This window comes from Sebastes umbrosus, chromosome 18 (genome assembly GCF_015220745.1).
Source record: "Sebastes umbrosus isolate fSebUmb1 chromosome 18, fSebUmb1.pri, whole genome shotgun sequence".
Classification (NCBI taxonomy): Eukaryota; Metazoa; Chordata; class Actinopteri; order Perciformes; family Sebastidae; genus Sebastes; species Sebastes umbrosus.
The window spans coordinates 16,747,715-16,870,059 of NC_051286.1; the positions used below are offsets into that span (position 1 = coordinate 16,747,715).

Genomic DNA, 122,345 nt, shown 5'->3' on the forward strand with positions numbered 1-122,345 from the left:
TGGAAAAGGAAGAACATGGGACAAAATTAGACAGATGGAAGAAGAAAATAAAGGAAGGAAGGGAAATGAGGACAACTGAACCTGGATCAAGGCAGCGGGCCAGAGGAAGGCTTTTCCTCGGGGGAGCTGAGCACAGAGGGAGAGCTGCCAATGAGAGAGGCTGACCCATCAGTTTTAGGGTTCTCTCATCAGCGCGAAGATAAATTTGGTAGACCATCGGGGTGACCGACAGCTTGTATACGATGATATCTCACAGGATCTCACATTTGAAATGATGAACATGTATAATATCCACATCCTCTTTACATTAAAAAACAAAATTCACATACAGCCGCAGAGAGAAACGGAACACACAACATGCTGAAGATGTCGATTCATGGTCAATCAACGGCGACCTTGTGACCATGTGCACTGTGTTTGTATGGGACTCCTTTTCACAGACAATGCAAAATGAGGAACTGGATACTGTTTACAAATCCAAAGATCTACTTTGATACTCAACTTTATCTGAATTCTTAGATAAAAAAAACAACAACAAAACAATGCATGCTTTATTTCTGTACAGGAATAATTTTCTTTAAGTGCCTAGATGAAGCCTAAAGGGAAGAGATATTTTTGTGATTCTTTATCGTAGAAAACTTGTTGAGTCCTCTAATTGATTTTCAAGGTGATAATGAATGTACAGTGGAACAGAGAGTTTACCTATGCTGAGTAAGGTCTCTTACACTGAGTGAGGTTTTGGACCAACTGATTTTATTTTTTGACAATGTTTAGTTTAAGACTCTGCTCTTATCTGCAGTTCTGCTCGGCGAACACACATCCTGATTACCAAAGAGGAAGTAGCAACATAATCTCATCATCTGTAGAGACAAATGGGGTGGTGGGGGGAGGTGGAGGGTTGGATCAAAAATGCTTATAAGGGTAAAATAGATGGGGATTTTGAGAGTAATGCACAGAGAAAGAATGGGGTTTGGCAGCTAGACAGCAAACGAGAGAGAATAAGTTGCTCTTATCTGCAGTTTTATTGCAAAATAAGGTGGTCCAGTGCGCAGCTTGATTAGGAGACAATGTAATCATCTGTAGGGGATGAAGAAATGTATTTGGACATGTAAAAATGTTTTGCCGATAATGCATTTTAAAATGCATCTTCATCACATATCAAAATTAATTTAAGCAACATGCTCAAGTGTTCTTGTGAAACTGAAATGCATACTAATGAGTAGATCTGAAATATACAACTCAAGCTTACTTAAAGGTGCTATATGGAGTTTTCATGTAAACAAACAAAAGTTATGTTTATGTTTGGTCTCACCACAAATATTTGTTTAAATATTATTTTTGGAATATTTCAAAATATTTCTTTAACAAAATGAAACAATGCATTGTTTACATAGATGTTTGCTAGCCAGCGGGCTTCTTTTTTTACTGCCTTTTTATGGCAGGATTATCCTGCCCGCATGCTTGTACGTGTTCATGTATGTCCCTGTGCACGTGCACAGTAAAAACAAAACGGGCCGACTGGTAAAAGCATTGCTCCATAGCGCTACTAGTGGTCAAAAACTCAACAGGGCACCTTTAAGTTTCAAATATATAATAAAAAAAAAATGAAACATAAAAAACACCAATGTGTTTGAAATGCATTCTGAAAGCAGTTTTCTCAAATTACACTGGAGAGTTTTAATACACACCTATATTTTCTTTTTCTACTTCTCCATTTTTCACATAATTTGTACGCAGTTTAAAATCATTTTTGACACGCTGTATGCACTCAAAAAATATGTTGACTTTCCATGTGTACGAGACAAAGAGAAAAGAGACGTCTGCAAATATCTGCAGGACAAAACAAACTGTATGTTTGTCAGAAGGGTAGAGGATGGATTGTGTAAGCAGAGCTGTAGCCACAGAGCAACTCTTGAAAGGAGTGGAGTAAAAGCATACTACTGGTAGAGTCAGAGGCCCGGCAGAGGAGAATATTGTCAGAAAATGTGCTGCGTGAAGCCTCAAGAGCTTCAAATGTGATGAAAGTTCAGTGAATATTGGCCAATGTCTATTTCATCTTCTCTTTTATGGAAAAGAGTTTGAAATACAGTTTGGGATGTGTGGAAAATTTGGGGTTGCTGTCTCTTCTTAGCATGGAAAAACACCAAACAATGAGGAAATAATGCAAAAAATGTAACTGTAATGATAAACACCATCACATGGATATTTGAAGGGCAATAAGATAAGTAGGTTTTTGTGATGATCATGAAAATAACAGATGTAAAATGTCAGCTTTACAAGTGCACAGAGACTCAGCATATTCTCTCAAACATGTCAGATCTCCTATTTTTCTATCAATCTCTATTTTTGTACAGTTTGTGTTTGGCTGACTTAGCAGGCAGATTCAAAGCTGTGTCGTCGAGTATTTTGTGGTGTGTGCAAATTTGTGTTTCATTTTGGCAGTGCAGGTGGACACGACGGCTATGCTGAGATGCAGATTTAGCTTTTTTGTGTTCATTGTATGTGTGCTCTGAGCTGTTTCATATGGGTTTCTGTTGCTCTAAAGAGATTGTTATACATGTGTTTTTAACTGCCGTCCTGTTTGGACATGAAAACAATGTTGACCAACTTGAGAATTAAAAGTGAAAAAAGGACCAGACAAGAGTTGTTCAGTTCAGTTTTTTTACTATCACCCTCATCACACACACTGCTATTTTTTTTTTTGCAATGTTTTACCTTATTGAACCTCAGTTTAGCTGAGGTAAAATGCTCTGACATTTAGGTTTTGTGCCCAGGCTCTAGACAGACAGAGGAAAACTCTTCATCAGGTCAACGTCCAGAGATGCCCGCACAATCCCATTGGGCCCAATTGCTGGTGCCAGCAAGTGCCAGCTCAACTTGACGGGTTTCCCCTCCAAGAAACGTCACCACGACCGTCACAACGACCGTCAGCAGCCGTCATTGCGCCGTTTGCCAGCCCTCATTAGCTGCGAGTGTATTTGTAACAGCAGGTAGATGCCATGTATATCCTCTGCACAGACCTTACTACCAGCAGAGCCTTGGTCTCCAGGGACACATGGTAACTGATTGAGTAGATTGGCTCCAGGTCTGCATTACTCTAATGCCTGAAGGCCTCAGCCTCAGCCTCCAGATGTCACTTTCCCTGCTGACATTGAGAAAAAATATTTTCCTTGGTCTCTCTTTCATGTTTTTTTCTTTCTTCTGTCTGTCTCTAAGTTATCCTGCTTTTTTTTCTCCCTTCTTTATTTCTTTGACAGACACACTGCTTTTTGTAAGCTGCTTTGTGCAAGTTTAATGCCACTTTGGTGTCACTGTGAGTAAACAGATTTATGCCATCTTTACCCTGTTTTTCTGTCCTCACTCATTTCCCCTTCATCTCTGCCTGCATGGGTCTCTCTGATGAATTCAAGCAGAGAGAGATGAGCTAGGGAGAAGAGAACAGGGCCAATGTTATCCCCTGTTAAGAGGGAGAGAGTGGACGCTAAATATAGGCCCCCCTCTCAGCCACTGTAAGGACATTAGCCCATCTGCAGAAAGCTGATTAGCCTCCCTCCATAAGCATGTGCTCAGTGCTCTGGTGTGGTTACTGCGGAGAGATTTACAGGCTATTGTACTGTAACACATACCTCCCCCATCTCCCGCCGTCTTTTAGGTCACTCTCGCTGGAAAGGACTGAAAACAAATTCAGTCCACTTCCGTATCAAGGGCTTACAGGGAACTGAGAACAACTGATTGAGGCGTTTAGTGTGTTGCACAATGAGGAAAAGAGCTAACCATATAACACAAGCAGATTACAGGAAGTGTGTTACTATGGTGCTTTTAAGTAGTACAGCGTCCTGACAGGTGGGCCGAGTCGAGGAATTGTGCAGTTTTCAGAGAGGGTTAAAAAGCTAATGTCCAGCTCTAGCTCGGTAATGAACACATTTCATCTCATTTGTACAGTATATCTCACTGTTTTTGAGCTTTAAGGCCATTACATTATTTTATTGTGAAAGGTAAGAACGGAAGCAGTGGATCTGGTCTGCGCTGCCTATGTCAATGTTGAAAAGAGTAATAAAGTTTGTCGTCCTGGTTCAGACTACGGAGCCTCCGTGTTATTGTTTCATAAATATAGGCACAACTAAGCCCGTTCTGCACAGCTTGATTGGTTGATGCCTTTATTAAAATCCCTTATTTAAAAATCGAATTTGTTCCAAAAAAAGAATTAAGTTGATTTTCACAACTTAATATTTGCGTTCTGTGTGAAAGTATTCATGACAAAAAGTTTGAAAAAATATATTGACGTGCAAATTAATTGCACAAAAAAATGCCCCCAGTGTGTAACGGCCTTTAGAGGTGCTAGTTGGGGTATTTTGTCACCTTTGGTTAGCCTGGACTGAGCCAGGCTAGCTGTTTCTCCCTGTTTCCAGTCTTTATTCTAAGCTAAGCTAAACACCTGCTGGCTCTAGCCTATTAATTGATGAATCATGAGCGCATCTACCGTATAAACATCAAATTGGATCAATCGTCTCACCTAACCCTCGGCAAGAAGTCTTTATTAACTCTGTATTTTTGGGACTGCAAATGTGAGGCGGAAAACAGTGGGAATCTCACATCTGTTTAAAAACTCAGAGCTGTGGACCGCCTTCAAAGATGAGTCTTATGTTCAGAAAAATACCACATCTACGACTTTAAGAGGAGCCATCAAAGAAATATGACGACAAAAGATCCCTTCGTGATTTATCTGTTCAAAGAAGCGCTGACAGATTTATTCACTGCAGATTTAGTTTTTTTCTTACAGTTCAGGGGTATATTACCATATATCTATCACCACACTGTTTTGTCTTATCTTTTCAGACATTGATTCAGATTTGAGATAGATAGGTAGACACCATGATAGATAACCACATTGTGCTGACGGATCTGTCGAGGCCGACTATAAGAACGATATGAGTATTATATTTAAAGGTTAAAACTTTGGTTAAAATGTCCTCAGAGGATTTGGTTGTGAAAATGAAATGATAATCACATCTGTAAGGACCACCATGATGAAGCCTATAATCTAACATAAGACAGATGGGGTCTGAGATCTGAAGGAGATGTGGTTTCAAAAACAAGTGCCAAAGTGGACCACGAAGGAAGTCAAATTTGAAGTCACTTTTTACTCAGTTTTTTTCTTTTAAATAGAAAATGATTGCAATATTCTTTCTGTGTAAGGTACTAAAATGCATTTAAATCGTCATTTAATAATCAAAACTCCTTCCTTTCTCACTGTTTATCTCTCAGGCTCAAGTGTGGGTATTTTCACAGGCAAAGGTTGGACGGAGTCACATCACCGCTGCTGCCATCTTTAATTTCTTTGAGCTTCACAACAACAGGAAATGAACGGCACCGAAAGGTCAGTTAGCAGCTTGTAAAACACTGGGTGTAGTGCTTACAAGAGGTATTCGTTTGCGTAGAAGTGCATGAAGACAACTTCATTTAGTTTAACTCTGACTTAGAAGCAGCGGGTAGCACAGGTGCAGCTTTTAATAGACACACAATAGAATAACAGGGTGTTTTATCAGGCGTGCACAATCAAAATAACTTAGACACATTATGCATATAATTGTGTTTTTTGGACCGTAGAGTGACACAGGAATTAATTGCATGTGAAGAAGTGTATCCATGCACACACACACACTTAGGTCCAGCGGGGTTATGTTGGAGATGAACCAGTTGGAGCAGCAGCAGGGCCAAGAGTCCATCCAGCTCAGCCCGGCCAGGGTCAGAGGCCACCGAGTAAATCAAACAAGAGCAAGACCAGACTGTGAGAAACAACCATGTGTGTCTGTCTGTGTGTGAAAGAGAGCAAAAGAGATGGAGTAAGATGGAGAAAAAAAAAGTGCGTGTGCGTGTTTGCATTTGTGCTGTTTGTGTATTTGTGTTACAGAAAGACTTGTCTAGTTTTCAGTGTGTTTGTGTGGGTGAAGTTGCTTTCAGAGATTATGAATTGCAGCCATAAGCAAAACTCGATCCTCTTGATTATTAGGCAACACAATGATAATAATTCATACTTGTGGATCAAACTAATCACAGTGAGACTGTTTTTTCGGTGACATCCGATGCCAAACAACTGGCTGGCTGGAGCAACAAATCAGATTCATCACTAATCTTAAGTGTTTATGCCGGGTAGTGTGAATAGTTTGGCCAGCTGGACCGGGGCCGGCGCTGGAATACAGATTGGCTTGTTGCGGTGCAGAAAGCCAGCTGGTAACAGAGATGGGGGGGGAGACGGATTGGTAATTTGACACACAGCAATGAAAATGATTGGCTTGTTTTCTCAATAAGAACAGGAATCACTCAGTAATAAATCCATAAATAGATCTGCAACGTCTCTCATGTGTCTGCATGTTTGTATGCATGCGTGTGGCTGCGAAAACACATTAAATTTAATTCTGTTAAATGTAATTCAAGTCAGTTTTTTGGTTTCAATAAGGCTCCATTTAACAAGATTATGAGTCTACAGCCTTAAACAATAGCAAATTTGCCTTTGATCTGATTACGTCATAAGCCATCTGTTCGACATGTGACTACATGGATTCTGTGTATTGCTGAATTAGCAAAATTTTTGATTGTTTTGTTTTTGTATTCTGATCTTTCCCATTACCTATTTTGTTTGGATGTTTTAGAAGAACTGGCACCACCAGCGAGTTAACGCTCAACCCATAGACTTTACATTGTGATGACATCACTTTTTAAATCGCTTTTCTCGGCTCCAAGAAAAACCTTGTTTGCAGTTCGAGGTATCCTGTCAACAGTTTTACAGACGTCTCTTTTACAACGGTGGTCTATGGGGAAAATGCTTGCTGGGCCGCAGGGGGATTTTTCGCTGCAATACCGCGAGTGGCCAGTGGAAAAAAAATTGGAGGAAGGAAGGCTGAGCGGCGGCGCCATATCCTCGTCTTATTATACATCCATGGACAGGAGGGAAGGATGGAGGGACGGGATGCATTAAGCACGATTGTTTGTGTTATGTTGAAAAATTGCAAAACCTAATAAACAGATATACAAAGAAAGATTATAGCCGTGCTACCGGCTATGCGAGGCTGTATACTTAGGTACAACAGTGCTTTGAGCTAAACGCTAACACCAGCATGCTAACTACATGCTGCTAAAATGGCTAAAAGGGTTTGTAAGTAGTACATAATTTATCAGTTAAAGGCCATTAATAAGAAGAAGTTTAGGGTTGCCAAGTTGTGAAAAATCCCTTTGGCTGGTGTTAATAGTCTATATTTGATAACAATGCAGCTATGAATGTTGATACTCCATTGTGAATGCTCATGGGTTTATCTCTTTCTAATAAGTCATATGAAGCATTTGTAAATTATTTATTAACGATTAATAAAGCCATTCGTTACAATTGATAAACCCTTTATAAGGGTTAACACCAATTATAAAAACAGTCACAAAGGTTAATAAATGGTTCTTCAAGTGTACAGTTGTAAAGTGCTAGCTAAAAAGACAAACAATTGTCCTGTTTGAGGGGGACAAACACCAGCTACAAAGTTGATCTTATTAATAGCTAGGACTGTCCTTAACCAATAAAATTCTTAGTCGACTAACACTTGTATGATTTTGTTGACTAATCGATTAGTTGATTTAATCAACAGATCTGTAAAACTGAGTTTTTCTATGAGAATCACGCTCACTTTAAATCTTGTGTCATAAGTTTCTTAGAAATAAGTCATTCAGCATGAAAAAAGCATAAAAAAATGACAAATCAACTAAAGAAATCTTAATCGACTGAGATCAAAACGGCCGATTAGTCGACTAATCGACTAAGTGGGGGCTATTAATAGCTTTTTACTAATCTAAAACACATTAATACCTGATTGATTAACAATAAATAAAGCCATTAATTAAACATTATAAACCCTTCATAAAGGCAACCTTAAGAAAGTGTACCAGTTATTAAATCAGACATTCCTTGACTGCTGTAGTCTCAGAGATTATATAGAGTTATATTTCACCACATCACAGTTGTAACAATTCTCTTTTTTACAACTAGCTATGAGAGGCTGGTCTCCGCTCTCCTTCAAAATAACATCTGGTACATTGCTCTCTAACACACACACACACACACACACACAATCCCACTAAAGTAGCACTTACTGTAGCTAGCACATAGTCAGAGTGAGACGCCGAGAAAAGACAGAACGTAATGAAAGTACAAATATGGGACAAACCCTTAAATTGTCACATTCTGTACTGAAGCATCACAGATGTATTATAAGTGCGTGATGACTCTGAACACATTACAGAAACAAAACAGGCTGCTAAGAGTGCAAAAAGTCAGCAATAACACCCACTTAAATATTCATACCAAGCCAAACAGGACTAAAATAATCGCAATTATCATCATCATTACCATAAATGTGATAAAAACAAACACTTTCGCTGTTATCACCGGTGCAATCGGTGCCTATCGTGCCGTATCGTTTATTTTGGCCCCAGAGTCCAGTCATTAAAACATCACTTTGGAAAATAATGCTTTTTTTGGAGCTTTTTCTCCCCCCAAAGTGTGACTTCAGTACACCCGGGTCTCAAAGTTTGTTTTTAAAGTTAAGAAAAATAAATGTAATTGCATTGACATTTTGCTGATCCTTACATACTATGTTGATGTTGGATTTAGGACTCAAGGGATTAAAGCTGAAGTAGGCAGGTTGGAGTAACTATGATTTAAAAAGTTATTTTTATAAATCAGACATGTAATCTGAAAAAGAATCATGTGCCTCTGTGTCCTCCGGTGCTCCTAATGGCATCTGCAAGATTTCACAGACCGGAGGAAAACAACCAATCAGAGCCAAGCTGGAGCCTGTCGTCTCTGAGCAGCTGTCAATCACTCGCGGACTCCAATCAAACAGTCAAACTAGGCAGCGCTGATCAAATATTAATCAATATTCTGTTACTGTAATGCCTATGTCTTGGGTAAAATGTTTTCAGAAACATATTTTAGTGTACTCTTTAACTCGAAAATGAGAAAGTTTGTGACCCGCTGACCCCATGTTAAGATCAGTTGAGGAAATACCAAGCACCGCCCACCAGCCGGAGCAAACTTCCTCATTTTACAGCTAAACAGTGCACTACAGTAACAGAATATTGATTCATATTTGATCAGCGCTGCCTAGTTTGACCGTTTGATCGGAGGTCGTGAGTGATTGACAGCTGCCTCCGTTGAATGAACAGCCAATAGGAACGCTCTCTCTCTTAAATGACCTGTGATTGGCCAAAGTCTTCCGTCACAGGCTAGATTATTTAAAGCCTGAAAACAGAGCCATGAGGAGGTGCAGAAGTCTAGTTTTCTCTCAGAACACTTGAATTACAAAATGCTGAAAGGTTATTATGAAATTTTAGTCCAATGATGCCAAAAATATTCTGCCTACTGAAGCTTTAAGGGTTAAAGTTGGTCATGAGGAAAAGTTAGCATAGTGAGTGAAAGCCCTCACAAGTATGGTCATTCAAAGACGTACGTGTGTTTTTGTGTGTGCACGTGCACATCTGCACATTTGTTCGTTTCTGTTTACAGCACCCAAGGAGGTGCTGAAAAGCTGTGATGGATTTTTCCCAGATGGTGAGGCAGCAGAAATGACGAGAACGTCTGAAAAAATATATGTTTGTTTGTTTGTGTGTGCGTGCGTGTGCGTGTGCGTGTGTGTGTGTGTGTGTGTGTGTGTGTGTGGAACACATCTACACGTATTGGTGATTTAAAAGGCAATCCACTTCCTGTAATCATTCATTTATGAATCATGCATGCATTTTAATAGAACTTAGGTTCATAGGCATTATATCTTTATGCTGCAAGTTATCTATAAGCAATTATAGTCTAAAACACTGACTTGCACTTTCCTCCATCCATGAAATAACCGTAATCTGTAATGGTAGATTAGATACCCTCTAAGGGGTTCATTTGGAGCTAAATTTAAATCACTAAGGTGCTAATTTGTGTGAGTTTCTGTTTGTGTATTTCTCTCATACTCATCTGATCGGTGTGTGTGTGTGTGTGCATGTGTGTGAGTGTCAATGACGCAGAAATGCCGATTGTGCGCTAACATCCTGGTAAAAGCATTATTGCTTTCCTCTCTGTCCCAGCCTCCTGCTAACACGCCTGTTGTTACTGGGCTGTAATGATAGTTATTATCACATTGTAATAGCAAACACACCTGCCACCCTGCTGCTCGTGCCAAAAACACACCTGTATCTGGTTAAGTATAGCTTTGACGCTATATAGGGAAACAGAAAGTTATACCTGGCCTCAAGAAATGTCAGTGCATATGTGGGCATGTTTAGTTTTTCCGCTTTACAGCATCATATATCATCAGATCTATCTGTATGGCATTGATCATTTATGTGTCATCACTTCCTGAAGGCTCTCCGACAATCAAAGGTTTTTCCCTTTTTTATGGAGGAACAAGCTGTAAGAGGGGAAAAATGTCTTACCGTCTGCACTGTGTGATGAAGGGCTTTTGTGTAATTAATCACAGAAGCCGTCTTCGTCACAACAGCTTGTCTCCGAACAACAACAACAACAACCCGGGCAAATGTTTTCGACGAGTTATGCATTATTAGTGCTGCTGGTCAGAAAAACACGAGCAGACTGTGCTAAAGTCTGCAGACGACTTTGGCCTTGTTGGTTCGAGTTTCACAGCAATGTTCCCTGCCAGAGAAAACCAAAACAAACTTACCCAAAGCTCCGCAGTTTGACACAGCTGCTCGTTTTTCTCAAAATCCAGCTGCTGCGGCAATATGACATTTGCAAATGACATTAATAATGCAGACAGAAACAAAATGCCAGCCGCCTTTAATAGGGCAAATGTGCAAGTCAATCCAAGAAGTGCATATTTATATACCTGACAGACCACTCTTTAGGGCTCTTAAATAAAACCACAGATGTTATCTTGCTAACCTACCTTGGCATGTGTTTATGTAATGCAAAAGGCCTTTTTGCTGGATGGATGCTCTGTGAAAATGGACCCATGACCCTGATCAGATAAGCCCTCCTGGCCTTCACTCAGACTCAGACTTTTCTCACAGTTTGGATCCAGCTGTGTAAATGACTTATTTTAGACTTGAAGTCTAAATCTGTACTTTTTTCTGGGAGTTTTTGTGTGGAAGTCTGACAATTATTCCAATCAGGCATCGCAAAGCTTGTAAATATACACACGTAGCAAAGTCTGATGGGCTTATGATTAATCTCATAGACTGTATATATAGATGGACGATGTGTTTCCACTTCCTCCTACTGTACAAAAGTAATTCATTTGGTGCCAGAGAATGTGCAGTAGTGATCGGGGGCCTGGAGCCGATGTCGAAGTCGAAGTCCCACCCACACACCTGCCCGAGCCAATCACAAGCCGAGCACGGCCGCTGCTTGCTAGCATGAGCCACTTAGCTGCTACGTTAGCACCACGGTAGCTGTTTGGCTAGAAAGACACAACAGCTAACCATAATATCTCTACAACTGACACATGTTCTATTAAACAGACTGTTGACAGTTATGGAAAGTTAAAGTTACATCTCTCATACAATTCCCGAGCCTCAGAACAGCTGTCAATCACGGCTGTCAATCATGACGTCTCGCCTCCTTTTTATAGCATCAAATAACTAATTAAAACCAAAATTATCAGAAAAATTAACTCTTGAACATACATCAGCATGACAACAACTACCTAAAATGTCAGAAACCATCTTTGGGAAAAATGTATTTGATGTGTACTATGACTTTTTAGTTTGGCCCATGTCTCATCTGCTAACAAGGAGGGGGCGGGATTTATAACCTATACTGCAGCCAGCCACCAGGGGGCGATCGAGATGTTTTGGCTTCACTTTTGGAGAGCTGTCATGTCGTCCATCTTTATGTCCACATGACCATGACAAAAATGATTCACATTCACATTTACTAATCTCCACCTGTATGGTTAGGGTTTGGTTTGGTGGCTATAACTACTGGTAAAAGTCAAAAGTCAAACTTTGCCAGGATAATTGGTCTCCACACAATCAACCTTGAGCTAAACAATGAGGCCACTGCACGCACTGCAACCTCAATAGAACAGGACATCGCACACCCACTCAATCACCACCTCACCCTACAGCTACAGAGCGCTGAGGTGCAGAAGGGCTCCCTTTGGGAAAAGCCTGATCTCTGCAGCCATGGCCGCCTTAAACAACAGGCCTCACCGAGTAGAGCTGAGTGTGTTCTGTTGTGTGTCATGTTGTTACTGTTGTGCTGTTGTTTGTATTATTTGCTGACTTGTGCAGTGCTGTGGAGAGAAATTTCCCGTTGGGGACAATAAAGTCTAAGGTCTAAGTTAGGGAAAGCTCATGGTTAAAAGAAACCAGTTTTGAGTGTTGGAAAGAGACGGGTTTACTGTACAAACCGCAGTCACTGGCATCAAAGTCAGACACTTTGTGTACCCGAGCCTAAGAGCTTTTGCAGCTCTATAACAATGTCAAGCTACTTGTGCCTCTGACACATAACAGTTGCTACTCTTTATTGGTGCTGGCAACCAAGAGAGGTGCGACCTGTTAAGCTATAACAACTGTATATTGTTGTGTATTTCTTGATAGCAGAGTGTGTGACAGTTTGTACAATTTGCGCAAGACCGTACAACCACAGGCGCAGTTTGCATTGTCTTCTTATTGACAGAATAAGAAACCTAATAACCTAAAAGCCTAATAACATCGGGCACTCCCTGTTCACACACTGTTAAATATGTACTTTCTGCTACGCCATGTAAACAAACCTCGTAGGCTACCTATCAGCTGTGCGGTCAAGATCAGGCTAGAGACGTAACTACTTCAAAGATGTTTGTGTTATTTAAATAGAAAACAGGTTTTTTTACGGCTATATTTATTGAAAATGACACATAATACAGCCAACAGTTGCCTAAGTAAACTTTCAGGCGATCTCCCTCCAGCCTGCTGCCACCTTTTTTAGGTGTTTGTTGTGATAATTACAATAGAAACAGTGTACGTCAAAAGTTCAGCTCAAAACGGCGCGCTGTGCAGCGCTTCGTCACTCATAGACAGTTAGGTTCCAATAGTAAACAATGCGATCAAACTGATTTTGTCACTGATGCTTGCTTGCGTCGCATTCATTTTGTAGTGTGTAATATGTAGGCGACACACAGCATCCCAATACATTAGACCTCACAGTGTTGTATCCATTAACATTCCCTCTAGATTTGTTTTTTGTGAACCCCAAAGTTCAAACTGCGCCAATGGCTTCAACACAGAGATAGATGTAAAGGTTTTAATGATTAAAAACACTATGGATACCAGCCTTAAATCATTTCTTCTGCTTAGTTATCCATTGTCAATAACTGATGCACCAAAGTGTTGCCTTTGACAGAGAGCTAGCACATGTCAGTTTGAGCCTTGTGAACTTTGAACTCTATTAATCACAAAGGGAAAGGGAGCTTTTTGAGCCTCCTTGGCTACGTGTCTCTTTTGCCATCTCACTAGCTGTGTGCATGTATATATAAAGTGTTTGAGAGAGAGTATATCTGTCACCGATGACCGAATACTGGGGGATGAGTTACTCCGCAGGCACACAGTGTTAATCACTTCACGAGCTGCCAAAATCAGCTAAAAGAATCATTTTCAAATCCAACTCTTGCTAGTCTACCATTAGTCAAGTGTACCGGCTAATCTCACGGTCATCAATAAAACAAGCTAATCTGGAGAAGAGAAGAAGTTACAGTTTTCCTTCAGAGAACAGAGGTAGCTGTACCTTTCGTTTCCTGCTCTTTGGTAAGCACCAGCATACATGGAAAGCGTGCAGCATGCGTGACCGAATCCGTGTGTCATTGTGAGCTGTGTGTGTGCACGCCGCTGCTGCTGCATGTTCACTGGCATGTTTGCACAGCAAACAAAGTGATTATCTTAAGTCGGTGTGGTGATGTTCCTATTCATTAATCAAAAGTAAGTGTTAAGAACTGTTTGACTTCCATCGGGGAGCTTAGATACTCAACATGTTGAATGATAAACATAATGGGTATATACAGCAAGAATGTGACATTTCTGTACATTATCCTTTAATCAGACTAATAGACGATAGTTGAAAGCTTTTTTCATGCTACAAAACAAAAATGATATGCCTGATTCAGCATACTAAGTATAATAAATCAGCTTCTTTCTTTCTTTTTCCCTTCATTCTTTAGCCGATATCATTCCATAAAAAACAATACTGAGTCTATATTTATGAAGTTTCTCAGACCGTTCATTTGTTACAAATGGTTGCAGTGCCAATATCAACGTCCCTTTCTGATCCGTCAGACAAACCAGTGATTCCAATCCAACCATTACCAATCTGCACAAAAGTGACGTCCTATCCGACTGTCTGGTCGTATGTTTGTCTGTATTGTATAACCGCTCTTCGCCCGATTTGGAAAACAGATGGAGGCGGTTGTTTGCAGGTCATTTACAAAAGCAAAAATCTTTAAAACAGAACGACTAATTGCACGGTAATGTGTATTTTAATTCCAGTCAAGTAAAGCCATTGCCATGCGGTGACCGCAACGGTCAGACGATACCCATTCAACCGAGGCCTTCAAACCCAGTTCACCAACATGTTTGCATTTCTATGAAGAAAAAGGAAAAGTTCCCCAGACTGTGATATTTCAACCCCCTCTTTTTCTCCACGTTTGCCCCTTTTTCTGACTCTGCTTCCCACTTTTCTTTTATATTTGGGTTTTTCTATTTTTTCGCTCGCTTTCTCATGGGTGGTTATGTTTAATCAAGGGTAGTTTGGGGATTTATGGAGAAGTTATTGTTTTTGCTTTGTTTTGTGAATGATGAATGCCTCAGAGAGACAGAATTGTGTTTTTGTTGTGCTCATCCCGTCGGAAAATTGGCTTGCTTGATGTGCGGAGAGGAAACTATGTTTGGTTGTTTGTACTTTTTTGGAAGGTAAAATATCAAGGGCAATTGGCCTGAAGCGGAAATTGCTGTGCAGATTTAAAAGGAATTGTTGTTTGGGAGTTTTTACTGAGAGTTTGTGCCCCAAAACAAAGGATATGAAAATCCTCCATTTAAAGTGTAAAATCTAACGGGGAAACGTATGATTTTTACTAAATTACTCCAGTGTTTGTCTCCCTGCACTGGCTTTTTAAAGTACTCCTCTTAATGTATGAATTTATTATCCCTACCATCACAAGAACTAAAGAGAAATCCTCAGGAATTACTGTTAGTTAATTATTAAGTATTAATAGTTTTACTGTTAATAGTTAATAGTTTTACTTAAGAAAAAAAGGTTTTGAGTAGGCTACTTCTTCTATCACTGCCAATACCAACATTCCCAGATAGACAAAGTGAAAAGTAAAGCAAGACAGGCGTTTGCCTGTCTAATTCAAAATTTATTAATACTGAATGCGCGTCCAAATTGCACCAAATTCAACAAAGCACTCCATGGAGTCCCCTGCAATACACCCGCCAAGTGTGAAGTACATCAGATGAACGGTTTTCGAGATATATGCGAAAGATATATCCACAGACAGACTTCAGATAGCTTGCTTTGCAATTAGATTGTCGCAATTTACTGCTCATTGTTTGTGTAATTTCCCAGTTACTGTTACTTTTGCACCCCCATCCATTTTAAATTGCCTCTCCTGAAACTCTGTGGAGATTTTCCTTGTTTTAATAGAGAGTTTGGGCTGGAAATGTTGATGATGAACGACTATACAGCCTAGGGAGACATTATATATGATAACGGACTAAATTAATTAACTTGACTTGTATTGCAGCTGTTTGTGTGTGAACTTTAAGTTAAAGAAAACAAAGGAAACAGTTTTTCTGAATTCTCACTGAGGGAGTAATGCCAAGAATGAGGGAAGCTTTCTGCAAAGTCCAAGATAATGTAGAGCACATCCTACAACTCTTCCTTCATAATTATTCTTTTCATAACACAAACTGTCATTTATTCCCTCCTGGCGGACAACACCTTCTTCAAAAAGTCCGATATCAGTGAAGGTGAAGTCCAGAAGCTAAACTCACCGATCTGCTTGTTGACAGATTTATGGTCTTCCAATGCAGCCTCACAAATAACACCGAAAAGGTCTTTGAGGTCAAAAGTCAGGGGTGAGAGTAGAACAAAGGGGAGTCAGAAAGCTGAGAGGAGGGCGTGAAAGAGAGAGCAAAGTGTGAGCAAGAAGCTGTAGATATGACCAAACACTTCACCTCTTTCATGTCCTGATTGATGATCTGAGCCGAATATGTATCATCTCAAAGTTGGGAAATCCAAGTGGATGGTCAGGAGGAGCTGGACTGGAGCGCTATGGGAAAGTACTCAGGATGTACATAAACACACACACTTCGAAGTATCCTCTCATCTCACACTAGAGCTATGTTTACTCGTGAGGCCCACCGTCTTTCATATCCTCTGAAACCTGTTCAGTCCATCCGCCCCACGACCCTACTTTCACCTTTCCTTCCCTTCAACCCCTCCTTTACCCCTACACACCTAGCCAACGCTCACACACACACTTTTGTCTTTCTGCTGGAGGGTCAAGAAAACGACCCCAGCAGTTATTTCACCATCAAAAGTCGATCAGAGAGAAACCCAGCAGAAGGTCCGGTCACGGTTTACTCAAGGTCAGAGGGGCTGGCATCACACCGTCCTTCCTGTCACCATGGTAACAACACAGACTGGAAACATACACTGCCATTTTAGCAGTAAAATGTGAGAATTGTCACAAAAAGTCAGTCGGAGACAACGTTTTCAACAAATTCATGGCGCTAACATTTGCTCAAAGTGGCAAGACAAGTTTTTGTTTTAACTTATGAGGGAAATACACAATGTAATGGCTAAAGAATAATGTTAATATCGGCGTTTAGATTGGTTCCCTATAAGCCTCGCTTTCACTGTGAAATTCTGTCTTTCAGCGGTACAATCTCCTGGGAAAATTCGATTTACAGCACAAAGGAGGTGCGTCAACCATTCTGAAACCAAAACCAGAAGAGGATAGTGCTTGTATTTTCCACGGTAGCTATCGGTAGCTATCCCCAGTTTCCAAAGAATATCAACGTTTGTTCTTTGCAGTTATTGCACAGCTGTGTTGAATACTCGATTATGATTGGTCAATCACGGCGTTCTGCGGTCTATTATTTCTTTATAGCAGACCGTTGCTATGTATAACAGACTGTTAGTATGGGCGCAGTTCTGATATCGGACTCTGGCGGACCGTTTTTGTGTCAAATTATTGATTTCTTAAGTAAGTAGCCGTGTAATAAGCGGGATGATGTACAGCTAGTGAGTCATTGTTGTGAAAGAAACCCCTTCTGTCGGGGATTCTTTCACAACAATGACCGGCTCGCTGTACATTATCCTTACTTACTATCCCGAGTAGCAGAAATGCTAGATGGTGGAACAACCAAAGTAATTGTGCAAGTGTGTCTTGTGTTGTAGGTAGCTGCTAGGCTCTGAGGAAAATGCAAAGCAATCCGGTTGCCTTCGCAACAGCGTTGCCAACAGAAATTCCACTTGAAAATGATTGGGGGGTGAATGTTGAAAAGTTGCCTGTTTCCACTAACTAGCTAGCTATAGATGAAAAAAAATCTGACAGCGACAAAATTGGCGGTCACCGACAAGAAATGAGAAGCCGGCTTCAGTCTGCCTCTCTCTGAAAACAAGGACCCATTGTTTGAAAAATTATGAAGAAATTTGAGTGCTAAATCTACCACTGTGACTACTGTAAACTGCAAAATGTGCTAGAATGGAAAGCTCAACAGCCACAGCGACAGTAACTAAGGGGGGCGGAGCTTAGTGAACAGTCAGTCAATTGATGTCAAATGATAAAGCGAGGTGGCTGCGAGGCCCTCTACTACATCGTCAGATGATTAAAGCTGAAACACGGCTATTAAAGGCTGAAAATGTATCAATGAGCATATGTTTCTTACAAGCTTTGGGATAAATCATATTTAACTGTACACATAGAGACAAATACTGACTTTACATTAACAAAGCTTATACAACTAACCCTGTTTGTACCACAAACGTTTCCCATTCTCCGGGGCCAAAAGCTGCAGTCTAATCACTTTCATATTAGTCACACACACAAAAAAAGAAACACTAATCCGATTAGTGCAGAGAAACAGCCAAATTCCTGACCTGCTCGGACCATGTCCCATGTTTGTCTGCAGTCGCTTGTGAGTTCGGGGCATCTGGTTCATATTGATGTGGTCATACACAGTGAAAAGATGTGGAAAAATTAGAACAGAGAGGAATATTTAAACTCTGGGACAAAAGACTTGAAACCATGCTGTGGCGGGTCACTGTGATATTCTGTGCATGTATGTGTGCGTGGCTGTGTGTGTGTGTGTGTGTGTGTGTGTGTGTGCACGCTCCATAAAAACCCATACTGTCTGCTGCTCTCAGCCATCTGAGCGCAGCTGGTGAGCAGACATCTGGGGAGAGAGAGAGAGAGAGAGGAAAGAGAGGGATGAAGAAAGTTACATAGAGAGAGAGGGGGTGATAGCGGGGACAAAGGTAATTCAGGGTGAGACAGACTGAAGTCATATAAAGAAACAATATAGATGTGTAAGTGAGAGTTGAAGCTGGGCCATGGCATCTGTAAATGTGCACAGCTGTGTTTGAAAGTTTGGTTTCGTTTATAGTGTAAGATGAAAGCTTCCTTGGTTGACATGCTTAATATTTTCCTCTCAGCTTTTGGTCTTGCAGGGATTGGGAAGGAGTAGATACTCAGGTTAGAACGGGTTCGCAGGTGCATTTGTCACAGTTTTCTCTGGGAAATTGTTTAGTTATAGTTTGTTAAGTTTCATTACTTAACTGATGTGAATCATAGACTGTATATAAGAAGAGGACAAAGTCACGTTCAGTGTGTTCCAATCCGATTTGAGACGACCCTACCCCGCTGAAATTTACGCACTACTCAAGTGAGTACAGAGTACACAAAGTGCACTACATTGAAGTGTACTTCTGGAAGTACGTGGATTGGAACACACTCCATGACATCACCCTATCTGTGTGTGGACTGCCGTTTTGAAGCCTCGAGTTTGGCATTTTGGCCATCACCATCATGTTTTTTTAGAACCAGAAATGACACCAGAGGGTGGAGCTAAGTACAACCGAACGCTGAATACGACATTTTCGGTCGACCAAAAAGGTTATTATTAACACAAACAACCCCCAGACCGGACAACGCCGTGGTAGCGACCTGTAAATAACAAGCCCTAAAGCATACCCTGCTTTATGGCCTATTTGACTCTAAATGGGACCATAATTTACTAAATGAACATCATGCTGTATTAAAGAAGACTTGAAACTAGTGATTAAGACCATAAATATATATATATATATATATATACCTGTCGGTATAAGCCAAGTATACTTAGACTTTTAAGTATACTTGTCAGTATGAGCCAAGTACACTTAAGTATACTTTTGTTAAGTATATCTCTGATAAGTACATAAAAAGTAAACTGAAAGTATACTCTCTTATTTTAAGTTCAAAAGAAGCATACTAATAGCACACTTAAATAAACTTAATTTTGGCAAGAGTTCCCTTTGAACTGAGCATTTTTACTCCCTACGGTTTGGAATCTTATATCTGAATACCCCGTGCAGTCCACTTCGCAGGGCACTGCTAGACGATCGGACCTTACCATTTTTGTGGGCTTTTTTGGGCTCAAATGTACCCATTCCTTTAAGATTTGGTTTCTCTCACATTCTGACCCTCTTTTCGCATGATCACAAATGGATCTTTCCACTCCCTCCCTCACTCTGCCTTCCTCTCCCCCTGACAGTTTTGTTTATGTGCATGTTATTTCAATCGGAGGGTAGAGTGAGCGGCTGTGGCCTAATTTCTCAACGACAATTCTCCGAGATACAAAGATACAGGAGATTCCACCAACGGCAAACAAGTTTGTCGAAGGTCACGACCAAAAGTCGTTATACCTCCATCCCTCCAAGGGCATAATACTTTCTTAATGATGTCACAAAACCACACACGTACAAAGATAAACACACTTTAGCCACGGACTGAAAAACTGCTGGTCATAGATTTAGTGTGTACTGCCATGGAAAACCTCATACCGAGATCCAATACAAAGTCATAAAAAAAAAGATGGCAAGAGAAGGAAATGAGCTCCTGTCTCTGGAGTTAACTGATTACTGTCCTACAGCAGGAGGGAAGGAGGAAGACATCACCAGAGAGCGGTGAGGAAGACGAGCAGCCTCTACCTCTCAGAGATGACGCCATTGCTTATCAGGGAAAAAAAACACACACATAAAAGATGATTCATGGTTTAAAAAAGCAGAGAAAGTTTTTCCGTTTCAATGTTTGAGGCAATAAAATAAACATACGATCCGAAACATGAAGCCGTTGAAATCATTGTTGAACCGTTGTCCTCTCACAAAGACACACTATTTCAACAGTACAGTTGTGCAGCACAACTTGTACAGTTCTTTACTTGTTGTTTACAGGCATTTTCTTTCAAATGAAATGGTCCTCAAAACAGAAGGCCCCATAAAGTTTCAACTGCAAACATGATGAATTTAAAAGCCAATTTACACTGAAATTTCTATTTCAATACAGCTGCTCATTGAAATGTTTATAAAGTCTGGTAGTAAGTAAAGTAAAGTGCGGAAACTTGGTGAAACTATTCATATTTTGCTTCTTTACTTCCCTAAATGGTCATGAAACTCAGTTCCTCATACGACATGCTGCTGGTGTTTAACAGGTTCAATGCGCACAGTATGGCAAAAGAGCACTTATTCCACCTGAATACGGTCCGTACAAGTAAATATATGCAACACTCAACAGTGATTTCAGCTTTTTGAAGCATCATCTACAAAAAAACAAGCAGGAAATGATTTTATGTGCATAAAATGATACTTCCTTCGTCGACTTTCAATTCTGTCTTACTTGAAATACGACAGAAGTGAGCAGCGTGCACAAAATTGCACTGACTTTTGATTTATAATTGGAAAGTATTTGCAGCTCTTCCATGAAGCCTCAGACCCACACACAGATGAGTGCATACTGTATCTAAAAGATAGAAAGGTTGGGAATAAATAAGAGAGACAAAGATTCTGTGTATTGAATTGGCTCTGGAAAATAAAAGGACCATTTTTTAACTTAAGTGAAATATTTATAATGTAGATTGTAATAACCACAATTATCAAATGTATCATTTCAATGAATAATAAATAAATTATTCTCAAGAAATTCCCAAAACAAAGCCCAAAATGAGCAATGAATCTATAAAAAGTATTGTGTGTGCAGCCAAAGCCTGATATATCTCATTCCTCCATGCCATAGAGCTTCGTTGTTCTCCACAAATTATTAAAACACATAAAAAGCCACACCTGGCGTGTTCCTTTATTATAATGAACATAACTACGGTAATTTATTTAGAGTCCACACACACCATCCCGCGGCTGTATATACACACTGGTGTATTAATCCGCGGCTGAAAATAGTCCCCAACAAATACGCCAATTACTCCTTATTCAAGAAATATTTGCTAACTAGAACTACCGCCTCGCCTCTGCCAACCGGTCAAGTTGCAGTTTACATCCATGTTTGTCCCAAATGTCATCACTGCATCATTATATCTTGTTTAACAATGGTGTGAAGTTGTCATAGCATATGAATTCTTGAGTTATGTTATGTTTTCTGAGGTCACAGTGACCTTTGACCACCAAAATTCAGTTCATCCTTCGCAACCAAGTGGATGTTTGTGCCAGATGTAAAACAATTACTTCCAGGTGTTCTTGAGATATCGCTTCCACGAGGACGGACGTGAGGTCACAGTGACCTTGACCTTTGACCTCCAAAATTGAATCAGTTCATCCTTGAGTCCAAGTGGACATTTGTGTCAAATTTGAAGAAATTCACTCAAGGCATTCTTAAGATATCGTGTTCACGAGAATGGTACGGATGGATGGGCGGTCAACCCGAAAACACACCTCCGGCCACGGCTGTTGCCCTTCATCCAGCTGTTTTAGGGTATTAATGAGCCTTTTACAAAATGTTTTAAAGATTCACCCCTTTAATAGGGATGAATGGACTTGAGCCTCACACTAGGAGGAAAGTATTGAGAGACGGACTAACATGGTTCCTTTTTTTTTTTTTCATGGGACTTGTTGACATTTCCAGATTGTGATATACAGCGGGCCATCCCCTTCCTGCTGGTAGGAACACTACCAGAATTAATTTTAAATCCCTGACAAAAATATCCCAACCCCTCCCATCACTGACAGAATCATAAATAACGTGGTGATAGCTGGTGTGAAAAGCCATAAAAGTAAAGCAGTGGGTTCCTCTCCTCTCCCAAATTACAGCCTTTACTTTCCTTTAGCACACAGTCCCAATTTGTGCTGTCATCTGTCATTATAACGGACATAATTTATTACCTCGGAGACGTCTACCTTTATTCTTTGCTTCAATGAGTATACTGGAAGACAAGACAGGTGTCTTTCTGTGTGCGAGATAACTTGAGGGTGAAAGACAAATCACTAGAACAGGATAAGTCAGACGCTGGAGGCTACATCTTTTTAGTCCTGGGTTCTGTCATTTAGTGTGGCATGTCCGGAGCCAAAATGGTTGCTTTAGGTTAGGTAGGCTGTGCACTTAGGACCGTCACAAATGTGTGACGACGGGCTATTTTGGCAAAACCATTTCACCAAAACACAAAAGATCTACATACATAAAAGAACAGATGTTCCAGATCATTTTATTTGTTCAATATGTGTCATCTGGTTCTCCTTTAGAGATGAATGATTGATGTGACTCTACTCATGTCCTGCTGTTATGGTGGAGGAGCCTGAACCTGTATCATGTGACTGTTCATCATATAGTAATCTTTACATGCTGCAAAAGGTGCAGAGCATGATGCCGAAATGGCTCTGCACAAACTAAAAGTGCTTATCAAAGTTACTGACATGGAAGGCTGCTGATTATAATTATTACAACTAAGGTACATTCATTTGTTTGCATGTCACGCTAAATAGAAGATGACTGCAAAACTTCCCACACATTTTCGACTGTTTTAACAGCCCCAAACTGACTGGCTGCTCAAAACTGATCAAACAAAGAACAGACCTATCTCCAGTTAGGATCTTTAATGGGTTTGGCAATTGCATATTTGACAATAAAACTGTGAAACACTCACAGATTTTTAGTTCCCTCCCCGCCCCACTAACTTAAGTTTGTTGGTTCAAAAGTCACGTTTTGGCTCTTTCAAACATGTTTGTGTAATGGAAGAGTTACACATACCACCACCACTGACTGGTCTGGTAAATTATCAGAACGAATAAAGGAATTTCAGTGACGGCAGACGTCTGCGATGCATTCAATCATCTCTTATTTTAACACAATCTCTTCCAGACGGGACTGCGTCAGTGTGAGCATGTGTGTGTGGTTTTGTGCATGTATGGATGAAAGAGAGAGATACACACACACACACACGGAAAGATAGTAAGACGAAGAGGATACTATGTACACATAGAGGTATGGTGTATATTTGTGGGAAATATGCACAGGATATGACAGCATACTGGAGAGGGGATGTCCCTTGAGGCAGCAGCTTACCAGACCTCTGGAGCCCGCTCCTCATGTCTGCTTGAATATAACAGCTCAAGGCTACATTACATTAGCTGCTACCAGCATAACATATTCAAGTTTCCACCCGAAACTGTCGGTGGTCAAATTGAATTGTGGGTAATGAATATCAGAATGCGTGAAATAAATAAAGGCAATATCTCCGTCTACGCCGCAGCGATTTTGATCCTTTCTTTAAAAAAAACTGTTCATCAAGAGTCCGACAATGTTATCGAAGTGCAATGCTAAATAGGTGGAGTACTTTTTGTCAAGGTTATAAAAGTTTGGAATTTTCATATAGTTTTGATTTTATTTTAGTTTTGATTTTTACATTGTATTTTGGTTTAGTTTTAGTTAGTTTTCAGGGTGTGTCTGCTAGTTTTAGTTTAGTTTCAGTTTTTCAAAAATGTTTTTTTTTGTTTCTATATATTTAGTTTTATAGTAGTTTTTGTTTCGGCCAGGTATAATGTCTCAGAAGCAAAGACTGTATATAAGAAGTGGACGTAGTCACCGTGACGTCACCCATTGGTTTGTGGACTACCATTTTGAAGCTTTGAGTTCGGCATTTTGGCCATCGCCTTCTTGTTTTTTGCAAACAGAAGTGACACGAGAGGGTGGTGCTAAGTACAACTGAATGCTGAATAAGACATTTGTAGATGACCAAAAAGATTATAATTAACTTTAAAGCACTGAACACACACTGTAAAAGAGTTAAAGTTGTAAGACAAAGAAATGGACAACACCCAGACCGGACAACGCCGTGGCAGTGAACTGTCAATCACAAGGTAGCCACGCCCTAAAGCATCCCCTGCTTTATGGTCTATTTGACTCTAAATGGGACCATAATTTACTAAATGAACATCATGCTGTATTGAAGAAGACTTGAAACTAGCGATTGAGACCATAAACTCTATTGTTTAGTGAAGTAATAAATCAGGTGAGAAGTAGGCTCATTTTCTCATAGACTTCTATACAATCAGACTTATTTTTTGCAACCAGAGGAGTCGCCCCCTGCTGGCTGTTAGATAAAATGCAAGTTTAAGGCACTTCCATATTAGCTTCACTTTTCAGACCTTGGCGTTGCCCACTGCTCAGAAGTATGTATCTATCTACATACGAAATACATGGTAGGAGAACTGTGTAGGAATGGCCATAATGTTTAATCTTCGCGCTACTTTAGTGAAGCAACTGTGGCATAGAGCTGACAGAAATCCATGCTGTCTCCTTTTTTCGGTAGTGATATATTATAGCAAAAAAAACTAAAATTCAAATGAATTTACCTTCATTTTTTATTATTTTTTTACCCAGGGAATATCGCTTCAGTTCAGTCTTATTTTTTTCACTGCTTATTTTCCTTTTAGTTTCAGTTTTAGTTTAATAACCCTGGTATAGACCAGATCTGTGATGTATATCCAGGTAATGCATAATATATTTAAAAATGACGCAGGACATTTAGAAGTCTATAGCTGTATTGTTTCAGTAGAGAAAGATGGCGTCGTTTACTGAGTCAGCAACCACAGGATAAATCGTGGGAATGAAGGAAACTTTGTGATGACTCAGCTAAACGCAGATCCACAGCCAATCGAGTCCCATGTGGCTGTGAGGGCGGAAACCAAGCAAACACGGAAACACTGGTCGTCGTTAACCACATCAGACCCCAAATGATTCATCCCAGAGGGAGCTCAAAGGGGTGTCTGGGTGGTGTGCGTGTGCGTCTGTGTGTGTGTGAGGGTACGTGGTTTTATAACCTCCTCTGTAACAGAAATCTCTGTGTCCTTGGTGTTCTGAGAAAATACCTTCAGGGCATTTAGTGTCGCCGGTGGAGTTGTCTGAATTATGGTATTTGTGAAATTTCACAGAAGGGAGGAAATATTCCTCGGCATTGCCAACTATCTCCCTTTAGACGTATTAAACTTTGCAACATGTTATGACCAAACCCAGAATTTTTGTTTTTGAATTTGGTGAGAAAACATTTCCCTGGGATTAAGAATGAGAACATCAATTCAAGAACGCAGCCAAGCCTTCAAACAATCTGTCTATCTGTGCAAGTTATGTCTCTTTTGCTAACTCCTCAAGCACAGAATGTTTGTTTCACAACACCACCAACCACTCCAATGACAGCTGTTGTGTCTTCCAGAGGTCTTGCACCTAATCAATAATTCATCAGGAGTGGTATTGGCTGGTGTTGTGACAGCCTGATTGAGTGTTTGTAACAGAACAGAAATCACGGCACACAAGTTTCCAATTCAGACGGATAATAGTTTATTGTTCCCAATCTTTAGGAGCTGTTTTAAATGAGGGTTTTTGTCTTTAACATGAAATATTGAGGTTTTGTGAAAAGGTTGACAAAAATACAACATTTTTGCATTCATTTCTGTTAATGCTTTCCAATTTCGAGCTCCTTGGATAAAGGACATAATCTACTGTGTGCCAATTTTGAAAACATCTAAGCAGGAAAATCGATATCAGCCCTTTCCCCGAGGCTGTCTGCCAGATAAGGTTGTACTCACTATACTTTTCAGAACTTATATAAGTTTCAAAGAAAGCATACTCCATTTACTACATTTAGGCTAAACGCATTTTCATACACACACAGTTCTGTCAAAAAACACTCACATCCTTACGCAAGGAATTTTTTTTCAGGATAAGCTGATATCTTCAGCTCCTACTCATCAATGAACCTACAACATACATGAATATTCGGAATAAAACACATGCTTTAGTTTCTTAGTGAAAAGCACTATAATATTATTGGCAAACTTTTATATAATCTGCGATCTATCAAATATCCCAAAGACTAAAATATACATGGATTGAATGTACAAATGAATTTAGTGTGGTAACAAAAAGGAATTTAATGAATAGTTGTTTGGAAATATGCTTTTGGTGCCTTCAAATGAAACTGGTGAGCTCGTGTTTACAACATGGGAAGTCGTGTACACAATAAGCTTGCCGTTCAAGTGGTTGAGTCGTGAGAACACCGCTGCTAAGCTACGGCAATATTAACGCTACTATTGGCGTTTAGAAGCCACCGAGGCTAACAATTTAGCAAGTTAGGAAGTTGGTAACATAATGCAGTAAATGCAAAGGCATAATGACGGAGGAAAAAGATGAGGCCGTTGGAAATATCAACATTTTCCTCAGATCTATTATAAAATTATGAAGAAAAACAATACACGACTAAAATTACAATATATTAACTTAATATGCACCGAAAAATGTACTTCCATGGCCTCTGCCATTTCTGACAATGTCAAAAAACAAGTCACAACTCGTGAACTCTGAGCTTTCAGAAACTTTCCACTCACCACAAGAGGGGGGCGTTCATATGGACTCTTCTCGTGAACACGGTAAACACGACCCCATTTGAAGGCAACATTATTCTCTGTTTATGAAGGTACAGCCAGCAGCTGGTTAGCTTAGCTTAGCACAAAGACTGGAAACAGGGGGAAACAGCTAGCCTGGCTCTGTCCAGCAATTCTAAAGTTCAGTAATAAATATAATATATTTCTTTTGTTCAGTTTGTACAAAAACTGAAATGTAAAAGTGTCAAATTGTGATTTTACGGGAGATTATGTGCATGAGGCGTGATGACGTCTTGGAGAAAGACTCCCACACGTAACCCCTGTAAAACCACAGCTTGTCGTGTGTTATACTTTAGTTTTTGAAAGGAATAAACGAGATACACGAGATATAACGTGTTTTTGAGGAAGAACTCCAGCTTGGCTACGATGAGTGGATCCCCTAAAGCTGCGGCATTGATGTCATAAGAGGCGGTGGCAGGGTTTGGGATCTTCTTCTTGACAGCATCCACATACCTTTGTATCATCGCCCAAACCCCAACCACGCTCTCTGCCACAAAGACATTTTCAATCCGTCTGTGGCGGCAGGATGGTAGTGTGAAGCAGGAGGACCATGTCAGACTGGTGAAGTCCTCTCTCCTTGCAGGAACGTTGCAGAGGAGGTGGTGCATTTTCTCTCAGGAGCCTTTCCAGCTGCCACATCGTAAAGCATGTGTTGTGGAGGGTCTTATTTCTGAATCTGGCAACATCGCTTGAAAAAGATCTGAAATCCCAACATTTGAGTGGAGAGACTGGTGCTTTGCAGCTGTGATTAGACACCACAGAACATCTGCGCACATGCAGCGTTAGATTGACGGCCACTCGGATGTCAGAAGTTAGATGATGAAGCGGCAGCCATTGTAGTAGCTTCAGCGGTGGTTGGTAGGGACAGTGGTGTAGCACAGAAATGCTCATGACCTGCTGTCTGTGTCTCATAGCGGCTTTGTGGCTAGCACTTAGCATGCAGGACCACACAGTGTTGATCGCCGTCGAGGCTACACTTATCGCCATCCGAAGCACAGAGTGGTAAGGTTACATCTCATGGCTGTTTCCAGAGAAGGACCTTAACCATGATTGTCCTCCAGCCATTTGTCAGGTAGTTTAACAGCCAGGTGTGAAGGGACCTTCTCGTAACGATATCAAGTCAGTCAGTGGGTCAGTGAGCGCGCCAACGGTTGTCCTTTTCAGATGACGTCAAACCTAGCAGGATTCCATAAGTAAACTACACAGAATCCCACCTTGCAACTACCAGTTGGCAACCTCCGGGTCTGAGAAGTCAAGCCAATGCAGAAGTATGTTAAACTTACATTCTTTCTAATAGCCAGCAGGGGGCGACTCCACTGGTTGGAAAAAGAAGTCTGATTGTATAGAATCTGAAAATCTGACAAATAATAAAGTCTTATTCAGCGTTTGGTTGTACTTAGCTCCACCCTTTCATGTCACTTCGGGTTCCAGGAACCAAGATGGCGACGACCAAAATGCAGAACTCGAGGCTTCAAAAGGGCAGTCCACAAAACAATGGTTGACGCCACAGTGACTACGTCCACTTCTTATATAAAGTCTATGGCGCCTATATAATGATTGAATTCTCGTAAAACTTGAGTATATAACCTCTTTGGACAAATAAACATATTGAAAACAAGCTCCAATATTTAATACCTCTGAAAATGGTATTTAAGACTTTTTAATACATTTTAAGTGCCTTAATTGTTAACGTGATTTATCAATTTATGATACTTTTTAAAACCCCACAGACACCTTGGGTAATCAAAATTCTCTAAGCTTTAAGCAAGAAAGTGATTACGTGTATTTCCTAAAATGCAACTATTCCTCTAATGTGGCTTCGTAAACTTACTCTCACATGTAGATCGTTTTCTTTGTTGCTAAAATAAATCTCATGAAACTCAAACCCCCGGAAAGAATGCTTTTCCCCAGCCACAATCACACAACCAAAACAGAGGTTTTGGTTAACTGGTCGGGGAAGGATCAATTAACATACATACCCGGTGTAATTGAAATGGGCAATTAGCATTACTTAGCCTCTTATTAAATATTACGAGACAGATTTATTGTATGTAGGTAAGAGTAATGGTAGAGTGGGGTTAGTCAACCAGCTGGCAATGGGCTAGAAAATATGCAACAAACATCTTTTCACACAACAAACGCGCATGAACAAGCTCGCACATACACACTCGTACACTTCCTGCCTGTCTCACTTTGTCCTTCATTCATGCACATATTTTTTGTCGCTGTAAGTGTAACTGCAAGAACAACATACTGTAAAGTGACTCACCAGACTAACAATGTAAATGTGTTTGAGGAACATCCAAAAGTCCTGAGGACAACTGGAAATGACAACACAAACAAAAAAGATTAAACCTTGGTTAGAGAATAAACAAATTAAAGTCCTTTTTATCTATCCAAAGACCAAACCCCTAATGATGTCTGCCTAAATGCAAATCTTTTAAATTACATCACAGGCCACAATCAACAAAGACTCTCTTTAAAATGGTATGGCAAAGGCAACAATACAACCGGTTTTGCGCTGATCCATCACATTTGAAAAGTAACAGGCCACTTTCTTCATAAAAGCCCCTGTTAGAACTGCACATTTAAATCTTAACAGGGAAATGAAAGGCCAAAAACTGCTTATTCTCCAATACTGAGTCATTGTATTTTTGGCTTTACTATTCTCAGAATCAGAATCTAGAAAAAAAGAGGATCAGTAATGAAACATGAAAACTGTGTGCGCTCATATTGTACACATGGCATCTGGCCAGCAGAAAACATATCCATATCATATACGAAAGATAACAAGCGTCTCAAATCAGTGCAGGCTGACATGCGGTATGCAGCCTTCGATATGGTAAATAGCTCTAAAAATGTCTGAGGTCAGATCCTACAGTGGAAAGTTAGGGGATTTTTTTGTTGTTGTTCCGTTCTACACTTCCAAAGTAATCTCTCTTTGGGGAAACAACATAATGGATGTTTTAACCTTAATTTCTGTAGCCGTTTTCGGGCCAAAGCAGTAAATTTGCTAACATCCAGCTTAGCCATGATCCAATATTACCAATGTACTAAGATTTTATTTTTTTGTGGCTTCCCTATTACGATTATTAAAGCATGGTGTAATCATGTTGTGCACATTTTCTTGTAATTCAAAAAAGGTGGATGCTGGATGTTGGATTTTAAGGTAAAAGTAAGGTTATTTTTGTATAGCATTCAGTTAAACCTGTTGAGCTGATTGCTAGCAACATTGGCCAGACTAGCTCAATTTTAGCATAAAGAATTTCTATTAAATTCTACTTTTCCAATATATCCAATTCATATCCAATTATCCAAGATATCCAATTTAGTCATTTCGGTCAGGCCAAGGATGAAATCTTAACATTACCCTGTTTACCCCATTACCCGCTGATAAAATCATGGTTTCACAGCGCTTGTGGTGAAAAACACCAACACTACAAGGGCGCACATGCATGTGCGTGAGCAAGCTAGCAGCATGACACGCATTCCTATCGCCAGTCTCACGCTTTTCATGCTTCACATTTGGCGAGTGTATTGCTGAGGACCCAAGGAAGTGCAGTGTCGAGCGTGAGCTCTTGAGATCTGCGGGACAGATTTACTAGTATAGTGCGTTATGTACACACTATTATGTAGTATATTGAGAGGGAACCCCTATTAACTGTTACACCGCCAAACGGCATGCTGGGTACAGCTTGCTTGCCGTCGCTCGCAACAGTACATTCAACAACAGATGAAGAAAGACAGACAGGAGATATTACATTGTAGCAAACTCAAATATTTCAAGTATCAGCGTAACTTTCAGAACGAATGCTTTTGTTCCCCGAAATAACCTGGTCCCAAATAGCTAGCTATTTGCAAATGACGCCCATACTCTAGCATTGCTAGGAGACACAACTATGGCATGGCAGGTGTATTGCTCAGGATCCAAGGAAGCGCAGTGTGAATGTGAAGTTATTTGGATGAGCGGGTTTCGAGAAAGCTGCCATCGGCCCGCTCCGAACAGGCGCGTTTTGAACAGGTACTGCACTAGTGGATGTAAACAATGCAATTTTAAATATTTTTTTTACAAATTGGCTTTGCAGTTTTACAGGGAAGTATATACATTAACATGTTTGTTAAGCCTCAAGGATTCACACAGAATGCTTTGGTGGAAACCCTGAAATGTAAACATAACTTTTGTTTGTTTAAAAGAAAACCCCACAGGGCAACACTAAAACAGAGCAACTACTGTGTAGTATCATCTACAAATACCACAGATGAAGATGCTAGAGGGCTGTATTTCTAACTGGATGCTGCATTTCACCAATGGTTAGATAAACAGATATATTTACATTTCATCATATAAGAACGTATGCTTGTCAATGCATGTCCATAGCAAATACATACAGTAAGAAGAAAAAAGTGGCTGAAATATCGGAGTATAGTAGAAAGAGAGCTAGAAGGCAAAGAGCTAAAATATATTTATGATATTTAAGACACATATCTGCGACAAAAATGAAGAAAACGCAAGCTAAATTGTGTCCATGATGTATTGAACATGACTTTTAGGACATGACTTTACGTATTAAGCGCAGTCCTCGGTGCTGAGGATGTAAGTCTTTAAAGTGGCTCCAAATTCACAACCAGGCAACCTGTCTTATCAAACACAAACAGAGCTTCTTGGACACACTGTTGGATGAACTATTAAAAATAAAGGTGTGATAAGAGCCAGTAATAACGAGATGTGTGCTGTCAAACACACAAACGTAGACATAAATATGCACATAAGTACACAAGTGCAAAACATACATCCGTAGCTACAAGCATGCACATAGACACGTAGATGTACTATACTGTCACATCAGACATCAAGGGCTGCAGATGTAATGTGATGAACATGCAGTAGGTAAATAAATATCCCTGGTATTTTTTCAAGGAGTGGTTTGTGATGAGTGAGCAGAGACAGCACAGGCGTAAGAGCTGCAGCTGCTGAGAGATATCCTTTCAGACATTTAGCAGCAGGAAAAAAAAATCGTACAACAGCTGTGATTTATTGCAGAAAATTAAACGGCCTTGATTGGATGACAGTATCATTTTGTAATTTAAAAAATATGGGATTTAGTATTTTGACTTTGTACAGCATGCGAAGCACAGGTGGAACGAGTACTAGAATATTGTACTCAAGTAAAAGTACTCTTACTTTAAAGACATTTTACACACAAGTACAAGTAAAAGTACTTGTGTAAAAAATGTACTTAAGTAAAAAGTAGGTCAGTTAAAATGTACTCTAACGTTACTGCGTTACATTTAAAAAAAATGGGGGGGGGGGGGGGGGGGTTATGATGTACTAAAGAGTAGGCTACAAAATAGATTGCATTAAATGATCAACTTATACACAAGTGGAACAACAACAAGACCCCATATGTCTCCAAACCAACAGATGGGCACTCTGCAGTCTGTGCATACAACTGATTATTATCAATTATAAAAATACAACAGCCTTCCTCAGTGTAGCCTCACAAGAATTAACCAGAAAAGACACAAAACTCAGACAATCAAACAAAAATGATCGACTATAAAACCAGATATGGACACAACGGTGCCTGAAACTTATTTTAGAATCAACAATAGAATAAAACAAAACCAAAGCAGGCAAAGTGAACATGTGAATTGTAAACTCACAGCAAAGGAGACTGCGTAGCGTGCACGCGCAACCACGTTGCTAGACAACGCTGTTGCCGCAACAAAGGGCTTGTTGACGTTCTCATATGCAGAGTTCAGCAGTGTCTTGTTGTTGTTGTACTCACTTAGCGTACTCGCTGGTTGGTGCATTAAATAATTCATTAATTAAGATTGATAAAACTTTTTTCCACTATGCCGACATACAATAATGTTAATTATAACCACACGCCATATGCAATCCTTAATTTGATTGTGGTTGAGATGGGCCCGGCCCATGAACGCAAACATTTATGACGCATCATTTCCAGTGTGTTACCTCACTGGACATGGAGCTCTGCCAGTACACTCAGTACCAAGGCCCTGGAACTGGCTGCATCCAATATTACAGTAATCTGTTCTCTCTCTTTCTCAATGGGTAATAATAAAAGAGGGTATCTACTAAATACAGGTTAATAATGATAAAGATATACCTATTAAAATCAAATATAAATTGAATATCTACTGAATATAAAATAGAAATTCTATCCCCCACTGACATTACAGCAAATCCCGCCTAAACCTTTGTTCACCTGCCCTTTTCTTGTTCTGCCTTTTGAGTAACTATTGTTGCTGAAGATGACAAATATGTTGTTATAAGCCAATGCTACAGTGACAAGGCACATGCGGGACTCCTCTAGTTGGTCCAGAGGAGTAGTTAGCTTGTCTTCTTACTTGGCAATGCAGTATAAAGGAGGTATCAGAGACATAAAACACACCTACGAGATATAATTCAAAGTTATGAATTGTAACCCTAGTTCTACGAGCACAAAAGGAGCCATGTATGGTCTTTTTACCGTGGTATCAGCCCTATTTATATAGGTGCTGTGACCCAGTCCAGCATCTAAAAGTCAATGACAGTTACAGTACATAACCTTTATTCTATTTCACACAAGCCTCACCCTACAGTGGGCCCCATAGGCTTATCCTGTATCATAACAGCCCCTTTTTCACTCACACAGTCTGAGTGGAGGTTCTTAAGTATGGCACATAGTCAGTAGAGATATTCAAAGTCAGCCTTAATAGGTATAGTGCTGTACCGTTAACCCTTACTTTGAATTAAGGGCTTACACACGATTAGCTGCTATGCACACAAAAAGGGTACGGATTGTGGGTAATGATGCTCATCCTTGGGCAACCACCAATAGTAGTGCACAGAGCAAAGTGGTCTGTTCCGTAAAATCCAAATGGATATTCAGCAGCACATAGAGCTAACAAATACTTACATGCCTGGTCACCTATGTGCACACATTTGCTTTAAGGCCATACAACTCTAAGTGACAGTAATTTGTTGAACAAGACCCACTCAAACAACCGAATTCCTTCCTGAAAACAGCAACAGTTTCAAAATGTGCCTCCTCGATGCAGCCATTTCACAGAGTAGTGCTTCCCTCTGTTCTATGTATCGTTTCAGACAGGCTGTCCATTGCAATGAGTGAGCTGGCAAATCTTGTGCAGCAGCAGGACACAGAACAGCGGACATCTGCTTTACCTCTGAATTAATGACTCACCTCAGAACGAAATTCCTTTCAGACGTTATGTTTCTGTTTGGTGTCTCTCATTGACTGTTAAGCAAGTCAAAATTAAGCTAATAGCCCATACATACACATTTCTTTTATTTATATGCCTTAGAAAATGTGGAAGTATAGTTCAATTATATGCCGAATAACTCCAAAACTTTCAGTTTCAAAATGTTATCAAAGGTCATTGGCATTTTAAACCCAGGTAATTGGCGGTAAATCTCGGAGTGCAGTGCACTGGCACAGGTCACCCCTGCTTCTCAGAGTGACGTCAGACGGCGACCTCAGCCGTGGCAGGGTCGCAGGCAGTGGGTCAGCCCGTTGGCAGTGCATCCAGTTCAGATTAACAGTAACAGAACGTGACAGTGCTGAGAGGCTTTGAGCTCTCTGGGGCAGAGGATTAACTACCGACTGCTATACCTGCAGTGCCTACCTACAACTAATGCTGCCCCAATTCCATACTACATACTAATATAAGCGGGTTTAGAGTATGTAGTGCGGCGGTCACAAAAAAATGAGTATACTCAAAGCTGTCAATATGCATTGTGAATTTGCTGGATTGGGAATGTGCTGCTATAGCAATAGAAGGAGATACTTACAGATGGTGACAGAGGTGACTCAGCTCCAGGAACATCTCTGAAAAGGAAAGGAAAATATAATATTGAGTCTTTGGAAAAACAATTTGCTTTGTTTTTGTTGAGAAACGGGCACGCCACTTATTTTACACATAAAGGTCAGTTTAGTCGTCATGGAGAATACGACTCAGCCTGTGAAAACAGTTGGTTAATGTCAGCAAACCGGCTTTATAAACTGGAGTTTGAAAGATGAGGGTGTATAACAGGCAGGGACGGTCTAATTACAGATGCTATTGAGTTGCATTATGGGAGTTGAAGCACTCAACTTTGTGTATGGCATCCTTTAAGTTTCACTGGCAGGAATATTCCAAAGTCACACTTTGATTGACATCCATCAGTGCACATCTTGTGTTGTTTCCTGCATGTATTTGTTGTCTACGCAAAAATGGCTTTTAAATGTATCAAAAAAGTATAGCACATGTATGGTATTAGCGTAGTATCAGTATTTGCCAGTAGTTAGCTCTATGCCGAAGGCACACAACCAATCGCTTTGATGACTATTTACAATTTTGCTTGGAAAACCGTCATTTTTCATTTCTATCTAATTAAATAAGCAGGACTAATAGCAGTGGCACACAGCATCCATGTCATGACCGTGACAATAGAAACAAGCAATAAAATGTCAATAAAATAGAACAATAATATATCAGATTAAAATAAATCAATGAGAGAGACTGAATTTGGATTTATCTGTGAGTCTTTGGAAGTCATCAGGTTTGTGTTGTACTTATCCGCTATCTTGCCGTTTATCTATAAACATAATAAATGCCAAAAGAGGTATTAATCCACAATAGTACTAGCTTTAACAATATTCTTTGAATTTGTATGATAGTCGATGTGGCCCACAGGGATGTATAACGTTATTGCTTTTACTACCTTGATGGGTCGACGCCTTATTGATGGGCCCATGGCTTACAGAAATGATGTTCTATTTGATACTTTAAGTTAACATTGAGGGGGGTTAAAGACAAGTTTGAGAGAACATGGACCACAACATGGAACACTTTTCTTATATACTAAGATAGCCTAACTCAAATTACAGACTGGGAAAGCTCATAGCCCGTCACATGTACAGTACTTGAACGTGTAGAAATTTCATTTATTTATTTTTTGCTTTATTTTCTTTATTATTTCTATTGCTATTTATTATTATAATTTTTTTTTAATTTTATTTTTTTAATTTTTTAATTTAATTATTAGCAATGCATTATTCAACTATAGTATTTGATTAAGTTATAGTTTGCTGCTTTTGGCTTAGTGGATTGTTATTATTGTAATTTACGCCTGTATGTTATTATTATTTGTATCTTTCTTTACTTTGTGGTACAATTGTTGTTTCTGTAATTATTTCAAATGTTGCAAGCTTAACTGATATTGTGATAAAATCAGTTTGTAAAATCCCAATAAAAAAAGAAATTGTAAAATACATTTGATAAAGCTCTGAGCTTACATTTCTCTTTTTCTGATATCTTCATTGAGTGTGACTAAAAGGTTTGTCAGAGCAAAAAAACAGGCCAGAGAGGAGAGCTGAAGCAAATTTAAATCGGCAGTGCAGCCTATCTGCCCATTAACCATGTCCCCGTTATGGGCTTATTGGCAGAGCTGGTCCTGAACCAGCTGTAAATATAATCAGTGACCACACTGTGCTGGAAGGACCTCATGTTGACTCCTGCTTTCCAGGCCACAGTTGCAGACCCTGTGTTGGCTGCACCTCAAACTTCTGGTAACAATAAAAACTGATCTAATAACTTGTTTTGTGTAACCGTTTTTTTTTTTTTATTTCATTTTAATAGATTTGCATTACACCATCCACCATGCACACTGTGACAAATTTCACTGGACGCAGTCAAAATAAAAGTGGCTGCACCAACGGGGATGCCAGCGAGGAAAAATCCTGAGAATCAGATTTCCTGCAGTATCCGCCAAGACAGTGAACAAAGTGCAACTGCTTCCAGCGAGCGTTAGTCTGAGGAGGAAAATATTTTCCCTCAAAATATTATCATACTTTTACAGACAAAGACAGCAATACTGTTCACATTAAGAATGCATATTCATCACTATGCGAGAGCCCGTAAAGTGGGTAATGAGGAGCTTGTAACAGTGTTTTTTATATGCAAATATGCTGTTAATATAAAATAGGTAGTTGAATAATGAGTGGAGTTTGGTCATAGAGGTTGCCGTTGTGTCTGTGGTGCAGTTAAAATGTGCTGTGACGACATCACCGCAGGCTTACAGAGAATATATCTCCGTAAAAACAAAAAGTGTCAGATGAAACACATCATTAAAATTTTACTTCAGATGGGAATCAATCTTCGTAACAAATCTGGTAATATTAACTGGAATGTTTCAGCAGTTATTTCACAAACCTGGTTTTCATTAAGTGCATGAAGCAACAGTTTTTTAGGATCACTGCATAGGTTACGGTATGGCTAAAGCCAGGGCAAAGAATGTCATTCCTTATTAACAGAGGCTGCAGCTTAAGAGCTGAGACTCAGATTTCACCAGAGGAGAAAGAGAAAGCGAGCTAAGAGACCCCCTACCCCCTCCCCTCCCCACAGAGATCTCCCCATGTATTATGTTTGCACTCATCAGTGACTGACAGGTCGTTTTACAAGTAATGAAAATATTATAGTACACCATATAGTCTCTTCTCTTAGTGCTACCAGCAGTAATAATCTTACAACCTGTCAAAGTATCTGTTCCATATGTTGAGAGAAATAAAAGTGTATCACATTTCTTACAACAGAATTGAAGTTATTTCACAAAATGGTGAACACACACACACGTGTCCTTTAATGAAATGTCCACATTGTCCATTTTGCTCACTACTTTTATCACAGGATGTTTTGCTGCCTTTTGGAAATGCCTGTGTCACAACGAAATCTGTGACCACAGAGAGCCAACGAAAGCCGTCAGAAATGGTGACCCCGCTGTAACTGTGTAATAAATGAGGCAAATATGTGATAGAAAATACACAAAAATTGTTAAAAATGTATTTTAATATTTTTACTTAAAAGATATATTCACAAAACTCTAAAAGAAAAGCAAAAGATGGGTACATTGGGGTCACGTTTTCTGACGACAGCCGTCAGAAATGGTGACCTCGTGTGTTGCTGGCTCTCTGCGGTCACCGATTTTGGTGTAACACTGGGACCTATCTGTACGAGACAGTCGCCTAATAATCCGTAACTCTATCCTGACTTCTCTCTGAGTTGTAGGAAAAGGAGTTAGTTCTGAGTCAACCATTCGTCTCTACTGGAGATAATTATAATACTCACCATTATAAAATGATATGGTTGGTCGGCCCTCCCTGCATGCGAGATGTAATAATTACTTGTTTTAAGACGCCCTTGTCAGAAAATCGACTTCTCTATATTTCATCTTTACTTCTCTGGAACTGCGGTTCATGTTTGTCTCGCTGCAATGATTAACTGAGTTTCCGTTTACTGTAAGTGATTTTTATAAAGATTAATTTTACTGGAATTACTTGCAAGGTCACCAAAAATGAAAGCACTTAAACCTCCTCTGTAATGTCAAGACGAGTTTAAAGAATCATCCCTTATCAAGTGCTTTAGCCGATTCTGTTTGTTTATTGTCGTGTTCTGTCTGTTCCTGTTGTACTGCAATATTTAATTCAATGTTCAGTGTGTAGCTGTAATCAGGCCGTTGCTGCATGCTCAGCCAACCAACCTACCGTGAATAAATAGTGTGCGCGTGTGTGTGTTTGTGTGCGCATGCAAAAGCAGACGTAAGAGTGTGGACGGACATGAGGAAGGAAAGAAAACGAAAAACAGAAGAGAAACTACCCCGAAAAGATGATGATGAGTGGAAACGGTTAAAAGTTGAGAGACGGGAAGCATAAACGCGGTGACTGAGTGAAAAGCTGAATAAATAGAAACTGACAGTAGCAGAAGGTTTTGGCTAAGAGAAGGGAGTGGGGGTGGAGGGGATGAATGAGAAAGCATGGGAAGAAATGAAGAAAGGTATAACAGTAACAGGAAGGAAAATTGGTGCTCCATCTTCAGCCCTGTGTTGAGGTACATTGTGCATGTGGGCCCTGCTTGCCACATACTACAGCAGGGGAGGGGTTTCCCCTCACGCAGAGGCCAAATGAGGACAAGACACTGTGTGTGTGCACATGTAGAGTACATTTAAATGTGTGCAGCTCAAATCCTGGTTTTATGGGAAGCAGTAAAAAAAAAAAAAAGACAAGTTGTCCTCAAAACGGCACATGCTGTGACCTAATGCCACATCTAGTGAGCCACTATAGACGCCGAGGGATCAGCTACTGAATGGAGCCAGTTAAATATCAGCCTGAAGCGTATGCCTTTCAAATTAAAACCATATGAAAAGACTCCGATGCAAAGGACTCGATCCAGATTACACAGAAACTGTGAAAGGAAACGACTCACGGCAATTAGATGGGAATCGTAGAAACTGTAGTTAGGGCGAGGAGCACTAATGAAAGGAGCACAAAGTCAGTCGTTCATGAGAAATTGTTGCGCTTTCCTGCGTTTGAGTGTGATGTAATCCAGTGTTTAACCTGCAACAAAAAACGCCAACTGATTTAGTCCTGTTTTAGGATGCATGTGCATCAGTGGCAGACTCAAAATTAAAAAGGGCACCAGTTGCATGCAGTCGTGCACCAGTGCGCAGAAGGTTTTCTCGCATGTACGGCAACCTATATGGTACTGTATCGTATCTTCTCAATTTTAAGGCCACTCTAGAGGGCACTTCATCATGTTTTGTCCACTAAAAGGGCACCATAGAGGGCACTTAATCATATTTTCTCTACTGGAAGGGCACTTTAGAGGGCACTTTAGAGGGCATTTCATCATGTTTTGTCCACTAAAAGGGCACCCTAGATGGCACTTAATCATATTTTCTCTATTGGAAGGGCACTTTAAAGGTCACTTCATCGTGTTTTCCCTACTGGAAAGGCACTTTAGGGGGCACTTCATCATGTTTTTTCCACTAAAGTGGCACCAAAGAGGGCACTTAATCATATTTTCTCTACTGGAATAGCACTTTAGAGGTCACTTCATCATAATTTCCCTACTGGAAGGGCACCCAAGAGGGCACTTCATCATATTTTCCCTACTGGAAGAGCGCCCAAAAGGGCAATTCATCATGTTTTCTCCACTGGAAGTGCACTCTAGTTCACCAGTAATGTTCATTGTGCAGACATTTGTCAGTCATCACACATGGGTTCACATGCATACTCACTTAACAGTCCATACACACAGAGCCACCATTGAGAAAAGTACGTATGCATGCTATACACTCTCTAAGAGCTAAATCTCCAGGAGCCTGCAATTTCCTGGCTGCTTGTGTTGAAAAAGAGGCAGGACTTTGCGAATACATCTTGACTGAGTTATTCCTATCTGTGCTCTCACACATCATCAAAAATCGCCCCAAATGACAACGATGCATTGATGTGTTGGATTCCAGTGTTGGATGAGTTTTTCTGCACTTGTGTGTGAGTGCAAACAGATACTTCATGTTGCAAGATTTGACTTCCCAGTAACAGGAGGCCCGTGTGAAAGAAATTACCACCTTACCAGGAGAATGTTTTGGAAAAGTGCTATTTCCCAAAAGGCTTTCTTTTTTTACAGCAGTGCACCGCTCCAGAGGTATGTGGAAAATGGTTTCGTCCCAGGTGGTTGGCTGTGAAAGCAGCCCACAGAAGGAAATGTCGGTGGTTTGTGCACAGTGCGTTCCAGCATAAATCTTAAAGCTAATATATCTCTGACGGATGCTTTTGGGGGGGCTGAAAAAGAGATGATTGCACTGGGTTGGAAATTGTGAAATGTTTGGCACTGCCAGATGTAAAACATTAAATATGAAGACCATAAAGAGTGTGTAAGATTAACAGACGCTAATTTAACAAGCCGTGAAAATGCAACCTAAGGGACCAAGAGTGAAGTGAGGTGAAAGAAAGAGCAAACGGGGCGAGATTGAAAAAAGACAGAAAGACACCAGATGAAGAAAATAGGAAGGGTGAAAACAGGAAGTTCAGTCACCAACACATGACACTCTACTATATAGCCACACACGCTAAAGAGCACGTTCAGATACAGTCTAACAGGCAGCGAGAGAAGCATTATCGCTTTTGTTAAAACCACATGTCTCTAAATGTTAACTGGTACTTTCCAACGAGAGAAACAAAACTCTGTGGTAGTACAACAAACATGCTTTGCTAATGACAATATTGAAAACGTATGAAGCCATTATTAACCTTTACAGATACATAACGTTGTTGGTGTTCTTCCTGTTGTACATGGATGTGGTCAAAGTCATCTGAATATGAATAAACACTTTGTTTTCTTCTTCTTCTTGACACTCATTCCTCTCACATACAAGATGGCTACAGTCTTTTCAATTTAGTCTTGTCTTATATTCATCAGTTTTAATATCTGATTTAAAATAGCTTTTACAAGTTTCTCCCAAAATTTTCTGTTACATTTAACCGCAAAGCAAATCTTTAAAATAATTTTTCATTATCATATTTGAAATACAGTAACTAAGCCAATACATAAATTCTATAATAAGCATATTAACTGATTCTTTATGTAGAATTTTTAGACATCATAAATCTGATCGCAACTCAATGGGACTCACTTACCAGAAGTCACATGAGTCATAAAGTCAACCCCACTTTTAATACAGCCGAGAGTTGTTACTGCACTATTCAGGGCTGTTCTAATATTACGTGTATTTATTCAACCCGTATATCTGCAGCCGACTCAACCACCTTCCAGGTTGCCCTGATGTGGTCGGTGGAACTACAGACCAGCAGTCATGACATTTCTCATTATAGGACCGCCGACGTGCCTCCTTCACGTTCGGCGTTTACCACATTCTGAATACGCCAAACCAAAGGACCACACAGATATGAAAGTGTGTGTGTGTGCAAGGGAGGTAAGGGCAACAGTGGGCACACAGGCAGGTGAATCTGACAAAAAAAAGTAAAGTTCTCTTTTTTTAGAAGTAAAACTATCTCACTCACAAAGTCACACATTCACATTAAGCAGGCTGCAAGTTCTCCTCATGGGGGATCTGTTATCGGTCATTCTCAGACACGAGCCAACCTGCACCACCTTAACGATGGGAAAGCAACACCAGCAGCAGTTTAAGCTGCAGATGTAGACAAAGCTACTACCGTATTTACAACTGCAGGCAATGAGCATAAAGGCTACAGCTGGCCTGTACATGACACATGCCAGTATGTCCACATCTGCAAGACAAGTCCCAAATCACAGAACCTACAAACAAACACTGCAACTATGAGACAGTCTGAATGATGTTCTTCTCCAACACCATCCACTTTCTTATTCATCCTGCAGCCAGGATGCTCTTAAGATCATCAGTTTTAGAAATGAGAGCTTTTCTGTTTGCCTGAGCAACTAACTGCCAGTACCGTAATTACAGTGCAATTGCAGTCAGGAACTGAACCATCAAGGCGATCAAAGTGGACTAAAGTGTGCCAGCGGAAACAACTTTTCAAGTGCATCCTTCGTAGTGTGCATAATTTACTTTCGACATATCATTCATGCCATATTAGGTGGAGTAGATAAATGTCTTTACAACTCTTTATCGTGTCGACATATAAGCTGTGAATTCACAGCTAAATCGTGAATGTGCATGTGGCTATCTTTCATCTTGTGAGATATAGCAGTGTTTTACCACAGTGAAAACCGCCCCTATTTTTACACTAGTAGGTATTGCACAGAGAGTTTTTTTGTACAAGTGTCCATATTATTGCGTCCACACCCTGAATACTCTGAAATATACCAATGTTTTCATTGTTTCATTTTGAAACATTATACTTATGTGATTTGGTTCACTGCATTCCTTTACTGTTTTTGTTTTCAGCTTTGGTCTTTGAACCAGGTTAGCACAGTCCAGCTGCATCTGTCACCTTAGTTCATGGAAAAGCAAAGTAAGAAAGACAGGCTGGATCAGTGATTCTCAAAGTGGGGTCCGAGGAGCCCCAAGGGTCCGTGGCACACTGTCAGGGGGTCCGCAAAAAGAATTTGCTAGACATTATCAATATCAAAGGGACTGTAACTTCTTACACGTATAAATCACCCGGGTCGGTGTCCCATGCGCGCTCGCGGGTGGCTACACTGTTCAGACTCAGACTCCAACACAAACTACACGGAAGCACCAAAACCGAAAAAGTTCTATCTAGTGAAGCCCATCTTGCAAAACAGTGTTGCCGCAGTCGGAGGACACAAGGGAGATCGTAGCTTTGGTCTCCAGGGCTGGTGTCTCTACTGTACTCTGCTCCTCTGCCTGCCTGCCTTCACTCACACACCACGCTTGTTCTCGCTCCACCTGACAGTCATGCGCGCTAACTACACACTGCAGGAGAGTTACTTTAGCTCTGAGAATATCTAGTAAATGTATACTGGACGTTTGTGCAGAAATAACTGCTACATCTCCTCCAGACCAACAGAAGTTTTCCGTGTCTTGTGAAGTGACGAGGCTCTGCAGCGAGAAACGTTATCGTCTCCGACCGCGGCCGGAGGGAGACACCGGCACCCGGTCGGAGACGATAACGTTTCTCTTCCTGCTTCAGCCTCAAGAGAAACGTTATCGTCTCCGACCGGGTGCCGGTGACTCACCCCGGCTGCGGTCGGGAGGCTGAGGCAGGAAAAGCCAACACTAGGATCCGCAGTGATTCATGGAGAGACCTCCGTCTGGTCAGCTAACATTACTGCCAAGCAGCTGAAATATAGAGTGATATTGTGGTTTTAGCTGACGTGTGTCGCCTCACTGTTTTTAGCGATGCTCGTCTATTTAGAGCGAGCACAAGCCCGACACTGACTTTCGTTGACTTAACGGCCACAGGTGTCGCTGTTAACAAGCATTTCTGATTCTTACAAACAGCCCCTTTAAGTTGTCTATGTACATTGTATTGGTCCCTATTAAATAAACCATTAAGAAGAAGAATTTCACTCAGACGTTTGGTAGGACCTTAATTCACTCACAGTGTTTATAAGTGTAATAAACTCAATATGAAATGAATGACCAACAATGTGCCTGCCTTGGAAATTTCATTGACTTACTGCTTACTGCTGTGTGGCGACCAGGAGAGCTCGTCTGGTGGATTGAAGATCCAATGATAGCTTGACAGCACCACCTTGTGGGCTAACACCAGCATGACATCATGGGCGGTATCACCAGATTACCTGCAGAGCCAAAAGGAGATGGATTTAGGCATTTTTAGCTTAGCTTTACACACAAAAAGCCCATTGTAGGGATTTATTTCTATTTATTAGTTCGTTTGTTGGTTAATTAGTTGGTTCCTTGGTTATTTAGGGCATATAGTAATAGTAAATACCGAGTATGAACAGAAGTAGGTAGACATCTTTGTCAGGACACACACACACGAGACAAGTAGTGATGTGTTGGTCGCGAACGAGCCGGTTCAAAGAGCCGGCTCTTTTTAAGTGAACGATAAGAACCGACTCCCGTCCGAGAGACTTTTTCTTTTTTTTTCTTTACTTAATTCAAGGCAGAATGATAGGACGATCTTCTCCGCGCTGTCTACAGGTACAGAGCAGGAGGGAGAGGAGGAGAGAAAGAGAGAGAGGAGTGCGGTGCGCGAATAGCAGACAAGATGAGTGACAGTCGGAAACGAAGCAGCATGTAAAATTACGGTATTCTGGAAATTATAAAGTTTAGTATAATTATATGGAATAATTTAAGTGATATATAAGATAAGATAAGATATTCCTTTATTAGTCCCGCAGTGGGGAAATTTGCAGTGTACAGCAGCAAAGGGGATAGTGCAAAAAACAAGATGCATCAGCTAACACAGTAAAAGAAAGAGCTAAATAAAGTGAAACAACATATGAACCATTTAAATAGAACATAGTATAAAGAAGTATAAAAATAGGAGCAGTATATACAGTATTGACAATAAACAGACTATTAACAAAATTGCACAAGTGGAAAATGATATTGCATAGTGAGAATGAAATTCCACCTGAAAATATCAGGTTATTGTCAGTTTTTGGTGTGTATGTGGTCTACTGGAAGCAGTGCTGGTTGTGGTCTACTGGGAGCAGGGCTGGTTGTGGTCTACTGGGAGCAGGGCTGGTTGTGGTCTACTGGGAGCAGTGCTGGTTGTGGTCTACTGGAAGCAGTGCTGGTTGTGGTCTACTGGGAGCAGGGCTGGTTGTGGTCTACTGGGAGCAGGGCTGGTTGTGGAGTCTGACAGCTGCAGGAAGGAAGGACCTGCGATAGCGCTCCTTCACACACTTTGGGTGAAGCAGCCTGTCGCTGAAGGAGCTCTCCAGTGCTGAGATGGTGTCCTGCATGGAGTGGGAGTCATTCTCCATCATGGATGACAGCTTAGCCATCATCCTCCACTGTGTCGAGGGGGCATCCCAGGACAGAGCTGGCCTTCCTGATCACTCTGTCTAGTCTCTTCCTGTCCACAACTGAGATGCTGCTGCCCCAGCAGACCACTCTAAAAAATGGCTGATGCCACCACCGTGTCATAAAAGGTCTTCAGGAGAGCCCCCTGCACTCCAAATTTGCACACATACTAATCATAGGTCAAAACAGCGCTAAATTTCGCTGAATTATAAAAGTATAAAGAAGTGGTAAAACGAAGAGCCGTTTGGGAGCCGAAAGAGACGGCTCTTTTTGTTTTTTGGTTGAGCTGAGCCGAATGATCTGGATCACTAAAAAGAGCCTGACTTCCCATCACTAAGAGACAAGAGAGTGAGTTGACGCATGCGCAGTGTCACCTGGCTGCTCGGTGTCTGGGAGATCTGAGGAGAAGAAGATGATGCGGCTGAGCGGCCGGCACGGACTGAATGCATAATTGGCCTATCTTTAGTCATAGCTTCTTTCACTTGCCTTCTGTGTAGTTTCTTGCCAAAAATTGCTTGTTTAATGTCAAACTGTAACCGGAGCGACGTAGATTAGCAGAAGAAGAAGGAGAGGAGAGAAGAGGAGAGGAGCAGTAACTGAGAGGAGGAGTTGGAGCATCACATTGCACCGGATGTCATTACACGCTGTTAAATATCGAGGACGTAAGTAAACGTTTTTTAATATTGTGTGTCTGTTTGTTTTTTTGGTGCATGCATAAATGCTTTTCCTGCACCTGCATTTACATTTAAAAAAAGGCTCATTTTGGGGCTTAATTATAAGAAGCCTAGCTGGAAAAGAGCCCAGCCCTTTTTTTTCCACATCAAAATCAATTATATATTTCTATATTTGGGTCGACACTCAATCAATCAAAACATTTATATAGTTTGCTAGATAATGTTATCCTTCATTTGCTCTCAGCACCTTTCACCCACCTGTTAAGCCTTGGTAAAACGCCCATTTTAATTATTTAATTAACCTATAGATAAGGTGGGTGAATTAGCCTAATGTGGGACATTTTTGGCATTTTCTGGGATATATTGTGATATGAAGCCAAAACATTAATTCCCCAGGATGTGTCCTAATCAAACAAACAAACAACAAAATAAATAAATGCAGATATCACATATATCACAATAAATGGTAAGACATATCAAACCTTTAATGCCAAGTTATCTCAGACAAATCTTGATTTGCTAATGTGGGACAGTCATGTCTGAAATGTGGGACACTGAAAAGTCTGTTAAAAATCACCGTAATTAATGTAGGAAACACTCAAGGCCAAATGTGCAATCCCATGTTCAGTAATTTTACCACTTATAATGTCATTGCTGTTACAAAACCTAGACTTATGTGTTACATGAAGAATCAAACGACATCGAACAAACAATAAGACTAGAAATAATAATAAATAAATAAAGAATAATGAGTATAATTGTTTTGAAGCACTTAGGCATATTATAAAGACGTAACATATCAATATTTGTATTGACTTTTATGTGTTTGAGGAAGACCTACACCCACTGGAGCTTATAGGTGTCCCACATTAGGCAGTGTCACACTTTACGGCAACTCACCCTAAATTATTTTATTTGCTGTGAGAGACCTTTTAAAACAAATTAGGCTATCAGTGAGATATATTATTATTGCAAAAAATGTACAGTAATAGTGTTATTCTAACTGTGTGCAACTTTATTCTATATTTTCTTCATGAACAAGGCACTTTTTTTAGTGTTTTCATAGCACATGTATAGGCAGATAACCATCAAATAGGCTTGTGGGTCGTTGGGCATTTGTACTTAGGCCTACATCTAAGCTCGTTGATCAATTGAATTTAAGCCTCTTGAGCGGGGTGAGCGAAACCTGCTGACACATGCGCCCCTGTCTTTTTGTGTGCGTACAAACCCGGTTAACCCCTCTCTATCTGATGTCCCTCCGCAGCCCACTGCAGCTAAACTAATAAACCCTGGCCTCGGTGTGTTGTTATACGGCAAAAAATAGTCCATTCTGCAGATTATCTGGGTGCTGCTCACACCCATGTGCAATATTGCTCTAAATACTCAGCACTTTCCTGTCAGCGAACACACACTGGTAGTCACAGTATACAGAGCAATTAATTATTGAAAGGGCACCTGATCATCAGATTAATTATAGATTAATATGGAGACACCTGCTCTCAGCTCTCGGTTTCTAATGTAATACTGCTTAATTACAGACATTTGGGTGCACATTTCCCTCTTGATATACTAGGTATCATTATTACTAACTTTTAGTTTGATTTTTTTTATACCATATTTGTCCTGTTAGTAAGTTAAAGGAGTTTAATAGAGGAATTATTACGCATATCCATGTATCTATCTATCTATACTAGGGCTGTGTATTGGCAGAAAATCTGGCGATACGATACGTATATCGTGATACAGGGGTTACGATTCAATACATCACAATATAATGCAATAGTGTAAACGATATATTGCGATTTTTAAAATCTAATTTTAGTAAAACTCTCATAGTATAAAGAGCACACCATCATATGCATACAATCGGAGTAAAAAAAGTTGACTTTTTTATGCAGTCAGGACAGTGGGATCCAACGTCATAGCACTACTTTGAGAGGGCACATACACTGAGAGGGTGCATCTTGTTGCCAGTGAAATAAAGTATTGACCGATTTAAACGTTGCATGTAAACTATTAATTAAAAAATCGATAGTGTTTTTGAGAATCGATACAGTATCACAAAATATAATATCGTGATATTCAATTTTTTCAATATTTTCTTACACCCCTACTATCTACCTACTGTACCTCCCTATCTAACTGAATGAGAAAGAAAAGTATCAGAAACAGAGGAAAAACAAATTACCCAGCATCCTCCATCCTATTTCCTACAATTATCTCAAACTGTTGTGACTGGCCCAGCAATCATAGGAATCAATGGAAAGTGCATTAGCATCTTGTGGAGGTTAATGTTACCGTACTGAAGAGATCGGGGCTCTAATGTGGTCTTTTAGGATGTTTGCTTCAAAGCTGAAAAAAGTGTAATAAGCTGAATAATGCCATATAATATGACACAGCATAATACAAAATCTCTATCTGAAAGGCTCTCACTTGTGGATGTACTCAACATATCATCTGGTAGGAACTCAACACCCTGAGAAGTCAGTTTGACAGGATGCTAAAAAGTGTTATCTTTGGTTTCAGTTTAATATATTTGAATATTTGTAAGATAATGATGGCAGAGATGTGTTTCAGTAAGAGCAGTCCTAGAGAGTGACACATACTAAAATGGTTAAGTAGCTCCTCATGCTACTTGTTACACTGATGGGATACGCATGGCCTGTAATTCACTTTGGGTGTCTCTCACTGACGTCGTCTCTCCTGCTTCTCTCTCTCTGTTTCTGTTTCTCTCCCTGCCACAGTATAATCGGGGACCAAAGGCAGAGCCATGGAGGTTGTAACACATTTTGTGAATGACACTGTAGAATTTTACAAATGGGGCCTTACTATAGCAGGTAAGATCTTTACAATCACTTGTTTTCTACATCACACAAGGGCAGTGTGCAACTTAAGATGTATGATTATTGAAAAATGTTTATCATTGTAGTACAAATTTGCAGGTAAAGTCGTATGGGTTAGGATAATATTTTTAGTCACCAGCTTTCTTGGGCAGATAGCGGAGTGCACAGAAAAGTTATCTTTTTCTGGAAGTGTCAAAAAAAGTCAGCATGCTTGATACAGTATGTTCTATGTGATAGCATAACTATATAGAAATGTTGAACCAGGAAGTAGCCACAGTTATTTTTGTGCAGTAATTTTAGCAATTTGTTTTCACCCCGAAATACATAATTTAGATAATATGGTCAAACTGGGGACTTGCTAAAAAAATAGTTAATTTACTCATTTTGTGACATCCTGTGCATGCACTGTCCCTGTATTTTTACAATGAGGCTGGTAAGTAAATGGTTAGCATTACCAATAAGAATGATGTCAACAGAAACAGAAAGGGCAAAAACTGCAAAAAAGTATGTTGTAAAAGCACTACTACATTGTACTTGAACTTTTCCCTTTAATTGTTCACCAGAATGCTACAATGTCATTATCTAGCACAAGGATTACCTGATACACTTATATATATGAACCCTTTTCTCCCTCCAGACAAGAGGGTGGAGAGCTGGCCGATGATGTCATCTCCCGTCCCCACTCTGGCCATCAGCTGCCTGTACCTGCTCTTCCTGTGGGCGGGGCCTAGATACATGCAGAACCGCCAGCCCTATACACTCAGGAAGACCCTCATAGTCTACAACTTCAGCATGGTGGTACTCAACTTCTACATCGCCAAAGAGGTAAAGGACATGCGGATTACTGCAGTAGTACACCATGACATGTAGTTAAAGGGATAACGTGGCAACTACGAAATAAGATCCTGATAAATTCTCCCTATACAAGTGGTACCAAATTACTTTATATCAGGTTATCTCCAAGAAAAATTGTGACAGTCAATCATGGCTTTACCGTCACATTTTTTATATTAAATGCAAAGGCATTTACTAGACATAAAACCACTGAGTACTATGTTTATAGAATCTGTAGGTTTAAAAAATGAAACTTTTATAGAAACACTTGCTTAAATAGGGAAGCTGTCCTAACTCCAGCTATGTTTCATTTTGCTCGTTGCTAACTAAGAATGCACGAAAAGGCAAGAAAAGACAATAAGGATGGTGTAGAGACAATTACACCAGTGTCAGCAGCAGTAGGCAACCGTATGCCACCGGTGATTCTGCCCACTGTGACAAACCTACTACTTAACGTAAAGAGACAAGACACTTACTCACAGTTAAACCACTTTAATTTGCCATTTAAATTGTTGAATAGCAAGTCTAATGTATGGGCATTCTCTAAACATACTATCTCTATTATTATTTCTAATTGTGTCTAACAACCTCCTGGTTTTTATAGAAAACTCAAAACTTGTTGGTAAGAACATCTTTTAGTTTTTGCACCCTCCTTTCTAGAAAAATAACGTGTCAACAGGGATTACTCGTGTTCAATATCAGCCAGTTTCCTCAGCCATTTTCTGAGTTTGTGCTTTCTTTCTTCCCATCAGCTCCTAATAGCCTCTAGAGCAGCCGGCTACAGCTACCTCTGTCAGCCTGTCAGCTACTCCAACGATGTCAATGAAGTCAGGGTAAGCTCCCTCCAACACACACATCACCTGACACATCTACGCACATCCACATACCTCTGCACACAAGCACCAAAAACTTATCTTAAAACAAATCAGTGTTTTAAGTTTTGATAATAACAAAAGTAGTAGTAAGTTCATTTAGATTTGTCGGGGGGTTAAAGGAGGAAAGAAACAGAGAGAGATAAAAGTTTATACCTCTAGTGATTACGGGACCAACAGGGTGTGGCCTGCACTCAGATAGGCGGGAGTAATTGGTCTCACCACCGTAACGCTCCGCCCCCGTCTCCACCCTCCATGCCTAGCTCTTACATGATGGCATGATGCCACACCGACGCGGCTTAGAGAGCAACCATGTGTACTATGTGCATGTGTGTCTTAGGCTGTGAGGAGTGAATAGTTAAATAGGAGAACACATCCGGCGTGATTTGTGACACTCAAATGGGGGAAATACAGTGTGCGTCATACAATTACTCTTAATATATGATATCGGAGTGACCAAGTATTTTATGTTATGACTGTATACTATGATCCTTACTTCATGCTAGCCATCCCACAGTATGATTTTATTTTACCGTATGTTTTTGTTTTAATTCAGGTTTGATTTATTTAGTGTTTAGTTCTTTTTTTATACCTTGTTCACAAATATATATAATGAAAACTGCTCTCTGCAGTAGTAATTAAATATTAGTAGTACTTCACTCAACTGTCCTACATGAGTGGAATCATGGAGTGGCTTTAAAGGTGTTAAATGCGAGATTGGTAGCATATTCTTCTATTGCCTCCGCATGGCTCTCAACATGGCGACAGCGAAGACGGCAGCTCGTAGCTTAATGGTGCTTACAGTGAAAACAAAGGCAACACTGCTGACAGAGCTAACAGTGTTAACCTGAGAGGGAACTGGAGGGTGGGCGCTACGCTTCCGCGACGGCGCCGTCAGTCGGGACGGTGTTATCAGCTGTAACTGCCGTTTGGGCACACTCACATGCACTAACGTGCACTAAAACCAAGCGCAGCCAGCCCAGCTATGTCAGCAAAGCACAGAGAATCTCGTATTACAACACACACAGAGGGAGAGGGACTTCGTTCTCTGCTCAGGTAGACGTTACATAGCAAATAGTTATTTGCTTCTATATTAATGCTCTGAATATTGTATAGAGCTTCTTTTAAAGGGCCGATTAACTAGGACCTTAAGTGATTGTAATGAGTACTACACCAGTGTCGGCAAGTTGTATTCGCAGTCTAAAGCTGTTATCTGTCAATGATGGATGCTATCGGGTTCAGTGGTGTTAGAAGTGTCTAAGATCGACCGCAGCGAGCTGCAATAATTCCCTCCACCCTGTTTGATGTGTTCAGATAGCATCTGCTCTCTGGTGGTACTACATCTCCAAAGGAGTGGAATTCCTGGACACAGTCTTTTTCATCCTGAGGAAGAAGTTCACCCAGGTCAGCTTCCTCCACGTCTACCACCACTGCACCATGTTCATCCTCTGGTGGATCGGCATCAAGTGGGTCCCCGGTGGACAATGTGAGTAAAAGGATCTCAATCTTCGTGACGTCCAGCTGTTGAAGTTGTCAGATCGATGTTGTCTTTGTGCCACTTATGAAACACTGGTATTCAGTTGCACGCTAGCCATTTATAAGTAACACGACTGATACAGATTTGAACCATTTCATCTTTCCACAGCGTTTTTCGGTGCAGGCATCAACTCTTCCATCCACGTCCTCATGTACGGTTACTACGGCCTGGCAGCCCTGGGACCTCAGATGCAGAAGTACCTCTGGTGGAAGAAATACCTCACCATTATTCAGATGGTGGGTATTTACTTTATGGAAAATACTTTTGTTGTGTGTGTTCTGTGGGTGTTTTGGGTGAAATATCACCATTTTATTAGCAGAAATTTGACCGTTATTCTTGTTTAGTCGTAACATTGCCGTGAGGTCATTGAGATATACTTATGTTATAGTGTTAAATTCTGTTGTTTCATTTGGCTTTAAGCAAAATACACATTGTTGTGAGCTGCACAATAATATAAATTTTATCGAAATCGCAATATGGACTACTGCAATTTGGAAATCACAGGAGGCGCAATATTTGTTAAAGGCAAAATGTGTGTCAATATACCATTTTAAATTAAATATTGTGGTGCTGCAGAGATGTCATGGCCTACACATCATATTCTGCAGACTTAAGAAAACATCTTTGTTTGGTACAGATCCCCGCTAAAAACACACCATAATCATTTTAATACGTTTTTCAATGAAAATGAGAATAATGATCAAAAAATTATCATTCCCTCTAATATTGCAAATCGTATCGCAATTGCAATATCAGTCAAAATAGTCACAATTAGATATTTTTTCAAAATCGTGCAGTACTCGTGTAATATTTTATTTAGAAGCAGAAAATAATTAAATTATATTATATATATATATATTATATTAAAGTTAGTTTGTTACTGATGTCTGTCTATATAAAACGTTATGTTATATACAGTATATTATAAGGAATGTCTTAGATTAATCCATGATGATAGAAATGTTTTGTTTCATCTTGTGCATTCTGCAAGTTTATTGCGTTTTTTACTGTGTTTTTTTTTGCTTAATTATTTTAATTATGTCAACATGAATGTGTATTCATTTTTGTGCGTTCAACAGATCCAGTTCCACGTGACCATCGGCCACGCCGGCCACTCCCTCTACACCGGCTGCCCGTTCCCCGCCTGGATGCAGTGGGCTTTGATCGGCTACGCCGTCACCTTCATCATCCTCTTCGCCAACTTCTACTACCACGCTTACCGACGCAAACCTTCCTCCGCGCAGAAGGGAGGCAAGCCCGTCGCGAACGGCACCTCCTCCATGGTAACTAACGGCCACAGCAAAGCGGAGGAGGCGGAGGATAACGGGAAGAGGCTAAAGAAAGGAAGAGCGAAGAGGGAGTAAAGGAGGAAGAGGGGCTTAAAAGAAAGAGGACAGTTGTTTTTAAGGGGCCAGAGAAGGAGGGAGAGGTAGAGAAGGGATAAACAGAAACCAGACTGGCTTCATCATCCCTGCAAATAAAGTAGAAGGATGTGATTTGTGACCAACTTTGAACGGCGGAAGGGTAGAGGTGTGTGTGTTTGTGTGTGTAAGGGGGTTTGAGAGGAAGAGAGGGGTGTTGGTTGTCTCCATAACAAGCAAGATGCTGTGTTTTGGACCATAATAGGACCAAAATATTAAAAAGGACCTACAAAATGCTCAGCATCCACTAACTTATCAACCAAAATTCACCTCCAACTTTTGTACTCTGGATTCCAGTATTGTTTTAACTGACAGCTTAAATAGTCTTTAATATGCTAATTTATTTTCTAGTGCTCTAAAAGAGTTTTAATGAATTTAACTATTACCAACAAAAAACATGCATATGTTTATACCAAAGGTTTTTTCTTGGTTCTGGGGGGGGGAATTTCTGTTTACGAATACTTAGATTTGAAAAAATGTAGTGAACGGAAACATTCTCACAACTGCCATCTACTGTATTTAACTAGTTTGCATTCATCTACCAATCCCAACATTGTCATGGACTTTTTCTCTGTCTCAAACTGATATAACTGTGCTGCATTTACAGAGCAACATGCTTTTTGTCTCTGTGTTCATCGTGAATTAAAAACCTGGTTTAAAACACTTTGGGTGGGAGGGAAGGAAGTGTAGTTTTTTTTTTTAGTATTTATGCAAATTTGTGGGTATGTTTGTTATAATATTTTTTTGTGGGTCCTCATGATTTATTTCTTTTTGCTGTGCAATGTAGCCGAGGTGCAAGAATAAGAGATTTTGAAAAATTCAGCTCAATATCGTCTCACTGCCATGTAGGACCGAATAGAAACCTGAAAAGAGCTCTTCTTTTTTTAAGAAAACAAACGGTTATTTCATTGTCTTATTAAGAAGGAACGCAACACAGCTTCTGGCTGCACATATAAACTGAAATAAAGACAATGTCAGCACCCCATAGTTTATGTTTGTGTGTCTTTGTGGCTCAGCTACTTTACTTTATGTTATACTTGACAAATAAGATCACCCATTGCGAAGCCCTCCCATCCCCCATCTTCCCATTTCATCTCTCTCTCTCTCTCTCTCTCTCCTCATTCCTCTACTTCCTTCATCTCTCTTCCAAAGATCTCCTTAGGTGTGTGTGTGAGAGGCAGAGGTAGGCTGTGTCTTTGGCCTGTCCAGACAGATCTGCCCTAATCTTTGGGGGTAAATTGGCTTTAGCTCCAAAAGAGCTTATTTCCACGTCACTCCATGAGTTACCCAGGAAAGCAGGTCACTGGAAGAGAAGCCTTTGCTAATCTGCCACGAGGTTGCTACTGTAACTCTCAAACCGTATAGTTAACTTTGATATAGTGTTGATTTATCGTGCAAATGACTACAATACGTGTACATGATAAAGGGCACAAAGATGCACGTTTCGCCCCTAAAATATTAGTTTTTTTTTATAAGAAACAACCAAGTGATATCTGTGCTGTGACTCTAACATCCTGGTTAGTTTCAGGACTCTACCTCTTCCTCTCATCCACATATTTTTCCACACACTCTGCATCCATTTTCTCCATTAGCTTGTGGCAAACACCCTGTATCCCGTTGCTCTTTCACCACACTGTGGATCCACTAATGGCCTCTATTCAATTATTCATCCACTATCTTTTTTTTCCTGTTGTCCAAATGCCTCAGATCACACCCCATTCTGTTATTCCTGATACTTCACGTACTCTTAGCCACTTTTTCCACATCCTCCTTCCAATCCAAACTACCACATGCACTACTTTCGCAGCCTTCCATCTTATCCTGGTGCACCACCACCTGCCTCGTTTGAACCCATGGCATCAGGGTGGAGGTGGAGGTGGAGGTGGAAGGAAAGCAGTTCTAAGGGTGTAGGTAGGTGTGAATGATAGACTGGATGAGAGGAGTATTTGTCCTCCACGGGGACACAGAGGGATCTAAGCCAGGGACTAAGAGGATTGCAGAAGGGCCAAGGCTTTTCCATCAAAGGCATTTAGCGCAGGTCACTATAACCTGCACTCCTGCTGCTACAGGAACGTGCATACATACACATACTATGTATTCCCACATACTATGGAGCTGGAAGGGACACAGATTTGTGGTCTACTTCGAATACACTTCGATGCAAGTTAATACATCCATATGCAACTCTCTTAAGAACTCTATTTTAAGTGTAAATCAAATTCCCAAACACGTTACTTTGACAACGTGTAGCCAATAGGCCAATCATATCATTAGCTGCCAGACAGTCGACTGACCCCTCGCAGTATTCTGAGAGGGCCGGTCTGTTAGAGGGTGAAGGGTCAGGTTTGCAGGGGTTAAACCTCTGCAAACCTGACCCGTCACTCACTCATCATCTCATTAGCAATTATATGACTAAGGAGCTCATTCTAGCCTAACCGAGTGGAAACAGTCAGCGTTTTACTGGCTCTCCATCTATGTGGGACAGATTGCCTCCAGAGCTTGTGGACTGACTGACTGGGTTTAGTGTGTGGAGTGTGCCCTCTGCTGGGCCTGAATATAGTTGCAGTCCATTGGAAACAGATGACATGAGGGGGACATATTATGAGTGCAATTTGCATACTTTTTCTTTTTACTTTTAGTACGTACTGCAGCTGCCCTTACAAAGTACGTACTATTGCATGCAGTATGCATACAATTGGGACATCCTACTTCGTCCTAACATTGCACCTTGAACTTTGACCCTCTTGCTCATATATCTGCTAAGTAGAGGATTGTGGTTCAGGATAGCCAGAAAAGCATGCTGGCTTGCATACTGCAAAATGTGACCGGATGTAGTAGGACATCCTGGCATTTTTGGCATACTGCATTTGACATAATATGTATTGGGACATACTAAATCTTTTTCTGGCATACTAAATAGTATGGTAGTATGGGTATTGGAAAGCACAGCGAGTGATTCCTGGCAAGAGTGGGTGAGATATATTGTATGTACATGCCGGAAATCTTTTATGGGTTAAACTCAGTATTGTCAAGCAATGTGCGTGGTAGATTAATGACTTGTAAAATTGTTTGGTGATACTGCATGCACCACTATATAAACTAGGGATGTAAGGGTAGGGGTAGGGATCCAACTTTTTCTGTCCCGATAGCGATACCTGGGCTTTGGGTTATGGGTTTACATTGTAAAACTAAATGTTACAAATAAATATATAGATATATATTTACTGAATTTTTATTATTAAAATAATAAATCGTACACCAGAAACTTGGTAAAAAATCTTCAGGAATTATTTACATTAATTATAATTAAAGTGTAAACCTTTTTAATGCAGCAACAAATTGGTCAAAACTTAAAAAGGAATTAAAATGTATATACACATTGAATTGAATTGACTAGATCGGCCCCATTGTCACCGGTACCCGATACAGCTATTTGAGTCAGTATCGGCCCGATATCCGATCCAGTATCGGTATCGGTGCACCCCTAATATAAATTGCACAATATAAATTAAAATGATAACACCAGCATTACGGTTGAAAGTCATATTTAAGGCCTATATTATTTCAGTTTATCTTGTGCCCACCTGGTGCATGTTGCAAAATAAAATTGTGCTCAAAGGGGCATTTTACCAATTTAGCATTGTTGTTTCATTAAGATGAGGAATTTACAAGAGGCGGATTTAAAAAAGAAGTCACGAGATGTACCAACTTTTAGTCCCTATTCTTAAAAAAACTGATTCCTACAATTCCCATAATGCAAGTCAATAGTCTCTTTGGTTAGACCCTCCTCCCTGATAAATGCCCACATCTTTCAAACTCTACATCCCAAGTTCAAACAGTAACACAGGCTTTCTGTTAATAAAAGTATTTATACACATATACATACACATATATATATAAATATATTTATATATATATATATAGAGAGAGAGAGAGAGTCTCAAGCCCAATCTGAGATGTTATCAGAGTTATTTACTCAGACATTAGAAAGCCACTTTCAGAACTACAGAGGACATCATACAACTGTTTTCACAGGGGTCAAATCGGTAAAGCGTGCCCCTTTAATCAAGTTTCCACAAATTAGCTATTAATTTGTGGAAACTTGGGGGTGGAGGAATAGTCTGCCTTTAATTCTGTCTAAAAAAACAGTGTTATTTATAATTCTTTGAAGTGAAGCTATTCCTGCAGTGAAAGTGTATGTTTCAGGACATCCTGCGAAGGGATTTAATATTTTGCACATTTATTCTAAATTTGTAGATTTACATTTTAAATATTGTGCAACATTCTCTAGCAATACTGTAGCTATACGTAATTATGGCCATGCATACCAATATAACTCATTTGAATGTGTGCGAGAGAGCTGCAGGATATGTCAGTGCATGTCACAGCCTAAGAGACAACCACAACAACACATAATAGATGTAACTCACACTCTGCATTTTATTTACTCCTCTCCTTCATGTTTTTTTTTTTTTACATTTATCCTTTGATATTGGAATATATTGTTATTAATTGTTTTTTATTTGTTTGTTTGTCTTATTGACACAACAAACATTAATTAATTCTTTATTGTTTTCTTCCATTAACATGCATGTTCTTTTTAAATATCTATATATTGTCATTTGCTTAATGAATTGTATATATGTATGTATATGTTTTTGTTTTATTTTTATTTATTATTGAATTGACGATTTGGCAATATTGTTCACCTGACTGTCATGCCAATAAAGCAAATTGAATTGAAAAAAAAAATTGAATTGAATTGAGAGAATAAAAAGAAAGGGGATGAGGGGGGTTCGCTTCCTGTTTTTGTGATGACGTACATCCCACGTCATATGGCCAGTGCCCCTGCAGTGCCTGGTGGTGCCCTCCTGTGTGTCAGTCAGCGACTCTCCTCCTTAAAGCTCTGCGGTAAGAAATCACCCCTTTTTATTGTGGAGCTCTCTGTTGAAAATGCATTCTTAATTTGGACTTTTAATGCATAAATAAATTTGTGGATTAGTGGCTGTCGATTCCAGCAGGACAGTCCAGGACAAAAACAAGTAGGCCTTGTTTAAAGTTGTGGGTCAGGATGATGATGAGGGTGTGAAGCTGGTTGCAGAAAAGTGACATCTGGTGGCGTTCATACATGATATGTTATGTTTTTATTCCTGTTATTTCTTGATGTTCATGTGAAGCACTTTGGGTACCTTTTGGTTATTGTAAAGGGCTATACAAATACATTTTGATTGATGGATTGATTGATACTGGGAGGCATCTTCCTCTAAGTTGAAACTATAGTTGTATGAATGTTAAAGTAGAGTTAAGAAAAGTGGGCTATGGTTTGCATTTAAATAAGTTTCTGCACAGCTATTTAAACAACTAGAAATTACAGCCTATATGTTGTGGAGTTTATGTCAGTAGAGCAGAAAATGAAGCCTTCCACCAGAGGCGCTGCTGCTCCTCCTCCATCATCATCATCATCAGCAGCAGCAGCAGCAGACAATAGGGAGGCATCAGGGAGGAAGAGGAGGAGGAGGAGGCAGCAGCACCGGGTTTCCTCACCGGCTACAGCCCAGGAGGAAGCTCCGAGACACCCAGACAGGTCCATCTCTCCTCTTCCACCTGCAGCAGGAAGGAGCAGAACCAGGGAGAGTTTGAGGTCTGCAGACGGAAGAGAGAGGGGTGGAGGAAGAGGAGGAGGAAGAGGAGCAGCAGCTGTTCACCCGGATGGTGCTGAAGCTGATGTAGTCAGACCAAACAGGGCGGATGCTGTCGGTGAAGATCCGACAGATTCATCAGCATCTCCTCGTCGCTCTGCTTTACGCCTGCCCTGCCTTCAAGCAGGCGACTCACAGCAGCGGCTGTTGCCCGGCAGAGGAGCATCCTCCGCGGCAGAGAACGAGAAGCAACCCGGTGAAGAGGAGGAAGGAGGCCGTGAGGAGAGGAGCGGCTGCGGTGTGGGCCTCGGTTTGGGTTTGTGGAGAGGAGGATGCTTACAGGCTGAACTCATCCACTTCCATCTGCACAAGAGGCTGAGAAGGATGCAAACCAGGACGGAGAACATGGGAGCAGCAGAGGAGGAGGAGGAGGAGGCCGCTCAAGGAGAGCTGCAGCCGGCTGCAGACGCGACAGAGGCGGGGTCCGTGACACAGCAGCAGGACCAGGCCTTTGAGGACGAGATGGAGAGACTGCTGGACGAAAATGAAGATCTTAAGGTTTGATTTACAGTTTTTTTTGTATGTAGGCTGGTGCTCTGTTATCAGCTAAGGATGATTTATGCAAAATAGTAATTTTTTTTTCATATTAGGATGATATTCATGTTAGTATTTGAAGCCTGTGGGCCCATAAAACACTGGAGCCACATTATCTGGACTAAATATTGTGTTTTTCAGTGCCATAGATTAGTAAACATCACTTAATTTGTCCGTTGAACATCCTCTTCACAGAAAATAAAGAATATACACTGGCCACAGCTGACTAATTGGTTATTGATCACATTGGTATTCAATTCAATTCAATTTATTTTTATATAGATCTGCTAGTATTTTTATTATAATAAAAATACAATGTGCCACCTCACCAGAATCCACTGCAAAATTGTTCATATTAGGATGATATCCATGTTAGTATTTGAAGCCTGTGGGCCCATAAAACACTGGAGTTCACATTATCTGGACTAAATATTGTGTTTTTCAGTGCCATAGATTAGTAAACATCACTTAATTTGTCTGTTCAACATCCTCTTCAAAGAACATAAAGAATATATACACTGGCCACAGATGACTGATTGGTTATTGATCACATTGGTATAGATCTGCAATGTGCCGCCTCACCAGATGTGCCACCTCACCAGAATCCGCTGCAAAATAGTCATATTAGGATGATATCCATGTTAGTATTTGAAGCCTGCGGGCCCATAAAACACTGGAGCCACATTATCTAGACTAAATGTTGTGTTTTTCAGTGCCATAGATTAGTAAACATCACTTAATTTGTCTGTCACAGAACATAAAGAATATACACTGGTCACAGATGACTGATTGGTTATTGATTACATTGGTATATATCTGCTAGTATTTTTATTATGATAAAAATACAATGTGCCACCTCACCAGAATCCACTGCAAAATGTTGTCATATTAGGATGATATCCTTGTTAGTATTTGAGGCCTGTGGGCCCATAATCAGAATAGGAATCGTGTTTATTGCCAGGTCTAACAGGTATACACTAGGAATTTGCTTTGGATTTGTTGGTGCAAGTTAAACAGTATAATAACAAAAGAATAGATAAAAACGTTAGAATAAAATAAGAATTAAAAAAAAAAAATTCTACCAATGTACAATATACAAAATAAGCTATAAACAAAAATAAACATGATATAAACAGATAGTGCAAATATTGCAAATATTAAAACACTGGAGCCACATTATCTGGACTAGATATTGTGTTTTTCAGTGCCATAGATTAGTAAATATCACTTAATGTGTCTGTTGAACATGTCTCCATGTCTTCACAGAACATAAAGAATATACACTGGCCACAGATGACTGATTGGTTATTGATCACATTGGTAGAGATCTGCTAGTATTTTTAATATAATAAAATTACAATGTGCCACCTCATCAGAATCCACTCCTAATTATCACATTAGGATGATATCCATGTTAGTATTTGAAGCCTGTGGGCCCATAAAACACTGGAGTTCACATTATCTGGACTAAATATTGTGTTTTCAGTGCCATAGATTAGTAAACATCACTAAATGTGTCTGTTGAACATCCTCCATGTCTTCACAGAACATAAAGAATATACACTGGCCACAGATGACTGATTGGTTATTGATCACATTGGTATAGATCTGCTATAGGATCAATGATATATTGTGTTAATGAGGGACAACCAAGGGAGTCAACAGCTGGGATTTGCATGTTTGTATGTGCCATGTTGGCATAGAAGAGATGAAGTGATGTGAGTGAGTGAAAATTAAAGCTAACTCACATCCAGTCTTTGGCTCATGAAATCAATTTGAATTCAGATAATTTTGTGGGTTTTTTTCTCTCTCTGAAGCTGGCTCAAGTCCCAAACATCCATTACTGACTCAGCGGAGTCAAAAAGTCAGATTCTCTAAAAATCAAACAGCAGAGATTAGCTGGTTTTAATCTTAACTGTGACACATAATCTTTACTATTATGCACCCAAACCAGTGTGAAATAGAGGAGATGAGGACCGAGATGGACGAGATGCGGGACACATTCTACGAAGAAGACACGTGTCAGCTGCAGGAGATGAGGCGTGAGCTGGAGAGGGCCAATAAAAACTGCCGGATCCTGCAGTACCGTCTGAGGAAGGCTGAGAGGAAGAGGCTGCGCTACGCCCAGACGGGAGAGATCGATGAGGAGCTGCTCAGGAGTCTGGAGCAGGACCTGAAGGTGCAGAGGGGAGGGGAAGGTGCTCAACTTGTCTGGGAGCAGTCCCAAAGAAGGATGTGTATTCTCATGAATGTATATGCAAGCTCTCAATGTAGTTACTGCCACAGCTGAAGAGATAGTAAAACTTGGAGTTGGAGTGAAAACATTCTTAAGTTATATCCTCACACGAACTACACAATGCAGGTGGCGAAGGATGTGTCTGTGAGGCTGCACCACGAGCTGGAAAAGGTGGAGGAGAAGCGCACAAAGACGGAGGAGGAGAATGAAAAACTGAGACAGAAGCTCATAGAGGTGGAAGTGACCAAACAAGCCCTGCAGAATGAACTAGACAAAACCAAAGAGGTAAGTAAACACTCAAATAATTCAATTTGATGATTGGCTAAAGCTTTTATCATATAGCCTGGGGCCTTTTTGTTTATGTAGGCTATAGTGCACATTCATCTAAGATGTAAATACTCTGTATTTCATATTACAAATGGAGGAATAGTTACACAAATCAGAGTGTAAATGGGACGAATATACTGTACATATGCACATTTTTCAGTATACTGTCCTCCAACAGTCTCAAAAGAGAAGAGGAAGCAAGGACATCCAGAAGACAGACAAGAAATCAGCACAGACTCCTACAGAGGTGAGAGGTTTTTACAAATAAATAAATAAATGATTTTCCCACAATGTTTTCCTCTTTTTTTTCTTGCATGAACAATCAAATTGCCCAAAGTAAAGGAGATAATCATCTGGAAGTATCTTTCTGGAACATCTGCTGTTTGAATAATCTATCTATTTCCCTTGGCCACCTTGGTGAATATTTGTCCTCAAGTCCTCAATAAGGTTTATTAAAGAGGGCCTATTATGCTCATTTTTAGGTGCATACTTGTATTTGGGGTTTCTCCTAGAACATGTTTACGTGTTTTAATGTTCAAAAAACGCTTTATTTTTCTCATACCGGCTGTGCTGCTGCACCTCTTTTCACCCTCTGTCTGAAACACTCCGTTTGAGCTCCTGCTCCCCGCCTCCTGATTGGTCAGCTGGCCCACTCTGTTGTGATTGGTCAACCGAACCAAACTCTTCTGACTCTGCTCCAGCTCCGCTCTAACTAGTTTTGTTTGAAGGCATGCCAATCTAGCCGCTAGGTAGGTATTATGCAAAGGTGTTACTCAAGTGACATCATCACGTTACAGAAGAAAAGGCGGGACTTCAAGCAAGGCGTTTCAGGCAGCTGAACTGCCGTGCCGAGCAGTGTTTCTGTGGGGAGTAACTCCCTTCTGCGTGTACTTATAACTGTGCAGACCTTTTACATGTACAAAAAACTATATAACACACTAAAGGAAGGGAAAAAGCACAAAAGCCTAATAGGTCCTCTTTAAAATACATAGATCTTGCACGTTTAGCTCACATGCTCACGTAATGTTCTCAAGTCAAACATTTGGCTTTCCACCTCGGGGCCATAACAGGCCAAAGCGAGTGCTCCAATCATTTAAAATAAAAGTATATTTAAATGAAAGCTGAGAGTTTGCAGAGCTCCAGGAATTACTTTAGACTTGGTCCAATGATAGATAACGTTTTGGCTTAGAAAATTAGAAAGACCGTGCTACATAATCTTCTCTTTAATCTTAAATCCTTCCGTCTTTATGTCTTATTGCGGAGACCAACTTTTTGAACTTCAGGGTTAGGTTTTAACCGTTTCCACCTGAATGCATTTTAGTATTTATTACCGTCTGTGTTGTCCCCATGCCCCAGGAGGACAATGAGGACCTAAAGTGCCAGCTCGCTTTCATCAAAGAGGAAGCAGTGCTCATGAGAAAGAAGACGGCAAGTATTGACAAAGAGAAGGACCGTTTGGAGCAAGAGCTGCAGAAGTACCGCTCCTTCTATGGCGAACTGGACAGCACCCATCCTAAAGGAGAGGCCGGGGGTCCACCCACCACCCGCGAGTCAGAGCTGAAGCTTCGGCTCCGCCTGGTGGAGGAGGAGGCCAACATCCTGGGAAGGAAAATAGTAGAGTTGGAGGTAAGAGCTACATGGGTCTATTAAAGGACTAACACCTCAGTGGGATGCGAGTGTTGAGCTTTTCTCCCTCCACCCCACAGGTAGAGAACCGTGGCCTGAGGGCCGAGCTCGACGACCTCCGTGGCGAAGGAGAGGGCGCCGGAGGCTCTGGGATGGGCGGGTCGGGCTCGGGGCGAGGCCTCGGCGATGACCTGACGGAGCTCCGACAGCAGCTGCAGCTGGTGGAGGACGAGGCAGAGCTGCTGAGGAGGAACCTAGCCGATGTCGAAGATCAAAACAAGAAAGTGACCACCGAGCTGAACAAGATGCGGTTCAAAGCCGGCACCCACGAGGGAGGCGGCAGGCATGGAGGAGGAGGGATTGATGCAGCAAAGGCAGAAGCCCTTCAGGAGGAGTTAAAGGCAGCAAGGCTACAGATTAACGACCTAAGTGGCAAGGTATTACAAGTTTTTTTGATAATATTGCCATTCATTTCCTTTTTGACTTATGAGCTGGCAAAACATAAAATGTTGACTTTACTAATATGACAGATGGCTACCACACGTAGTAGCCATCTTTCAGAGCTCAGCTCCACCCATAGACTGTATAGACACACCTCTAGTGTTGTTCGCTGTGCACTACAATACATCACATCATTACAGCATCATAGAAAGCGGTATTTATGACGATATTGAAAATCATACTGTCAGGATTTCGAAATACCCTGATATACCGTAATACCATAATACCACCCAAATCTAGCCTAACCTCTATATAAGCTTTTACCCTCTGGACGTTGTTTCAGGGCACTCGTTAGAAGAACTAATAGATTCCACGTCAAAGTGACTTCGCCAGCCATAGAGCCAAGTTGTTATGTGCGTTAGTAAAAAATCTGATTAGAAAATCTGATTACTGTAACATCTCTTTGTCTTTATTCAGGTGATGCAGCTGCAGTACGAGAACCGTGTGCTCCTCTCCAACATGCAGCGCTATGACCTGGCCTCCCACCTCTCCCTGCGGCCAAGCCCACGGGACAGCGACGCAGAAAGCGACGCCGGTGGTGCGACGAGCGGGCGCCGTGAGAGCGACGAGGACTCCAACTCCTCGCGCCTCCTCCCACCACACCGCAAACGCGAGGGCCCTGTAGGTGGGGAGAGTGACTCAGATGAGGTCAGAAACAACAACGGAAGCAGCCGCTGCCTGACGCCCACGCGGGGCCTCTACACCCCCACTGGGCCCGAGGGCGCCGCCTCCTCCGCCTTGGCTCGCTTCCTGCCCGTTGGCCGGTGCAGCCTGCGCGACAGGCAGCACATGACTGACATCCGTTTGGAGGCGGAAAGGCTTGTTCGGACCATCGACCGGCTCATCGCTGACACGGCCACTATCATCTCAGAGGCGAGGGTCTACGTTTCAAATGGCGACCTGATGTACGGGAGGGGAGGAGAGGAGGGTGGAGAGGAAGATGGTGGCCGGATCAGGGAACATGAGCTGCTGTATCGCATTAACGCCCAGATGAAGGCCTTCCGGAAAGAACTGCAGACCTTCATAGACCGACTGGAAGTGCCGAGGATCGAGGACAGGGATGCGGAGGAGCCACTGTCGGTGAGACAAGAATTAAAAATGATTGAGTTGTATGTAAAATATCTCAAAAGAGTTGAATGCTGATTCTCTTTCTTCCCTTTTCTCACTAAATCCAACCTCCTGGTTTGTCACGCCACTCTTCCTCCGCCCAGATGTTCCAGCCCATCATTTTGCTCATCCTCATACTCGTGTTATTCTCATCCCTCTCCTACGCCACCATCTTTAAACTAGTCTTTCTTTTTACTCTTTTCTTTGTTCTGTGATGTACGCCTCCCTTTAATTCACATCATCCCTTGTTTTGTTTTTTGCTCTGTTGTTTTTCTTTCCTCCCCGCATCATTTGTTGCCAAGGTAACCAAAAGCACAGGAAAAGCTCAGCACTCGCCAAGGCTGCAGTCACATTCAAGAGAGTGTGGCTAGATTCAACACTGGAGTCTACATTATCCATAACACATCACTGTCCACATCTGTCCCCCAAGAAGGTGAGTTACAATGTGTAACTGTGATTATCACGTATTGATAACACTGTAGTTGATATAGACCAGATCGACATCGCATAATCGCCAAGGCCATGCCCCTTCAGAAAGAAAGAAAGAAAGGCGCTGTCACATATGGAGAGACATGGGAAAATGCAGAAAAGCTATTGTGTAGCGGCTTGACTGAGGCTTTCACACTGACATTTGAGGCACATAAGATATGTGAATATTCACTGTCAGTGTGGTAAATCACTAAATATTGTTGTGACAGTTGCTACTGATGGATAAGTTAACTTCGCAAGCTTCAGTGGGAGGATGCTGCAGTACAGTCATACATTAGAGCAGCACCAGACTGTCGTCTCCAACTAAATCTCAGCCTAAAGTTCAAACAGTTGGCTCTTAACAGGTTGATTATTTAGAGACAACACTAAGCCTAAGGATACCTGGTGATTCAATCAAACATGTAGTGTTATAGATGTCCGGATAAACAATATTGGGCCATTGTGTTGGGTCATTCATCCTCTTTGACGGGGTTAGAACTATGGGGAAGACTGAAGGGGCATGACGGCGATCAACCTTAATTTATTAAGGTGTTACAAACACTCAGGTTCAAAATAATTATTGGACATATCTATAAAACAGATGTTTGTTTAACAAGAAATAAATGCATACAAACTTGTCAAAATTACAATCCAAACAAAATGTCAAACCAATTCTTTAAGCCAGCAGGAAATTGGACATGAGCCATCTCCTATTGCTGATGAAGACCATGAGATAAGGCTGAGATAAGGCCCTGAAAAGCCAATAAGTAGACCTTTGAGTTGACATTATGTGGTTACACATTAATAAACAGACAATGTAGATAGAATATGTTCCAGAAATGAAGGGCATATATGGTTTAGCATTGCTTATATTGAGCGTTAAAGGGGCAGTGTGTAGGATTTGGCGGCATCTAGCGGCAAGGTTGCAGATTGCAAACAACTGAAACCAAGCGAGTAGGTAGGAGAACAGTGACCAACGCGAAAATGTAAATGGCCCTATCAAGAGCCAGTGTTTGTTTGTCCATTCTTGGCTACTATAGAAACATGGTGGCCGGCTCTGTGAAGAAGTCCCGCTCCATATGTAGATATAAACGGCTCATTTTAAGGTTAAGAAAACAAAACGATTGTTATTTTCAGGTGATAATACACTAAAGAAAACATACTCATTATTATAATATTCCATTTCTGCCAGTAGATCCCCTTAAATGTTACACACTTGCCCTTTAAGGTCACAAGGCTGAAAGGGAGGAAACCTGAATTACCCTTTTACGCCCCTTTACGTCCTGATTTAACCTTCCATCCTGCTGCTGTTGCCTCAAGGTAAAGTCAGGATAAAGTTTGTTTTTATCCCCTCTCCTTAACTCCTGAAGTATTTATCATTCATTAGGAAACACAACAGGTGGAGGAATAATGGTGATGATCCCGGGGCTTTAAACTGGAAGGAATTCTGGCGATCACGTTGAGTGCCAAATGTCAGATCTTGTCCGAGGGTGGGCCCTAAAATTCCCAGCGGGACCCCTGATTAGAGGCAGGCATTAGAAATTGATGGTGTGTCAGAAGCAACTGTCTTCAGTCGTCACTGCAGCAGGATGAGTCAAGAACACAGTCACAGGTTTGGGTTACTCCAGGACATTGAACGAGATTTCACACATATTGCTCTTTTGAAGCATAAATATGCCAGAAAATATTGTGAAACATTAAAAATGAAGAGACCACGTGAAGTTTAATGACTTCAAAAGTCCCCAAAAAAAACGTTGCCAAACATGCCAGGCAATCCACCTTGCAGTTTCCTTTTCGTGACTACCTTCAATAAAGATATTATTGACCGTGACACATTATTACTCACCCTGTCACACACACCCATCTGGCATCCCTTGGAAAAAATGATTTGCAGTGGGGCACGGTCACAAGACAAAATCTGCCCAAGCCTCCTAAAGCAGAGTAGCAACAGAGAAGCCCATTGGCCGAGAGATCGCAGCAGCTGAAATAGCTATGTAAACACTTTCCCTCTCTGCATGAGCCCCAGTAATTATAGCCAGGATGCTGGTGACGACAGTTGTCCCATCGAGACTTCAAATGGTGGAATAAATTTGACATTATGATATTTGATCCCGGCTCCAATGGCGCGCCCACGTAAACAGTGGGGCGCGGTATAAAGGCCGGGTACCCCGGCTGGAACAGAAGTTGTTTACCCTTTAGCTCAACACTCCGGGTTTAACCCCGACATTGAGGCGTGACTAGAAGAACTGGGGCCCTTTAAATCCAGTCCACGGGGGTTTACGTAACAGAGGAGGCAAAGCGAGGGGGAAGCACCACATGAGTAGACTTGACAATTAGGCGCCGAGGGGAGTGAAGGTGTTGCAGAGGACAGAGTGCACAGGAACTAGAGCAGGCTGAGGATTTATACTGGAGCAGTGAACACTTTTATGTTGAGAAAGGTAAGGACAGCTGTTTATTATTGAGGTGGAAATTTATAAATATTTAAATGTCTTACAGTTTAGTGCCATATGGGACGATCTAATTTTGAATTAATCTGTATATAGGCTACAAATATTATTAAAATTTAGACTGCATGAGTGGCAAAACCTGAAGTTGCCCTAGTTCACTGTTGTCATATTACTCCTTGAGTCGATTTTTTTTTTCGCAATTTTCTCAGTTTTATTTCAAATAATTTATTTTATTTCGAGCAAGTTTTGGGTTGTCTTGTTTAGCCTTTGGTGGTGTTTTTTATTATTTGTTTTTATTTTATTATTATTTTCTATTTTATTTTTCTCAATTTTATTTTTAATCATATATTTTTATATTTAATTTTAGCAAGTTTTGGGGTAGTCATGTTTAGCCTTGTGGGGATATCTTTTTTTTTTATTATTATTTTTAGTTTCTCAATTTTATTTTAAAACTCATTCATTTATTTTATTTTTAACACGTTTTGGGTTGTTTAGCCTTATGGTGATTTTTTAAAAAATATTTTTTTTATTTTATTAAAATGTTCTCTATTTAATCTTAAATCATATTCATTAATTTATTTAGAGTTTTAGATCGCTTTTTATGTTTTAGTTCTGTTTTTTGCCCCTGACATACATTCACTCTCTCTGTCCCTCTCCCATGCACACAGTGCCATGCAGCCAGTTTACTATGCATAGTTACAAGATTATTAATATCTCCACTCTTGCATCACAAGTGGGAGGGAGGTGGATGGTACATTCGGGCACTTTCGATACTCCTCATATTTAATTATGCAACTACAACAACAACAAAGGAAGGCCAGGGGCTGCGAGAATAGTTAAGCCATTAGTGCTCCCAGTGGGACACAATATCACCATGCCATTAATGAATGTTGACCCGGCTACATTTACAGTGTTTGGGGATCCATCTGAGGGTCAACCTTGAATGCATCGGAGATATGACACAGCACAGAGGACATTTTAATATTGAACCCTTCATTTGAAAGTTTAAGTTGAGAGCTTGAGGCGTACAGAGGCAGGCTGGAGGTCAAAGTGACCAGGAGCTGTCATGCGACACTCTTGTCCACACGTGCTGCATAGGTGGGCTAACATGCCTGTGAAGTTTGAAGAATGCGAAAGGAGAGGGTCGTAAATATCTGACCTTTGTGAGGGCAGAAAGTGTCCAACAATATGTCATAAGTAAGTCATTTAAGCAACGGAGAGAAGTAAAAAAATACTCAGTTAGGTGTCATTGCCACTGAGGCAGTAGTGTCTTTTATCCTGCCTTGTTTGAAGACGTTGAAAAATGCTCACTCGTCTAAAGAAACGATGAGATTTCTAAATCAGATTTGGGGCTAAATGGCACAGAAACAGAGACAATTTCAGGATACTTTAAAACTAAGCCAACCCTCTTTTTTTCCACACATATTTTGTCTTTATAGTGTTTCCAGGCCATCGATTCTTCCAACCCTACGCTGACCTCTGACAGGAAAGTGAAACAGGAGAAAGGGGAAATTGCCATTTAAAGAGGCCTCTGGGTATTGAACGGCCTGCGTCATGGCAGCCATTGATCTGGAGCGTGGGCTGGAGCACGGCGGTCGGGGATGGGGGCAGGAGAGGCCGGAGCTGATGGACAACTTTGACTCAGAGATGCAAGAGTGGGAGGACCAGCTGCAGGACATCCAGAAGAAAATTGAAGAGGTCAGATTTTGTATAAAAATGTTGGACGGTTTTAAATCCAATATAGAGAGAGAGGACGGGCGAAAATAATTTCCAATTATAAGATTTCAAGCTGTCGTTTGCCCTGATAACACACACTGTATTGGTCTATGCAGAGTGAACGTAATGGGGATTAGTGGAAAGTTGGGGTCAGTGAATGGAAATTTGACTTCTAATTGGGGATTTGAGGAGCAACCCAGTGTCTTATTGATCTCTACTGTACAATACTACACATATCGATAGAGAAATATAGATGTTAAAGCCAGTGGCTCGTGTTCATGGTTAATTCCGTTCTCCGTCTTTAACCGTAGAATGGAGTTATTCAGGTATTTACAAGAAAAGATCAAGAAATTCAGCTGCGTAGAATCTCTAAGATTTATTTCGGAGTTTGGTCTGATCGTGGTTGCAACAGACTCAAACATGACACGGTTTTCAGGGTGTGAACATGCTAATGGTTTTGTTTCCAGGTTATGAAGTGCTTCCGTAGTCCCTAGAGTGTGTGTTAATTGGTGTAATGTGTGTGTGTGTGTGTGTGTGTGTGTGTTACCATAATAAACTGTTGGCAGTGCACGGACTGACTCAACCTCACGGCCTTGTTGGAGCAATGATACAGACAAATGTTAACAAGCTAATTAAACTGTGATGTGCCGACAGACATGCTGAACACACACACACACACACAAACACACACTCTCTCACACACACACACACACACACGCACACACAGTCTGAAAGCGGATACCGAAGGAGTGTTAATGGTTGCGATGGGAAACAGATGGTTGCGCAAAGTGGAATAACATGTGCTGATCATAAATATAGGTTAGGCGGCTATTGCAACGATTTTGTGATAATTATAACACTTGTTTGTTGTGTAAACACACTTTCTGTTGTTGTGTTCTGCATGTGGTTGAGTACAATATGTGCAAGTAGGAAGTTGTTTATATTTTATTCTGTTTTAATTTTTTTCTGTTTTCATTTTTTTTCAGTTGTACAATGGCGTCCAGGCCCGCAGAGGAGCAAACGACATCGCCGCTGACAACCAGAAAAATGGCAGCGAGTTGGAGTGCGGCCTCGGGCACCATGGCGACGGTCTTTATGCACCCGGCCATCACAGCAAGAATCACTCCAGAGCTATACCCGTGCCGCATCACCACAGTAACGGCTGTAACTATAGTCCCGGCGGGTACAGCTACCCCATGAGTCATCAAAATGGCTACGGGTACTGCCACGCCGACTCGGAGATCGGAGACTTGTTGCAGGATTATTTGGGGCAGCAGGGGAAGCAGATGACCCGGAAGAGCAACGGAGCTCGCCACGTGGTAAGTAAAGGCAATCATTTCCCCACCTTATGCCTCATTCTGTTGGCATCTGCACATCCGAGGAAACCAGATACGTGGACGTGATATGAGTCAGAGCCGGGGGTCCGGTCAGGATCCGTGTGGATTACAGTTAGCTGGTTCCTTCCAGTCTGCTTACACAGACGGGTTACCAGATAGGAGTTAGTTTCACATGCTCTCACCAACTCTTTCTCGACTCCTGATGAAGCAGTTAGGAAGAACGCCAAGACGTTAAACTGTTTCCTGTTCCACATGGAAAGCCAAGTGTACAGCCCGCGTTAAAGTACAGTAGATCAGCGTAGTTATAGTAGCGCTATATCGAGTGATGATCAAGGGTCAGCTGAGGTTTCGGCAAACGGAACATGGCTAGTGATCTTGATGTAGTTGATATGGATGTTTTTAGAATCTATATTTTCCCATGTCTTTCAGCGCTTCAGCGACACAATCAAGGTGAGCCCGGGATCGGAGATGAGAAAAAGTTCTGGAAATGAAAGGTAAGAGCGCCGGCGCCACATTCATGAACCTTTTCGTAGAATGATGTGATGCGAGGGAAACACCTGTTCATCTTGTTTCTGTTTGTTTTGCTCTGGCTCAGGCTCGGTCAAGAGCAGTTGTTGGGCAGTTTTGAGGAGACTGAAAACAGGAAGAACCAAGTGTCTCACATGAAGAACTCCCCCAACAAAGAAAACACAGGTACCAAGCCCCCTCTTGGACAAAGGGACGCTCCCGCTGTACAACCACGCTCACAGCTCCCGATCGCAAAGCCTGAATCTCCCGCTCTGGACAGGAAGTCCTTCGGGCCCGGCGTCCTGGGAGATAGGAAGTGCGGCAGCCCCTCCGTTCTCAGGAAGTTCGGAGCCATGCTTCAGGAAAACGAGGGCAAAATGCTCACCGAATCGGGGGTGGTGACCCCACAGGGGCAGGCTCCGGAGCCAAAGTGTCCCACCCCCGGCTGTCAGCGCAGAGCTCTGGGAGCCACGGCAGTCGCCGGCAGGGCGCCCGTGCGCGTGCCTACCCAGAGGTGCCAAGCGGATTCCGACGTGCTGACAGCAGAGGTAGAGCCCGGCCAAGAATGGGGGTTAGTGCAGGACTCTGGTAGACATAACCACAAGGATCACAGAGGAGCCTACAGTGGGTCTAAAGGGTCCCAGCGGGGTCCCCAGCAGTCCCAGAGGAGATCACAGGTGGCGGGGAGCCCCAAGATGAGACCCAGGGCTAACAGCGGCGCAGACAGAGATGCTGCAAGGAAGCCTCAACATATGGAGCCCAAAATGGACTACAGGGTCTCCTCTGGAGCTCAGAAGATCCAGAGGGGTGGGGAGTTGCCAGGTTGTGGCCGAGTGAGGGATGAAGGACTTATTGAGCTGCTGGACATGCTGGAGATCCAACACGAGTACAGCTCCAGTCCCAGAGCAGGACACACAGCTCACAGACAGGATCCACAACAGGTAGGCGTTTTTTTCTGCTTCTTTATATGTTCAGCTTGACAAAATCAACCAATGAAACTCAAGCTGACATGTGTCCCGTTATGTCTCCGCTCAGGTAAACCCAGCCCAGGTGTCCCCGGCCGATCTTAGGAAGAGCTTCTCTCGTCCCGCGCGGCCGGCCAACCAGCGCCCCCCTTCCAGGTGGGCCGGCCGCACCCCTACTGCCGTCATCAATACCCCATCAGGCCCAATGTACTGTCCCCCGAGCCCCCTGACTCGCCCTCCTAGCCCCAAGACCAGAACCCAGAGTCCCGCCCTGAAGCACCGGCCTCTCATTTCCTATTCTCTTCAGCCTGAGACTGTCATCATGTGATCCCTTCCTCCAGGAAAAACCCCCTCTCTCTGTAAATATTAAGGACTATTCTGTGAAACAAAGTGCTTTTAAGAGAGTTAAAGAAATGACATTCTCCAGTGTTGCTGTGGCTTTTTGCTTCTTCGTCTGTGCTGAAACCTTTGCCAACACTTCAACATAATGCTTAGTTGCAGCCCCCCCCCCCCCCCCCTTATCCTCTTATCCTCCTTTTTGTATTGAATTTCAGGTGTTTTCTGTTTAATGAGATTTTGCATGCGGCCCCAGTTTGAGGTTGCATGCTCATGTGTTTTAATCCTCCCGGTTGCCATGTTGAATCAAATTCAACCTGGCCACCAGCAGGAGAAGATTAAGTCGCAACTCTGCTCCCAGCAGCAATCTGCTACCTGTCAGCAACAGTGTGTTTTACTGTATCATATTTTCAAAGTAATATATTTAAGATGTTCAAATAACAGCTGTGACAAATGACTATGATATGCCTTTAATGTATTTTTTTTTTCCTTTCTTGGTAATAAATATGACAGTGCTTTGACGTTAAGAGTCTTGTCCCTCTCTCTAATGCAGCATTGTTCCATTAACGGTGGCTCAGTTGGCAGGGTGGTGATAATTTACTGCATGTCAAGCCTATGGATATCTGAAACCAGCAGCTCCCTGCATGCCAGCGCGACGGCAGCTCAAGTGGTTTCTGCTGCAAATGAGCTAACTGGCCGCCAGCTTCGACACATCGACTGGTTCAAACGTACCTGAGGAGCTGCATGATGAAATAAGTGACAATTTTACAGATTGTCCTCTTAAGTAGAGTGATATTTGAATCTCACGGCGCTTGGATTATGTTGATTTAATTATATTTTTGGCTGTGAAGTACATTAATACAGCACAGCATTGGTTCAAGAGCAGTTATGTTATCCGTCGTCACCAGGATATCCAGTGTGTAGCGCGCACACACTGATTCTGTAGCTTTCAGGATCACTTTTCGAGCTCTGTGTTTCTCGCCTCATAAACCCACACGGCTTCCCTGACACCTCCCGCTCTGCGGAAGGTGAGGAAACACTCTCAGCTTCACACGTACACAAAATTCAAATTACACAAGGCGTTTTTCTCACCAAATAAACATTTTTCTCTACACAAAAGCACTGCCACACATTCATATACGCACACACACACACAAAGTATGGCCAAAGTGTGAAATGTCATGTAAAGGCTGAGCGTTGGCGTACGGAAGTCCCTTGGCCACGTGATGCCTCAGCCCTGTCACCCTAGCTCTCGGTGCTATGTGCCACCTCAGACAGAAATAGCAAGCGTGACGTGTGTTTTGGTGCCAGAAATCTTACCCTGCTGTCTTTGGAGGTATAAATAAAGAGCGGGAGGGGGGGGCGTTAGTTCCTCGCTCTGTCTCCCTGGCTCTCTTTCTTTTATCTCACCCATCGCTATTTCTGCCTCCCAATGAAACAAACACGTCATATCAAACACATATCGAGAAATTGGGGATTTAGTTTGTCCTTTCCTAATAATTATTTTTTTGTCCTACCCTCAATAGTTTTAAGACCTTTCCCCTATCTGCTTCTCTGCGATACCTCTTCTTGTCTCTACTCTCAGTTTGTGTGTGTAAATGAGAGCCTATCTTACAGGTTGCCACCTACTTGGGCAGCATGAGGGTATTTTAACAAGGCGTCCTGTTGGCCATCACTCCTCTGTCCTCATCAGGCCCCACTGCTAACTCTTGGCAAGCTCTAACTGCTCAACAGGATGACCCAAAGACACATTCTTTGGTGTGTATATGTTTTCTCCTCCTGTCCTGCTTCACCCTCCACTCCCCTTTTTCCCTGCTTTCCTGAACTGAGGACACTCTTTGCAGACAGCGTGGCAGAGCTTGGCACAGCAGGTCTTCCACTGGACATGCCTATTTTATGAGAGCAGAGATAGACAGATGAAAGAAAGAGAACACAAGAACAGACAGCTGAACTGGGTCCCCTGACGTCAGCAGACCACGTCATCCAACCCACTGCGACGACCCCGGAGGAGGCGACGCCCATTAAATAATAGTTTCGCATCACAGCACGGAAGACTTCCAGGACACTGAGTTACACAGCTTTTTATAATGGGCTTTTGTAATCCTGCACAAACACACACCACCATGTGTACACACTGCTGTAGAGCTTTATTTATGACACCTGGGAACAAGCTGCATCTGTTCTCAAAGGCTTTGATCATGGTAAGGGTGCTGATCTGCCCTTTTGAATGAGTTACTAGAGCGTGCAGCACGACCAGCCCAGACATTGGAGGACACCCACGTACATTTGTGTCCTATGGTGTCAACAAAGGCAAGGTAATGATGTTCAACATTTAGTTGAGTCTTAGATCACCCACTTTTCGGAGGAATTTGTAGAATTCAAGCAATCATTGATGCAAATTTGGTTGAATTAAGCGAACAGGCGCATTTACGTGGCTGTGCATGAACTACCCTTTAAAAGGTACAGTTCGTAGGATTTGGCAATATCTAGTGGTGTGATTGCAGATTGCAATCAACTGAGTACCCCTCCTCTCACCCCTCCCTTTCCAAGACTGAGGTAACGTGAGCCTACGAGTGCAAAACTGTGGTAACGCCGTTCGCCTCGCTCAGAAGGCCATCCTTATCTTAATAACACTACTTTAGGAGCAATGGAAGTCAGATTACGGCTGGCAGGACCATGGCAAGACCCCAGGAAAAGTGTCGGGCTTTGAAACAAATTTTCGTAGTGGCCAAATGGTGGTACTACAACTTCTGTGTCCGTCACGTGATGCCATTGGGCGTAAAAATACTTTTTCCCATAAACTTACATTGGGAAAGACACGTCCGTAAATCATTTTCTTTTTAGGTGAATCAGCTTCCCAGTAGGAACACTTGAATAGCCCTTATTTAAATCATTAGGTTCTGAAAGTTGTAAAATGCACTAATATCCGAACCCAGTGTTCCACCATTTGTGTGAATGAGACCCAGACCGCGGCTGGAGCGAGGGCTGGGGTTAAAGAAAACGCTACTGTGCCTGCTCTATGGGCCCAATGGATGCGGAATATCGCCACATGATCCGGGTACTTTATCACTCGGCAGTCAAGCCATTTTGGCTTCATGCGCCACTGAGCAACTTTTATAGGAATGAAAGGGAGCCCGCCTCCAACGCTGTATCCAGTTCTCTTTTTACTCTTTTACATCCATGTACCACAGTTTTGCACTTTGTGGCTCACGTTACCACAGTCTCATAAAGGTGTGTTGGAGAACTACAGGGGCCTTCAGGTAACGTAAAAACGTGAAAGGCTCTCTCTAGAGCCAGTGTTTGGTTTGTCCGTTCTGGGCTACTGTAGAAACATGGCGGACTATGTGAAGAGGACCCGCTCCCTATGTAGATACGAAGGGCTCCTTCTAAGCTAACGAAAACACAACGATTCTTAGTTTCAGGTGATTATACACTAATGAAAACATAGTTATGAATATTATATTCCATTTCTGCTAATAGATCCCCTGAAATGTTACACACTCTACCTTTAACATACGTCTGTTGTAAAACAGTTAATAAAATGTTCATTGATTAGCTTTCAATTACAAAATTATCAAGTCAGATGCTGAATTAGCTAAGACCACTGCTGACACTGTGAAAAATATCTTATTTTGAGATTTGCTATATTCGAGAAAAGAAACTTTTGTTTTCTCGTAAAAAAAAAGATATTTATCTCGAGAAAAACGTTTTCCAAGATAACAAGAAAATTAACTGTTGCCATGAGAAAACAACTGATCTCAAGATATCATTGAAAAATAAATTATTGAAACCATGGCCGTTCTGGGCTTCCGTAGATATGTGCGTTTTTATTGCAATTTTTAAAAAAATGTATTACTTTACTTTTGATATAACATCACAAAGGCGTTCAGGTAATTATTGTGATGAAGTGACACAGAAAGGGCATGATGTTTTATGTGTTTTATGTGCCCTGTTATTTTAGCCTTGGCAATTCAAAGTTGACTGCCGGAGACAGGCTGTCTGCAATCGTTGCTAGGCAGACATCGCAGCCTCTATTCATCTAGACGAGCTCGATATATCTGTTATACATGCGTGATTATGAGAGGTACATGTGTCTGAATGACCCTATGGTGGCTGACATAATGTCTTCTTGGCTGTCTGAGGCATGTGTGAATCTCATGCTCCTTCCTGCCTCCTCTCGCCTACATCCACCTGTCCTGTGCCCTCTGCCCCCTGAGCTGCATCTCTGTCCTGACAAGCCTCTCATTCATCGGAGCTGGATGGGCTCGGTAAGGGTGGGTGGGGGGGGGTCTACACTGAAATCCTCAGCATGTGTCAGTTGCTACTGCGACGGACTCAAAATAGATTGTTAACTGCCACTTATATGTGTGTGTGTCTCGCAAATATGTGGACAGAAGAGTGACAGGACCACCCTGTTCCAGAGGTTAAACATAAAGACGACCCCAAAACTGAGCTGTTTTACAGCCGTTTTACAGGGTTCTCCGATCCGTCTCTTTGCATTATACTGAACGTTTTCTCTCGTTAAAACTTAACGGTCCGGAGACGTTTGCATGTCTCGAACAGCATGCATGTTAGCGCACTTTCAAGTTCTACAGTGTTTGCATTTTTCTTCTACTTTTAAAAAGGATGTTCCCTCATTGGCATCCACCTGCAACCGGACATGTGAGTGCACGGTTTCGTAAACAAACTGGGAAGGCGGACACCTGTTTTGCAGCCACGTCATGATCTTTTGGTGTTCTTTCAGAGGCTTAGGACAAAACTTTTTATGTAGACCCAACACCAAAGACACACCTCTTTGTATCTCACAGATATACGATATTAAATAATACCTAAGATTTAAAAGATATTAAATAAGATCAATGAAATCCTTCTTTAAATCGACATGGCTGCAATAGTTGCCGAGCCTATTCGTCTTGAACACAACACTGATTTCTAAGCTGTTGTTCGTCTACCGGGATTGTTAACGGCTTAAATTACGAATTTTTGGTGTCAACCCTGTTAGACCATAGATGTATTTTAAATCCCACCACTTCCATTTTTCACCCCACAAAGTACAAAACGCCCCATCTGTTGGACTGTAGCTCGCTCTATCTTCGTCCACATGTCCGAACTGTCAGTGCGTCTGCGTCCGTCCGTTGAAACGACCATCTCAAATGCCAGATGATGAGTGTAGCAGTGCAATAGGTGGGACCATCAAGGACAGCCGGGAGGACCCTAAAGGGGTTCTTGAGAATTTCAGACCTCTCCATTAAAATAGAACGGGGCCCGAATATCTCCTCTTTGAAAGGCAACACGCGAGGCTCGCCTTTCAAAACAAGAGCGGGGCGCTCTCGTGGGATTAGCTGGTGTTGCCCGGCAGAGGTGACTATAGGGATCTATTTATCGTGTTGACGAATGACCAATTTTAATTTGGTTTCAGTGGAGCGGTCAGCTGGGAGCGACTACACGGCCCGCCGTCTGGCCTGTGGCCCACGCAAACATGTTCGCCTCGCACACATAATAGTCAAGGAGACACAGTTGCGTCTGAAATTCACTACCAACATACTAACAACATTTAATACGCTAAAACTGTATGTGAGATTTTTTTTTAGTATGTCCGAAACCTTAGTATGAATCCGATAGTACACAACTTGCGTACTATTTCCGGTGAAAAATTACAGTGTGCAACTCTGGACACTACAGCGGCATAAATATCCCACAATGCAATGCAGTCGTGACGACAACGTTCATAACAGACGTTGACGGACAGCTCTCTACCGCAAATAAACATACTACTGTTTATTCACACAGAAGTATGTTGAACGATAGTACACGTATTTGGTATGTAGAGCATAGTACGCGATTTTGGAAGAAGCCGTAGAGCACAAATGGAGAAGTTGCAACAGTCAAATATTTCCCCCCTAATACGTTGAAACTCCAACAGAGCATGTGTAGGTGGTTGACAAATGCTCTGAAATATTTAGTGGTGATGTGTCCGAGTAAAGAACTTTATTATTTTTACTGTGGTGATTCAAGGTGAGCATGCTAATTAGCCCACTTATCATTAAAGCAGTCCATTACACATCTACACTCAGTTGCCAGTTCATATAGTATACTTAGCTAAAACTAATTATGTCTAATACAACAGTCCTGCAATAAATCCTACCTTCATGAAGGTGCAATAATATTTTGTACTCAAATTATGGCATAAAATGCAGTGCAGCCTCTGATTTATAAAATACGGAGCTGCAATATATGTATAATATATTTGTGGCCTATATTTATGTATTTATTTACCAGGGACCATTTATCAACATTTCAGTTTCCACCGCAATTTAAATGTGCCAGAGCTAAGTTTCATCTGTAGTCCCTGAGCTGGTTATAACAAATAAGTGGCTTAATATTACCAATACAATGCTTCAGCAAGCACATCAGTGCAACACAGTACAGCACAATACAATAAAATACATTAGGAAGTATGGCATATGTATAAACAATGAGAGTATGTAACGGCAGTGCCAGAGATGAGGTAGTATGATTACTCAAGATTGCAGGTTTGGTTTGCTTTAAGCATCTCTTAAATTGATGTTTAAAGGTCCCATATTGTAAAAAGTGAGATTTTTGTGTCTTTTTATTATAAAGCTTTAAGTAATACATAAATACTGTGAAAGTATCCAAACTCTCAATCCATAGAGAAATACACACAGCCCGTATTCAGAAACTGTCCCTTTGAAACAAGCTGTCAGGATTTCTGTAACTTTGTGATGTCACAACTGTACAACATTCCACAGTTGTGGAATGTTGTACAGTTGTGTTCCAGTTTATTTCCGGTTGCTGCGTATGTCAATAGCTGAAGCTGAAAATGAGTATAATATGGGACCTTTAAAGATTAGGTAATTAGTGCTCTCTTAATTCAATGGTGGCTCTGACTGAGAGCTTGCTACGTCAGTATTGTACATCATAGTCCCCTCTGGTAGTTGCCCTCGCTGCTACAATCCTTCCACATTATCAACTGACTCAGTGTGGGAGGTGTACTGTGTGTAAAACCTTAAAGAGGAGGCAAGCATCTGCAAAATGTTTATATCAAAATTAAATAAATTGTGCTTTTGTACTATATAGCAATGATGATAGATACTGGCCTTTCGGCCAAGTGTTTTCAGTGTCTGTTTGTAAAGGGACTCAATTGGTTTTAGAGGTGTCGTGCTTGCTTGTGACCAGCTTGTAAAACAGTATGTTATGTGGGAGGAGATCACAGCATGCATAAGGATTTTGGCTGCGTCTGTTGTCTTAAGTAAGCCAGGTTGAATTTGAGAGCACTGGCCATCTTTTTAACATGTTTCTTAATGACAGATTCAAATCTATAATGATTCAGAGATATTTAAAATCGGACACCACCTTTAACTAAAACAACAAGTTGGTGAGTCTGTTTTTGAGCAGTCAGTCATATGGTCCTGTATTTAGAAATGTCTAATACCCATAATATAAACTTTATGATTTTAAGTCATCATAGTAATGACGTGACGCATCGCTGTTATAAATGGTTCAGTAGCAGCAAGGCTTAGCGATGCGTGTCACTCGATAGGCTCTAATGGTGTCAGGTCGATGATGGTTACAGTAGGAGTGAGGTCATTCCTGGCTCCTGCTGGACTGAGATACCCCGTCTGTGAATCTCAGCATTATGCTTAGAAATACTTGTGACATACTGTACATACATGTACACACGCAACATGGACAGACAAATACTAAAACTGCACCGTTAGATACCGAATATGTTACACACGGGAGAACAGCTATCAGCGTGTACGCACATTTCTTCTTTTCTTACACAATAAACAACACATATGTCCAGGTGACCTTGTTCAATAAAAACAAGGTCATAAATAATCCACACAACAACAATGCCCTACTGTGGGCCTCGAGGTGACGAAAGATGTGGGTATGACGGGACTATTTGCGGAGGGATCGGAGACAGCGCGTGTATTTTCTGTAGTGTGAAGAAGGAGGCTATACAGGAGGTATTTAACCAGGATATGGTGGCACATATGAGGGAGTTAAAGGGCAACCATGTGTCTGAAAACACATAGTAATGTTGTCTCCTGTCTGTCTGTCTGTGTGTCTGCATGTTTGCCTGGATAACTGACTGGCCTCGTAACACGCATGCTAAAAGGCACACACTCAATTTCTGTCTTCTTTTAACTCAGACGCAATGTTTTCCTTCGCATTGACATACAGTATGATGCTCTATTCATGTTCTATCTAAATACAGTCTGTTTCCAAGAGATATAAATCGGTCAGTCATAGCATGCCAGCTAATGTTATGCCCTACATATATTGTATATAATGACGAAGTATTAGGGCCACATTGAGGGAAAAAAAATAAATCTGAGATTTCGAGAAAAATGTCGTAGTATTACGAGAATAAGTCACAATATTATAAAGTAGTTATTTTACGTGTTATTTTAGAGGGTAAATAGAGCAGCGTGTGTGAAAATGAGGAATGTGGAGCACCTTGTGAAGTGATAACTTATTTTCTCGTAATATTACGACTTTTTTCCTCATAAAGTTGTGACTTTATTCTCGTAATATTACGACTTTTTTTTTGTAAAGTTATGACTTTGTTCTCGTAATATTACGACTTTTTTTCTTGAAATAGTATGACTTTATTCTCATAATATTACGACTTTTTTTTCTTGAAATAGTATGAATTTATTCTCGTAATATTCCAACTTTTTTTCTTGAAATAGTATGACTTGATTCTCATAATATTACGACTTTATTCTCAATAAATTACGACTTTTTTCTCGTAATATGATTTTTTTCCCCTCAATGTGCATGGCCCTAATACTCCATCGTAGTATAGGACATATTCTCAGTGGTGAAATAAGTACTTTACTTAAGTAAAAGTAGACATACCGTAAATACATTTTTGTTCTTTTTAAAACAATCCCATTAATTTATTATTTTGTATTTATTATTACTGCTAATCCCCATTTTTCACTTCAGTAAAGGACATATAAACATACTGAATATTAAAATGGATTTCTCAAGAATTGGACATCACATCATAAATTTAGATTTATACTGTCACCACAGCTGTGTTGACCAAGCCCTGCCAGAGGACAAGCCATTAATTTATGTGGTAATGATGGAAGTGATTTTTATAGATGTGGCTAAGCATATTTTATAGGCTGCAGTAGTAAATTATGACCGAAGCAGAAACACGTCTCCAGTCAACACTTCACCATGTTATATGGAAGCTCTGAAAAGGCTCTATCCAAAGTCTGGCTCATTAAGACATGTTTCTAATTCAAGTCACAGTCCATCTGCACACACTGTGCCTGTGGTTTTCTTCTGTTGGCAAATGCTGCAGCTCAGCTGCATTAGTGGCAATGGTCTTGGTTTTTGGCAAAGTCTCATCATCCCATAAACCTGGAACAAACCTTGGCCCATACTTTAGTCAGCACCGGTTACTGTGTAGCAAGTAGTTACGATCCTACAGGACCTTTTGGCAGGATTAGACCAAAACCACAAAGCTGCAAAAATACCCCAGTTCTATATAGGGAGAGGATTGAGAAAAAAACATTGCTCTCATTGGCAGGTTTTCAACCACCCAACCTGTCTGGAGACTGTGAACGGGTTTCTAACAACAGGTGGGGTAAAAAGCTGCTAATGTGTGCAACAGCTCCATCCTGTGGACTCTTAAGGTATTAATTAACACATTGCAAACAGGCCTATGGATCATTGCCACTTCGGTTTCCAGTTTTCCAATAATTGTGTAATGTGGTATACTAAAAAAAAAAAGATGAATCATCCAACATATGATTTTAAATTATATATATTTATTAACTTGACAAAACACCACAGGGGCAACACCACACAGACAGAAAGCTTGTTTTAGGTAATTCAGATGGTAAGACACTAACAGTGAAAACAGTTAAAATAACAGCAGCTGAGGCAAACAGGGGAAAAAAAAAAAAAAAAAGAGCGTGAGGACAGCTCGAGATCGTCCAAGTACACGACGGTGCCAGCGCTCTGATAGTAGCCCCATCCAGAGTACTATAACAAGAAATAGAAATCCAAATGTATCTCTCTACATATATAGCCAAATACTTTCCAGTGGTTTTGCCAGTAGCTTTTCAGCACCCAACACCGCTCACAACAACACAAAACACGCCATTATTAAAACAACACTTCCACACTAAACTAGAGAGTACAGTCTCTCTCCCCTCGTACGCTTAAACGTATTACACACACACAAACTCCAGTTTAAATATTATTAATTAGGTCCTGCTGATCTCAACTTCAAAAAACCTAATCAGCAAAGCAGGAAAAAGTGAGCAGTATTAACGCTCTGTAACTGGTACATAAGCTGCTACATTTACGCTTGATTTCTACGCCATCACTCCAAAAGAGACAAAAAATGATCAGCCTGGTTAACCATGAGACAGGGCAGTGGCCGATGGGAGTTTTGGGACAACATTGACCAAGAAGTTGTCATAGTGCGTCATCTTTTTTTGGCCTGAAAACAAGACTGTTATGCTTCACTATATAACCTGTTGCTGAGGGCGATGCATGACTACCATTGTATACAGTATATTGCTGGCTGAAACTAGCTTTTGATAATCTTCAATAAAAGGCTTTAATTTATGTCTTCAAAGGTCCCTTGAAATGGCTTTAATGTTGTAAGTAGGGTTGCAAAGGGTCGGTAAATTTACAAAAACTCTCCAAGGGAAGTTACACTTTTTTACACTTCGCAATTTTGCACAATTTAAAAATAAAAATCGTACCTTTTAATAGTGAACTTATTTGGGGAGGAAATACACATAATAAGCAATACAAGGTCTTACAGCATGTTTTGGTTAAAGTATACCCATTTAATTGAATAACCATGCACTATTAAGTGCACTCTTTCGTCACAAGTACAGATCATTTGCCAGCATCCCATTATCTAGGAATTCAGTAAAATTACAACCTTGTGCAATCTCCCATCACATGTGCAGCCCACACTACCACACTGTCTGAGCCAAAGGACTACATGCTTTTATGCAAGTTTTGATTATATAACTGGAGTGAATGTATTTTATATTTCAGTTAACCAGCAGATAGTAGCCTAAAACAAAGTACACAATTCTGCTAGTTGGCAAATTAATGGATTATGTCTGCTTATGATATGGTAAAAGGCTTGTTTCTATCTGCACATGACATGGTAAATGCAACCGCTATATTTCTATTTTATTCCCATGGAAAGTTTCCACCTTGAATATTCCTGGAATTTGCAACCCTAGTTATAACTGTTTGAGCATCTCTGAATGAAACACAATATTGGGTGGAGGACAATAAAGATAGGCGTGAGTATATCCCAGGTGTTAATTAAGCTGTCAATGTTTTTACAAACTAACATCCAAGTACACAGCTGTGACCCATGTTATTGCTGCTACGTTACCTTAGTAGACCTGCAGGTTTGGAAGAGACGGTTTACCAGATCCCACACAAAACTAAGGTTACATTCAATTGGATGGAGATCTTTGAATAACCTAAGAATATTTTGATATCAAAATAATTAAAATACATTTTAGGATCATATTTGGCACATGATGGATGAGGTTAAATACACCCAGTGACACAAATAACAATAAATAAAGCCATTTTTCATTTCATGGGACCTTTAAAGATGCATACTGGTTTTCAAACTTTTTTGCCGACCTGATTAAAGTTTAAGCACTGTCATCTGTAGAACAGATACCGCTGTGCAGTCGCAGTCACACCTCTGTCACAGTGCACTGTCCATCGGGACTACGTGAGCGGAGATTGAGTGCAGAGCTGGAGGGCCCGCCCCTTGGAGGCATCCTTGCTGGCTGACTCTCTCTTAGCGGTCTTTGCCTATGTCTTCGCATCGGTTCTGCTCTCCCTCTGTCGCACTCCCTTTCCTCCTCGCTCTCACTGCTGCCGGATGCATACTCGTACGTCTGTAGCTCATCGTCTGCTTCCACCTCTTCGCCCTCTGGCTGGCTGATCAGGAGCTGGGAGAAAGACTCTTCAATGCTTGAGGGTGAGGGAGGAAGGGGACTAGTAAGATGGCGCCCCAAGAGTGTTGGAGGTCTAACAGGGGGAAGAGATGCCATAATCCCAAAGAATGAGGGTTGTGATTGGCCATCAGTGTCCGATCCATCAGCTGAATTGACGCGTTCTGTTGCAGCTGGGATGACAATTGGTACAGCAGGAATGGGGACAGGTTCGGGGTCTAACCTCAATCCTGCAACTCCCTTCTTGGGGATATCTACAATGTCCCGCTTTATCTTGCGTCTGCGGCCATGCTCGTTCCGACGATATTGCACCATGTTCTCCAGGTCGGCCACGTAAAGAAACCCTGCAATCAGCATCTCTGTGCTCTTCCTGTCCTTAGCGAAAGCTTCCTCCAGCTCACGGCTGGTCCTCTCATCATACTGCCACCAGCCGTTGCGCCCCTCATAGTACCACGCGTAGTCTCCACGGGAACCGCCCCCGGTCCCCCCACTCCGGCTCAACCCTGCGGCCGCTGCTTTCAGTTCTTCAGGCGAGAGGAGAACCGGCCGCTCCAGGAAGTCCTCTGGGACTTCTTGTCGACAGAGAGCACAGCGCTTGCTCTGCCAGGAGGCGCCTTTCACACACAGGAAACAGAAGACATGGAAGCACGGGAGGCGTACAGGGTGGACGCAGCTCTGCAGGCAGATGGCACACTCTGGGGTGGTGGTGGTGGAACTGGAAGGGTCTGTAGCGCAACTATCTCCTACTTCCTCTATCAGCTTGGAGGGAGCCAGGGCATCCACTGAACAGTCCACTTCTCCACAGCCTGCCATGCTGCAAAAGAGTAAACACAGCACTATCACAACAAGGCAAGGCAGCTTTATTTGTAAAGCACATTTCAGCAACAGGGTAATTCAAAGTGCTTTACATAAACATTCAAGAACATTGCGACAAAGTGCAAAATAATAATAATCAAAACAGTTATAAAAACATTAAATATTAGAAAATAAAAATAAAAATAAAAGCTAGGATAGAAGCTAAAATAGAAATATAACACACAAGAGTAAAAGCTCTAGTGCAGTATATAAGATCATTATCTGGTTTAATAAAAGGCAGCAGCAAACAGGAAAGTTTTAAGCTTTGGCAACAGATCTGCCTGCTAAGATTTGCATTATATTGCATAATTGTTACTACTTTAATCTAAATTAAATAGGCATGCAATTTGGTGCAGCTGAGCTTACACTTGACATGCTTTGTAGATAGTTTTGGGAACACCCTCATATATACACACACACACAGCATAAAGTTATTGTTCCTGCAAATATGCATCAGTGCAATAAAGTCTAAAAACAGTCCTAGTTAAGCAGATTTAAATATGACACAAGGGGACTGGCTGGCATCCCTGAATCTGCCTTCATTACGAGTTATATCAAAGGCCTCTTTTCTGCAGCTATCTAGCTACTGCTAAGCTAGCTTGTTAATTTGCTGGTTGCACTAGTGTAAACAAGACATACTCCTAACATTAAAGGCTAAAGGCTTGTCTATTTAAATGTGAAGTAACGCTATAACTAAGGCACTGTAGAGTTAACCTAGTTAACGTTATTGTGACAGCTGCTATAGCATATGTGGCTATTCAGCATGCTAGCTGTCAGCTGTTATTGTCACTCACCTGTTCACTGGGAGACCTGTTGAAGCGTCCTCAGCAGAAGAAGCGCAGATAGAAGAGTTTATAAAGCTGCATTTATATATATATTTGGTAATAAAGTTATGTACGCCAAGTAATGGCTGCTGTTATTGTCGGACAATGTTCCGGACCAAGCCCAGCTGACTTCAGAGCTCCTGGGTCGGCTGCACAAGCTCCTCCAATACAGTCTACATGTTCTGTAGATCTACTGCAGCTGCGCACACTGACGTTACGTACGTTACGTTACGCACACTGACGTCACGTCACGTTCCCCAGCCAACATCTGTATGTGGGGACCATGTGGGTAGTAAATGGGCTGAAAAATGGGCCCTATATGGGATTGTCCGTGGGTTACATAATGGCCTCGTGCCAATTGCCCTTGTGGGTTTCATGCAGGAGTACATTGGGTGTTATATGGGCCCAATCTGGGCAACATAAACCAAAACCCATCTCGGCCCCAGGTTTAAGGTCTATGTGGGAACTACATGGGGGCTACATGGCCTGAAATATGGGTTGTAAGTGGGTTTGTCCAGTTTCCATGTTGGGCCAATGCACTAATTTCCCAGTAGTGACCCAACTAGGACCCAGACGGGTAGCCCACATGGGGAGCCCATTTGGGACCTACTTAGTTGACCCATTTGTGTTGCCCATTCTGAGCCCATGCACTAATTTCCCATTAGTGACCCACCTAGAACCCACTTGGTATCCTACTTAGTTGATCCAAGTGGGCCCCGGATAAGATGCCCATTTTGGGCCCATACCCACTTGGTACCCAGGTACCCCCAGCATAACCCATGTGGGGCCCACATAACCATGTTGGCTGGGACCTGTTCTACACATTTATTGACTCCTGATATAAGAAGCAAGTTTCACTCATTTACAAAAAAGGACAGCCTTTTTTTTTTTCCAAGTAGACATTTAGTTTTGGTATTTATCACATCCTGCGTTCCAAATCGCATTATTCTTTTTACTTTTAGTACGTACTGCAGCTGCCCTTATAAAGTAGGTACTGTTGCATGCAGTATGCATACAATTGGGACATACAACTTTATTATAACATTGTCCCAATTTTATGCAGTACATACTACTTCATCATAACATTGCGCAAACTTATGTTCTTAATGTATATGTTCTTAATATGCCTTGTACAAAGTATTTCCTTTTATAATTGTAATATAACTTATTTTAATGGAGCTTCCCAGCAAAAAGCATTTCACACGATTGCACCTGCATAACCGGCGTGACAATAAACATCTTGAATCTTGAACTTTGACCATCTTGCTCATCTATTCACTGCTCAGAGGTATGCGACCGGCCGTGCGCTCCAATACTCATAATACCATACTATTTAGTATGCCAGAAAAGATTCGGTATATCATAGTATGTCAAATGCAGTTTTTTTTCTGGCTATTCTGATCCACAATCCTCTGCACAGCAGATATATGAGCAAGAGGGTCAAAGTTCAAGGCACAATGTTATGACGAAGGAAGTACTATATCCCAATTGTGTGCATACTGCATGCAACAGTAGTATGTACTTTGTAAGGGCAGCTGAAGTACGTACTAAAAGTAAAAATAAAAAGTATGCGATTTGGAACGCAGCCAGTCTGTATGAAAGTCTATAGTTTATATCAATTCATTATTTCATACATTGTTGTGTTGTGCCATGTTTATATTGCTCATTTCGTTGCATAATACCCGATCTGAAATATAATACAAAAAATGCAAAATATTAATCATAATGAATGATTGTTCATTTGTTAAAAGTTTTTTTTGTTTTTTACATATTTATTTATACATTCTCTTATATTTCTTTCATACAAATTGATATTCTATTAACATTTGGTAGTCTTGTAGCTTATGTTCAGATGTATAGGCCTAAAGGTCTGTTACACAGGGATGTTTTGACTTTGTTGCATAAAATAATAAAAGTAGTTAAAGTAGGAAAAGCACACAATAACATGAACAATGGCTCTATTCTGTGTCCCAGTAATCATGACTGTGTGACAGTGAGTCAGCATGCACAATAGAGAGCCGGACATCTCCTGAATAAATAAAGATGGAAAAAAAAAAGTCATCAAGTTAGACAATCAGTAAGTACTTTTACCACGGTTGGCTACAAGTGGCATCAATTTAGCACAACACTGCCATTCATATGAAATGTCTCTCATTCAGCCCAAGTCCAAATAAGCCCAAGCAATGCAGCAAAAGTGTTGAATTTATAGGTACACAAGAATATTATTAAAAAAAAAAAAAAAAAAAATCATATCTATCCATCCCTTTCCTTCATTTCTGTTGGATCACATAGAAAATTTAGTTTTATTTGAAATGAATACACTTTTCAAAATTTACAATAGTTTAACCAGCCAATATAAAATGTGCAATAACAAGTTGAATATCTCTGCAATAATATAAAAATAAGGGTCTCTCTTTCAATTTATAACAACCTACTTTGGTCTCTTTTTGGTGACACACTTCCTGATTTCTGACACATGTGGGCAGGGGTCGCCGGAGACGCTCGGAGACCGCACGACTTGTCGGTTACGCGTCTCCTGTCCCCTCCTGTAGGCCCGCGCGCTCCTTTTCCGAACACACGGACCCCAACCTGTCCATCCCCCGACCTCACAGTGCACTATGAGGAGAGAGGTGATGATGAGAAAGATACTCTGAGATTAAAAAGGTAAGACAGTGTTATTGGACAACCTCAACTGTGTGGAAACAGTGAAAGTGAATATCTCTCACCTTGGGAAATGCATTGCATAAGCTGCACATCAGGCTCAAATCCCCTCGGGCAGGTGAGATGGCACTGACCGTGGAGAGAGTACAGGTCTGCTCTACACCTCACACACAAGTTCCTCCTCACACACACCTCGCAGCCTATAGAGCACTCTGAGACAGAGGGACACAAAACATCAATACATGGTGCTGTAGTTCCCTGACATCATGGACCTCACTACATGCACACTGTACACACAGCCTTCGTGAGTAACATGCTGGACAGTGCCTCACCTGTGCATTCTCGCAGCGCTGTGTTTGCCGTCAGCCCATTTGGACAGCTGTTTTCGCATTTGCCCCGGAACAGGAAGTGACCCGGGTGACAATGTGTGCAGAAATTTTCACTGAAACAGGAAGCGCAGTCCTCCTTGCACCCTGCAGGCCAATGGAAATTAATTTTGGTCAGCATAGAGCAGGGGTCAGCAACCTTAACTATCAAAAGAGCCATTTTAGGCAAAAAAAAAAAAATTAAAAATCTGTCTGGACCCGCAAAACATTAGCAGTGAGGTATGGGGCCACTTTGAGGGGATAGAAAATCTGAGATTTCAAAAATAAAGTCATAATATTACCAGAATAAAGTCATAACTTTACGAGAAAAAGTAATATTACCAGAATAAAGTCATAACTTTACGAGAAAAGAAGTTGTAATATTAATAGAGTAAATTCACAACTTTACGAGAAAAAAAGAAAATAAATAAAATTGTAAAATTACTATTACTATACATATATATACTAATATTATGACTTTATTCTCATAATACTATGACTTTTTTTTCCGTAAACTTCTGACTTTATACTCATAATATTACTACTTTTTTCTCGAAATCTCAGATTTTTTTTATTTTCCTCAATGTGGCCCTAACACTCCGTCGTACCATCGTACCATAGACCTACAACAATGATAAATTAAAATTAAAATGTAAACAAAAAAACAGTTATTCATTTCCACTAATTTTTAAAAAGATTCACAGGGAGCCACTGGAGAGGAGCTAAAGAGGCTCCGGAGCCGCAGGTTGCTGACCCCTGGCATAGAGTGACCACACGGGTTTGTTTTATTCTCTCCACATTGAGTTAGAGCTGTTGACTTAAAGAGGACCTATTATTGCTCATTTTCAGGTTCATACTTACCATGATTTATTGTTAAAAAAAAAAAAAAAAAAAATGCTTTACTTTTCTCATACCGGCTGTGCTGCAGAAATCCATCCCGGGACATTTTATGCAAGCGCCCATAGGACGCAAGCTGAAAAATTGGGGGCGGTAATTTTAACACTAATACAGTTTTTGTGGTATAAAGATAATCTGATGGTGCTGAAGACCTTCAAGACACTTCATAGTGGATGACACCTACTGCGCTACCGCTGAGGTGAGCTGGAATACTAGTCACAGTTCGTCACGTTCACGATGTAAATGACTGAGCCAATCAGATTTCAACCAACATGAGGACCAGTCCAAATTGGGAGGACCCGCTTGTATTACCCCCTCAATATTGAAAGTATTCGATTGTTCCAGTCTGACAGGCCGTGTTCCGCTCTGTGCTGTCTGCCTGCAGTTACTGCTATTAGTTACTTTTTATTATTATTATTATATCATTGTTATTTTGCTCATAATGAATGGCGCCAAAAGGCCGCCCTAGGCAATTGGCTAGTTCGCCTATATGGACACGCTGGCCATGGCTGTGACGTAAAGGCACACGCCATTGCCAACTTTTTGCCTTGCTTTAGACGACATCAAGCTCGCTCTGGCCCGCGCTCACTCGCACAGCGGTTACATTTTGGCTGCTCCAAACGCCATGAAAAACTCTCTTCTGCTTGTATGATCAATTCACTTTTAGAAATTCTGAGTTTTACGTTTTAGAAAACAGAATAGGGGGCAATAGACTAGAAACAAAAATGTTTTTCCATTCTCTTTTCTTTTTTTCCATAATTATCGAGACCTGGAAATTACTAAAAATCGAATTCCATACTGCGTAGGAACCCTGAACTATATCACACACTAAAGTGAAAGGGGAAAAGGCACAAAAGCACAATAGGTCCTCTTTAAACATCAATCCGTCACTCCTACATGTGCCCGTTGGTACTTACTGGCGCAGGTGCTGATGTGTGGCGAGCGCATGCCATAGTGACCCCGGGGACATGAGGACAGACAGGTGCCCCTCTGCCGCATCCCATCCAGCTCCAAGTGGAAGAAGAGGCGAGGTTTGCAGGACAGACAGCCATTCGGGGCAGAACATGTCGCACAACCCGCTGGACACAGTCTGCTCACGGAGGAGCTGCCTGCGGATAAAAAGGGATACAAGATGTGTGTGTCCGACTCCAAAAACGCTGCGTGAGTTTTATATTCTTTTCCTGTGCTCATGCAAATGAAATGTAATAAAGTACCTCTACTCTGTGATCCATTTATAGTATGAAACATTAACATGGTTTTACGAGAGCAGGGCCGACACACAGAGCCAAGCTTTGAAATTCATGGTGTGCAAGTGGGTGAAACTAACGGAAATCTATGACCACATTGTTCTCTGAAAGCTGAAAGAACACATTTATTGTCTCCATATGTAGTGTCTGTCTACTGTTTTATTATGTCCCACTGGAAAAAATGGGGAAAGATAAGGCGCGTTTCACATGAGAGCCATGTCTAACAATAGTATTAAGAGAGGTTGGGAATGACAAGTTATGCATGAATACTTACGTCTCGTGATATCTAGGCCTTTTGTGAGATTCATGAAGTGCAGAATCCAAACGAACGATAGTATCCGCATTTTCCTTCGCGGTCCTTCAGTACGGAATCGATCCAGTCAGCAGAGGCACCTTGCGACACATCCCAAATCCTGAGATGTACGTTTCAATAAAAAAAGTCTGAATTTTTTCCACAAAATTCATTCAAATGGACCCATGTAGAGGCTCCAGCCTGGGTGAGAGAGCGGTCGGGGGAAGAGTTTCGGCTAAATGTTTTTCTTGAAGACGAATCCCATGTGCATTCCATGAGATCACTCACGCTGGCAGAATGCCACGAAGAACGCAAACAGAGGAGAAACCATCATATGATAGTCGCTACTCGGATCTAACGGAGACCTGTGGGCTTGTCTCTGCTGTCCCCCCCCCGCCCCTCAGACACACACACTCCCTACCTCCCCTCCCGTGTTACCCGTCCTTCACAACCCTCCTCCGTTATCACATCAAACAGGGTCTCCTCACAGAAATGGAATAATACTAAAACCAAGTCACATACTCTACATTTATTAGCCAACTAAAGCTTACAATTCTGTGTCTTTTAAAGTCTCCCTCCACTCAAAAATGTGTTTTTTTTTATTGTAACTTCACTCAGATGTTTGACCTTCACTGTGCAGCGTTCGACGCCAAAATGCTGTTTTAACATTCAGCTACTCAAGGAGGAAAGTTTATCTGCGCTCACTTTAAATCTGAGCTTTAAGACGTGCACACACAAGCGTGACTTTGTAACATCACAACTGGAAGCCAATTAGCAACTTACACAACGTGATGTAGAAACTTGCAGAGTGTACGTACTGGGAATTGAATTTTCAGTGATGTAGAACACATTTTGTTGCCAATAGTTAGTTATCTTTAACTTCTGACATTAACAATATTAGCATATTCACCAATTTTTATTGAGGGAGAAAGAGTAGATGCATTCTAACGAGGTAAATTATTTGAGTGAAAAAACGATGTTTGACAAAAATAATTATTCAAAACAGAGAATTTTATATATCTTGGGAATCACCAGAGACCCCACGATAAGATATCATCACGATACGATTTTAAACATTTTGCGATATTCTGTGTATTGCGATTTATTCGCTTTTTTAGACTGCAAATCAAATCATCTGTTTTATCTAATGAGATACAGTTTTCACTCTGTTCATCTCAGAGTTTTCATTCACACATCTTGAGGATCAGAGGTAAAGAGACCCCTTTGAAAATGGCCATGCCAGTTTTTCCTCGCCCCAAATTTAGCGCAACTTTGGAGCGTTATTTAGCCACGCAAAATATTGCGATACTATGCTGTATCAATTTTTTCCCCCCACCTCTACTTAAAACTTGCCTGGTAGGGATCTTTAAATATTTGTGAAATATCGGACTGCAGCTCACAATTCTCATGAAGAAGTCCATTGATATTTTGACCAATATATTATTGTGTGAGCGGATTGATACGATTTGTTTCTACATCATTTAGTAAACAACATTGCTTTTCAAATGACACTTTTTTGTGCGTCAGCATAACTGCTATAAATCTTCATCACAGTAGGATGGAGCTTGTTTACAGCACATCGAGTTCACAATCCCCTCATTTACTCTCGTCTTTAAATCATACGCTCTCGGCTCAGCCCAAATGGGAAATCGGGTGAGTGTGTAACCATGACAACAAAATATCACCTCATTTGGTTCCATTTAACAATAATGCTATGACTATGATTTGAAGCATGTTATCACAAGATCAACACCAGCTTTACGAAATCTCCCCACGCGGGCTGGATGAAGTCCATGAAAAAAACACAAAAAACGCAGTTATCATGTGTCGATTTAGATCACCTTAAGCCACTTCATGTTCTCCATGAGGACTGGATTCAGGAAATTAAGACCACAGATACAGGGTGATATGACTACCTCCCAATGAGAAAATAAAAACTAAAGAGCTGGAGGTGTCAGAGAAGATCTGCGATTCCCACAGAAACGTTGGAAGGCGATAAAAGCTGTAAGCTCCAGAGGGTTCGTTGTTTGGCGTCCCGGTGTGTATTATCGCCTGTTTTGGGAACTCTGTGGTTCTCAAAACAGATTTGAACTCTGTAGTGTTCCCCCCTTCCTGGAATTGCTGCAATCTCTGCTTCGGTCCATAATCCCTTCAGAGCCTGTCAAATCTTATAGAATAAAAATTTGAGTATGTTGCTTTTGCTTATTTCAAGACGTTTTTGTCATACTGTTGTTAAGACTAAAATAATTATTCTGTGCCTCCTCGGGGCAAAGACATGAACAGAAAACAGTGACACACTTGAAACCATGTGCTCCTTATTAAGAACAGCACAGCAAGTTATCATAATAACATCGCTGCCAAAATGGACTGCCGTGCTTTCTCGGGCTTGTCTGGAAAAAATGTCAAAAGAGGAATCAGCGGGAGCTTTGCAGTGGGCTTTTACACTGGAGCTGATTTATCATCTGAGAGACGGAGCTGAAAGTTACACACTGCCAGACAGAGGAGCTGGACAGGGCTACGCTGGCTCGCTTAAATTGTCAACAGGTGCTTCGGCAAGAAGATACAGGCGAGGCACAGCTTTTTTTTTTATTTTGATAGAGGAAGAAGAGCGGGTTTCTCAAATCCCTCAAGAACAAGAGCAAACCTAGTGAGGAGGTCAATAGAATATCACCTCAGAGGATTCTCTGGATGTGCAGCCAGCTGTTGCAGAGCAACGTCATCCATCAATCTGCACGCAGTAGATTTATAGATTAGATTGCAACTCGCATATCTCCAACAGGAGAGTGTGAAGACGTTTAACTCACTAACAATCACTACCTGCCTAATGGAAGAATTAGAAAATGCATACAGATGTTAAGAGGAAGTCATGAGAACATAAGAATCAAGGAGAAAAACAGCAGGGCAGGTGCCAGGGGTTCAAAGGTCAGAAGGGTGGAGCTCCACAAACCCAGTAACACCTCCTCAACCTGACTGGGAACATAAACATGACATGGCTAGGCTCGCTGGGGTGCCAGATCAGATTCTTGAAGAAAATAACCGTTGGAAGCCAAGGAATGTTAAACTGCCAGAAAAAGAAAGACGGAGAAATGAGCCAAATGATAAAGATGGAGGACAGCAAGAGCCAAGTGAAAAATAAAGTTAGTGACAAATTTAAACCACATGGACATATATACCTGTATTATGTTCACATGATCTAATATTCAATTAACATGCACTGGAGTTGTACCTTGCATTGTTTTGTATGAAATCCCTTGATCTACTGTTTTAACACAGGCCAAGACAATAAAATCTTGAATTTGGTGCTCAAGCAGTCCACTATGCTACAAACCAAAAACAGCTTTCAGGTCAACACCAGCTATCACGGTTCAGCTGGAGCAAAAAAACAGCGTTTTCAATAAAAATCAGGCACTAAAACAATATAACTTTGACCTCTTCACCGCTCACACACCTTAAAAGGTTCAGTCCGGCTGTGAAGAAACCCGCAGTGATAAAGGTATGAGCAGGATAGCATCTCAGCACGCAGATAATCTATGTAGCGTGAAGTGAAGTGAGGAATTTGGGAGGAGGCTGAGCCTCGCTCTCAGTGAAGAAGCTGTGAAGCATGCGGCTTAAAATGCAGACCGTGACGGAGGACAGGAGAGCGAGACCGGGGCCGAAGAGATCTGGAAGCACTAACGTACTCTGAGGCTTTCCACAACTCTGAGATCAAAGCTTAATACACTCAGCTCATTTGTTTTGATACTGCTCGTACAGTATTTATTGCATTTTTTAACACTTTCTAATGTGACGGTTGACCTGATGGCAGCAGCTGTCATGACATGATTATATGTTGTATTACATCATTATTATTATTAGTAGTAGTGTTATATGAGCAAGCTGTTATGTTTAGTATTGTAAGTTTTGGGACTAAAAAGTCTACAATATGAGCCATTTCACAAGAATTTAATTTAACAAAAAACACAAAATAGGACATTTCAAATGGAAAACTAATTATGTATCATAAAAAAGCAAAAAATATTGTTGCTGTCATTCATGATAATGTTCGTAAAAATGACGATGATTCAGTTCGCCGTCTTCACCCCCTTGATTTTTTCAGCATTTTCTATAAAGAAACAAACAAAACAAAAAAATCGCTGTAAGTTTATCTCCTGTTCAAAATGGAGACATGAAAAAGTCTTCAAGAAATAAAATCATTATTAGTAAGAAGAAGCACTACTACATCTCATTAATAATTGTCAACATCAATTCTAGATATTATATAAATATTAACATTTTAAATTCAAACAAATACACTCAATGTAAAAAATAATTTTGTGCTGAAATATAAATAAGAAATGCGTATAAGTGAAACTGTTTAGGACTTTCATTTCAATTTAAAAAGACAGATCCTGATCATGTTTATTGAGCACCTCGATCAGACAACGTGCTGTTTACTGATTCAATTGATTGATTATATGTGATATGTGATACTTTGATGCCGTCCGGACCAAAACTTCCCCCCCAGGTTAAAGGCACAGTCATGTGCACAAGTGCAAAACTAACATTCGCCTCGTGTTCACTTCCATTCTATGCGAGCGAAGGGGGAAAAAAAACATTAGCTTCCTGTTGCGAAGCAAATTCACATCTTTGCATTCGCGTGGAGTTCAACTTTGGTGAACTTTCAGTTTGAAAATCTCCTCGGCAGGCGATGATCACTCGCCATAATGAGGCAATCCCTCTGCTCTGAGTATTGAATTTATCCCCTCCATCTATTCAGACTTCAAGCAGGGTCTAAGAAACCTTCAAATTACTGCAGCCTTTAATACAGAGATTTTGATGGTTGCTATCTAAATTTACTTAAAAAGGACATCAACAATAACTAATCTTAGATAATAAAAACTAAAGAATATCTCTGACTTGGAACGGATTGATAAACCTACTGTAAATTATGAAGAAGAATTACTTCCGTTTACACACACCCACACACACGACCCATAGACATGCAGTTGTTGTGGAGGGGTGTTAAGAGTTGATGGTGCTGCATGGTCAGGTGCTCCGAGCAGTAAGCGGTTCGGTGCCTTGCTCAAGGGCACCTTTGCAGTGCCCAGGAGGTAAACTGGCACCTCTCCAGCTACCATTCCCCTTCCTGAACTGACTGGTCCGTACTGGACTTGAAACAAGCCACCCTACAGTTCCCAAGCCAAGTCCCAACGGACTGAGCTACTGCCGCCCCAAAACTAAACTAAAAACACTGGATATCAGTTGTAAAAGAAAAATGATGTGTACATTTTCAGTTCAGTGATTCAGAGTGTCCTGTTATACTGCAGCACAGCCTGGCTCAGTAGTATATCTGTAAAACTTAAAACTAAACTTTATAGCCAAATCAAAATCTGCACGAAGATCATTGGCCAACCTGTGACAGCCTCCTTTCAAGCAACTCACAACAAGAGTATGCTCAGACTTGCCAACAGCATCTCTTCTGATCCCTTACATGTTTTAAATGGGGGATATCAACTTCTGCCCTCCAAGAGGTGATTCAGAGTCCCTACATTTAACCTGCATCAGGCTAAAGAAAGCTTTTGTCCATCAGTCCATCTTGTTGCTATATAATAATTAATTTGCTGCTTAAGAAGACATGTAAATCCAGAGGACAGATGGTCATTTTGTAATGGGTTATGTATGAATAATTGTTATGCGTTTTGTTTTTTGTCTGATGGGTCTGTCTATGGTAACAGTATGTCTATTGTATGTGTACTTTCTCTCAAACTGAGCTGCCTATGGATGCAAAATGAATTTCAGTGCAAAATTACAATAAAGTTGTATCGTATCGTATCATATGTGGGCTGCTACTGGTGCCTATTTAACTCATTAAGATGTGGGCCATTTCCAAAAAATTTTACATTTCTCAATTGTATTTTATGCAGCTCATGCCAATAAAGCAACTGATTCAATAAAAAAAACCAATCAAAAATAAGCTTTGTATATATGTTGGATTTCACATTACAATATAGGGCCATCAGAAAATCTCCTGGACAGAAACAACCACTATAACATGTGTTTTCCCAGATGTACATCGACAGAAAACCTTTGTCTCGAGCACCTTTCATTATGTATTTCATGAACTGAACTGATCAGTGAAATGTTAGTAAGACAGCACAACCCCCTGATGATCTGAGCCCTCTGTGTGAACTAACCTTGGACACTGCCTTGAGATGATGAGCTCGGATCGTTGCAGATTTCTCTTCAAAAGCTTTGGCTTTCGCCTCCTCAGCCAGGTTGTTCAGAAACACCAGCGTTAGGAGTTCAATCTGAGGAAACGGGAAGAGAACAGCTTGTTTATTACTCAGCTAATGTGTCAGTAATGCTAGTTAGTGTTAGCACAAGTAGCTACTTACCATCGCCTCTGCCGTCGCCCTCACGTTAACGTTACTCTTCGTTTTTGTTTTAACTATATATTTTAATTTGGGCGCCTTCTTCAGCATTTTGTCAAATGTTTCAGTGACTCTGGAGACAACAGAGAGTTTGTTTTGGTCTTCAGATCTCCCGCTTCTCCTACTTCCTTTAAAAGTGATTCTTCTTCTTGGAATTTAGATGTTCGCTTGTTGCCATGACTGCCACCTATCGGTTTCCACAAATTAAAATTTACAAACAACATGGCTCATAGATCATTGCCTACCCCAGGGGTCAGTCACCTTTACTATCAAAAGAGCCATTTTGGGCAAAAAAAAAAAAAGGAAATCTGTCTGGAGCTGTAAAATATTTGATCATTGTGATGAAGGTTACACAGTTTATAGTTTAAGTATATAGTATATAAGTCTAATGCAGTGAGGGCCAAAGAGACAATGTACTACAGAGTATTAGGGCCGTATTGAGGGAAAAAACATCTGAGATTTCGAGAATAAAGTCATAATATTACGAGAAAAATGTCGTAATTGAACGAGAAAAAAGGTCAAAATTTACGAAAATTAAAGTCATAACTTTACGAAAAAAAAAGTTGTAATATTACGAGAATAAAATCATAATTTAACAAGAAAAAAGTCGTAATTTACGAGAATAAAGTCATACCTTTATGAGAAAAAAACCGTAAAATTACTACTTTATAATATTAAAAAAACGTATTATCGTAATCCCATGACTTTATTCACGAAATCTCAGATTAATTTTTTTCCCTCAATGTGGCCCCTAATACTTGTACTCGTCGTACCATTGACCTACAACAATGATAAATAAAAATGAAAATGTTAACAAAAAACAGTTATTCATTTCCACTAATTTTTTAAAAAATCCACAGGGAGCCACTGGAGAGGAGCTAAAGAGCTGCATGTGGCTCCGGAGACGCAGGTTGCTGACCACTATATTAGAGTAAAAGGACAAGGTGCATACAGAACAAGAACAGATACAATATGTAAAATTATACATGAAAATAATAATAAATTAAATTAAGGGCTATGGAGCTGTACCTGTAATTCATATTCTTCTATTATACTAAGAAGTTTCAATGCATTTTTGTTTTTCATGACTTTCATGATTTTCATGACTTTCATGACAAATTCAAATTTACAAACAACATGGCTCATAGATCATTGCATTAGAGTAAAAGGACGAGGTGCATACAGAACAAGAACAGATAAACAACCAATAAACAATAAATACAAACAATACATCTGTGCAACATTAATACACTGAATGTGAAATACATTTGTGTGTGCAATATATCCTTGATGCAATATACACCTCAAGTGCAACTACCTTTGTTTACATTTTATTTTATTTATAAAGTATTCCCAACCATGCACCCAGTATTTGACTTCACTATCCAGGCAGATGAATTCATAGTTTCTCTTTTCTCTTAGGTTCCTTCTGTTGTTTATGCCGCCATCTAGCGGATGCTTTGGGGAACTACATGAGGAGAGCACCGTCAGACTCTACTATCTGTATCCGGGTCAGGGGGTAGTAATGTCGGCCACCATGGAGACAGCAGCCGGTGTGAGCAATATGCTGCAATTCATGAAACTTATCGGACAACTCAAAGTAAGACTTCTTCCCAAACTCTGGCTACCTTCTGTTGATTTAGTCTCTGACCAAAAAATGAACATCACATTACCTGAAGTGTGTTGTAGCTTGTCTTTACTGACTGTTCTGCTGGTGTTACTGTTGCTAACACAGTGAGGCAGTGCTTGGTGTACTGGGATAGACTGCTATAACCTAAAGGGGTATATAACATTAGGAGAAACCTATTTAATCAAACAATATGACTCCCTTATCTGTGCCTTAATGTGGTCAAAGAAATGAAACCATTATCAATGGTTTCACACATGGTTTTGTCTAGTTTTGTCCAACCAACAGTGCAAAACCTAAAGAAATTCAGTTTACTATCATAAAATACTAAGAAAACCAGGAAATAGTCACCTTCCAGAAGCTTCAGACAGTGATTTTTTTTTGTTTATAAATGTCTTATATTATAAAATGTGCAGTTAAACAACATTTTTCAATAATTCTGTGCAGTGAAGTCAGTATCTGCAAAACCCAAACTGTCTCACTAAAGCTGGTGAAATATGTCATGAGACATATATTACATTTTTTCAAATTCAAGATTCAAGATGTTTATTGTCATGCCGGTTATACAAGTACAATCGTGTGAAATGCTTTTTGCTTGGAAGCTCCATTAAAAATAATAAGTTATATTACAATTATAAAAGGAAATACTTTGTACAAGGCATATTAAGAACATATACATATCAGGAAGTATGAATGTACATGTATAAGAAATACTTTGTACAAGGCATATTAAGAACATATACATATCAGGAAGTATGAATGTACATGTATAAGAAATACTTTGTACAAGGCATATTAAGAACATATACATATCAGGAAGTATGAATGTACATGTATAAGAAATACTTTGTACAAGGCATATTAAGAACATATACATATCAGGAAGTATGAATGTACATGTATAAGAAATACTTTGTACAAGGCATATTAAGAACATATACAGTATATACAGTATAAGATATATGATTGAGGTATTGCACTTGTTTATTGCACTTTTTGTGTGCTAATTGTGTGTTGTTGTGGTTGGCGTTAACCTGCAGAGGGTCCCAAGGACCGGCTGGGTGTACAGGAACGTGAAGAAGCCAGAGAGTGTATCGGACCACATGTACCGCATGGCCATGATGTCTCTGACCATCACAGACCCCACAGTGAACAAGGACAGGTGCTTCATTCACTCAGCTTGCAACTCAGACCTGGAAGCAAATGGATTTCCAAAAAAGCATAAATACTCATCAGATTTTTCCACTTTGCTTATGCAGCGTAGTCCAAATATTTTGTTGCAAAAATACTTTTATCATGCTCATACATGTTTTACCTCACTGTCTTTAGATGCATAAAGCTGGCTCTGGTTCATGACATGGCAGAGTGCATTGTGGGAGATATCGCTCCATCAGACAACATCAGTAAAGCTGAGAAACACAGGCGAGAAGAGGCAAGTCACTGCACATCTAAACACGATAGAGCCGGTAACGATGATGGTTTCTATAAAATGAAACCATCTCTGTTTTGGGGTTTTCTTATTTCTCGGCGTCACGTCTCTCTCAGGAGGCGATGAAACATCTATCATCTCTTCTGCCGGAGGGACTCAAGCAGGAAATGTATGGACTCTGGGAGGTACGTCTCTGGTGTGTTTGTAGCTCATGAATGAATTTATAATTATATGTATGTCAGCATGTTCTTGTGGAAAACTCATTTGTGTTTTTTTCTGCAGGAATATGAAACCCAGAGCAGTGCAGAGGCCCGGTTGGTGAAACAGTTTGACCTCCTGGAGATGATCCTGCAGGCTCATGAGTACGAGGAGCTGGAGGGAACACCGGGAAGACTGCAGGAGTTCTTTGACTCCACTAAAGGCAAGACTTCTTCTTCACTGGATCTCATCATTTTAAGTTGCTCACATTCTGGCACTAAGGATCGCTTTTTTACCTTGTGTTATTTATTCAATGTATACGTATGCAACTAAGCAGTTTTCATATTATATTTGAAACAGTTATTTGCTTTATAAAACAGTCAATAATCCATAGTTGTGGCACTTTGACCCTAGATTACTGTTTCCAAACAATATAGTTTTATCTAATTTTTAGGCCTCAATTCATTTAAAAACAAGTTTTGTCATGTTGTGCAGACTTTTTTTTATACATATAATTTTATTTATATTTCAAAGATTTTGAAGCAAGTTGCCTTGCATTTTGTATAATTAGTTTTGTATTCTCTCCCAGGTCGTTTCCATCACCCAGACGTGCTCCAGCTCCTCAGCTCTTTGAATGAAGAGAGAGGATGTCACATGACTAAAACGGATGAAACAAAGAACTCGCAGACGACCGGCGCGGCAACTTCACACACCTCCTGACTGTAATACACACACACACACCTCCTTAGCGGAGGGACTGTAACACAAAGTGTGTCTACGAGGATTCACAAACACGTCACAGGATCAGTGGGGAAACTGTGTTGTTGGAGTTTCAACTGTCTTCAAAATCTCTTCATTTTTGACACATTTTACTGCAGTGCAACTGACGATGATGGCACATGGATATCTTCTATGTGCATGCAGCTGTTTTGGCCCATTAATTTAATCCATACTGTCCTAGAAAATACAGTATCGCCATCTATAATAAATACATTGGGACAGCTGCTAATGCAGAAAGTGCCAGATAATATACAAATGCAATAACGTGTCAAAATGTAATGAAATGTCCTTATAAATGGGTTGAAGATTTCTCTTTAAATCCCAGATATTAATGTTACATTATCACATTAGTTGCACATTTTACCTCTCTTACGGTTAGTGTTTATTGAACTGCTAATGTATTGAGAAACTGTGCCAACATTTCTTTACAGCGAGATGCTTTATTGTGTTTCCGCTCCATTAAATTTATTTATTTTTTATTACATTTTGACATGTTGTTAATAATAATTATCTGGCAGATATTACTTTATAGGAAAAAAATAACTTTAAAACAATGGTGCTGAGCGACCAGAAAATAGTGTTAATACATTTTCTGATGCAGTCTTACTGTACAATATACAGAATATGTTAGTACCAACAACGTACTCAGGAATTCAGTGTTGCTGATGAATGAGAAAACGGTGGTCAGATGTGGACGTTATTTAAAATCAGTCAGAATGTTGCATAGAACTTCAGTTGCACATTATTATTGTGTGTTTGGTTTGTTTTATTGCAGTTTCTTCAGTTTTGGGTTCAGTCACAATTGTCAGTGTTTATTGTAAAAAAAAACAGTCATCTGTGATATTTGGTTTGGTTTAAACGATCTTTAATATCGATCCATCAGCCATAAAAAGTGTATAATGGTGTGTAATTAATTGTATGAATACAGATTAATACACATATACATACAATGCTATTTTATTTGAATGTCACAGTTATGTCTTTGGGTGTTTTGAGTTTTAGTAAAAACATTTTGTAGAAAGTTCTTTTAACTGGAGTTCAGTTTGATTTCAACCCAACACAATATACAAAGATAAAATATATCTGCAGTTAATTTTCCAGTGACGAAACATGCCTCAGTTATTTGGTAATAGGTCAGACCTGGCAACCTTTATCTTACAAACCACAGCAAAGAAGATCAAATCTTACAACACCTGAAAGACGATATGAGAAACACAAAAGAGGTTATCTATTTAAAACAGAATGTTACTTTGATGGTAAAGTTAAATGATGGGCCACGGAGGCCGTACTTTAACGTGACACCAACTTTTTTCATAACATGAGCAGTAAAAAGTGATGTTTTCTTTCAGCATTTAACAGGTTAGTTCTGCACCAGGAAGAGTTAAAACATACCTATTTGTGAAGCCACAGCAAGCAGCAATATGATGTTATATCAATGTTATACTGTGGATCAGTTACATAGGCAATAGGCCTCCAATAAAGTTCAGCTTTTACATTATCCGGACCATTTTAGGGTTAAAATGTCATGATTTATTTACCTGTATGAATCCAGCACTAATCTGAGGTACAGCAGTTCAACACAGGGTTAAAAAACATCTAAGAGAATGGTGTGTGTACTATTGTTTTTGTTATTTCCAGCATTGTCCAAAGTGATTAATCAGATTTTGTGTGAGGTCCAACAGACTAAATACACGTACCATATAAGTATGATTCAGCATTCAAATAGGGCCCGACTCAAACTGTCAGCAGCGGAAATGTGTATAACAGTCAGATGGGATTTTCAAAAAGTGGTACGACTGGCTGCATTTGCAAAATAAGCCCATGAAATATCCTTTTAGGTGCTGTAACAAAATCTTAATTGGTCGTGTAAAATCATTTATACAAGTTTACAAATATTCACCCAGGACTTCTGGGTTGATCACATCAACGTGGGTATTATATGTACATTTTTTTTTTTATGTTTTAGTAAAAAGTACAAGGTAGTTAAAAATGTAACATAAAGTCTGTCTTAATGACCTAAAAATGTAGTTTTTGGTATGAAAGTTGTAGCGATGTAGAGGTTTGATTCCTTATGTTGAATTTACAGAGTAAAAGATGGAATTAATTTGTGTGTCTGAGGAATTCCAGTTGTGATTTGACAGCTGGGTTTTTTCCCTCGTGATGAGAGGGTGACTACTGTACGTGAGCCAAACCATGAGAGACGCTCAACTTAAGTGACACAAGAAATGCAGGGTTTGGGTTCGGTCTGTCTTCTGGAGGCTGACTTGGAATTTTCTCATCCTCCTTTTTTTAAACTAAGGCTTAGCTTCAACCCCCATTGGATCAGTATTTGTGGTTTAACATGGTTCGGAGGCCACTAGAGGGCAGGTTACATTTGTCATATCATTGGTTAAATCTACCAAACTGAAAAAGAGTCCTTCAGCAAAAAGGTCGACCAGCTCTGATCTCTTAATGAAATTAATAAAGTAATCTAGGTTGTCAGCAGATTCTTCCTTTAAACCCACTTTAGTTGCACGTGGAATAATTTCACTTTGTTTATTAGCCCTCTACTAGGTAGGTGTGCTTTTGACATTAGGTGTGTTGATCTTTCAAAATAAAAAAGTAGACAACTGCCGCTTTAGAATATTTAGGATAAATTTGGTCCAAACAAGATATTTTCTATCAAGTGTAAGCATGTTGGGGTTGCAGGATATTCCATCCAAGTGTTACATGGGGATTGTTCGCAAAAGCATCTTAACACGTGTGATCAAATAAAAAGTAACATTTCAGTCAGAGCATTGAGTAGATACGTGACAAAGTTCCTGGGTTTAAGTTCCGCCTCACGGTGTGGATGCAGCTCTAACACGCTCTCTCGGAGTTGTCCGTCAAGTTGTTAGTGGGCGTGTCCTGAGAGCTGGCGTTGGCCGCGGAGGAGAGGACTTCCTCAAAGCTGCCTCCCGTCTCCGGACCGCCGACCTTTGTCTAAAAAAAATGCAGAAAGTAATGTATCAGGGTGGCAGACTTTCACAAGGACCTCCACTATCACTCACTGGCACATAAAAGGATAACAGGGATGTTTCATTCCCGTAAACTGGAATGTAAACTTACAGGAACCATGATTTAAACAGTTTTTAACGTTGAGCACCACAGTGTGTGTCTTTGAGCTTACCCAGTGTTTATGAGAAGGTTTCATGAACTTAAGAAGTGTTTGGTTTTCTATAAAAAGGACCCTGTTATCCTTGACATGATGATATTAAAAATGAAAGTCAAAAAATAGGAGTGAAGTTCCGCAGCAATTTAGTATTTATACAATAAATCATAAATCAGATGGTGGTCTTTCCAATGGCTATTGCACAGTATAGACAAGAGTCTGCTACGTCTCAGACTGTATCAGGATCAGTGTGAATATAAATAACCAACAAGCTCACTGCAAGAGTCAAGAGTATAAGCTGCAATTACACTCAGATTACAGTGTTCACTTCTCTCTGCTTCACTGATGTTTTATAACAGCCCGACCTGTTCCTCTTTCACAGCTTACTACTACAGATCATAACAAAGCATAGTTTACAGAATATTAATTAGTGTCACTGTCAATATTTCTGTCACCAGGACTAGCAAATAGTGAAGTTAGATGACAAGCAGTTAAAGTATTTTAAATATTTCTTTGATACTAGATATAGAAATATGGAATCGATGCGTTCAAAATACACTCCACATGACACTTTGGTGCCTTGAAATAAGTGAGACTATTTAGAAGATAAAATATGGTGTTTTGCTAAATCACCAGTTAAAGGAACAGTGTGCAACATTTCAGGGGATCTAGAATATAATATTCATAACTATGTTTTCATTAGTGTATAATCACCTGAAACTAAGAATCGTTGTGTTTTCGTTAGCTTAGAATGAGCCCTTCATATCTACATAGGGAGCAGGTCCTCTTAACGGAGTCTGCCATGTTTCTACAGTAGCCCAGAACGGACAAACCAAACTCTGGCTCTAGAGAGAGCCTTTCACGTTTTTATGTTACCTGAAGGCCACCGTAGTTCTCCGACACGCTTGTAAAAACTGTGGTAGCGTGAGTCGCAGAGAGCAAAACCATAGTACCGCCAGCCGTCGTCTGACTTCCGTTGCTCCTAAAGTAGTGTTATTATGGTGAGGATGGCCTCTGAGCGAGGTGAACTGTTACCACGGTTTTACACTCCATGGCTCACGTTACCGTAGTCTTGTAAAGGGAGGAGTGAGCAGAGGAGTACTCAGTTGGTTGCAATCTGCAACCACACCACTAGATGTTGCCAAATCCTACACACTGTACCTTTAACACTGCAAACTGTCTCTCACGCACACAAACACACACTGTTTACCTTGATTGTGGACACCGTAGTCTCGACTTTCTCTTCAAAAGACTTGAAGCTGGGAGAGTTTCTGTAAATAAAAGATAAAAAGACATTCTAGTTTATTATTTTAAAACAACTGCATAAAACGATTTGCTGAATGGATAGATGGATGGATTTATTTTGAACATGTAACAAATAATAAGAAAACAAAATAAGAATAGAAAGAATAACCTATAAAAAGAACAGTAAACATATACAGATAGTTCTCAAATTATATAATATATAAGGTCCTACCCCTTTCTATAACGTAAATAATTAAGGTTAATGTTTATCATATATACACATGAATAATCATCCTTTTTCTGCTAAAATGATTTTATTACATTATTATTATTACAGTATTATAAGCTGGTTATTTGGGATAAACACTATATACACTATGTAAGGGATGATGTACAACGAGCCGGGCATTGTTTTGAAATAATCCCGACAGCGTGATGCAGGACCCCGACGCGAAGCACATTATCCCGCTTATTACGCAGCTACTTACTTAAGAAATAAATAATTTGACACAAAAATGTTCTTCCAGACTCTGAGATTAGGACTGCGTCCATAGCAACGGTCTGATACATAGCAACGGCCCGCTCTAAAGAAATAACAGAACGTAGAATGCCGTGATTGACCAATCAGAATCGAGTATTCAACAGAGCCGTGGAATAAATAACTAAGTATTTACTGTATTGGCATATACAGTATGTTCTTAAAGTAGTAAAAGGCACCGGAAAACAACAGTATGGGGTGTAAGCAGGTGTCAATAAATACCACATGAAAGCATCTCTCGTATTCTTTTTTTTACAGGTTTCTTAGTAAAGGTTTCTTAAAAAATGACTGTTTCTCACACACACCAAAGCAAGCAAGCACAGTGGTTACCTCATGGTGGGCATGCTCATAGAGTGTCTGATAGAGTAGCTGTCCCCAGAGAGCGTGGTGAGAGAGGAGTTAATGATTAGCACAAGTTACACACACAAACACACACACACACACAGCCAGAGTTAGCTACAGAAAACAGACATTGTGCACATTAGTCACTCCCAGAGCCTCTCTCAGAGGATGAAATGGAGATAAAAGGGTCAATCTGATATGCACAAGTTTAGCAGGGAAGCTGATCGATCTACTGGTGGATAAACAGAGTAACAGCTGCAACGTCGACACAGACAAAAAGGATATTATATCTATGGTATGATATCATAAAGGGCCGCTTGCAACTCAATATTAATTTCAGATTGCTCAGAAATGTAAAAAGCCTGCATGGTCTTACATCAGCCTGTACTGGCTTAGCTTGAGCATTTTCCTGCAACTGGGAAAGTTCATGACACCTTGTTCACATGATTCAGCAAGACAAGTTGTTTTAGCTTATCAGAGATCAAAATCAATTAGATTCTCATTCTGACATGAGACGAGCACCTGATATAGAGTCCTACGGTCCAGCATGGCAGCAGCATTTTACTCAGCTGACTGTTTTGAGTCCACACTGCACCAACCTGTTATATAAGTGCTATCAGCTGATCTGAGATCTATTGAGTTGAGACTCCTAAGTGAGGAACAACTAATGTGACATAATCAGCCATGTGTGACTCTTACCCTATAGAGTTGGACCTTTGGAAGCATGGAGGAAGATGGAAAAACATTTAAAAGATACTTTGACAGGCCTTGAATACTTCACAGTCACACTATGTCACTTTAGTAGAATATTAATGTTATTAATACAAACCATGCCACTACAAAAGGTAAACTGACACTAATACCTGTTAGGGGAAGTAAACTGGAAGCAAGTGAACAACATTACTGAACCAGATTATACTACACTATACTTTATCCCACTTGTACACAGATGTGTAAACAAAATGAAAATGTCAAAGTGCCAAAGTTAAACATCAGAAACACACAAAAACACAATCCTATCCACACAAACACACACACACTTAAAGGAAACCCTAAATCGAGTCGATGTTTAACATTTTGTACACAAACTAAATATCTAGTGATCACACACACAGCAGATATAAGAAGAATAAAGAGTCAGAATTAGTTGTTGAAAGAGAAATGTGACAGAAGTAACAGCGTCCAAAGAGCGGAAAATCTGATTTATAACTGCACACAAATTACAAATATTTAGATTTAGAGAGACAGATAGATACATAAATCATGATATGCTGTATCCATTGAGAATTAAACTTCAGTTTAAAGATGGTTAAATATCTGATATGACAAAATGACATGCAGGAACACACTTCAAAACACATCCACAGCAAAGACAAAATCATGCTGCCTACTGTGTGCACACAAACCAAAACCTACGCACAGCATGAGTCATTAACTACGGGGACATACCTCCGAGGGAACAGTAACTCTAGACCGACCATGCTGGAATAACCAAAGATAATTCATTGTTTCCTTCCTGCACTTTATATTCCAAAAAAACATAATAAGCTGCAGTGTAGAAGAAGTAACAATACCCCATTTGTCTTTAGAGGAGAGCCCCTGTCAACACATTACAGTCCCCACAGGAAATATGGTGGCTTTAATACTGTTTTTCTGTTGTGCTTTTTATGAATGAACATATTTTGTCAAAGTAATAGTATCAACGCCTTTTTTTTGCTTTAAAATAAAAATGAGTTTTATTTAATGGTACTACACAGTAACTCTTGTTCTGCTTACACGAACCAACAACATATAATTTATATACTGTATGTTGACATGTTGCTGTCCCTCCGATCAGCTTTGTATCCTGAGCTTTTCTTGTGCTTTCTCCTGCATATACATGAAGTCACCGAGGCCCACGTTCTCTAGCTTTCTCTTGTCATCATACACACAAACAACTGCTCCATTTATTTCTCACAGGACAGAGAAGTACATGCTGGCTGGTTGACTTTCAGTGTCTCAAACAGAGCAGCACAGAGTGACAGAGAGGCAAAGAGACAGAACAAGAGACAGAAAGCGACTGAGGAGGACAGACTTTGCCTCGGGCCCATCAGCTCCCACATAAAGCAGCTTAATGCGGGCTTACATAATCACAACTTCCTTCCCCTGAGCTGGATAGAGCAAAGAGTCAAATCTCTGCTCTCTGAGAGACGGGGGGAAGGATAGCACAAATAAATTGGTAAAAAAAGTGGAAATGCATCGGTGGTAAATGGGTCGTCTGGGTGACGATGGGTTTGGATAAACAAATGTGTTGGTGACGGAGCTTTATGATGGGAAAAAGGCACATTTTCTAACATGATGTTTGACACACATGGGCACGATGTGTCCAGCTGAGTGCATTTGTCAACAGAGCAACCAAATTCAGTGGGCGTTCACACTATTTGCATGATGAATTATCAGTCAACACAGATCATTATCTGTAAACAATGAAGATCATTGTGTACCTCATGTCCCCGATCTTCCTGGTGATGGCAGTGCCCAGTGTGCTGAAGGCGGCTGATGTTTTCTGTCCGGCTGTGGAAAGCGTCTCTGATGTCTTCTTATAGCTGAGACATAAAGAAGGTACATTCAGAATGTTTTTCTACACACATACACGCACTGAATTTAATACAGTATTCATACAAACACGTAAACATAAACACACAAACTTAACGTTAACAATAACGTTAGAATAAATGGGATCATTGACTCAAAAGTGCATTTGGGCCATCAAGACTATTCACATAAATTTTTACTTATCACCATCCTAATCACAGGCAATAAAACCCACGTAACTTGTTTCAAAATGCTTTGTTATCGTCTTATCACTTACTGTATTGCAACAGCCTGGCCTTTCAACCTTTTTTTACACTACAAACCATAGACTGTATACAATAAGTAGACGTAGTCAATATGACGTCACCTATTGGTTTGTGGACTGCCGTTTTGAAGCCTCGAGATTGATAAAAGAAATTTGAGCTGTGTTTATTTTTTTCCCTATGTGTTTTAAAATTTGGTAGTGTGTCGACCTTTTTGTTTACATTTGCATCACGGGTCGCAACTTCCACACCCAGTTTCTCTTGGATCTTACACTCCTGTGGCCACACTAGTTCATTATAGATGAGGACGGCAACTGTGAGTGTAAAGTGATCTTCTGGTTGAAGTGTAACTGGATAAGAAGGGCGGCCTTTGGAGACTATCCCCTTGCTCTCCCTCGTCTCTTGGTGTCCGGGGAAGAGCTCATACAGTAACTGATGGTCTAATGAGGAAATTAGGTTATTTCTCTGCACACAAAAAGGCTGCATTACAGATGTTTTGCTGATAATACAGTAAAAATCATCGGTACATGTCCAGCTAATTGTGTCATGAGGTCAACGATAGCCTTTAGCTTGTAGATGTGTATGCTGTGCAGCTAGGAGCGGAGGATTATGTCTTTTTAATTGAGTTTCTGATATCTGTGTCTATAACAGACACTCAGTGTGGAGTGTGGTTTCATTGGCTGTTATAAAACAGAACTACCTGCCCTTTCTGTTTGTTTTGTAAAGGGCATCTATGTTGACAGCAAACAGAAAAGCCTTTCTGTCATGTGCTGGGTACACAAACACACTTTCTCCCTTTCACTTTAACTCAAACCTGCAAACTCTTCTTTCTCTGTCAGTTGTCTCACACATATGAACTCACGCTGTGGAGGTCTGCATGTCGTGCCAGCCTTTACTGAAGTTGTTCTTGAGCTCGTTCAGAGAAGTCATGCCCAGTTTCTGTTTGAGCTCTGCGTGCTGCTTCTCTTTGGACGACAAAACCTGCTTCAACGTGCTGATCTCCTCTTCCAGCTGGACATATACAAAAAAGACAAAGAGCTACTTAACTGTCTTCATACCATCAACACTCATGAGAACGTGCATGTGCGAACGAACATACTTTAAGTAACTCTTGTTGAATCTCCTCTCTCTCCTCCTCCGTCATGGTGGAGGTGTTTAAGTTGATTTCTGACGCCGCATCTTCATCAGCCTCTCTCAGCGGCTCAGAGTCCAGATAACCTGAATGAAATATAAATAAATAATAAATTAAAAACCGCTGTTTGACCTGTAAAACAGTGTAGGACACACACAAACAGAAAAAAATAGAGAGAGAATGATCTGTGAATGAAAGTAATCATTTAATTTAAAAAAGACATCCAGTTCAATTTCTGAACTGATGGCACTGAAACTGAGCTGACGTAGATCTGATCCTGGGATTAAATGCATCAATTTATCATGAATTTTGACAAGATCTTGTCCCCATATGGAGGCACTTATTGTAAGTTGCTGTGGACAAAAGTGTCTGCCAAATGGATGTTATGTAATTGTTATTGGTGTAAATGAAGAGTTTAACCATCGTGTACTTTAAATGCAACATCAAAGACCTTCTAAGGAAAAGCTTCTGACCTTTACTGTTTTGTTTCTCCTACTTAAGATCTACTTAATAGATTTCTAAAATGTATCTGCCCTTTTTCCTGTTTTGTTGTTTTACCTGTGTGCTGCTAACTGTCTGTCCATGTGCCTGTCTGTCTGTCTCTATGTCTGTCTGTCTGTATGTCTGTCCATCCGTATGTCTGTCTGCCTGTATGTCCGTCTGTCTGTCCCTCCATCTGTCCGTCTCTATGTGTGTCTGTCTGTCTGCCTGTCTGTCTGTCTGTCTGTCTGTCTGTCTGTCTGTCTGTCTGTCCGTCTCTATGTCTGTCTATGTCCATCTGTCTGTCCGTCAATCCGTCCGTCTCTATGTCTGTCTATTTGTCCGCCTGTCTGTCTGTATGTCTGTCCGTCCGTCTGTCTCTATATCTGTCTGTCTCTCTGTCTGTATGTATGTCTGTTCGTCTGTCTGTCTGTATGTCTGTCTCTATGTTTGTCTGTCTGTCCGTCTGTATGTCTGTCTGTCTGTCTGTCTATATGTCTGTTTGTCTTTCTCTATGTCTGTCTGTCCGTCGGTATGTCTGTTTGTCTGTCTCTATGTCTGTCTGTCTGTCTCTATGTCTGTCTGTCTGTCTCCATGTCTGTCTCTTCTATGTCTGACTGCGTCTCTGACAGTTATGTAATCTGTGGCGGCGGGCTGCAGAGCTTTAATCTGGATTAACTGATGTGGATTATCTTGCTGACGGACACTACTGACTGCCACACATACAAACAAACAAGATGCTGTTTCTGGGGACAGATTGACTTTAAAAACTTGGAATATTGGATTTCAGTGGAACCAAAATGAAGTTTGTGAAATCATCAAACAGCATATAAAACATATTCCTAGTCCCACAAGAAATTGTGGGTGGGAAATTCTGAGGGGACGGAAAACACCTTCTTTCACAGATTTAGAAAAACAGTCTTCAGAAGATATTCTCTCTTTCTGCCTCTCACACAAACACCTTATTATACTACTCTCACACTGTACTTATACTTCTGCAAACAGCACTGTGTCTCATATACACAATTACCCACGACACACCCACACACTCTTTAGATGTTGATCCTAAACCAAACTACTACACTTGTTGCAGGATATTTGTGAAAGGCAAATCAGGACAGACAGGTACCGCCCAGCACCAGGCAACGGCAGGACGACAGTGTACACACGACCCGAGAAAAACATGTAGGTAATTATGTCACTTGTGTTTGTAGTGGACAACGATTAGCATGTAAACTGTATTTGGAAAACGCAGTTTTAACAGAATGTTAAAGGATTACTGTACCTGCAGTGAGGTGTCCTCTCTCTTGATGTGGCGGCATTATAAGAGAGGACAGTGAAAGGTTAGTGAAGACTGAGAGCTATGCTATGTTATGCTAGCTATTTTGTTCTCGTAGCTACTTTAGTCAGTGGACTAGCCTTCTGCTGACTAAAGTAGCTACAAGAACAAAATTATACAAACAGTTCAATACTTTAAAATCTAAGGGGCTCAGCACCACATGCACATTTTACACAAGTGTATAGCTTACAGCACTACACGCCAGTACAAGGCCTCTCTATAGTAGGGAGCTATTTCTGCATACACTAACACCACACAGCAGCAGGAAAATCAGATTTTCAACCCCCCCTGTGGCTAACATGGAAGCTTTTCATGTCTGTTAAAGTGCATGGAGAACTAGAGAGTCTTTTTTTCATGTTCACACAGCCATGAAAAGACCTTAAAAGTGCCAGGAAGAGCACTAACTTACATATTTTTCCACAAGTGTCAGTTCCGTATTAATTGGAGGTAGGCAATTACAATGAAACATTAACTGTTTCATTAATTAACTTAAACACAAAACACTAAAATGCACTCGAGAGATGGATGCAACATGCTACACTCACACATCCACAACACAATGATATAGCAACGCACTGTTGTTGTTCGCTATCATCACGTGGCAAACTACCTGTAATCAGTTCTTCTTCGCTGCTCTAAAACAGTAGTTGCCAGCAGTGGTAGCCATCAGGGCGACAGCACAGTGAAGGCTACTGTTTTCGAGCAGCGATGAAGAATTGTTTTCCGGTTAAACAAGTCGATTTTTTTCCTGGATTAATAAATTATGGTATCTGATCGGTGCATAGATTGGCGTACTCGCCGATAACCAATCCCGAATTATGGGCAGTATCGGACGCCTTTCCGATACTGCACCTGCTCTGTGGGCCCAATGGATGCAGATTGCAGGATGATCCGGGTAATTTTATACTCGGCAGTCGAGCCATTTTGGCCTCGTGCGCCACTGAGCAACTCTCATAGGAATGAACGGCAGCCCGCCTCCAACGCTGTATCCAGTTCTCTTTATACATTCTTGGCTAATGCAGGTTTCCTTTAAGCTAACGCAGTGTTTACTAAACTTAAACAAAAATCTACAACTGTAGAAAAGTGAACATCACATTTTTGCTATAACATATCAGAGCAGGCTGTGTCTGTGTGTTATGGGAGTTTCTATCAAGTGTCTGAGAGATGTATGTAAGAACTATTTGTGTCACATGTAAAACAGTTTGTCACTATGAAAACAAAAGGCACAGTGTGCAAGCTGCTTGTATTATCAACACCAATGGATGGTGCAATGCCACGGAAAAGTTAGACGTTGGTTTTGAAAGATCGTCCTTGTCATTTGATACACTGCCGTAGCGTTGCCAATTGTCAGGAATGTGAAAAATGCTGTAATAAGTTAATGATCCCAGTCATGGTTCACTGCATAAAATCAGTTAGATAAGAGGTAAGGTCAGATCCTAAGCTCTTTACTAAACTGAGAGGTGGGGTGGATCAATGAGAATTTTCAGGTCATGTTACGCAACATTTTTAAAGCAATGTAAACAGGCAACTTTGCCATAAGCTGCTAAATGATCATCATGTGCTTTTATTCCTTTTAAACATTATTCTTCACTGAATTTGACATCTACATTGCCTCAAAACATGCTCATGTATATCACCGGTGTACACTTTTTGTAGTAGCTAATCATGTTCTTCTAGGACAGTGGTTCATAAATATTGTTCTTGTCAAGGACCCCTAAACTGACACAAATTAAACTACAGACCCCCCATTTGATAAGATTTTGTACCAGGGTCCCCCCATCTGATAGGATTGTTGCTTGTACATATTTTATTACATAAAGTGTATGAAACCCATGACCGAAATAGTCATACGTTCTGTCATCGTGTTACTTATGGATGGAATTATAGTGAAAATAAATGATTCCCTCTTTTTGCTGGGGACCCCCTTGAATCCCGTCAAGGACCCCCTTTTGAAAACCACTGTTCTAGGACATGCAATGCCAGGATTTTAGATACCGAGGTCATGAGTCCAAGTCCCCTCCAACACATACCACATCTCTCAGATATTTTTGACCAGACACCAAAATCAAGGTCTCTCTAAAATTCTTTAATTATTTGGATTTTTTTTTTATTTATTTAGTTGACTCTTTAATTATATTTAGTTTTGTTTGTTTCATTTATACCCAATATGGTCTAGGCCAACATGTCGGTTCAATACACACTGCCAAGACTAACATCCTGGTGGGGAAATACTGAATCATTCTTTACTTGATTGGGCTAAAAGTAGTCAAAATACAAATAAATGATCAAGTCTAACAATACCTGAATCTGCGTATAATATAGAAAATTGTAGCATTTAATTCATAGGCTGCGTAAACCATTAGACGACCAGATAAAACACAAAGGACTTGACCTCAGTGACCTCAGAGGCAGCTCTAGTGTGGCTACAGGTTCCCACAGAGGTCATTTAGAAGTAAATGTTCAACCAAAGTGACAGATTATATCTATTCTACAGGCTCTAGTCTACATCCCTCGTCACCTGTGCTGTCCAGCTGCATATCCCAAGTGGTGGACATGACCCAGTTGTCAGAGTGGGACATAGACGTCTGACCCCACTGATCGCCCCCTGATGGTGAAGTTTTACCCCATTCTGTGAGGTTTTCCCCATTTTGTGCCACCGCAGTCAAGTCGTCATCATATGAGCTCCTTCTAACCGATTCCTCGCCAGAGGGGTAAAACACGCCCTGATTCGAACCTGAGCAAAGTTACAGTTGAATACATCTTCAGTAGACAAAACAGAAAAGTGCTTGATTCATCTTATTTCGCAAGTGATGAGTCCTCTTTTAATGACGTTTTAGCTTAACTGAAAAAACTGAAAAATACAGGAAGTAAGTGTGTTTTAAAAGAGAAGTCTCAGCTCCAGGAAATCAATGAATCATGTGTCACTGAGAGAAAGCCCTATCAGCTGCCACAGCTACAAAACGGTGATTTTATTCTATGTGGCACTAAAAATCGTATATTGTTGCAACTTGGTTTTTTTTTGGTCTCTCTCTTTAAATGTGCTTGTTTACACACTGTGTCTGGATTGTGCTAAATACGTAATCCAGGCTGGACTCTCAACTCGGCAAAGTGGGCAACCTGCCAAGTTAAATTATGTGCCTCAAAGGAGCATCAAATACCAATCTGTGTTTAGATTTACTGTATTTTGGTCAAGGAAAGGTTTTTCAGCACCCAATTCGACAGTTATCAGGCCATTAAAGTAGGCGTTATTGGTCGCTATAAACACCATAGATGTGGGTCATTAGGGGTCTACTATGCCTACTAGGCCTACGTTGTAAAAATGAAAGCAAAACTTAAAAGAAACACATTTTAACACGTTGTAAAACTGAATGAAGCGTTATGTTTTGAACACAAACAAAAAGGCTTCTTTAGGTTAAGGCAACAAAACTACAACAAAACATTGTATTGGGTGTATTGGCTTAGACCATTTGTTAAGTCACTCCTGAAGGGTAAATTTATCTTAATTTAACAACCTCAGGTTAGTGGAATGATATTTCCTTCAATTTAAAATATTTAATTGTACCATAGACTGTGTATGAAGATGGACGAAGCGTTTCCACTTCCTCCCACTGCACAGAAGTGAAGCCAAAATATCCCGAATACGGGAACTGCCATCTTGAGATTTTGACGTCATTTGAAGCTGTATTCTGTGGATTACAACTATTAAAGTCCAATAAAAACGTCCACACGGCCGCAGCTTATCGTGACGTCTCACCCTCTTTTTATAGCATCAAATCACTAATTAAAATCAAACTTATCAGAAAAAATTAACACTTGAACATACATCTGCGTGATAAAAACAACTTAAAATGACAGAAACCATCTTTGGAAAAAAATTATTTGACGTGTAGTTTGACTTTTTAGTTTGGCCCATCCGCTAACATGGAGGAGGCGGGATTTATGACCTATACCGCAGCCAGCCACCAGGGGGCAATCAAGATGTTTCGGCTTCACTTTTGGGGAGCTGTCATGTCGTCCATCTTTATATACAGTTTATGAATTGTTCTATTTTAATATTTCAAGACCACACTCACCCACTCTCCTGACTATTAGCAGTTAAATCAACACCGAATCACATAAGGGAGAAAACTGCCGCTGCACTGACACGCTGCAATTCTTCCAAAACCCCAGTCAGTGATGTAATTTTGTCTCAAAACAGGTGATGTCACGGCAGGCAAAACACACATGCTTTGACGTAGCTTCCTGTGATGTGAGCAGTATTTTAGCACCCTGTGATTCAGTGTGGATTTTTATTTTTTTTTAATCTGGGAGAGTTGAGTCTTACCCTGCTCTCCCTGGTGTGTGGCTGAGTTAACCCATTCCTCTCCAGGACCCATGTCCCAGTCCACCACTGCGTCACTCAGAACACCAGAGTACAACTCTGCAGCAGAGCAAGGCAGCAGGGCGAGAGGAGACAAGAAGACTGGTTATATTATATATACAAACAAAAACACACACACACACACACACACACACACACACGTCACTCCTCTGGAGGGATTCAGTGTTTCTCCAGCGTCCATCCTCCGGCCCTGTCAGTAACTTGATAACAGCGAGGTCTGTTTCATTACAGGCAGTTTATCTGACTCTGCATTTGCAACAGGAACAGGAAGTCTGACTTTTGACCCTTTGTGGCACAGATCTTCTTGGAGCTGTTTAAACAGGATTTACCTGATTCCTGCTACTTAAGAAGCATATCAGGGAGAAAATCTGTACCACACGGAGATAACAATGAGATCTGTTGCGACAATTAAATAAGAAGGTTATTGAGCAATCCACGTTCTCTGGTTGCTGATGAAATCTCATTACATCAGCACTACAGGAGGAAGTGGACCGGCATACGGGCGGTGTTGTTTCACACTAACAATGATTTCCCTCTTGTTTAACTTCTACATTTAGGCTGGTAAGCCACTCTTTCAAGGGAGAGAAGGTCACAGATTTCAGTGTAAAACATACATTAGTTTACATTACATTCATTTAAAGAAATACCTTGTAGACCTTGCTATGTTTCCATATAACTTTCCTTCCCTAACATCATGAAGGCTTATTTTAGTGGGCCACATTTACTGAAACACTTCTGATGATAAAGCATCATTTCAGCAGATTAAAGCAGGCGATGATTACTCTGATTACACAGAACTCATTATACCAATCTGATATATTTCATGGGCTTTACTATGAAACCAATGAAAAATATCTGATGCATTCTACATTTACTCTCTTTTCTCTGTTCCTCTCCCCCCTTCCTCTTGTCTGGGGGGGAATACCTTTGGTCACAAGACTCCCATTTGGCCCGCTGGTCATGTGGCTATGCTAAATCAGAGGCCCGGGGATGGTCATATGGCTGCAAATCAATTGAAGATAAACCGGAGGCCAAGTTGCCTGCAACATGGCCAAAGAGCAACACTGTATATAAACCTTTTTTTTAGTTCATTTAAAACACTGGATTGTAAACATTCGGGATGTTTTTGGGAACCCATATTTCTATTATAAATGCAAATAATCATGTTCATGTTTATCAAGTTTCATGGAAAGTGTAAAGCTTTTTGCTGCCCTGCTCCAGCCTCCAACTCAAAGCCCCGCTGACTCCCTGTTAGCCATAGTTACACATTCAGACCTGGAATGCAAAGGAATGCAATTAACTACCTGCATAAGCAAACACTACCTTTATCCCACTGCACCGATATGGGAGTCATTGCCCTAATGTTATTTGATTAGTTCATGTCTCACTTTTAACATTCAAATTCCCATCCCTCAGTAAAACATTGGCTAAATCAAACAGCGACGTGTTTGACATTTTTTTTTAAATTACCACCTATACCAAACAATTGCATGAATGTTGACTCTGAATGTAAATGAAGGAAAGTAAATTAGGAAATTTTAATTATTCCAGTGCATTCAAAACACCTGTCAGTGTCAGCCCTAAAACAGCACAAATATTACACTCTCTAATAATGCCACAAATGGTAGAACAACATCCAACAACATGAAAGAGTTGAATGTCCTTCAAAGCCAGATAAGGCAAAAGGGCATAAATATTTGGCACTCTACTATAAACACCTTTCACATGGTGCATGGTCCAAAGCGAGTTAAGATGCAGGTGTGTATAATAGGGCTGCACAATTGATTACATTATTTATCGACATGGCAATATGGCCTACTGCAATATTGAAATCGCAGGAGGCGCAATATTTGTTAAAAGGTGAAATCTGTGTGAAAATACCATTTTAAATTAAATATCGTGGTGCTGTTGAGATGTCCTGGCCAATACATCAAATTCTACAGATTTAAGAAAACATCTTTGTTTGGTACAGAGCCCCATAAAAAAATCACACCATAATCATTTTAATATGTTTTTCAATGAAAATGAGTATAATGAGGTAAAAATTATCATTCCCTCTAATATCGCATTTGCAATATAAGTCAATAATTGCAATGAGATTAAATTGATTTCAGGGATCAATGGAAAATTGGTACTTTGCTGACCTTCTACAAATAAATACCTATAAACTGGTACATTATAAAACCAGACAGACTCTGAGACAGGAAACAGTATCCAGACACAAGACTTCATTTGGTGTGGAGTTTCCATGATGACTTGAATAAACAGTAACACAAACCTACAGCACACTGGCACTCACTGTATGTGTGTGTGTGCATGTCTGGAGCTTCATGTTGTTTCTTTGCTTCCTGAACCTGAAGGGTCAGGGTATCTTTTGGTCATTTGACCCTGAATGCATCATTGACATGTCTTCAGAAGAGCTGTCCCTGAACGCAGCATGAATGGTTTTAAACTGACATTGTAGAAACATTATGCGGAACAAGTTACCAGTTTAAACAGTGAATGAGGCTAGTTATCGCTCCAATATGCTCATTACAGATTGTTTCACTGGCCCAGCAGCCTGTTTTATGATTTATAACCGCTTCTTTCCTCTTTTAACCCAAAAACAGTGGAGTCGGAGCAGCATCGTTATCAGATTGACAGCAAATAACTGACTAACTGACACTAAGAGACTGTTTTTAACTTCCGTCTGTACAGTAACGAGTTGTTTTTCACCGTGAACCGGCTCAGACTCACCTTGTTGTCTGGTCTCCATCAGCGACGGCAGGTGAAACTTCTCCCTGATATGATAAACCTCCAGAGAGACAAGACGAGACACCGGCGGCCGTTAGGTCGGTTAGGTCCGGTAGGACGGTTGGGTCGGTTAGAGCCGATAGGTCCGTTAGGTCGGTTAGAGCCGTTAGGTCCGTTAGGGCCGTTAGGTCACTACTGTGTGTTTACTCGGGTTTCCTCGGCTGTCACGCGCTGGACCAGCTCCGGGGCGGAGCTTGAAACACGAGCCAATGGGCTCGTGCTTCTGTAATTTGCTTAACTCACTTATTTCCTTACAGGAAAAGTGAGTTATTTTAGTCTGTCTTTTCTTTTTTTTTCTTGACAATACTAAAATAAATAAAATAAAACTAAATAGTCTAGGATGTCTCACTTTATGCTATATATTTTCATGAAAAAGCTTGAAACAAAAACTATAATTGATACAAAAATATGAAAAAAATACAGGAAAAGTGAGTTAATTTAGTCTGTCTTTTGTTTTATCTTGACAATATGTTAAGTCTAGGATATCTGACTTTATACTACATATTTTCATAAAAAAGTTTTGAACAAAAACTATAACTGATGTAAAAATACGAAAAAAAAATACAAGAAAAGTGAGTTATTTTAGTTACTTTTGTTTTTTCTTGACAATACGTAAGTCTAAGATGTGACTTCATGCTACATATTTTCATAAAAAAGTTTGTAAGAAATGATGATTGACATATATATATATATATATACATATATATATATGTATATATATATATATATATTAAAAAGAAATCCTTAGTAAAAATCAAGGAGGAAGTATTTAGATCCTTTATTTACGTAAAAGTGAAAGTACTTATACCCCAGTGTATAAATACCCCATTTCAAGCGAATGTCCTGAATTAAAGATATTACTAAAGTAAAAGCACAAAATTATTATCATAAAAATAAACTATCAAAAGTAAAATAAAAAGTAAAGTATCATAAAAAGAAAATTAAAACATATTCTAGTACCATCAAAATTTGGTGAATGTACTTTGTTTCCACCACTGGTTGTTTTTATATTTTATTCATATATTTTTGTCTAGGTATTGTTGTATGCAGCTCTTAACATAAATAACATCTTCAACTACTACTACTACTACTACTACTACTACGAAGAAGAAGAAGAAGAAGAAGAAGAAGAAGAAGAAGAAGAAGAAGAAGAAGAAGAAATATAATAATACATATAATAATAATAATAATAATACATTATAATTTCCATTATTTATTCCCAATTTATCAATTAAGTTTTTTTTATATTAGTAATCCTACAAGTAATCTTAATTAATAATGTAATATTCTTTGTTAATCTGTAATTACCATGCAGGTAATTTTGCATTTGCAATGCTCATACAACAAATGAAGGTTATAGGGA

The 122,345-nt window shown here is 40.6% G+C and overlaps 9 protein-coding genes and 1 long non-coding RNA gene across 22 annotated transcripts in view; 5 read left to right on the forward strand and 5 right to left on the reverse strand.

Annotated features, from left to right (window-relative positions):
* Window positions 1–2,622, forward strand: part of LOC119477236 (terminal nucleotidyltransferase 5A-like) — a 6,940-nt gene extending 4,318 nt beyond the window's left edge. Inside the window, exon 2 of the mRNA XM_037751207.1 lies at window positions 1–2,622. This exon is cut by the window's left edge and continues 908 nt beyond it. The gene's annotated coding sequence lies outside the window, so the exon portion shown is untranslated.
* Window positions 2,623–34,763: 32,141 nt separating this feature from the next.
* LOC119477487 lies at window positions 34,764–44,205 on the reverse strand. The gene is made up of 3 exons (XR_005204239.1): window positions 44,149–44,205; window positions 43,874–43,996; window positions 34,764–34,800 (listed from the first exon to the last, which is right to left on the reverse strand). It is a non-coding gene; the product is annotated as an uncharacterized LOC119477487 (long non-coding RNA).
* Window positions 44,206–45,378: 1,173 nt separating this feature from the next.
* Window positions 45,379–54,359, forward strand: LOC119477486 (elongation of very long chain fatty acids protein 4-like). Its single transcript, XM_037751579.1, has 7 exons — window positions 45,379–45,853; window positions 48,610–48,702; window positions 49,346–49,533; window positions 50,295–50,375; window positions 51,729–51,900; window positions 52,060–52,187; window positions 53,031–54,359. Exons 2-7 carry the CDS (start codon window positions 48,636–48,638, stop codon window positions 53,313–53,315), a joined length of 921 nt encoding a protein of 306 aa, XP_037607507.1. The 5' UTR covers window positions 45,379–45,853; window positions 48,610–48,635; the 3' UTR covers window positions 53,316–54,359.
* Window positions 54,360–58,243: 3,884 nt separating this feature from the next.
* Window positions 58,244–65,789, forward strand: LOC119477077 (protein SOGA3-like). 2 transcript variants are annotated; one of them, XM_037750932.1, is made up of 8 exons: window positions 58,244–59,569; window positions 61,560–61,784; window positions 61,968–62,126; window positions 62,347–62,415; window positions 63,525–63,794; window positions 63,875–64,231; window positions 64,713–65,375; window positions 65,705–65,789. In XM_037750932.1, the coding sequence occupies exons 1-8, from the start codon at window positions 58,766–58,768 to the stop codon at window positions 65,771–65,773; spliced, it is 2,616 nt and encodes an 871-aa protein (XP_037606860.1). In that variant the 5' UTR covers window positions 58,244–58,765; the 3' UTR covers window positions 65,774–65,789. The 2 variants fall into 2 exon arrangements, with proteins under 2 accessions (XP_037606860.1, XP_037606859.1); XM_037750931.1 differs by having other exon boundaries at window positions 58,245–59,569; window positions 65,507–65,789.
* Window positions 65,705–73,700, forward strand: LOC119477078. Of its 2 annotated transcripts, none has more exons than XM_037750934.1 (6): window positions 65,705–65,835; window positions 69,757–70,015; window positions 71,020–71,352; window positions 71,800–71,864; window positions 71,966–72,818; window positions 72,913–73,699. In XM_037750934.1, the coding sequence occupies exons 2-6, from the start codon at window positions 69,872–69,874 to the stop codon at window positions 73,168–73,170; spliced, it is 1,653 nt and encodes a 550-aa protein (XP_037606862.1). In that variant the 5' UTR covers window positions 65,705–65,835; window positions 69,757–69,871; the 3' UTR covers window positions 73,171–73,699. The 2 variants fall into 2 exon arrangements, with proteins under 2 accessions (XP_037606862.1, XP_037606861.1); XM_037750933.1 differs by lacking the exon at window positions 65,705–65,835 and adding an exon at window positions 68,047–68,308 and having other exon boundaries at window positions 72,913–73,700.
* A 9,276-nt stretch (window positions 73,701–82,976) lies between these two features.
* LOC119477132 (E3 ubiquitin-protein ligase rnf146-like) lies at window positions 82,977–87,086 on the reverse strand. Its single transcript, XM_037751021.1, has 2 exons — window positions 86,830–87,086; window positions 82,977–85,994 (listed from the first exon to the last, which is right to left on the reverse strand). Exon 2 carries the CDS (start codon window positions 85,991–85,993, stop codon window positions 84,917–84,919), a length of 1,077 nt encoding a protein of 358 aa, XP_037606949.1. The 5' UTR covers window position 85,994; window positions 86,830–87,086; the 3' UTR covers window positions 82,977–84,916.
* A 1,521-nt stretch (window positions 87,087–88,607) lies between these two features.
* On the reverse strand, window positions 88,608–92,700 carry LOC119476654 (R-spondin-3-like). Of its 3 annotated transcripts, XM_037750069.1 has the most exons (6): window positions 92,304–92,700; window positions 91,700–91,891; window positions 89,853–89,993; window positions 89,586–89,732; window positions 89,295–89,475; window positions 88,608–88,888 (listed from the first exon to the last, which is right to left on the reverse strand). In XM_037750069.1, exons 1-6 carry the CDS (start codon window positions 92,371–92,373, stop codon window positions 88,858–88,860), a joined length of 762 nt encoding a protein of 253 aa, XP_037605997.1. In that variant the 5' UTR covers window positions 92,374–92,700; the 3' UTR covers window positions 88,608–88,857. The 3 variants fall into 3 exon arrangements, with proteins under 3 accessions (XP_037605997.1, XP_037605996.1, XP_037605998.1); XM_037750068.1 differs by lacking the exon at window positions 92,304–92,700 and having other exon boundaries at window positions 91,700–92,282; XM_037750070.1 differs by lacking the exons at window positions 88,608–88,888; window positions 92,304–92,700 and having other exon boundaries at window positions 89,336–89,509; window positions 91,700–92,282.
* Window positions 92,701–96,247: 3,547 nt separating this feature from the next.
* cenpw (centromere protein W) lies at window positions 96,248–98,911 on the reverse strand. The gene is made up of 3 exons (XM_037750085.1): window positions 98,696–98,911; window positions 98,495–98,608; window positions 96,248–96,423 (listed from the first exon to the last, which is right to left on the reverse strand). The coding sequence occupies exons 1-3, from the start codon at window positions 98,780–98,782 to the stop codon at window positions 96,397–96,399; spliced, it is 228 nt and encodes a 75-aa protein (XP_037606013.1). The 5' UTR covers window positions 98,783–98,911; the 3' UTR covers window positions 96,248–96,396.
* Window positions 98,912–100,176: 1,265 nt separating this feature from the next.
* hddc2 (HD domain containing 2) lies at window positions 100,177–102,905 on the forward strand. The gene is made up of 6 exons (XM_037750787.1): window positions 100,177–100,331; window positions 101,399–101,520; window positions 101,688–101,790; window positions 101,904–101,972; window positions 102,070–102,208; window positions 102,575–102,905. Exons 1-6 carry the CDS (start codon window positions 100,257–100,259, stop codon window positions 102,703–102,705), a joined length of 639 nt encoding a protein of 212 aa, XP_037606715.1. The 5' UTR covers window positions 100,177–100,256; the 3' UTR covers window positions 102,706–102,905.
* A 671-nt stretch (window positions 102,906–103,576) lies between these two features.
* Window positions 103,577–121,154, reverse strand: tpd52l1 (tpd52 like 1). Of its 9 annotated transcripts, XM_037750777.1 has the most exons (12): window positions 120,926–121,154; window positions 118,133–118,228; window positions 116,327–116,542; window positions 113,755–113,775; window positions 111,957–112,075; window positions 111,720–111,868; window positions 110,504–110,605; window positions 109,470–109,502; window positions 108,720–108,734; window positions 108,009–108,047; window positions 107,106–107,166; window positions 103,577–105,726 (listed from the first exon to the last, which is right to left on the reverse strand). In XM_037750777.1, exons 1-12 carry the CDS (start codon window positions 120,942–120,944, stop codon window positions 105,604–105,606), a joined length of 993 nt encoding a protein of 330 aa, XP_037606705.1. In that variant the 5' UTR covers window positions 120,945–121,154; the 3' UTR covers window positions 103,577–105,603. The 9 variants fall into 9 exon arrangements, with proteins under 9 accessions (XP_037606705.1, XP_037606706.1, XP_037606709.1 ...); XM_037750778.1 differs by lacking the exon at window positions 109,470–109,502 and having other exon boundaries at window positions 120,926–121,153; XM_037750781.1 differs by lacking the exon at window positions 116,327–116,542 and having other exon boundaries at window positions 120,926–121,150.
* Between the last annotated feature and the right edge of the window lie 1,191 nt (window positions 121,155–122,345).

Bases quoted from the DNA above. Each gene is read 5' to 3' on its own strand.
- tpd52l1 (XM_037750777.1), bottom strand. The intron at 112,076-113,754 runs GTACAGTAATCC...TATTTCATTCAG, and splicing joins GAGAGGACACCTCACTGCAG to GTTATCTGGACTCTGAGCCG. The intron at 107,167-108,008 runs GTAACCACTGTG...TTTTATTTACAG, and splicing joins ATGAGCATGCCCACCATGAG to AAACTCTCCCAGCTTCAAGT.
- LOC119477486 (XM_037751579.1), top strand. From the start codon at position 48,636: ATGGAGGTTGTAACACATTTTGTGAATGACACTGTAGAATTTTACAAA. The intron at 48,703-49,345 runs GTAAGATCTTTA...TTCTCCCTCCAG, and splicing joins ATGGGGCCTTACTATAGCAG to ACAAGAGGGTGGAGAGCTGG. The intron at 49,534-50,294 runs GTAAAGGACATG...TCTTCCCATCAG, and splicing joins ACTTCTACATCGCCAAAGAG to CTCCTAATAGCCTCTAGAGC.
- LOC119477132 (XM_037751021.1), bottom strand. From the start codon at position 85,993: ATGGCAGGCTGTGGAGAAGTGGACTGTTCAGTGGATGCCCTGGCTCCC.
- LOC119476654 (XM_037750068.1), bottom strand. From the start codon at position 92,036: ATGTTAATGTTTCATACTATAAATGGATCACAGAGTAGAGGTACTTTA. The intron at 89,733-89,852 runs GTGAGGCACTGT...CCTCTGTCTCAG, and splicing joins AGCGCTGCGAGAATGCACAG to AGTGCTCTATAGGCTGCGAG. The intron at 88,889-89,294 runs GTAGGTTGTTAT...TTATTTATTCAG, and splicing joins GTCACCAAAAAGAGACCAAA to GAGATGTCCGGCTCTCTATT.
- LOC119477078 (XM_037750934.1), top strand. From the start codon at position 69,872: ATGGCAGCCATTGATCTGGAGCGTGGGCTGGAGCACGGCGGTCGGGGA. The intron at 71,353-71,799 runs GTAAGTAAAGGC...CATGTCTTTCAG, and splicing joins GCAACGGAGCTCGCCACGTG to CGCTTCAGCGACACAATCAA. The intron at 72,819-72,912 runs GTAGGCGTTTTT...GTCTCCGCTCAG, and splicing joins ACAGACAGGATCCACAACAG to GTAAACCCAGCCCAGGTGTC.
- LOC119477077 (XM_037750931.1), top strand. From the start codon at position 58,766: ATGTCAGTAGAGCAGAAAATGAAGCCTTCCACCAGAGGCGCTGCTGCT. The intron at 62,416-63,524 runs GTGAGAGGTTTT...CCCATGCCCCAG, and splicing joins CAGCACAGACTCCTACAGAG to GAGGACAATGAGGACCTAAA. The intron at 65,376-65,506 runs GTGAGACAAGAA...TCCTCCGCCCAG, and splicing joins ATGCGGAGGAGCCACTGTCG to ATGTTCCAGCCCATCATTTT.
- cenpw (XM_037750085.1), bottom strand. From the start codon at position 98,782: ATGCTGAAGAAGGCGCCCAAATTAAAATATATAGTTAAAACAAAAACG. The intron at 98,609-98,695 runs GTAAGTAGCTAC...CCGTTTCCTCAG, and splicing joins GGGCGACGGCAGAGGCGATG to ATTGAACTCCTAACGCTGGT. The intron at 96,424-98,494 runs GTTAGTTCACAC...GTTTCTTTATAG, and splicing joins ATCTCAAGGCAGTGTCCAAG to AAAATGCTGAAAAAATCAAG.
- hddc2 (XM_037750787.1), top strand. From the start codon at position 100,257: ATGTCGGCCACCATGGAGACAGCAGCCGGTGTGAGCAATATGCTGCAA. The intron at 101,791-101,903 runs GCAAGTCACTGC...CGTCTCTCTCAG, and splicing joins AGAAACACAGGCGAGAAGAG to GAGGCGATGAAACATCTATC. The intron at 101,973-102,069 runs GTACGTCTCTGG...TTTTTTCTGCAG, and splicing joins AAATGTATGGACTCTGGGAG to GAATATGAAACCCAGAGCAG.